Here is a 104,669-nt window from a genome sequence, read left to right on the forward strand (position 1 = left end):
TTGCCTAAAGTTACCTCTTCAAATCCTATAGAGATTGTATTTAATGCTTTTATAATTGACGTATGTAAAAAGGACCATGGAAATAGAAGCTGGTGATAGAATTGCTCAATTATTATTGCTTTTATATTTTAAATGCAAAATGGCACCTATATGTAGAACTGGAGGCTTTGGAAGTACAGGAAAAAAGGTGTTTTGACAAACAGTTATCAATGATAAACAGCCTAAATTAAAAATAAAATTATATGGGATTGAGATTGGAAGATTATTGGATTCTGGTGATGGATATATCTAAAATTTCACAAGAATCCTGAGATCCCAATTGGCCCCTTAAAGATTCCACCTCTAACCTACAAGGTATCGGCACAGCTCAGATGCCATTACAGAGCAGGCTACTCTTAAATTGGAAGGATGAGGAAGGTCATGCAGGAACTTTTCAACCCTTTGTGCTACCTGACATTCCAGTGAACTTGTGGGGATGGGATGTGTTAGATGGTATGGAAGCAATGCTTACTACACAGCCTGTACAACAGATGCTGAAAAGTCAGGGCTACTGCATGGGCAGAGGCTTAGGGAAAATGTTGCAAGGAGACCCACAACCTGTGGCAGACAAAAGCTGTGTCACTAGATGACCTAGGGATACTAGAGGATTAGGGTCTTTTCCATAGGAGTCACTGCACAGCAGCCTTCTATAATACAACCAATAAAAATCACTTGGAAAAGTGATGACCCTGTATGAGTGGAACAGTGGCCCCTTACTAAAGAAAAATTGGAGGCTGCGAACACATTAGTTAAGGAACAGTTAGATGCTGGTCATATCATTCCTTCCACTTCATCTTGGAACTCACCTATATTTGTTATTAAAAAGAAGTCAGGAGGAGCTGGAGAGATGGCTCAGTGGTTAAGAGCACCGACTGCTCTTCCAGAGGTCTTGAGTTCAATTCCCAGCAACCACATGGTGGCTCACAACCATCTGTAATGAGATCTGGTGCCCTCTTCTGGCCTGCAGGGACACATGCAGGCAGAATACTGTATACATAATAAATAAATAAATCTTAAAAAAAAAAAAGTCAGGAAAATGGAGGCTATTACAGGCTCTTAGCACTGTAAATAATACCATGCTTCTCATGGGAGCAACACAGCCTGGTTTGCCTGCCCCTGTGGCAATTCCTAAACATTGGCATTTAATTGTGATTGACTTATATTTTATGGCTGCTAAAGATAAAATACTTGTTTTTGATGCCTTTTCTAAATTACAAGAGGTTCTTAGCCTGGCTAATTTACAGATAGCCCCAGAAAAGGTACAGGTATCTTTTCCCTATCATTATTTACGTCATGAATATTTTAGTTTTTCCTCATTCACCTACTGGAGTGTTTTGGCAAACAGGTCCTATTCTATGGGTACATTCCCCAGCTTCTCCAGCGAAAACCATTACTCCTTATCTACAAGCTGTTGCTCAGATTATATTTAAGGGAATCAAGATCAGTGTTCAAACTTTTGGTAAGGAGCCAGATATTGTGGTGACCCCATACACCCAGTCTCAAATAGCATGGTTGCAAGCTAATGATAATGATTGGGCCATATTGACATGCTCCATGCAGGGTCGGTTTGATACTCACTACCCCTCCAATGATGTGTGTCAATTTTTTAAATTGCATCCTGTTATATTTCCCAAGATAGTACAGATGACTCCTATTCCTCAGGCCTGTGTGGTATTTATTGATGGCACTTCATGTGGTTTTGCTGTGGTGGTTTCTGGTAACATAGTGAAGAGAATGAAAGTCTAGGGCACTTCTGCCCAGATGGCGGATGTACAGGTACTGTTGCTTGCTTTACAGATGTTTTCTGATGAGAGTGTAAATATATACACTGATAGCCAATATGTGGCACATGCCATTATGCCTTTGGAGACAACAGCCTACATACCATCCATTTCTCCCATTCATGAATATTTATTGCAAGTGCAAGGACTTATATGGTCCCGCTCACATAACCTTTATGTGGGCCATATTAGAGCTCATACTCAATTGCCTGGACCTCTAAGTGAAGGTAATCAGAGGGCTGATGCCATTACTCATATGGCTGTCACATTAATTTGCTCTGCCTTTGAAAAGGCTACTCAGTTGCATCAATGTTATCATCTTAATACTGAATCTCTTCGTCATCATACAGGCATAACCCGGGAACAAGCCATCCAGATAGTTAAATCATGTCCTATTTGTGTTGAATTTTTACCTGTTCCTCATTTGGGAGTTAATCCCGAAGGACTTTTACCTAATCATGTGTGGCAGATGGACGTCACATACGTGCCTTCCTTTGGAAAATTACAATATGTCCATGTGTCTATTGATACATATTCTTCTCTAATTTTTGCTTCTGCCCATTCAGGGAAAAAGGTTAAGGATGTAAAGAATCATTGTCTTCATGCTTTTGCTTACATGGGAGTGCCAAAATGCATAAAGACTGATAATGGTCCTGCCTACAGCAGTACGGGATTTTCAAAATTCTGCCAAGATTTTTCTATTGTTAATAAGACTGGTATTCCTTATAATCCTCAAGGACAGGCTATAGTAAAACACAGCCATCACACCTTAAAAACATATTTTGCTAAAGTAAAAAGGGGGGATCTAGGGGCTAATCCTTCCTCTCCACATTCTATTCTTCCCCTTGTTTTATATATTTTAAATTTTTTATCCGTGGATTCTGCTGGAGTATCCACTGCAGATAAGCACTGGAGGGCTCCTGTTACAAATCATTCTCTGGTGCGATGGAAGGATCTTTCTACTGGCACTTGGAGGGGCCCCGATCCAGTGTTGGTGTGGGCCTGGGGATCTGTTTGTGTCTTTCCACGGGACAATGAGGTGCCTCTTTGGGTTCCTGAGCGCTGTGTGTGCCCTGTGGCTGCTGCTGAATCCCAGCATGGCAGAGAACTATTGGGCCTTCATGAAAAACTCTCCCCTTTTGATGCCAATGGGGACTGAGAGCCCAATATGGCCAGCCTTGGCAAGCATTAACATAAGCCTAGGAACTGTAGCCATGCGGTTGGATTCTTCAGAAGGTAATGTATGGTAACTTTTTTCAAAAATGTTGAGAACATGTCACCCAGACACCTTGGAGATTAAGGATAACTCTGAAGGTCACTGACCTTCATTTGTTAACAGTAGCATGCCAGCTAAGCCTTTTTCATTTTCCCCCCCGCAATCCTCTTCAAGCTGGTGTAGTACCTACTTTTCAGGAGTGGCTCTGTGCAACTTTTATTGGCCTCCTGAAATTCATCTAGCCTTTGAAGATACCTTAAAATTTGTGAGCCTGAATGTAGCCATTATGAGACCATTAGTTCTGCTCCTTGTTTGCTGTTTTTGTTTTTGTTTTCTTTATGGTTCTTAGTTGTTCTTTTGCAGAGCTGCCAGCTTAAGTCGTGCTAGGATCAAGAAAAATGGGCCTTGGTGGTTCGTGTTCCTGGAGCTGCGTCCATGCCAGTGGACCATGGCAGTTAGATACAGATGATGCTCACACACTCCAGAAAAAAATCTGACATCGCTGTTGCCATTGTTGCTGTTATAGCAGTGGCAGCCACCGCTGCTACTGTTTCTGGGATTACCATTTCATAATTGCTTACTACAGCCAGCACAGTGGAGACCCTGGCAGCAAAAGTAGCTACCACAGTTAGTTAATCTTTCATTCTATTGGGCATGATAAATTTAATTCAACAGTTATATACATTTTGATTGGCTTTGAAAGATGTAAAATTTATAAAACTCAAGTTCCACTTGCCTGTGGGATACCACCTTATGAGGACTCCAACTTGCAGTAAGGCTCTTTTAGGAAGGGAATGGCTCAGTTGCCTTTAGCCTACTGGCTTATGGGTGGGTTAGGACTTCTGTTGGTCTTTTCTGTGTTGCACAGATTGTAAGCCCAGTGCCACTTTGAGATCCTTGGCAGCAGTTAACTCTACAGTTCACATGGTTGAGTCTGTATGATAATGAGTATTCAGAGATGGGTAATGCCTGGGGGCGGTCATCAACCTAAGCCAGAGCACCTGGTGGCCTGGGCAGGTGTGTCCATGATGGGTAAGGTGACCTGCTGACGTCCCAGGCAACCTAAGTCAGAAGCTCATTTTTTAGTAAAAAGGGGGGACCTGTGGGCCATATCGAGTAAACTGTTGTCTGCTTGCCGACCTTGACCAGAGATGTCCTCCCTATGCTGATTTCCTGCCGATTTCCTTCTTCCTGAATGATCACCAGAGGTTCTTTGTTTGTGTATCCTGCATTTGGTGTAAACAGCTTAGATGCAAGAATGTAGAACATTCGGTAGCAAACTTCTGCCCTCCGGGGTTCCTCCATTGAGCTGTAAGCCTGTATTTAAGGTTTCCTCCCTGTTTCAATAAAGGCATTTGGCATTCTGCTGGGGCGAATGACTTGCTGTTTCTTGTCTCTATTTTTTAATCCACAGCCCCTCACTCGGACATGATGAACAGGTGGCGGTAGCGCAGGTGCCACCACAACAATTTTTAATGATTCTCTCTGTGTGTTATGGGAGTTCCCTTATGCCTTTTCCTTTGGGAAATTTTGTGCAAGCTTTGAAGGATGAAAATATATAAAATGGCAATCTCTTTAAACAAAATAATTATTTGGGAAAAAAAAAATCCCCACCACCATGGAACCAGGAATCCCATTGTGCCTTCCTAATTACACCAAGAATAGGAAAGTTAGAGATTTACTAGACACACCTGATCCCAAGGATGAAGCACCTACAATCTAGATCCAGAACCTGAGGCCATTAAGTGCAAGAGTTCAGTTAATAAGTGTAGAGAAATCAGAGTGGTGGTATAATGGGAAAAGAGTAAGATATCAGGACTTTCCCTTGTGAGAGTGTTTGAGAGGAACAGGCCCATAGAATAAGACTAAGACACAAAGGGACACAATTAGGAAACAGCTCAGTGCTTATCCCCTTGAGGAATGAAAATTGGTCTTAAATTGTAGTGTATTGTCTGGTCCCCAAGGAAGTCTTTTTCCCAAGGCCAGGCATTTGGATAAGGGTCTCCATTCCCTCAGGGTCTTGAGGAAAGTTCCTGCTTCCCAAAAGCAGTCATTCTCTTTATCTCTGGCAGGAGGAAATTGTGGCCCTTCTAATTAAAGTAAGAGGGCTCCTAGTAAGAGTTACTGAACCTTTGAGAACAATATGCATTTAGATACTTGCTGAACCTATGCTTTTGTCTCAGGAAACATGTTGTAAAGAAGTTAATGACTGTTTTCTATCCCTGAATCATTGAGTCAGCTTTCAATCTTGCCTGTGGCTAAACTCCCGAGTACAAAAGGTGTAGTTCTTTCTCAATAAATGGCAAAGGGAGTGTTATCATGGGGACTCCCCAAAAGAACACCTCAGAGTGTAAATAAACTGCAAAAACTCTGGGTTTGGTGTCCTGGGTTTCAGCACCAAATGTAAGTAAACTGCAAAAACTCTGGTTTTGGTGTCCCAGGTTTTGGCACCAAAATGTTAGTAAATTGATGGCTGAAACTGAAAGGAGACAGTTCAGCCCTAGAGGGCGAGGTATCCCGGACACCTGGAGCTACTTAGGACAAGAGCTCTGCCCTGAAGGTGTCCCGGACACTTGGAGCTGTTTACCACAGTTCTGATGGCTCAGACTGCAAAGAAACAGCCCAACCTTGGAAAGGAAGGTTTTCTGACTTCTTGGGAGAGTCAGGCCTGGAACTGCTTTAGCAAGGAAGGGTATCCTGACTCTTCGGGAAGGTCAGGATATACCTGGTATGATGGTATGATAGGGGATGGTTTCCCCGCAGGACACAGCAATCCTGCTCCTCTCCTAGAGAGCCACAGTCTCTGGCTCAGTGTTACCAGCTCTTTCTTGCTCAGTCCACTATGGGACATCCCAACAAGGTTCTTCTGTTCAGCTGTCAATGAAGGTCATCACCCAATACTCTTTTGAGAAAGAGGTTTATTTGGGAAGGTGGAGTCCAGGAGAGTAGCTGCCTCTACCAGGGTGGAGAGAACAGCTCACAACTGACCGGGCAGGGCAGTTTTTACAGGGGGCAGAGTCAACTGTGATTGGTTAGTTTATTTTCTGCCCAGGGATTGGCCAGTTTTGTGAGCAAGGGGCAGAGATGGCTCTGATCTGAGCTAAACTGTGTTTCTCTCACTGGCCTTACTTAGCTTTCTGTCACTACTTCTAAGGCCAGGGCACATTTCATTCACTGACTCTGATTCTAGGGGCCAAGAGAGTTTCTTTGGTACTGGTTTCAGAGTCAGGGCATGTTTCCTTCGTTCATTTCTCTGGCCCAGGTCCCAAACACAGGCTGTGTTTCTTTCCCTGGTCCTGAGCCCTAGAGCCAGAATTCTGCTGTCCTGCTCTGTGATTGGTTGATTTCACAAATCAGTTGGACAAGGGCAAAGATAGCTCTGATCTGAGCTAAACTGTGTTTCTCTCACTGGCTTTACCTGAGCCATCCTCCCCTAATTCTGAGCTCCAGGGTCAGGGTGGGTTTCTCTAGCCAGCCCCTTTTCCCTACACAGAGACTGAATCCCATGTGTAAAAGCAAAGAGCCTTTATTTCTTTTTTTTTTTTTTTTTTTTTGGTTTTTCGAGACAGGGTTTCTCTGTGTAGCTTTGCGCCTTTCCGGGGACTCACTTGGTAGCCCAGGCTGGCCTCAAACTCACAGAGATCCGCCTGGCTCTGCCTCCTGAGTGCTGAGATTAAAGGCGTGTGCCACCACCGCCCGGCGAGCCTTTATTTCAAACTTGGAGCTTGGTCTCTCTGTCTGTCCCAACTTAGTGGTGAGAGCAGAGAGCCACAGCCCAGGTGCGGTAGGGTTTTTATGATAGCAGAGGTTGGGGTGAGAGGATTTCCAAGGTTCAGGACTTTAATTGGCTGACATTTGTCTAGGTTTATAGGTGTGTGCTGGGAATGTTTGGAATGTCAGGTTATTTTTCCTCTTAGATGCTGGCCCTTCCTGGGTGGAGTCAGCTTATGGCTTTTTCTGGGGACCCAGTGGTACCTGCTAGTAAGCCTGTCATGGCAGCTGTGTTTGGGCCCCTAAGCCTGTTGTGACAGCTGTGTGGTCAAGCTATTTTGAGTCCCCCACAGGTAGTCATCCCGATTTACCCTCAGATCATGTCTGTCACCTCCATTTTCCCTCTGCCAACTCCACACATCTTCTTTGGGACCTGAACCACCCCCACACCTCAAACCCCACCCTCCACCCACCCTACCCCACCCCTCCCCCGACAAAACTGGTCTCTGGCACACAGGCACCTGAAAAGTTTACTTCACCAATAATTGAATCAAACTGGCAATTAAAATTAGTCTCCACACCTCTCTGCTGCTAATCTCTGTGCTGGTAGTCTCCTCATACTTTTCCTTAGTTACTAGATAATAGTTTTTGTTCATTCTTTAATACTAAAATAGCTGATTCAAAGTTGACTAGTGTGATGGTTTGAATAAAAATGGGTACCATATGCGCATCTATTTGCCCAGTCGATGAACTGTTTGGAAACATCAATAGATGTGGCCTTGTTGGCAGAGGTATGTCAATGGGGGTGAGCTTTGAGGTTTCAAAAGCTCACACCAGGTCCAGTGTCTCTTTGCCTGAGGCCTGTGGATCAGGATGTAGCTCCATGCACCCTGCATGCTGTCATATTCCTGCCGTGATGACAGAGAATTAACCCTCTGAAACATAAGCAAGCCCACAATAAATGCTTTCTTTTGTAAGAGTTGCTTGGTCCTGGTGTCTCTACAGAGCAATATAACAGTGACTAAGACAGCTAGTGAGTCCAACATCTGGGCTCTCTCAAGGAAATTTGCTATGTAAATTTTCCTATATGTGAGTAATATTTGTTCCTTTACATATTTCATAATTTTTGCTGGACATTTCTAACCATAAAGTCTAACAATTACGGAAATCAAATGATCAACACTCTCCAGAGTGTTTCTTGCTGCTATTTGATATTGATACTATTTCTTGTTTAATGTCTTACTTTTTTGTTTGTTTGTTTTTGTTTTTTGTTTTTCGAGACAGGGTTTCTCTGCGTAGCTTTGCACTTTTCCTGGAACTCACTCTGTAGCCCAGGCTGGCCTCGAACTCACAAAGATCTGCCTGCCTCTGCCTCCCAAGTGCTGGGATTAAAAGCGTGTGCCACCACTGCCCAGCTGTTTAATGTCTTTTATGGATGAGTTCTGTAAAGTCAGTATTCTCTGTCAGGTAGAACCACTCAAGTCTCTACTTAGTTGCCTTAATGCTCACTCATGGTTGAACAGGTATTTCCTTAGGTACTATTATGTAGCACTTTCCTCTGAATTGAAACATTCCCTGCTAGAAGGAAGTTCATCAACACTCAGTATGTAAACAAAATTCATAAGTCTCAGGAAGCTCCTGAAACTTATAAAATTCACAAGGCCCTTCTTCCCCAGGGTTTCATAAGCAGCAGTAGTTGCCATGGAGAGGAGACTAACTGAGCAGGCCAGCTGCCTGGAAATTGTGCAGGGAGCTCCCGGGATGCAGCTTTCATGGGTCATGCCCTATGTTAGGATGGGTTTTTCAGTGATAAGTCTGCCTTTGGGTTACCCGCAGTCCTGTAATTCCTCACCCATTACTTTTGTCAGTCAGCATCACTTGCCAACTTGACACAACCCTAGAGAAGAAAGAACCTCAACTGAATTTTCCAAAGGAGATTGGCTTGTGGCCATGTCTATTGTAGCGATAACAACCACACCACCACCACTCATTCACCATGTCCAAGCCAGGGGCTGTGGATTGAAAAACAGAGACAAGAGACAGCAGGTCATTCGCCTCAGCAGAATGCCAAATGCCATTTATTAAAAGAGGGAGGAAACCTTAAATACAGGCTTACAGCACAATGGGGGAACCCCGGAGGGCAGAAGTTCACTACCAGTGTTCTATATTCTTGCATATAAACTGTTAACGCCCAATATGCAGGATACACAAACAAGGAACTTCCCTTAAGCATTCAGGAGGGTGGAAACCGGCAGGGAATTAGCATAGGGAGGACATCAAGGACAAGGTCAGCAAGCATGGCAACAGCTACCCAAAACGGGGGCTAGGGCCCTACAGTCTATAAGGTATCTAATTGCTAACTGACATGGGAGGACACAGCTCACTGTGGGCGATGCCATCTCTAGGCAGGTGAGGCTGAGCAAGCTGAAGAGCAGCATTCTTCCATGGTTTCTGATTCAAGGTCCGGCTTTGGCTTCTTCCCTCAATGATGGACTGTGGCCTGTAGTCTGGAATAAATCTTTTGCTCCCCAAGTTGCTTTTGGTCATGGTGTTTATCACAACCACATAAAATCAAACTTTGAACACTCCTGTAAGTAACCCCAATAAGCTCACTGTTCACTAAACTGGCTTTGGGTGGGATAATTGCTCTGGTGCCATATCTGTGAATGGTGAAAAGAACTTTGTTTACATCTCCCCGGGAAAGTCATATAGTAAGTACCTTGGCAAAGTCTCCCACTCCTTGCCAAAGGCTGTCTGTATCTGTTGGGGCATACCTTTAACCTTGGGCATCGCAGTAGAGTGTTAAATTCTTCCTTGCATTTACTCCCCATTGGTGCAGTGCCCCAAAAACAGAAACAGAAATTAATCTGGCATGGAAAGATGAGTGCCACATTTCTTTCTCACATGTACAACCTAAAAAACAGACTCAAGGGCATGGGGAGATGGCTCAGTGGCTAAAGAGCTTGTCACATATGTTGAGGGTTAAAATCATCAGAGGTTAGCAGCCTACCTATAATTCTAGCCTTGCAAGGCAAAGACAAGAAACCCCCAGAGCAAGCTGGCTAACAAAACTAGCCATATCAATGAGTTCTGGGTTTGACTATTTCATTGAGGCAGAAAGGAAGAGGAACAATGGAGAATGATTTCAACATCAACCTTAGACCGCCACACATGCATGCACATGTACCTACACACATACAAAATATGACTGCACACACATACCACACACACACACACACACACACACACACACACACACACACACAAAGTGGGGAAAATGACTTGAAAATAGGATAATGAGTACTAAAGATTGGAATAGATGAGAGTGGAACAGACAGAAAGAAGGCTGTATTTGTCAGCACATACTGTATGTGTATATGGAAATATCGAACCCTATTGATATGTACAATTAATACAAAAGTTAATTTAAAAATGTTTACCAGACCCGAAGAGATTGCTCAGCTATTAAGAGTGCTTTCTGCTCTTTCAGAGGACCTGAGTTTGGTTCCCAGTACCCATGTTGTGCAGCTGACAACCACCTGTAACTCCAGCTCCAGGGAATTCAACACCCTCTTCTGGCCGCCTTGGGCCCTGTACTCATGTGTGCATACACGGAATTTGAAATAAAAATAAGAAGCTGGAGATACAACTCTGTGGTTAAGAGTACTTGCTACTCCTACAGAAAACCTGGGTTCAGTTCCCAGCACCCACATGGCAGCTCACAAACGTCGATAGCCCTAATTCCAGATCTGCCACCCCTCTCTGGCCTTCAAAGGTACTTGCTATATACAGTGCTCTTCCATGAAGGCAAGATACTCATACACATAAAATAAAAATAAACTAAAAAGTGAAGAATCTAGGGACTAGATAGTTGGCTCAGTGGGAAAATCTTGTCACACAGTCCTAAGGACCCGAGGCAGACGTGGTGGCACACACCTTGCCACTCCAGTGCTGCCACCGTGAGATCAGAGGTAAGGGAGGAGAATCCCTGGAGCTCAAGCCACCTGGTCTGCGGCACATGGTGGCAAACGAGAGATCTTAAACAAGGTGGACAGCAAAGACCAGCACCCAAGGTTGTCTTCTAACCTCCATGTGCACGTCATGGTACAGGCACACCCGCACTCACACATCATATACACACATACACACACAAAGGCTTTTAAAATACGAAGACATACTGGGTGTGGTGGTACACTGCTTTAATCCCAGCACTGGGGATGCAGAAGCAGATGGATCCCTGCGAGTCCCAGGCCAGTCTGATTTACATAGAGAATTCGAGGCCAGCCAAGGCTACATAGTGACACCTTGTCCAATTAATTAATTAATTAATTAAGAATCTACTTCTGAGATGCGGAAACGATACGGGAAGTAGGGCAGCTTGGAATTCCATAGTGGTTGCTCTTTTGTGAGGTTTGAGGTTTGTTTTGTTTTGTTTCTAAATGCTTGCTGGATTACTGTAAGCTTTTGGATCGTTTCCAAAGTTCTGGAAACCGTTGATTCTGTGAAATTTCACTGGGCTTTTAACTGCTCTTAGGGAAGGGGGAATTTTACTCTATCATTGTGCTGATGATTCTTTTTCCTTTAATGCTTAAGCTGTCTTTGATTTGGCCAGTAGAAGCTTGTCAGCTTTGCTTCTGAACCATTCTGACATACCCCTAATTGTTTCTGGTTTTCTTCTTCTGCCCCACTTAGATGTCCCAGCTTTACTCCTTACCCTCCCCTTGGGAATTAACTGTTTACTCAAAAAGGGAGGTGTGCTTTCTAGTGGAAAATGGAACTCAGAAACCCAGAAATTTTAATCAAGAAAAAAGGATTTTCCTGGTAAAAAGGGGAAAAAATTTTTGAAACTAGGCCTAAAGATTAGGGCCCTGTAGAGGAAGGATAAAGGAAAGAGAAAAGCCTCTTCCCAGTGGTAATGGAGAAAGAAAAGTCTCTTTCCAATATAAAATTTTCAGGATAGATAAAACTCTGAGCTCTTTCTGCCTGCCAGCACAGAGCAGCAGCATCTGAATTACAAAGAGTCAGTAGAAGTTTTGTTGTCTGTTTAATGCTTTTAATTTTTCCCTCAGAGTGGGGATAATTCAATATTTAGGATCCCTTCATGGGAAAGGTTTTCTGGGTTTTTTCCCTTAATGGTGGGAATAACTCATTATTAGGTAGTCCCTTCATGGGAGTAAGAGAAAGTTTAAACGTGAGTGCACGTGTGTGGGGCACACGCCCAGCACGACGGCAAAGGCGTGTGTGAGATAGCCCGGAGCAGCAGGCGGGCAGGTACATGCAGGAAGGAGGCATAGCCACGAGGCCGATAAGGGGAACAGACTCGAGGGCGGGCAAGCGAGCAGAGGCCAGGAGAGGGACTAGCACTAAAAGTTTAAACGGGCCCAACTTCTGGTGAAAAATGTTTTCGGTCAGGACATGGAATGCTAAGTCAACGCTAACAAACAGTTATCAATGATAAACAGCCTAAATTAAAAATAAAATTATATGGGATTGAGATTAAAAGATTACTGGATTCTGGTGCTGGAAATATCTATAATTTCACAAGAATCCTGAGATCCCAACTGGCCTCTACAAGAACTCAGGAAAATGGAGGCTATTACAAGATCTTAGAGCTGTAAATAAAACCATGCTTCTCATGGGAGCAACACAGCCTGGTTTGCCTGCCCTAAACATCGCCATTTAATTGCGATTGGCTCATATGGATGATATTTTACTGGCTGCTAAAGATAAAAAACTTGTTTTTGATGCCTTTTCTAGATTACAAGAGGTTCTTAGCCTGGCTAATTTACAAATAGCCCCAGAAAAGGTACAGGTATCCTTTCCCTATCATTTTTTAGGTCATGAATTGTTATGCACAGGCATACGTCCACAAAAGATTACTCTGCGTGTGGATCAGCTACACACACTTAATGATTTCCAAATCTTTCTGGGAGATATTCAATGGCTTCGGTCCACTTTAAAGATTCCAACAGGTCAACTTCATCCTTTGAATGATGTCTTAAAGGGCGACCCTGACCCTTTATCTCCCCGTGAATTAACAGCTGAAGGGTGTACAGCCCTACAATGTGTGCAAGAGGCCCTGGAGCAGGCTCACGTGCAATATATAGATCTTTCTTCTCCCTTATTGTATTTGACATTTTGTTTTTCTCATTCACCTACTGGAGTGTTTTGGCAAACAGGTCCTATTCTATGGGTACATTCCCCAACTTCTCCAGCGAAAACCATTACTCCTTATCCTCAGGCTGTTGCTCAGATTATATTTAGGGGAATCATGATCAGTGTTCAAACTTTTGGTAAGGAGCCAGATATTGTTGTGACCCCATACACCCAGTCTCAAATAACATGGTTGCAAGCTAATGATAATGATTGGGCCATATTGACATGCTCCATGCAGAGTCAGTTTGATACTCACTACCCCTCCAATGATGTGTGTCAATTTTTTAAATTGCATCCTGTTATATTTCCCAAGATAGTACAGATGACTCCTATTCCTCAGGCCCATGTGGTATTTACTGATGGCACTTCACGTGGTTTTGCTGTGGTAGTTTCTGGTAACATAGTGAAGAGAATGAAAGTTCAGGGCACTTCTGCCCAGATGGCGGAGGTACAGGCACTGTTGCTTGCTTTACAGATGTTTTCTGATTTATACTGATAGCCAATATGTGGCACATGCAGTTATACCTTTGGAGACAGCAGCCTACATACCATCCATTTCTCCCATTCATGAATATTTATTGCAAGTGCAAGGACTTACATGGTCCTGCTCACATAACCTTTATGTAGGCCATATTAGAGCTCATACTCAATTGCCTGGACCTCTAAGTGAAGGTAATCAGAGGGCTGATGCCATTACTCATATGGCTGTCACATTAGTTTGTTCTGCCTTTGAAAAGGCTACTCAGTTGCACCGTTATCATCTTAATACTGGATCTCTTAGTCATCATATGGGCATAACCCGGGAACAAGCCATCCAGATAGTTAAATCATGTCCTATTTGTGCCGAATTTTTACCTGTTCCTCATTTGGGAGTTAATCCCTGAGGACTTTTACCTAATCATGTGTGGCAAATGGACATCACACACGTGCCTTCCTTTGGAAAATTACAATATGTCCATGTGTCTATTGATACATATTCTTCTCTAATTTTTGCTTCTGTCCATTCAGGGGAAAAGGTTAAAGATGTAAAGAATCATTATCTTCATGCTTTTGCTTACATGGGAGTGCCAAAATGCATAAAGACTGATAATGGTCCCGCCTACAGCAGTACGGGATTTTCAAAATTCTGCCAAGACTTTTCTATTGTTAATAAGACTGGTATTCCTTATAATCCTCAAGGACAGGCTATAGTAGAATGCTACCATCATACCTTAAAAACATATATTGCTAAAGTAAAAAGGGGGAGCTAGGGGCTCATCTCTCCTCTCCACATTCTATTCTTTCCCTTGTTTTATATATTTTAAATTTTTTATCGGTGGATTCTACTGGAGTATCTACTGCAGATAAGCACTGGAGGGCTCCTGTTGCAAACCATCCTCTGGTGTGATGGAAGGATCTTTCTACTGGCACTTGGAGGGGACCCGATCCAGTGTTGGTGTGGTCCCGGGGATCTGTGTCTTTCTGCAGGACAATGAAGTTCCTCTTTGGGTTCCTGAGCTCTGCGTGTGCCCTGTGGCTGCTGCTGAATCCCAACATGGCAGAGACCTATTGGGCCTTCATGAAGAACTCTCCCCTTTTGATGCCAATGGGGATTGAGAGCCCAATATGGCCAGCCTTGGCAAACATTAATGTAAGCCTAGGAACTGTAGCCATGCAGTTGGATTCTTCAGAAGGTAATGTATGGTAACTGCTCTTTCAAGCATGTTTAAGAACGTGTCACCCAGACACTTTGGAGTTTAAGGACAACCATGAAGGTCACTGACCTCTATTTGTTAACAGTAGCATGCCAGCTAAGCCTTCTCACATTTTGCAACCCTCTTCAAGCTGGTGTAGTACCCTACTTTTCAGGAGTGGCTCTGTGCAACATCTATTGTCCTCCTGAAATTCATCTAGCCTCTTTTGAAGATACCTTAAAATTTGTGAGCCTGAATGTAGCCGTTATTGAGACCATTAGTTATGCTCCTTGTGAGCTGCCTGTTTTTCCTTTATGGTTCTTAGTTGTTCTTTTGCAGAGCTGCCAGCTTAAGTCATGCTGGGATCAAGAAAAATGGGCCTTGGTGGTTCGTGTTCCTGGAGTCGTGTCCATGCCAGTGGATGCCCACATGCTCCAGAAGAGAATCTGACATCGCTGTTGCCGTTGTTGCTGTCATAGCGGTGGTGGCTACTGCTGCTACTGTTTCTGGGATTGCTATTTCATAATTGGTTACTAGAGCTAGCACAATGGAGACCCTGGCAGCAAAAGTAGCTACCACAGTTAGTTAATCTTTCATTCTATTGGGCATGGTAAATTTATTTCAACAGTTATATACATTTGAATTGGCTTTGTAAGTTGTAAAATTTAAAACTCAAGTTCCATTTGCTTTTGGGATACTATCTTACGAGGACTCCAATTTGAATAAGGCTCAAAGGAAGGGAATGGCTCAATTGCCTTTAGCCTCCTGGCTATGGGTGGGTTAGGACTTCTGTTGGTCTTTTCTGTGTTGCACAGATTGCAAGCCCAGTGCCATTTTGAGATCTTTGGCAGCAGTTAACTCTACAGCTCACGTGGTTGAGCCTGTATGATAATGAGTATTCAGAGATAGGTAATGCTTGGGGGGTACTCACCAACCTAAGACAGAGCACTTGTGTGGCCTGGGCTGGTGTCTCCATGATGGGTAAGGTGACCTGCTGACGTCCCAGGCAACCTAAGTCAGAAGCTCATTTTTTAGTAAAAAGGGGGGACCTATAGGGCCCTGGTCTCCTCCCATATTGAGTAAAGCCGTTGCCTGCTTGCCGACCTTGACCAGATGTCATCCCTATGCTAATTCCCTGCCGGTATCCACCCTCCTGAATGCTTAAGGGAAGTTCCTTGTTAGTGTATCCTGCATATTGGGCGTTAACAGCTTAGATGCAAGAATGTAGAACATTCAGTAGTGAACTTCTGCCCTCCGGGGATCCTCCATTGTGCTGTAAGCCTGTATTTAAGGTTTCCTCCCTCTTTCAATAAACGGCATTCAGCCATGGTGAATGACTCTCTGTCTCTTGTCCCTTATTTTTTAATCCGCAGCCCCTCGCTTGGACATGGTGAACGGGTATCGGTAACTCGGGCGTTGCCGTTACACCCACAGCCCAACCTGATCTAGATGATCCCTCATTTAAGTCTGTTTTCCTAAGTAGTTCAAAGGTATTCCACTAATTTCTTTCTGGGAGGCCTCATCTACTACAGGTTCTCCACCCATGTGCATGTTTTTGTGCATTTGTGCATGCTTGTGTGGGTGTGGGTGTGTCTAAGTAATGTGGAAGTCAAAGAAAGATTCATGTCCCAATGTTTTTCATATAATATGTTTTGATCATATTCTTTCCCCTCCCCATCTCCTCCAAGATTCTCCCCACTTCACTACCTATCCAACTTCATGATTTTTTCTCTCAAAAAAAAAAAAAAAAGCAGACAGGTTAACGTAATAAAGAGAAATCAATAAGTCTAAAAATAAAAACAAAACATACACACACACACACACACACACACACACACACACACCATGGAGTCAGTTTTGTGTTGGCCAACTATTCCTGGGCATGGGGCCTGTCCTGGAGTGTGGTTGATATACCAGTGACACTCCACTATAGGAAACTGATTTTCCCTTTCCCAGCGGGTATCAATGGCAAATAGATTCTTGGTTAGGGGTGGGACTTTGTGTCCACTTCTTTTGTCTGGTTTGAAAGCACAGATCTGTGTGTGCTGCGTTGTCTCTGTGAGCTCACACAGGTACCAGTCCTGCTGTGTCTGGAAGGCACTGTTTCCTTGGAGTCGTTCACCACCTGTAGCTCTGACAATCTTTCTACCTTCTCTTCTGCATGACTCCTTGAGCCTTGAGGGGAGGGGTTTGATGTGGGTCTCTGTGTTAATGCCCATGCACTGGAAGAAGAAGCCTCTCTGTTCCTCATCTTATCTTCTGAGACAAGATATTTCTTGAACCCTGGGCTGACAGTGTCACCTAGACTAGCTGGCAAGCTCCTGGATCTGCTTGTCTTTGTCCCTCAGCACTGGGAGAGGGAGTTGTTCCAGAGACAGGCTGCCACTCATCCTCCTGTGCTTACACAGCAAGCGCTTTACACACTGAGCCATGTCCCCAGCCCTCCACAACCTTTCAATAGGCTGGAACCCCGAATTCAACACCCCAGCTGTAGGAGGGCATTGGTGACCTGAATGACAGCTGTCCTAGTTCTGCTTTCTCATGACTGTGATGAAAATAATTGAAGAAAGCATTTATTTTGGATCACAGTTTTGAAGATACAGTCCATAGCATGAATGGCATAGACACAGGTGTGTGAGGCCACCGGCCACATTGCATCTGCAGTCAGGAAGCAGAGAAAGATGAATTAAAGTACTCAGCTCACTTTCTTCTTTTTATTCAGTTCAAAACTGTGAGACCAAAATGAGCCATCTTAGAAATAAGACCAAAATGCTTTCACCCCAAAATTAAGGCCTAAGATTTTTCCTTTTGGGAATAGGCCATTAGTTACTGAAACCAGTCAGTTCAGATTCCAGAAACCAGGAAGTGTAAAAGTACAGAGTCACAAGATAGTCATGAGGTAATGCCTGCCAGACTATGGAATGTCCTCTCCCTGGTTTCCAGGGTAACTGACCACAGAAATGCCCCCACCTGAGGGCAGCCAATGAGAAATGGTGGCGGGCAACCACTCCCTTAGAAGTAATTTTTAGAAGCCCCTAGAAGCGAGCCAATCAGAATTGTACCCGTACTAGCACCCCTAAATGATGTAACCTTGTGACTTTTCCCTTTAAAAGCTGAGCTTGCAGATAGGTGGGCGCTTCCTCCAGCCTCCACTGCGTTGGATGTATTGGACGAAGTCCCTGCCTAGGCTTGTATTGCTTTTGGATATCCAGAATTAAACCATGCTTTTGCATTCTGGCATGCTCGTCTTTGGTGGTCTCTCTGGGGGTCACGATCTGGGCACAACAAAAACCCCAATCCATGGGATGGTGCCATCTACATTAGGGTGTGTCTTCTCACCTCAACTAACCCAATCTAGAAACTCATCACAGGCATACCCAGGGGCTGCCTCCTAGGTGAATCCAGATGCTATCAAGTTGGGAATATTAACCATCACAATAGCAGTTCCCGTTCTGCAGACAGGAAAACCTGAGGCTCAAAGAGCTGAGGTAACCCTGTTTGTTCATGGTGCCAGAAGGAGAGGCCAAGCTGGTGTCTAAATCCAATCTGCCTGGCTTGATAAATTCTTTGTGCTCAGCTGGGGACTTCCCCAGCTCTGTAGACACATCAGCAGAGAAGGGGCATCTCCTTCCCTCGGAAGGTCAGGCAGCATGCTGGCCCTTGGATGGGGTATTCCCCCACCATGTTAATAGCCCGACTTCTAGGCGATACATGCCTTGCAATCATATTCTGAGCTACTCTTCCCATTTCCCTCGTGGGGCCCTCCAGACTCTAGTTCCTCTGAAAGGCCACATCCTTTTTCACTTCTTGCTCCTCGAACTCTCCCTCCTAAAACTGAAATACTGTTGTACCTCCCTGTTCCATCCCTGCTTCTGTAATTTCCCTTTTCAAAATGCTGCGTCTTGGTAGTGACCTGAATTCAATCCCTGGAACCCACATAAAGGTTAATGGGAGAACTGACTCCACAAGGCTATTCTCCGACATCCACACACATGCATCTCATGTGCGTCGTGCACATACCCTATGCAGAGGGAAACAGGAGTGGGCAGACAGACAGACGACTGACTAGATTCGTGCAAGTCTAGTGAGTTTGTGAGTTCACCGACCATGTCCCGTACAGAAGACAGCATGCACAGCACTCCTCCCCCTTCTCCAGCTCTTATGTTCTTTCTGTCCTCACCTGAGCTTGGAGGGAGTGATATAGAAGTCCAGTTCAGGGCTGAGCACTCAATAGTTGCTAGTTCTCTTCACACTGATCAGTTATGAGAAGGCTGGATCCATCATCATGTCGTCATGGATGAAGGAAGGGCCTGTAAGGCCCCACCCCTCCAAGTGCACTGGCACACTCACCTGTAAATATAGTAGGTTTTATACACACACACACACACACACACACACACACACACAAAGGGTGTAGGAGGGGGTTTGCAAGAAGGATTTGGTGAAAGGGAAGAGTAAGATAGAAAGTTGGTGGGCAGAACTTTCATTAAAGAACATGGCGGCAGGAGCATGAGGCAGATCATCACATTGCATCCAAAGTCCCAAAGCAGAGATCAATGAATGCTGTTGATCAGTTCGAGTTCTGCTTTTTATTCAGTCTGGGACTCCAGGCCATGGAGTATTGCCACTCTTGGTTAAGACGGGTCTTCGCACTTCCATTAACATAATTTAGAAACTCCCTCACAGACGTGCCCAAGGCTTGTTTCCATGGTGATTCTGGGTCCTGTGGAGTTGATAATATTAACCATCATGGAAGGTCAGCTCATGATAGCAGGTCCTCATAAATGAGCTGAGGGCCTCATGAAAGAGACTCCAGAGAGCTGCCCAGACGATGCCATGGTGAAGGTGCTTGCCACCAAGCCTGACAACCTGAGTTCCATCCATGGAGCCCACATGAGAAAAAGAGACATTTCCACTGTGGCATGCCTCCTCCTCCAATTAACTAGTAAAAAAAAGAAACCCCAGAGCTGGCATGGTACCACATCACAACACTCAGGAAGTGGAGGAAGGAGAATCCAGATTCAGAGTCAACTTTGGCTGTATACTGAGTTGTTCAAAGCCAACTTGGACTAGGTGAGACTCTGTTTCAGAAAAAATCAACCAAAGAGGGAGGGGAAGAGAGGGAGAGAGAGAGAGGGAGAGAGGGAGAGAGGGAGAGAGGGAGAGGAGGAGAGAGGGAGAGGGGGAGAAAGAGAGAGAGAACAGAGAACATACTACAGAGGACCTGAATTTGGTTCCCAACACACACAGAGGGCAGCTCATGACCACCTGTAACTTTAGTTCGAGATGATCTAATATCCTCTTCTGACCTCCTCAGGCTCTGCACTCACACACACAAATTCACACACATATATACATAATTTTAAATTTGAGAGGAGACTCTAGAGAACTCCATGACCCCTTCCAGCCTGTGAAGACACAGTAACAAGAAATAATCTAAGACCCAGGAAGCAGCCGCAGCTTCCTCTTCAGCTTCCTGAAGTTCAGAATTGGGAGACACCAGTTGTTATTGTTCTGGAGCCACTGTGTCTGTGACCCAAACAGGCTGAGGTTGCTCTATTGGTCAGCATATGGGCAAGCGCTTCTTTGGTAGTGGTAGTGGTGCTGGGGATAGGACCCAGGGCTCATGCAAGCTGCAGTCCCAACTGTGGATATGAGGATGTGTGTGCATGGAGGATGTGTGTCCTGTGGTCTCACACGTTTACAGGATGGGATGATTGCTGCCGTGTTCCATCACCATTACACCAGGGCTTCATTTGGGACTGACATCCTATGAAATTCTTCCCTCAGAACAGGTGAGCAGGAGGCTGGAGAAATGGCTCAGAGGTTAAGAGCTGCTCTTCCAGAGGTCCTGAGTTTAATTTCCAGCAACCACATGGTGGCTCACAAACCTCTATAATGGGATCTGGTGCCCTCATCTGGCCTGTAGGCACACATGCAAACAGAATACTATCTACATAATAAATCTTTTTTTTTAAAGGCACAGTTGAGCAACACAGCCCACCTGGGAGCACTGTTTTAGCAGTATTTGTCACTTGAGAGGGACAGAGAAGATCCAAGGTCACCTAGGAAGGCCAGAGCAGTACCTACCAAGTCAAACCTAACAAGGAAAGGTTGGGCTTCTATGTCAGGCAGACCATGTAGAATAATGTCTGCACATCTCCTTCTCTCCCTTCCTCCTTCCCTCCTTCCCTCCTTCCCTCCTTCCCTCCTTCCCTCCTTCCCGCCTCTCCCCCCCCCATAGGAGTACAGGCACTTGTGTGCCACAGTGAGTGTCTAGATGTCAGAGGAATACCTCAGGAGTACTCCTCAGCTTCCACACTCTTTGAGGTGGGCTCTCTTCTCCATCTCTGCTGCTGACTCCCAAGCTAGCTGATATGCAAGTCTTCAGGGATTCTCCTGTCTCTACCTCCCACCTCACTGTGGAGTGCTAGGGTTACAGATGTGTGCTATAGCATCCAGGATTTTTTCCCATGGGTTCCAGGTATTTGAACTCAGATCCTCCAGCTGGCATAGCAAGCACTGTACCCACTGAGTCATCTCTCTAGCTCAATGTCTGTAAATCTCCAGTCTGTAAATCTCCATCATTAGAATGGATGATGTTTTACTTGAGCACTGGATTAAACTTCACTCTGACAATTCACAGCAGAAACACTAATTTTTCTTATTCTTCCTCCTCTTCATCTTCTACTTCTCTTCATCCTCTTAGCCTCTAACATTTCTAACTTTCTATGCAGCCAATGATAACCTTGAAATTCTGATCCTTCTGTCTCTACCTCACAAGTTCTGGGATGAGAGTTACACACCACCACACCCAGTTTCTGCAGTGCTGGGGATTGAACCCAGGGCCTTGTGCATGCCAGGCAAGCACTCTTCCTACTGAGCTACATCTCCAACCCCTCCCTGCTCCATTGCACAGCTGAGAATACCAAGTGCCAGTACTGGATGTGGCTTGAACAAGGACATTGACATCAAAATATACAGCACAGCTCCTAGCCCAGGCTCCCACCTTCTAGCTGTGCCAAGCAATGCCTCTCTCCTCACACTTTTCCGGAGTGAGGATGTCCCCATCCTGTTCCCTTTTTTTCCTCCTGAGTCAGAGAAGAGTGGACTTCACAGGGGGTGCTCTAGAAGGCCATGGGGTTATATAAATCCCAGGGCAGACAGGAGGTGGAGAGGGGGAGTCAAGACAAGAAGAAGATGGCAGGAGAGCCAGAGACCCAGCAGCCAAAGAACCATGGTGAGGCTGGGCACCTCTGGGTACTGTCAGGAGGCTGGGCCAGGATCCAGGGTGATATGTGCGTGGCCTCCAGCTTGGGGTGAGGGAGGTGGCCGAGCTTTGGAGGTCAGCTGCTGTGTTCTGTCCCATTCAGAGGAGGAGGTCACATTTGGAGGCCAGGGGTTTGCTGAGAACAACCCTGAGGGTCTCACTTGCAGCTCCAAGAGCATGCCAGGTACTGGGGTGACTCAGGGCAGAGGTGTCGGGGTCCTCTGCAGAACGAAGACAGCAGGGCAGGACCTCAGCTCTGCCCATCTGCCCATCCCTCAGAATGTCTGACCCGGGTGCCCTGGCTTCTCCTGCTTCTCATGTCTTTGGGCTTCTTTGTGCTGATGTTGGCCATCCTGGTTCAAGGTCAGTCAGGGCAGGGCTGGGGAAGGGGGACTGGAATGTGGAATCCTTTCAGGTGGTTTTGTGTTTTGTTTGTTTGTTTGTCTGTTTTGGGGGGTTGTCTTTTCTTCTTTTACTTTGTTTACTATTTTATTTTTTGCGATTGTTAAACAAGAACTCCAGCATGGAACACTAACTGAGCTTTTAGATTTTCCCTCTGGGATGACCCTTGCCTAGCCCCCAAATTCATCAGAGCTGGGACATCTAAGCCGCACAGTCCTCATTTCACCCGTGAGCAGGGACAGCTGACTGTCCCTCTCTGAAATGGGGCCATCTTCCCCTTGGAGCTGAACTCGGCACAGCCAGGTACCATCAGTGCTCACAGAGGGTGTGGGTGTGCCCTTCCTTCTCTCTTGCAGTTTCCAGGATTCGTGCATGCCCACAGGGACAAACCCCAGATCAGCAGGGGAGCTCCAGCTTGGGTGAGGGGCAGCTGGGGCTCTGAGGGGGAGAGGACTCTGGGGCTGTGTGAGTGGGCAAGCATGGGCACAGGCATGCTGGGGGTGTGGCAGGATATGGGAGGCCATGGACCTGTGTCAGGTCCTGTGTGCTGGCAGTGTTGGGACTAACAGGGTCTGAGACTCAGTGTCCTGGCCTGTGAAATGGGCTCCTGGGGTCACTGTGACCACCAACAGTGATCTTGGGGTCCAGCTCTGCACCAGGAACACAGTTGGTGCTTAATTGTTGCAAACCTCTTCTTGTAGTTGCTGTTCCTCCTGAGCAGACACACTCCAGCTTGGAGCAGATCCAGCAGCAGCTGACTCAGATCAATGCCTCACTGGGTGAGGCTCCAGGGCCTGAGTTAGGAGGGAGCTGAGGGGTCAACAGAGGGGGTTGGCATCTGCCTTCTGGGCTTCCACCAAGGCAGGCAGGATAGAGCACAGGGATTGTGGTCTGGGTTTTGGGAGCACTGGCTTGGTAGCCGAAATAGAAGCCCAGGAGAGCCAAGGCAGAGGGGAGAAGAGAACCCAGGCCCTGAGCTCATGTGTCCCCACTGCACTGTTCACTCTGCAGCTGGCCTGTGCCGGCCCTGCCCCTGGGACTGGGAGCTCTTCCGGGGAAGCTGCTACCTCTTCTCCAGGACTCTGGGCAGCTGGGAAGCCTCGGCCTCCTCCTGCCAGGATCTTGGAGCCCACCTGGTGATTATCAACAGTGTTGAAGAGCAGGTGAGTGGGGCCACATCAATCCTACCACTTTGTCCTAGGCATTGGATTCCAGATGGGAGGCTGTGGGACATGGAGGAGATGCAGTCAGAGGGGGCTTCCTGTAGGAGGAGGCACAATGGAATGGGGAGGTCCTGTAGGGGAGGAACACATGAGAGGTGGGTTAGGTGTGAAGGGAGTCAGAGGAGCTTTGAAACATCATGTGATCCTCTTGGGACACACCTCTGAGCTGAGATGTAAGTGAACATATTCCACACGTGTGCACTTTGACCTGCACCCATGGCATGCATTCACCAGCCGGTCCACACAACTTGACTAACAGCACTAGGCTTGGGAGCAGAAAAGCTTGTACGGGAGGCAGGGAAGAGTGGATTATGGATGGATGATGGAGGTGTCCTTCTGACTCTGTCCTCCTGATTCCCACCTCCATTCAGCTCTTCCTCAAATACTGGCACATCAGAAAGAATGAACGCTCCTGGATTGGCCTCAGCGATCACAGACGTGAAGGTTCCTGGCAGTGGGTGGATGACACCCCGCTCAGACTCAGGTGAACTCTCAGAATCCATGGCCCAGAGGCAGCAGGCCAGGACATGGACCACCCCTAAACACAGCTTTTGGTGTTGGAGAGCACCATGGCTACTTCAAATGCAGGACCCCACATCCCTGGGCATTCTGTCCCTTGAGACTAAGGTCAGTTCTCCAGAATCTACATTTTCACTTTGCTGGGATAATTCTCTTGGAGGTGAGGTTAGAACCACATTTTGCTAAGCCCTGCCCTGCACTCCTGTCCATTGGCTTGGTCCTCAGACTTTGTCCATGAAAGCCCAAGATCCAGTACCAATGCAGTAGATGGGGTGGGGATCTGGGCAGGATGGCTCCTCTGATAACTAGTAATGTTTGCAGCTTCTGGAAAGAGGGGGAGCCCAATAACGAAGGGGATGAGGACTGCGTGGAACTGGCAGAAGATAAATGGAATGACAGAAGATGTACCGCAAACAACTTCTGGGTGTGTGAGCAGCCCTCGGCTCCCTGCCCTGGTCACTGAGGGTCTGGGCTTCCCCTGGGCATGCAGGCAACTCAGGGGCACTCTGCTCTAGTTCCAGCCACCTTGTTCATCCCCAGTGTCCCTGCTCTGAGTCCTTCGGGATCTGGGAAAGAGTCCCTGAGACACCCTCCCCTGCAGCTCTTCCCTCTTCTTCTGTGAATAATCTCAGTTGTTCTTCCCCGTCACACACACATGGATCTGGGGTGTGGCTCAATGGCACACAGTTTGCCTAGAATGAGTGGGTCTCTGAGTTCCATCCCCAGCACTAAAATAAAAGAACAAACAAATAATTAAATTCACATATGGTCTGATGTGTTCCATTCAGTGTATTACCTATTCCTGGACACTGTCTTCATTAGTAAAGCTTTGAAATGTTTGATATTAACTAGGATATTAGTGTCTACAATACCTTTTTGGGTTGTGAAGCAATGTTTTTATTTGTGACACTATTATGTACTTATTATGTACTCCTGGGTGGCCTTGAACTTGTGTAGACCAGGCTGGCCTTGAACTCAACAGAGATCCACCTGCTTCTGCCTCCTGAATGCTAGGATTAAAGGCATGAAGTGCTACACCTGGGTGAATCAGTTTTAAAAAGGTTTTTGAGTTGGTACTATACATCTACTGAGTGCATTCATATTCATTCATATTCTCATATTCTCTCTGTGGGTGTGTCTATCTCTCCCATCTCCACATGTCTCTATTTGTCTCTCTTCATTCATTCATGAACAATTATTTATTCACAATCCCCCAAATGCCTCTGGATAGTCTTATGATTTCATTATACATTTTAAAAGCATTTCTTCCAGGTTTCTTGCGGCCACTGTAACACTCACAGACTTGGTGGTCTAAAATGCCACAAAGGCATCATCTGATATTTCTGGAGCTTGGCACATACTTTGCTCTCAAAAGAAACCTCTATGGGACTAGTCAGGAGTCAGGGAAATGACCGCCCTCTGGGTTTCCCCACAGGCTACACAGAGCCACCCAGAGCTCAAGGTGGTTTCAGCCATAGGCTGTAAAAACCGAGACCACACTTCCGGCCTCCTCAGCGTTGCCTTGGCTGGACCTTCTGCCTGGCACCCTGTGCTTCCTCCACCTCCCCAACAGGTTCCATGTTCTCAAGAGGCACACCAGTGTCATCTAGTGGACGGTTCCCCTCACCTTGAGACTCTCGGTCCCTCTTGGCACTACAGGCCAGGGGAAGAAAAGCCCCACACAGCACTTATCGCCCAGGAAAGTTGTCTCCAGAGCCTGCTGTCACCCCAGCCAGGAAGGCTCCTTTCCCTGCTGATGCCAAAGGCTCAGCGCCCCCTAGTGTCTTGAAACCTCAGGGAGCTTTTAGCATCTCAGAGGAAAATTCTTCGTTAGTCCTCTGGGTGGCGCCCGACATCATGGAAAGCTTTGTGTGTTTGCTCTGCTGCCTCTGACCTCCCAAGGGATGCCTGGCTTCCCTCACTGTCCTCAGGACCAAAGAGAGTGCCTGTCCCTGGGACAACAACCTCCCTGGTCAGGGACCACTGCCCTCTCTGCACTTGCTGGATGGTTTGTGCACCTCCAACCTTGCTGCTGCTTCTTTTGAAGTTAGAATTTAACTTTTTTATTGTACCGAAGCCTACAGTTATGAAACCTTGGATATCTTAAAAAACAAAAAACAAAAAACAAAAACAAAAAAAAAAAAAACCCTGCAATTTTAGAGAGTCCTTGGATATTTTCTACAAACTTTGCAATTTTAAAGAGACTTTGGGTGTCTTAAAGAGGCTGGATTTTGTTTTGTTTTGTTTTTCAAGACAGGGTTTCTCTGTATAGTTTTGACTATCCTGGAAACAGCTCTGTAAACCAGACTGACCCTAAACTCACAGAGATCCACCTGCCTCTGCCTCCCAAATGCTGAGATTAAAAGCGTAGGCCACCATCACCACCCAGGGAAGAGGCTGAATTTTTAAAGTTGCTTGAATTTTTAAAAAACTGGAATTTTAAAAGCTGAAATATTTTATATTGTAACATTAATATTGAGATCTTGAGGATAAACAAAAAAGGAAACGTATGGTTTAGCCGTAACTATGTTTGTGTGTCAAGCTGACAAAATGTCGTTTGCCCTGGTTGGTATTTTTATCAACTTGACACAAACTAGAGTTATCTGAGAAGAGAGACCAATGATTTTAAAATGCCTCCATAAGATTTGCCTATAGGTAAGCTCGTGACTGATGTGGGAGGCCCAGCCTGCTGCGGATTGTGCCCCTGCTGGAAAGATGGCCCTGGGTATATAAGCGGGGAGGCTGAGCAAGCCAGCATTCACTGTCCCTCCATGGCTTCCACTTCATTCCCGGCCTCCAGGCTCCCCCCTTGAGGATGGACTGTGATCTAGACGTGTAAATTAAAACAAACCCTTTCTTCCCTAAGCTGCTTTCAGCCGTGGTGTTTATTACAGCAGGAGAAACTCTAAGACAGCCACTGTGTTATTCCTCTCCTTGCTGTAACAAACTGTGACAAAAGCAGACGAAGGATTTGTTTTGGCTGATTGTTAGGGGAACTCACCCCCACCCCCACCCCCCACCCCTCCCGTGGTATCAAGAACGCACAGTAGCCGGTCCCTTTGCATTTGGAGTTCGGAAACAGAGAAGGGTGCACTAGTACTCAGCTTGCTTGCTTTCTCCTTTCTGGCGGCTTTATTCAGGGCTGCAGTACAGCCCTTCGGATGGTGCTACCCACCTTGAGAACAGGCCCTCCCTCCTCGGTTAAACTTCTCTGAAAACACTCTCAGAGATGGTGATGGCTATTCTTGGTTGTCAACTTGACTGCATCTGGAATGAACTACAATCCAGAAACGGAGAGAACACCTGTGAGAGTTTTTTCTTGGTTTGAAGTGGGTGAATCTGCTCTAGTCCAGATCTTTGAGGTAGGAAGACACTCCCCTTTGATCTGGCCCATACTTTCCTCTGGAAGCCTATATAAAAACATGGAAGAAGGAAGCTTTTGCTATTTGCCAGCTTACTCTTCCCTTACTAACAAGGCAAGAGTAAGTAATGTCCTTTACGGACATTAGAGCCTACTTCTTTGGGATTCCAGTGTCTACTGAAGACCAGCTGAGACATCCAGCCTCATGGACTGAGCAACTTCTGGATTCTTAGACACTATATATATATATATAGTATATATATAGTATATATATATATATATATATATATATATATAGAGAGAGAGAGAGAGAGAGAGAGAGAGAGACTGACAGACAGACATTCAGAGAAACACAGAGAGAGATTCGTTCTATTAAGTTCTTGTTCTCTAAAGAACCCTGACTAATACAGATATTTTGGTAATAGAAGAGGTTCGACAGCAAGCTGAAACAGCACCCTCCATGGCCTCCACATCAGCTCCTGCCTCCAGGTCCCTGCCCTGTTTGACTTTCTATCCTAACTTCCTTCAATGATGAACTACAGTGTGGAAATGTAAGCCAAATAAACGCTTTCCTCCCCAACTTGCTTTTGGTCATGATGTTTCACTGAAGCAATAGAAATCCTACTTGTATGTAGCTGAAGTTTTCTCCAGTCCTGCCTGGCCCACGTTCAGGACAAATCTCTCTCACCCACCAGTCCAGCAGCTGCTCAGACCCAACCAAGTAAAAATACACAGAGACTTATATTGCTTACAAACTGTATGGCCATGGCAGGCTTCTTATTATCTAGTTCTTCTATCTTAAATTAACCCATTTCTGTTAATCTATATGTTGCCACATGTTCTGTGGCTTACCTCCTGCCTTTACATGCTGCTCCCTGGATGGCAGGCTGGCATCTCCTCACCCCCCCCACCCCCATCCCCCAGCTTCCACCTCCCAGCCTCTCTTCTCTCTGCTTCTCCTGCCTATCCTATACTTCCTGCCTGGCTACTGGCCAATCAGTGTTTTATTTATCAATCAAACATAGCAACATATATTCACAGCATGCAGGACATCCCACAGCACTTGTATTCTGGAAACAGTACATTCCTCACTTGAGTGTGGTTACTTCAGCCCAGATACCAAGTGACTTGGAAAGCTGCTAGCTTTGGGTTGGGCCTGGGACAGGAAGAGGCTCTTCAGCAGGTCCAGGTTGCTGGGCAGGACCACATAACCCAGCAGACCTAATGGTACTTGAGGTGGCAGTGGCAGGTAGGGATGCTGTTTAGAGCCTTTGGCAGGCCTCCATAGGTGAATCACAGATGAGACCTCTGGGATTTTGGAGCCAGACTCTACCATCATCTTCAGACAACTATTCTTCCTTTGAAAAAAAAAAAAAAAACAGCTCTTGGCTTGCTATTGGGCCCTAGAGGAAACTGAATATTTGGCAATGGGCCACCAAGTTACCATGCAACCTGAGCTGCCTATCATGAGCTGGGTGTTATCTGATCACCAAATCATAAAGTAGGACATGCAGAGCAGCAGTCTACTATCAAATGGAAATGGCATTTATGTGATTGGACCTGAGCAGGTCATGAAGGCAAGTTACATGAAGAAGTTGCCCAAATGCCTATGGTTTCTACTCTCGTTCCAATGCCATGTTATGGTGATATTTTATTTGTACTGAAATGTGATTTTAATTGTATGTTATTAAATAAAGTTGCCCAGGGGTCAGAGCTATTAGAGCCATAGCAAAAGCTGGGTGTTGTTGGTGCACGCCTTTAATCCCAGCACTTGGTAGGCAGAGCTAGGTAGATCTCTGTGTGTTCAAGGATACAGCCAGCAATGGAGACACACACCTTTAATCTCAATACCAACCATAGAAGACCTGGAGATCTGTACAGACAGGCAGTGACGAGGCAGTCATGTGGTTAGTTTTACAACCAATGAGAAGGCAGAACAGAAAGTCTATATAAAGACAAACAAGACAGGAAGTAGGTCTCTTTCAGAGAGGTCTCTCGGCTGAAGAGGCTAGCTGCAGCAGGCGGCTAAGGCTTATAGCTCTGATCTCTTGGCTTCCTTCTTTGCATTGGTTCTGTGTTTCTTATTTAATAAGACGGTCTGTTACATCTACATTTGGTGCCCAACGTGACAAGAATCCATTAAAAACCACTTGGCTTGGCTTGGCGGCAGGTCCGGTTTCCGGCCTGAGTGGCCCAGCTCCCTAGCTCGGGCCCAGGTCAGCTTGGCCTCAGGCCAGACTGACTGTAGCCCCAAGCGGTTGCACGCAGCTGGAGCTACTTGCTTAAAGCTGGTGCTACAAACAACTAGGCCTGCCCTGCCAAACAGGGCCCCTGCCTGTAAAGCCAATGCACATGGTCGGAGCTTGAGGAAGCCAGAGCCAAGCCTTGACTTGGCTCAAGTGGGAACACGTGGCTGGATTCAAGCTCTTAGCCAGAACTTGTGGCTACATTTGCTTGTTCTCTCTCTCTCTCTCTCTCTCTCTCTCTCTCTCTCTCTCTCTCTCTCTGGATTCACACCTCGGATACTAGGTGGCTGTTTTGAAATTCCCTCAGATTTCTACTGTTCTACGCAGACTTGGTAAGTCAATTAACATATCAGATATTTTAAAGGAAACTATTTAAAAGAGAATTTTTTCCACATTAAAAAAAAATGGGTTTTATGTGTACATTGGAAGAAAATTGGACTTTGTTTGAAATTTTAGGCAGTCTGACAATGGAACAACTATATGAGAAGATTAATATTCCTAGTCTCTCCTCTAGTCTCTCTAAGAATTTTGTCAAGAAAGGATGCTGGATTTTGTAAAGCTTTTTGCATTTAGTGAGATTGTCATATTGTTGTTTTTCTTATGGTCTATTTATGTGATGGACTGTTTATCAATTAATATATGTTGAACCCTACCTGTATCTCTGGGATGAAGCCAACTTGATCATGGCAAGTGATCTTTTTAATGTGTTCTTGGATTTGGTTCACAAGTATTTTAAGAATTTAAGAATGTTCATAACGGAAATTAGTCTGTAATTCTCTTTCTTTGTTGGGTCATTATGTAGCTTAGGTATCAGGGTAGCTGTGGCCTCATAAAAAATTAGGAAATGTTCCTTCAGTTCTTATTTTGCAGAATAATTTGAGGAGTATTGGTGTTAATTCTTCTTTGAAGGTCTGGTAAAATTCTGTGCTAAAAACCATCTGACTCTGAGCTTATTTTGATTGGAAAGCTTTTAATTACTGCTTCTATTTCACTGGGGATTATAGGTCTATCTAAATTGCTTCTCTGATCTTGATTTAATTTGTTAAGTCATATATATAAAGAAATTCATCCATTTCTTTTAGGTTTTCCAGTTTGGTGGAGTACAGGTTTTTTTTAAATATGTCCTCATGATTCTCTGATTTCCTGTTTCTTTTGTTATGTCTCCTCTAATTTTATTAATTATGTTCATCTCTAATTTTATTAATTTGGATATTCTGTTATTTAGTTAATTTGGCTAAGGATTTGTAAATCATCTTGATTTTCTCAAAGAACCAACTCTTCATTTTATTGATTCTTTGTATTATTTTTGTTGTTGCTTCTATTGATTTCAGCTCTGAGTTTATTTCTTGCCATCTAATTTGGGGGAGTATTTTTTTTCTTGTTTTCCTAAAGCTTTTAGGTGTGCTATTAAATTACTAGTATGAGATCTCTCCATTTTTTTAATATAGGCATTTAGTGCTATGAACTTGCCTCTTAGAATTGCTTTCATTGTGTCGAATAGGTTTGAGTATGTAGTATTTTCTTTTTCATTCAATTATAAAGCCTTTAATTTCCTCTATTCTGTCTTGACTCATTTTTCATTCAGTAGGGAGTTGTTCAGTTTCCATGATTTTGTGAGCTTTCCACTGTTTCTGTTGTTGACATCCAGCTTTAATCCATGGTGGTCCAATAGGACACAGGGTGTTATTTCAATTGTCTTGTATCTGTTGAGACTTACTTTTGTGTCCAAGTATGTGGTCAGTTTTGGAGAAAGTTCCATGAGGTGCTGAGAAGAAGGTATATTCTTTAGTGTTTGGGTGGAAATGTTCTATAAATACTTACTAGGTCCATTTGATTTATGATGTCATTTAGTTCCAGCACCTCCCTGTTTAATTTTTGTCTGGATGACCTATTTACTGGCAAGAGTGGGGTACTGACGTTGTTGACTCTCACCGTGTGAGGGTCAATATGTGCTTTTAGCTGTAGTGGTGTTTCTTTGTGAACTTGGGTGCTCTTGTGTTTGGTGCACAAATGTTTAGAATTTCAGTATCGGCTTAGTGGATCTTTCCTTTGATGAGTATGTAGTCCTTCCCTATCTCTTATGGTTAGTTTTGATTTGAAGTTTATTTTGTCAGGTAATAACTGCACCAGCTTGCTTTTTGAGTCCATTTGCTTAGAGTATCTTTTTCCATCCTTTTACCTGAGGCAATATCTATCCTCGATGGTAAAATGTGTTTCTTGGATGCATCTGAAAGATGGATCCTGTTTTCTAATTTAGTCTGTTAGTTTGCCTTTTTATTATATAATTGTGGCCATAAATACTGAGAATTATCAATGAGCAGTGTTTATTGATTCCTGATATTTTGTTGTTATGGTGTTTGGTTTGCTGTTCTGGGATTATTTACTCCTTGTCTCTTCTTGGATGTGGTTAATTGAAATTTTAGACTGAAGTTTTCCTTCTAGTGCCTTCTGTAGAGCTAGATCTTACTTAAATATGTTTTTTATCATGGAATATTTTTCTTTATCCACATATTGTGATTGGTATTTTTGCTGGGTATGTTAGTCTGGCCTGGCATCTGTGGTCTCCTAGAGTTTGTAGAACATCCCTCCGTTGAAAAGTCTCCGTTGAAAAGTCAGGTATTATTTTAATAGGTCTGCCTGTATGTTATTTGGTCTTTTTCCTTTGCAGCTTTTTTTATTAGTTTTATTTATTTATTATGTATACAGTGTTCTGCCTGCATCCAGAATAGGGCACCAGATCATTATAGATGGTTGTGAACCACCATGTGGTTGCTGGGAATTGAACTCAGGACCTCTGGAAGAGCAGCCAGTGCTCTTAATCTCTGAACCATTTCTCCAGCCCCTCCTTTGCAGCTTTTAATATCCTTCCTTTGCTATGTTTTATGTTTTGATTATTGTGTGCCAAGGGGACTTTCTTTTCTAGTCCTGTCTGTTTGGTGTTCTGTGTGCTTCTTGTACCTTCCCCTTCTTTAGGTTGGGGACATTTTAGTCTACAGTTTTGTTGAAAATATTTTCATTGCCTTTGACCAGGGTATGCCATCCTTCCTCTATTTTTATTATTCTTAAATTTGGTCTTTTCAGTATGTCCCAGCTTTCCTGGATGTTTTGTGCCTGGATTTTTTTTTTCATATTTAACATTTTCTTTTATTGAGAACATTATGCTTTGTCTTCAACACTGGACATTCTCTCTTCCATGTCTTGTAATCTGTTAGTGAGGCTATGACATTTTTGTTTGTCATCCTAAATTTTTCATTTCCAGTTTTATTTGTTTGGGTTTTCTTTAGTGATTCTTGTTGTTGTTAAATTCTATTTTCATGTTAAGAATTGTTTTTATTATTTCATTCAACTATTTCTTTTTTGTTTTCACAGCCTTCATCCAAGGATTTATTCACATCCTCTTTAAGGTCCTTGAACGTATTCATAATTGCAAGTTTGTAGTCTTTGCCTTGTGCTTCAGCTATACTGAATTTATTGGGGTCTACTTTAGTAGGGTTATTGTGTTCTGGTGAAGGCATATTGTCTTGGCTATTCATGTTTTGTGTTTTGTGTTGAGGTGTAGGCATCTGGAGTTATGATGACTGAGGTGTTTCTAATTGTTAAAGTCTGGTCTTATCTTTGCTGGGTAGGTGTTCCATTCTTTGGTTACTGTTGCCCTTTCAGGATCTTAGGTAAGTGTGGTAGCTGTGGAATCCTTTATATAAAGAATGCTTCTGCACTTTGGTGGGCGGCAGAGAAGAACAGAGATGGGCTAGGAGAAAAGGCTGAGAGGTGCTGTGGGAAAGAGCTAGGGGGATCCAGTCTACACCAAGAGGCAAACTTCCCAGGGAGTGGAGGTGTGGTGGGAGGAGGGGCTCCTGAAAGTAGGCTGTAGTAGGACAAAGAATAAGTCTGGAGAGACAGGGATGAAAGGTCTGGGGACCTGGGCCTGTTGTAAGGAGTGGAGTCTTCTGTGGCTGGAGTTGGGGTGAGAGGGTGGCAGCTGCAAGCAGGGATGGGGATGAAACTGGAGAGATCATAGAGGACAGGAAGGATAGTGAAAACCCTCCACCCGAGTTCCAGCCCTGTGTAGCCACTGGAGGTTCCCTGGTAGAAAGTGTTTCTAGGGGTCAGTAGCTGACACAAAGCAATGGAGATGGGCTAGAAGGAAAAGCTGAAAGAGTCCACAGGAAGAAGCTAAGCAGGATCTCCTGAAATATATTTTAACATAGCAAGGCAAACCCATGGCCAAATTACACTAGATGGGGATCTTTGTTTATGATTCTACACATAAAGGACCCTAAAGACTCCACAAGAAAACTCTTGGAATGATCATGTTCTACAACATGGCAGAATACAAAGTTAACATATAAAAATCAGTTTCTCTTCTTTATGGCAATAAAATCCATGCTGATAAATAAATAAATCAAGAAAATAAACCATTCACAACTGGCTCAAAAAAATGAAACAATACCTCAGAATAAATCTAATCAAGGAAATGAAATTCTTCTATAATGAATTCTAAAACAGTGAAGAAAGAAACCATAGCAGACAGATCTCATGTCTTCCAATATCATGGCTCTATAAAACTAATCCTGTGAAAACAGCTATACTACCCAAACAATCTACAGATTCAATGCAAGTCTCATTAAAATACCAAAGGTATTCTTCACAAAAAAATATTTTAAACAGTATTAAAATGCATATGAAAGCAAAACAGAGAGCTGACACCCAAGCAAAAGGAATAATGCTAGAGTTATCATCATACCTGATTTCAAGCTGTGAATCCTAGTAACAAAAACAACACAGTATTGACACTAACACAAGACACACAGATCAATGGAATAGAAAAGAGAACTTGGGGCCCAGTGAGTTGGCTCAGTAGGTAAAGGCACTTGCTATCAAGCCTAATGACCCAAGTTTGATCTTTGGGACCCACATGGTGGAAGAAGAGAACCAATTCCACACGTGCTTTAGTGCCTGCCCACACACATACACACAGTCTTATTTAGGTTTACTGCTGCTGCAAAGACATCATGAGCACAGCAACTCTTATAAAGAAAACATTTCATTGAGGGTGGCTTGCCTACCATTTCAGAGGTTTAGTCCATTATGATCATGAAGGGGAGCAGGGCAGAGTGCAGGCAGATGTAGTGCTGGAGCTGAGAGTACTACATCTTGTAGGCAACAGGAAGTCGACTGACACACTGGGCAGTATCCTGAGCATAGGTAACCTCAAAGCCCACCCCCACAGTGACATACTTCCTCTAACAAGGCCACACCCATCCAACAAGCCACACCTCCTAATAGTGCCACTCCCTATGAGATTAGGGGGGCCAAATACATTCAAACTTCCACACACAAAAAATAAATCTAAGCCGGGCGGTGGTGGCGCATGCCTTTAATCCCAGCACTCAGGAGGCAAAGCCAGGCGGATCTCTGTGAGTTTGAGGCCAGCCTGGTCTACAGAGCGAGATCCAGGACAGGCACCAAAACTACACAGAGAAACCCTGTCTCGAAACAAAACAAAACAAATAAAATAAAATAAAATAAATCTAATAATTTTAAGAAAACATAAATGTAAATCCACACAGCTACAGGCACCTGATTTTCTCAAAGACACCAAAAAACTTATATTGGAGAAAAGACATTTTCAACAAATAATGCTTGGAAAACTGGATAACCTCACGTAGAAAAATGAAAGTCTTTCTGTACAAAAATCAACACTACATAGTCCAAAGATTTTTTTAAAATAGTTATTCTATTTGTGTGTATGAGTGTTTTGCCTGTGTGTATGAATGTATAACACATGCATTCCTGGTGCCCACAGAGGTCAGAAGATGGCATTGGATCCCCTGAAACCGCAGTTACAAATAGTCATGTGGATAGTGGGAATTGAACCCAGTCCTCAGCAAGAATAAGAACAGGTTAGCTTCTGAACCATCTCTCCATGCCTAGTGGATCAAAGATTTTAGTGTAAGACAGTACATAAATTCCGAATGTGTTCAAGGGAAAGCAGACAACACACTTCAGGATATAGGTAGGCACGGGAAGGACTTCAAGAATAGGACTCCAGTTGCTCAGGAAAACAGTTGACAAAAGAGACAGTGAAATTGCAGAGCTCTTGTAGAATAAAAGAAACAAGTGAAAAGACAGTTACAGAATAGGAGAAAACGTTCACTCACTGTAAACATTGACACTTAGATGGAAAAAGGATCCTGGCAGTCGGGAGCCAAGGAACACCACAAAGTCACTGTAAGTGTAGCAGCTTACAGCCCTGCTCCAGGGAAAGGTTTCCACAATGTAACAACTCTGCTCAGCAGAGGAGGGTTTCCCCAGCGAAGCTGTTACAGTTCTGCTCTGGTCCCCCAGAATCTAACAGCTCTGCTCCACTAGGGGAAGGTTTCCACAGAGAAAGTGTTACAGTTCTGCTCCTGCTCAAGTGATAGGTCTCACCCAAACCTCATTCAAGCGTTTTATTTGGAGGGAAGAATCCAGGAGGGTGGCTGCCTCTGCCAGGGTGGAAAAAAGCAGCTCCCAACTGAACAGGCTTCTTAGGGGCTGGGTTTTTCCAGGGTGAAGATTTTCAAGGTGGGAAATGGTCAGATTTCAATCCCTGAGCTTGGACAAACTCAGAGATTGGCTGAATTTTGTGCTCAGGAATTGGTTCGTTTCATGTTCAGGGATCAATTGGTTTTTGTGCTGAGTTTTGGTCAGGGACATAGTGTGTTTCTTTGGTTCTGGTTTCAGGGCCAGGGTGTGTTTCTTTCACTGGCCCTTTTTAACCTTTTGGCTCTAGTTTCAGGGCCAGGGAATTGTCTCTGGTCCCAGGGTCAGGGTGTGTGTTTTTGGCTCTGGTTTCAGGGTCAGGTGTGTTTCCTTGGCTGGCCTTTTTACCCTACACTCACTGTACATCTAACAGTGGATTAAGATCTAGAACATATAAAGAACTCAAAAACTAGAGTCAGGGAGTGGTGTCATACACTTTTAATCCCAGCACTTGAGAGGCAGAGGCAGGCAGAGCTCTGAGTTTGAGGCCAGCCTGGTCTACAGAGCGAGTTCCAGGACAGCCAGCACTATACAGAGAAACCCTGTCTTGAAAAAACAGAAAACAAAACAAACAAAAAAGCCTCTAGATAACAAGAAATTGAACAGCCTAATCAAGAAAAATGGGCTTTTAGTGGTATACACCTTTTAATCCCAGTACTTGGGAGGCACAGTCAAGCTGTCCATGAGTTTCAGGCCAGCCAAGGCTGGATAATGACAGAATCTCACCTCTAGGGCAGTGAGGGTAATGGCCTTGCAGTAGTGATGTCACAACAGTTGTGGCTGTCTGTGCCAGTCATGTCAAGTCTGGGCTTATCAACAGTCAGTCTTGGATGGAAGAGGGCCTGATAGGGTCCTACCTGTCCTTGCTGAACTTTGGGCTACTGGTGGATTCTGAGAGAACTGGCTTCAGTTGTGTACCTGTGGTGAGCGCTCCAGGAGCTAATGGATAGCTCTATACCCGTGGTCACTCAGACAGCCCTGAATAAATTCTCTACTCAACAAACAAAACAAAACAATGAACATGGGAAAGGGATCTGTAGGGGTGGGAGATGACAGGTAACAAGGAGTTTAAACAAGAATAATCAGAATGCATTCTATACATGTATAAGATTGTCAAATAAATTCAATTTTTAAATGGACGAATAAAATGAGCAGATAATTCTCAAAAACGGAAATACAAATGTCCAATAAAAAAATGGGGAGTGGATGGATGGTTCAGTAACTAAAAACAGTTCCTCCTTTTGTAGTGGACGAAGGTTTGATTCCGATCACCCACTCTGCAGCTAGTAACTGTTTAACTCCCATCCCAGGGGATCTGCCTCCCTCTTCTGGCCTCTGAGAGTACTGCATACACATGGCTCATGCACACATACACACAAAATTAATATAAATACTTAAAAACTATAACAAATATTCAACTTCACCACCTATCAGAGAAATCCAAATTAACTAACTGCATTAAGATTTTAGCTCACTTTATCAATCATCAAGAAAACAAATTCTAAGAGCTGGAGTGGCTGCTGTAAAGAATTTAAGTTCAAACCCCCCAAATTCATATGAAAGCCAAGTGCAGAAGTGTGCCTGTAACTCCGGTGCTCTTGTGGGGAGATGGGAGGCAGAGACAAAAGAAGCCCTAGAAACTTACAGACCATCAAACAACAGAGACTCTGTTTCAAAAGGTGTAAGACAAGGATCAGCTCCCATACATGAAAGAATCCACACTCGCACATGTGAAAGCACGTGTCCTCACATCATACACACAAAAAAGAAGGAAGAGAAGAAGAGGAGGAGGAGGAAGAGGAGGAGGAGGAAGAGAAAGAAGAATAAAAAGAAAAGGAGGGGCTGGAGAGTGGTTCTGAGGTTCAGAGCACTTACAGAAGACTCAGATTTGGTTCCCAACACTCAGGTGGCAACTCAAACCTATCCTGAACTCCACTTCCAGAGGACCCAATGCTCTCTTCTGTTTGTATGGGCACCAGGTATGCACAGAATGCACATACATACAGGCATGCAAAACTCACATACACATAATAAAATTAAATCTTTTTAAAAAGGAAAGAAAGAAAGAAAGAAAGAAAGAAAGAAAGAAAGAAAGAAAGGAAGGAAGGAAGAAAGAAAGAAAGAAAGAAAGAAAGAAAGAAAGAAAGAAAGAAAGAAAACAGCCAATTCAGTTGGTGCACAACTTTAATCCCAGCACCTGGGGGCAGAAAGGCAGAGCTCTGTAAATTCAAGGCCAGCCTGATCTGCACAGTGTGTTCCAGATGAGCCAGGGCTACATAGTGAAACACTGGGGGGGGCGGGGTGGTGGTGGTGGTGGTGGAGAGACAGACAGTCACAAATACACAGAGACAGGGCAGAGAGACAGACAGAGAAAGAAGAGGAAAAAATAACAAATGCTATGTGGATAAGGAGAAAATGGGTACTTGTATAAGATGGTGGGGATATGAACAAGTCCAGTGACCATGGAAATCAGTATGGAGGTTCCTCAAAAGTAAAAAAAATAAATAAATAAATAAAAAAAAAAAACAATTGACCTACCATATGACCTGTGCCATTCCTGGGTATTTACCCAATAGACTCTACACTAACATATCACAGAAACACCTGACATCAGTGTTTACTCTGGCACAATTCACAATAGCTAAGTTATGGAACCAACCTAGGTATCCAACAGAAGATGCGAAAGAAAATGTGGCATAAATACACACTGGAATTTTATTCATAAAAAAAGAACAAAACTGTGTTGTTTATAGGAAAAAGGATGCAACCTAAAGTGACTGTAGGAAGTGAATTAAGCAAAGTCCAGACAATTTACTGTGAATTGTTCCACTTCAAACAATCTAATCAAGAAAAACCCTCACAAGAGTGCCCAGTCACATTGACCACCAAGATCAACCATCACAGTGTAGACAACATGGAAGCAGAGGAGAAACTGCCACGGCAGCAAAGGGAACTAACAGGAAGGGCGATGGGTCCACAAGAGGAGGGGAAAAGCGTGAGAGGATGTGCTCAAAGTAGATTATCTACCAGATGTGAAATGTCCTTATGAAACCGAGAACATGAACATACGCCAGAAAACAGAAAAGCAGCGAGGCATGGTTGCCCACATCTAGAGGCTTTGGCAGACAGATTTTTTTTGAGTTTGAGACCGTCCTGGTCTACATAGTGAGTTCCAGGCCAACCAGGAGAACAGTGAGACTGTCTCAAAAAAAAAATTTTTTTTTTTAACTAAAAGTAGGGTCCAACACGATGGCTTGGTGAGTAAAGTCTGGAGACCAAGACCTGAGTTCAATCCCAGGACCCACATGGTAGAACAGAAAATTCCTGAAATGTGTCCTCTGACCTACATACACACACACACACACACACACACACACACACACACACACACACACACACTGTGCACATGCTCACCAATAGATGTCTAAAATACACAGGAAATAAAAAGAAGCAGGGTGCTTACAAGCAGCACTAACATGAAACAATTCAGGGATGTGGTTTCTGGGAATGTTTCCTGGAGTGAGTGCGTGCTAAGGAAGAAGTTTCAGGTCACAAAGCAGGACTAGAAAATGGTCAGCATAAAGTCAAAGGGCCCATTCATGGACGAGCACCCCACAAACACTTATCCTTTGCACTTTGACCCATTGTTTCTTCATTCGAGTACAAAGGACCTTCTCTAGTGAGACCTGAGAGCTCTACTAAATCTATGAGTAGAAAAATACAAATTTAGAGGGCGTCTGATACTATGTCCATTTAGCAGAATAATGGGACTAGGCTCACCTCCTCCTCCTCAAACTCAGGGACCATCTCAGGATTGATGTGAGAACCAAAGGTCAGACAAATCCAGAGTATAGCAGGGTCTTCTGGACACGACAAGACTCCTGCACTCGTGAACTCACTGTGTTTGCCTGCAAAGGATCAAGCCAGTCAACATTACAGGAAGTGGGAGAGCCTCGGGTGCCCCCATCCCTAGCCTAAGATATTGAGAGTCGATAGATTTTAAAGTCCGGTTTCTCTAAAGGCGTGGCCCCTGGCAGGTCAACCATGGCCCAGTGATGTTCCCACACCTTCAAGCACACAGACAACACAAATTGGACTCGGTAGATTATTAAGAAAGAAAGAGTACATGAAATTAGCATGGGTGGGGTAGGGCAGTGAGTAGTAGGTGGGTCTGGGAGGAATTGGGAGAATGGGAAGTTAATATAATCAAAATATACTGTTTGTGTGCATGAAACAATCAAAGAATTACTAAAATACCATATTTTTAAAATCGTGAGAATTAAGCATATTTTATGTATAACACCAAGATTAAAAGATAGGGATCACCAGTTGTGGTGGCACATGCCTTTAATCCCAGCACTAAGAAAGCAGAGGCAGACAGATCTCTGTGAGTTAGAAGCCTATCTGGTCTATATAGTGAGATCCAGGCCAGCTAGGGCTACACAGTGAGACCCTGTATCAAAAACAACGCAAAAGAAAAATAAAAACAAATAAGGGGGGTGGAAAGATCACTCAGCTATTAAGAGTACTGGCTGCTTTTCCAGAGGACCCAAATCTGTTTCCCAGCACCCACAGAGCAGCTCACTTCTGTACACCCAGTTCCAGGGAATCCAATACCTTGTTCTGGCCTTTGTATCAGGTGTGCACATGGTACACATGCAGATAGAACACTCATACACATAAAATAAAAATTAAAAAACCAAAAAACAACAAAGAACATGGGGAATCTCAGTGAGTGAATCATATGTAGATGTTACCTGGCCTGAGAGTGTAGAAACAATCCTTTTACTACATAGCAATTTCCTCTCTCCAGGAACGAGGAAGGAGGCTCTCAAGACTCAGGAAGTAAAGAAACACCACAAGTCTGGGAAAGCTGGAACTGAACAAGCTTCACCAGGGCTCCTCCCACAAGGGATCCTGCAACACTTGTTGACAAACAGAGGGAAAGGCTCTGACCCACTTGTCCTATGTCCTGCCGCCTGCAAGTCGGGGAGTGCTCCCCAGCTGCAGCTTTCTGGAGTCTTCACCCATACTGGGGTGTTGCTCCCACGACACAGCTGCCTCTGAGTCGTCCCTGCTTCTGTAACCCAATAAAAACTCACTGGTTCCCTAAGCTGTACTTGAGTAGACTTGTTACTTTGGTCTGTCGTGAATTCCCTATTGGGGTGAGTGAGGTTAGGGAAAGCCTCACTGTGGACATAACAATTGGCTATAAAGAGAAAACAGTGTTCCTGATAAAAATGACTATTCCCATAGAAAGCTCACTGACACATGCCTAAAGCTCCAGCTGTGTCGAAGGCTGAGCCCCAGAGTTCCAGACCAACCTGGGGAACATACACCCCATCTCAAAACAGTAAATAAAAATTAAATGGGTTGGGGATGTGGTTCAGTTGGTATAATGCAAGAAGCCCGGGTTCAAACCCCAACACCACATAAAACTTGACATGGTGGCATTGCATGTAATCAAAGAACTTAGGAGGTAGATGTGGGTGGATCAGAAGTTCAAGAGTATCCTTGGCTACTGAGTTTATGACCATCCCAAGATGAATAATCCTGTCTCAAAAAAAAAAAACCTACCTTTTTGTGGTATTGGCGATGAAAGCTTTGGTCTCACACATGTTAGCAAGCTTTCTGCCGTTGAATTACATCTTCAGAATCCCCAAAATTACTTCTATCAACTAAAAATGAAAATTGAGAGGGCTAAGTTTAGTTCACAGAATCCATGAAGGGCTGCTCATAGCAGCTTGTCCAGCTCCAGAGGACCTAATTAATTCTTCTGGCCTCTTCAGATGGCATACACGCACATATACATAAACGGAACTAAAAAATCTTTTAAATTTAATAAATATTAAATAAAAATGAAAATTTAAATTATTTTCAAAATAGATTTGCTGCACTAAGAGGCCAAGAGAAGCATTGGATACCCTAGAGCTAGATTTACAGGTGGCAGTTAGTCACCAGATGTGGGTGCTGGGCAGATGTGGGTGCTAGGAAGTGAACTCAGGTCCTCTCCTGACCCACGTGTCCAGGTGCCCCTTTCCTGTTGAGACATGGCTCCAGATAATCTAGGCTGGCCTCAGAGTCACTATGTAGCTGAGGATGACCTTGAACTTCTGTCTTTCTGCCTTCACCTCCCCTGTGCTAGGGGACTGCAGTTGTTTGCTACCGTATCTCTTTTACGAAAGTGCTGAGGATCCAATCCAGGGCTGCATGCATGCTAGGTAGACACCTCACCAGCTGAGCTACATCCTCAGCAGGAGATTGATTTCATCTTGATGTATACAAACGGGCTGTAGAATTTCTTTTAATGGAGGAAGGGAATACAGGAATGTAGAGGGGAGGACGAATACATTAGATTTATTTTTACCACCAAGTTTTTAGTAATAGTTTAAGAGGTTTCTTAACAGCTTCAAAATTTTAATGGGTACAATATAGATAAAAGAGGGAGAGAGTATGTGTGAGCCAGGCATCATGGTACACAGCAGTAATCCCTGGAAGCTGAGGTAGGAAAACCCTGAGTTCGATGTCAGCCTCGGCTGCACAGTGAGTTGGAGTCCAGCTTGGGCTGTGGTGAGACCCTGTCTCAAAAATAAATTAAAAAAATGTTTTTTTAAAAACCACGTGAATGTCAACTGTTACTCTAACGATCGAAAAGAAATCCTGACCTTCCCTATTATGAATAGGCTCTCCTCTGTTTTCCCTCCTGTCTCCCTATCCTTAGCTACCATGCTGAACTTGTTTTGTAGCCTTGACTGCTCCAGAACTCATTTTGTGAATCAGGCTGTTCTACACCTCTCAGCAGTCTTCCTGCCTCAGCCTCCCCAGCTTTGGAATCCCAGACCACCCCTGATGAACCTATGACGTCACCTTTCCTTCTGTGACACATCTTCCCTGCCTCACCCTGTCCAAGGCCCATCCCCACATCCTAGACTAATCAATCCATTTAGTAAGTCTTGCCCGCTGTCAATGACGGTGCATACATGGTCTTTGTCCTCACTTTCTAAAAGAATCTGGGGTCTGGTCATGGTGGTAAAGGAGAGGGAAGTGGAGATGGGAAGATAGGGAGTTCAAGGTCACCCTCTGTTACGTAGAAAAGTTCAAGACCATCCTGGTCTACAGGAAACTCTGTCTCAAAATTAAAAAAAAAAAAAAAAAAGGAATCGGAAGCGGGAGGAGGAGGAGGCGGCAAAACGATCATGGGTCCATTCATTCAATCTTCAAGCGTTTACAAACAGCTTTCACGTAAGCGGCTCCCAACCTGACTCCCTACCCACTCCGCCCCCTTGCTCCCCCCTCCCCGCACCCCTGAAGAGGTAATGTTGGAGCAGATGGAGGATGCAATCGGAGTTTTGATGCCAGATTCACCTAGCAGGGGCAGAACCTGACGTAACCACCCAGACCACCCTCCAGACCCTGCTCTGAAGATAAGCTTTCCAGTAACGCCCCTTCTAACGCCCGGCCCTAGTCTGATCCCGCCTATACTTGCACTGGGACACGCCCCCTCCATTAGCCCCTCCTCCATTCCATTCAGACCCTGGCCTCAAGTCCCACCGCCCAGGACGCAAAACTCATTCCCAGCCTCATGACTCCATTGGTCAGATGCCATAAGAGTCCGCCCTCCATCAGTTTCATTGGCTGATTAGATGTCAATCTTCATAGCACACCCCCTCCCATCTCAACAGTTGCCAGGCCCGAGGTTTGAGGGGCAGATAATAATGGACGGCTCAGCCCCTCTCATGATTGGGTAGAAATCAGGCTCTGGGTGGGACTTAGTGCCTCAGCTAAGGGTTGCTCGAGGCCGCATCCTTCCTTCAGAGGCACACCTCTTACCAATAACTATTGGTAGTTTAGGTGTCGATCAATACTATTCCTTATTTTGATAAGCAAAATCATGCGTCTATCACAGATTCTCTCATTTCAATTCGCTCCTCTCCTCAGAGAACCGTAGCCAGGGCCCGCCTTATAGACTAGCTCTGGATTGGTCAGATCTCCTGTCACTCTTCTGCAATGGGCGGAGCCAATGGCCTAAGGGGGCGGTGAATTGGTTGACCGGGCCTCGGGGGGGCGGGGCAGCGGCTCCTGTCAGCGGGTGAAATGGCAGCAGCTGAGCCGGTGACGGCTGCGGTCCCCGGGGGCGGCTGAGTGAAAGGGGCCGGGCCGCGGGGTTTGCGGGACCCCCGAGCAGTCGCGACCACGGGCGGGGAAAGCGGACGACGCAGTGCAGGGACGGCGAGGCTCGGCGCAGCGATGGCGGAGCTCTCCGCGCAGGTAGGGCGGCCTCGGGCAGGGCCTCTTCTCCCGGGGGGGTGTCAGTGCTGCGGGGCCCCGTGGGGAAGCCGAGCCAGGAGCGTGACTGGGGTCGCCTCGCCTCCCGAACCCGCGCTTGAAGCCTCGGCATTCCCAGCCCTGGGCCCTGGAACTCCGGCCTCCGCCCACCCTCGTTCCCGATCCCCCCAGGATCACTTCCAGGGCTTCTAGGACCTCATGTCTCTTCCTCGTGACGCCCCCCACCCCAGGCTCGGGACCTCTGTACATCTTTCCCAGGACCCCTCCCTCGGAGCCTGACCAGAGTTTCCCCATCCCCCCGGTCTGCAGCCCCCCCCCCACTAGCATACCCTTCCAGTCCACAACCCCAGTCCCAGGACCCCTCCCATCTGCACATATCTTGCATTTACGTCTCTCTCAACCCCTCTCTTGGGTTCCTATCTTCTGCATCTGGCCTGCACCTCTCCAAGGAGACCAAGCTCAGAGCCCTGTACTCTTTCCTTGTGACCCAACAGAAACCCATGCCTCGCCTCTTAAATGGGAAGATTCCCAGCTGAATCCACAGACATCAGCTCAGCCTGCTCACTTGGCACCCCTCATGTTCAAGGGCACCACTAAAAAAATAAAATAAAATAATTTTTAAAAATTACTTCTAGGTCTTCTGAGAAGACTAGACACTGTTGCTGACTTTGACCCATCTAGATCCCAGCTTCCTGGAGAAATGAACACTAAGGACTTCCCAAAAGATAATGGTGAATCCCATCCCTAATAGACACGCCCTTCCCACCCATCTTCCTGAGAAACCCACAGAATGGGTTCACTTAGATACCCCTACACATACCTAAGAGCTCAACACAGACCAAGACACATGAGTGCTCTCCTTCCCTCCCTGTCTCTACACACACACACACACACACACACACACACACACACACACACACACACGACTGCTGAGAACTACACACCTCCTTGAACCGCACAACCCAGCACCCTCAACAGGCCCCCTAACTCAGACAAAAGACAGAAGATTGTGAGGTGATGGCTCTGTCCCCAGCAGCTAGCCTGTCCCTTCCACCCCATTCTCTTTGAGCTGGGACCAGACTGGTCCTCCAGAGCGTGTCAGAGCCTGGAATTCACCTGGAATCATAGATCTCTTCCCCTTGCCCTGTCTCTCCCTGCCTTGCCCTTTTTAATAGGACAGCGTTCTCTCCTACACCAATGTCTCAAAAGGAACTAAGGCCCATTCCCAAATCTATGGCACACTTCCACCCCCACCATGGGGAGTGAGATGTTCCAGCTGCTCCTGGCCCCAGTCCTAAAGTCTGACCAGACTGGTGGGACCAGCATCCCTGAGTCTATGGCATCTGCTGGCCTCCAGAGTGCTCATCAAGGCCAGTTCCTGACAACCCTTGTGAGTTCTTTCACCCACCACCAATATGCTTGGTCAAAACAACAGCTTTCTTCTAGCATTTGGGATCTGCTTGGACCAGGTCAGACCTGCCAGAAGCAAAGACCTCTTTGTTTAAAGAATATTTTCAGAAAGGGAAAAAATGTGCTGAAGAGGGATGGGGGTAATGTGAAAGAAAGGAGTGCTCTGCATGACACCCCTCCAATTCACCCCCAAGTGTGCCACCCCCAGCCTGTCTGCCATTGAGCCACACTCCCCACATCCCTGGCTCTCTCATGGTTGTATTGCATTGGTTCTTCTCACTCATTCTGTCCCACAGCTCCCATCTTGGGGTCCCACCTGTGGGTTCCCTGTGGGTTCCTGCGGTTAACTGAGGGTGGTTTGGAAGAGATCGAAGGTGGCTTGGCCCTGGCACAAGAGCTGAGGCAAGACAGAGAGGCAAGAAGAGATCACAACACTGGCTGTGGTGTGTAGGACTGCAGGGTCTGAGGAGAATCCAGAACAAACCAGCCCCAACCAAGCATTTAATATGCCTGGAAAGACTCAGATGAAAAAGCCTAGGCTTCCTTTTAGAATATTTACAAGCAAATTCTGGACAGATTTGGAAGAAAAACTCCTTTTGGCTCAGAGCCTCAACTTCTCCATCTGGAAAATGGGGTGATAAGCTCTTAGAATAGTATTCAGTGCTACAAGGGAGCCAGTGAGGTTAGGGTGTGGCCTTGTGTGTTTCCTGGGAGCAGTGTAAAAGGGAACAGTGGGGTTTAGCAGAAAAGACTCCACACACAGCAGTTGAAGTTGGCAGCATCACTGGCCCTGATGATCCCTGTCCTCAGTGGGTAGTAGCCATATCTGAAGGTCTTAGCTGTCTTGAAGGAAGCTAGCTTAAATCAGAGCTGAAAGAATACAGAAAAAGATGGTCTGTTGTGGGACTTGTAGTCATGCACGGGGTCTCCTGGAAGGCCTGGTGACATGGGGAACTATTGGCCAGCCATCCTCATGCCCCACATAGAGCACTGAACATGGAATAGATGTTTGTCACATCCATTTGCTGAAAGCAGGGGTCCATGAAAAGACTTGAAGGTCACATAGCACATGGGAAACTGAAAGACCTCCCATTCCTCAGAGGACTTTGCACAGATGGGCACAGTGGGGTAGAAAGGCTCCCTGGGATAGAATGTGAACTCTATAGAAAGTGCCTGCAGGCTTCAAGCTTTTGAGTGGAACCAGCATAGCTTTGCAGTAGTTTGAGGATATGGATCCATTGTCTTTTATGTCTGTGCTTTGATAGGTACTGGTAGATCAAAAACATGTCTCAATTTCCTCCAGTAGAGGGTGATGTCAGTGTTTATGGGTGATGACCCACTGTACTCAGGGAATTGAGTCAAGTGTCCTGTATCTAAAGTCTGAACAGCCAGCTTGGAGAGAGGGGAAGAGTTGGACCCAGAAGCACACACTGATTGAGCTCATGCCTTGCATTCACAGTGCCAAGCACCATTTGCATATCATCTCAATTAATCCTGAGCAACCCGAAGGAGCCAGCATTCTAGTGTGTGTCCTTGCCATCACACCCTGCTGCTGCAGAAGGGATGCAGGAGACAGAATTACATACACTGTGCTGCTGTAAGAGCTCTGAGAAAGGACCAATGCATCCCCAGGGCATCCAGGAAGATGTGGCAGGGGTGACTTATGGATGCAGTCACCAGACAGGCATGGCAGGTTAAGGTGTTCCAGAAGTACTTGGACAGGGTCCCAGGAGGTGGGAGCCAGCATGGTTCCTTCAAGGGATATGTGACTTCTTCCGAGCATGGATGGATAGGCTTTACCCTTCAGGCCAAAATATACCAAATGTAATCCACATGACAGTTATACATCATCAGGCACTCATGTACAAAAAGATCAGAATTGGGAAGATTTAGGGAAGGTACAAACTACATCAACTCCAGGAAAGCCCAAGTCAAGCAATAGGAGGAAGGAGATCATTGAGAGCTAGCGTGCTCCCCCTGCCACTCCCATCCCTCAGAGGGACATTTCAGTGCCCTTTTGCCATAATTTGCCTCCACTTTACTGTCAGTTCTCAGCATGTATCAATGTTCTTGTGAAATCATTTGTTTGTAGGTGGCATGGTGGGTGTATGTGGCTATTTTACATATGTGTAAATACACATGTGTGTGACTGCACATGTGGAGTACAGGGGTCAATGTTGGGGGTCATTTCTCAGTATCTGTCCACCTTGGTTTCTTTTGTTGGTTTGTTTGCTTGTTTTTTATTTGATGTTTATAGTATTTTGCCTGCACGTGTGCACAGGCACACATGCATATCTGGTGCCCATAAAGTCCAGAAGACAGTGATAGATCCCCTGGAAAACTGAATTACAGGCTGTTATAGCCACCATGTAGGTACTGGGAATTGAACCTGGTCCTCTGCAAAAGCAGCCAGTGCTCTTAACTATTGAGCCATCTCTCTAGACACTGTCCACCTTGTTTTTTGAGATAAGTCTCTTGGCACGCCTTTAATCCTAGCACTCAGGAGACAGAAGCAGCCAGATATCTGTAAGTTTGAGGCCAGCCTGGTCAAGAGGGAGTTCCAGGACAGCCATGGCTACACAGAGAAACCCTGTCTCAAAAAACCAGAATAATAGTAGCAGTGGAAGTAGTAGTAGTAGTAATATTAAATTTAAAAAAGGAAAAGAGAAGGAAAAAAAGGTCTCTCACTGGGCCCCAGAGACCCTCTGGTCTCTGCTTACCTAGCACTGATCTTACAAATATCCACCATCATGCCTGGCTTTTTACATGGATGCTGGGGTTCGAATTCAGGTCCTCGTGCTTGCATGGAAAGTACTTGACTATCTCCCTGGACCTATAAAGTAGGGTTAGTGAATAGTTAGGTTTTGCCTGTGTATATTATATGTATGGTATACTTGTATGTTCTGCTGCACAAGTGCGTGTGAAGGCGCACTTGTATGCATGTCTGTGTGGACGGTAGAGGTTGACACCAAGTGTCTTCTTCTATTGCTCTCCACTTTCATCTCCTAAGACAAGGTCTCTTGCTGAAACTGTAGTACTACAGTTTGCCTAGTTTAGCAACCCAGCTTGCTTAGGAATCACCTGTCTTCTTTCAATTGCTTGAATTACAGATGGCTACCATCCCTTCTCTGCTTTTTTTTTTTAATAATTTTTATGTGTATCTTTGTTTGGCCTACTTGTATGTCTATGCATCATGTGCAATGCCTACAGCTAAAAAGGGGCACCAGATCCTCTGAAATTAGAGATACAGACAGTTGTGAGACTCAAAGTGGGTGCTGGGAACTGAACCTGGGTCCTCTGCAAGAGAAGCCAGTGCTCTTAACTACTGAACCATCTCTCCAGCCCTTCCTGCTCAGCTTTGACCTGGGTTCTGTGAGTCCAAACAGTGGTCCTCATACTTGTACAGCAAACACTCTATCCATAGAGCCATCTTCCCAGAACCCCCATGAAATCTTTTCCTTGATATCTGTCTCCCATGTAGTCTGTGAGCAAGTCCCATGAGAGGAGGGTATCTGTGTTTTTCACAGGTGAATCAAGATTCATATAGCAATTTCTCAGTAAAATGTGTTTGATTTTACAAGCTAATGGGCTTCTCTCCCTCAGCCATTTCTGAAACAGAAAGAGGTCAGATCTGTCTGCCTTGGGTGGGTGCTAAAGGTAAAGCCAATATGCCTCACCTGGGCCCACCACCCAGCTTGACAAGCACAGGAAGCTGGCACAGATATCAAAGAAATGCATCTTCATCTGTGCACCTGCTACAGGAAGCCCTTATGAAAGGGCTTTGATGCTCTTCCTCTGTCATTTTCAGGGACATTAAAATAGAGAATATGAAGAAAGTTGCTCCCAAATGAACCTGTTACAGTGGCAGAAAAAGATACATGAAGAACATAAACTTACTCTTTTTAGGTCAGATGAGAATCTGAAGGTCATAATAGTCCACCCTTCAGGTTTTCACCTGAAGGTGTGTTGCTGCTACTGCTGCTGTTATTACCAATAACAGTGATTATAAGTTTGCAGTGTTTAGTCCTTAAAGAGCATCACCATATAAGGGGCAGTTTGCACTGGACATTGGGGACCCCACAGTGGCCTTGACAGCCCTACCCTCAAGGAACTATCCATTCAGCAGGGAATAAATATAGGCCACTGTTGATCCTAAACACAGAACAGAAGTGGGAGTGGCAATAATACAGAGGGGAGAGGAGGGAGAAAGGAAGGGAAAAATAAAGGAGAGAGAGAGAGAGATTCAGGTACTATCATTAGCCCTGTTTACAGATTGAAATTGCATGGTACCCTGGATCACAAAGGGAGTATAAAAGGGATTTAAATTCATATTGCTGGCTCTAAGGTCTCAACTGTAAGCCAAGAGATCTAGAATAACTCTCCATACTCCAAGAATGTGGAAACTTGCAGAACATCTTGAAGAAATGACTAAAACTGACGGCATGTAGTGCCATTGGTAAAGTGCTTACTTGGCGTGCACAAAGCCCTGGATTCAATCCCCAGCATTATAAAAAAAAAAAAAAAAAAAAAAAAAAAAAAAAAAAAAAAAAAAAAAAAACAGGCTTAGTGGCTTTTCTACTTTCATTTCTCTTGGTGAGATAAAGTATCATGGCCAGAAGTTTGAAAGATGGCTCAGCAGTTAAGAGTACCTGCTGTTCTGCATAGGAACCAAGTTCAATTCCCAGCACCCATGTTTGCGGGGGGGGGGGGGGCAACAATGCTTGTAACTCCAGCTCTGGGGATCTGACTCCTCTTCTGGCCTCCAGGGGTACCAGCATTCACATACATATACCCACACAGAGACACGAGTACACATAACTAAAAATAAAATGAATTTCATTGGACATGGTAGCACAGGCCTTTAATCCCAGCACTTAGAAGCCAAAGGCAGGTAAGATCTCTGAGTTTGAGGCTAGCCTGGATGTCTACCAAGCTAGTCCCAGGACAGCCAGGTCTATACAAGGAAACCCTGTCCTCAAAATCCAAAATAAATTTTAAAAAATAATTGGAGGATGGGAGTTTCAAAATAGGATTTCTCTTTGTAGCCTTGGCCATCCTGGTACTCACTCTGTTGACCAAGCTAGCCTCAAACTCAGAGATTCTCCTGCCTCTGCCTCCCGAGTGCTGTGCCACCACCATCTGGCAATAAAATGCATTTTTTAAAAATACCCTGACCAAAAATAACTTAAGAGAGGAAGGTTTATTTTAGCTTACAATTCCAGATTACAGTCTATCAGGAAGTCAAGGCAGGAGCTTAGGTGGTTAGTCACTATCAAGAATGGAAGAGTAGCTGGGCAGTGGTGGTGCACACCTTTAATCCCAGTACTCGGGAGGCAGAGGCAGGCAGATCTCTGTGAGTTCGAGGCCAGCCTGGGCTACAGAATGAGTTCCAGAAAAGACGCAAAAAGCTACACAGAGAAACTCTGTCTCAAAAAAACAAAACAAAACAAAAAAAAGAACGAAAAGTAAAGACTGTACCCATGCTCCTACTTGCTTGACTTTTGCTTAGCAAGATTTCTCACTCTCATATATTCCAGGGCCCAGCATAGGGAATAATGTCACCCACAGTGAGCTGTATCAATTAACAATCAAGACAGTCCCACAGGTGGGGGGAGGGGGGCACAGGCCTTTGGGAGACAGAGGCAGGTAGGTCTCTGCAAGTTTGAGGCCATCTGATTTATAGAGTGAACTACAGGACAGCCAGGGCTACACAGATAAACCCTGTCTCAAAAAAAAAAAAAAAAAAAAAAAAGAGTTCCCAAAATTGAGACACTCTTCCCTAGTGATTCTAGGTTACAGCAAGCTGACATTTAAAACTAACCAACAGTGTGGTCTACATCTGTCATCCCAGCATTCAATAAGTGGAAGCAGAGGATCTAGAGTCCAAGGTCATCCTTATCTATATGTCAAGTTTGAGACCAGCGTGGGCTACATGTGATCTATCTCTAAATAAATAAATAAATAGATAGATAGATAAATAAATAAATACATACATACATACATACATACATAGAGCTGAAAATGGGGATGAAAAGAGCAATCCCCAATGCTGTTCTTGTCCCAGGGACTATGTGGCCTACCTTTTGCCAAACAAAAGAACCTGGAACCCAGCCAGACCATTGCCCCAGGACTTGTGGACAGCCACAGCAGTGATGTTCTGCTAGCCAGTTTAGGAAAATTGGGGTCAGTAGGCACCTTTCAAAGCTTTGGATCCTGAACTGAATCTATGTTCCCAGTGATCATGGGAGGGAGAGGATCAGACATGAGACAAAACCAAAAATGTGGGGTCTTTATTCCTGTTTGTAATGTCATGTACTCTCTAGAAGATACCTGCATAGGCTCCCTGGCTCACTGTGCTGAAAAACAGTGACTGTGATTTACCAAATGCTAGCTGCACTCAGTATTTTGCATATATCATTTCTCTCTGGGTCTTTTTGTTTTGTTTTTCAAGATGGTTTCTCTGTGTAGCCTTGGCCATTCTAAAACTCACTCTGTAGACCCGGCTGACCTCAAACTCAGAGATTTGCCTGTCTCTGCCTCCTGAGTGCTGGGATTAAAGGCGTGCACCACTATGCCCAGCTTTGTTTTTGTTTCGGGAATTTTTTTTTGGTTTGTTTTTGTTCTTGTTGTTGTTGTTTTGAGACAGGAGAGGGTCTCATGTTAGCCTCAAACTCCCAGTGTAGCTGAAACCAGCCTTGAACTCCTGTCTTCCTGCCTGTACATTCTGAGTGCTGAAGTGACAAGCATGCACCACCATGCCTGACTTTGTGGAGGAGGGATGTTTGTGCGAGTGCACACGCCTGTACGTGTTCACAGAGACCAGAGAAGGGCATCAGGGGCTTCTCTTCTATCACTCTCTGCCTTATTCCTTTGAGGCAGGATCTCTCCCTGAACCTGGAGCTCATATTTTAGCATCTAGCAAATCCCAGCAATCTTCCTATCTCTGACCCTTACAACACTGGGTGCTGGCATCTGAACTCGGGTCCTCATGGTTAAGCAGCAAGTACTCTTAACCACTGAGCCACCCTTCTAGCCCACACACCTGGTTTTATGTGGTGCTAGGAGTGGATCCCAGGACTTCATATATGCTAGGCAAGCACACTACCAATTGAGCCACATCCCTGGCTCATATTTATATTGTTTTTAAAATAAAAATGTAGAGAGGGTGGAAGCATCATGGATAAGCTTAGGGCAAAGATTCTAGAGTGAGAAAACAAAATTCAAACCCTCTATGACAGAATTGGGGTACCAACCACTGACCCTCTACTCAGTGTGGCACTGCTCACATGGCATAGTAGTCCTTTGCTTTTCTAACTAACCTTGTGCACAATCTTTTTTGAAAAGAATTTTGGGGGCTGGGGATATAGTTCAGTAGTAGATCACTTGTCTAGCATGCATTAAATCCTCTTTGATCACAAGCACCACAAATAAAAGTTTATTCACACACACACACACACACACACACACATATTGTGTGTATAACTTATTTTTATATTTATAATTTGGGGTGTTTTTTTGTTTTTGTTTTTGTTTTGAGACAAGGTCTCTTGTAGCCTAGGCTGGATTTGAATTCATTATGTGGCCAAGAGTGGCCTTGTTACATTTTTATTTATTTATTTTGTGTGCAAATGTGTATGTGAGCACATGTCCTCTACAAGAGCAATACATGTTATTAACTACTGAGCCATCCTTCCAGTTCCTAAAGATTTATTTTTATTATTTTTTATTCAGTGTCTGTGTTTGAATTTGTGTGCATGTGCATGTGGATATTTGCAGGACATCGGCTCCTATAGAGCTGGAGTCCAGGCTGCTGAAAGCTGACTGACCTGGATACTAGAACCCTAACTCAGGTCCTCTGGAAGAGCAGCAAAAGCACCTAACTGCTGAGCAGTCTCTCCAGCCCAACACCCTTATTTGTTAATATACTTTTTTTGTTTATTGGATCAATGTATGTGTATGACTGTATGATGTATGTGTTCAGGCATGCAGGTACATACCACTTTGTGCATGTGGAAGTCAATGACAGCCTCCAACATCTGACCACAACTTCCATCTTGTTTGAGACATGGTGTGGTATTGTGTTAAACTTACCTGGAGTCAGAGACAGAACAGCCACTAGATACAAAGGCTAGAAAATGGTGGCACTCACACCTTTAATCCTAGCACTCCAGAGGTAGAAATCCCTCTGGATCTCTATGAGTTCAAGGCCACATTGGAAACGGCCAGGCATAGTGACACATGCCTTTAATCCCAGAAAGCCAGCCTTTAATCCCAGGGAGTGGTGGTAGAAAGCAGAAAGGTATATAAGGCATGAGGACCAGAAACTAGAAGCATTTGGCTGGTTAAGCTTCCAGGCTTCTAGCAGCAGTTCAGCTGAGAACCATTCGGATATGAGGACTCAGAGGCATCCAGTCTGAGGAAACAAGACCAGCAGAGAAGTTGGCCAGGTGAGGTTAGCTGTGGCTTGTTCTGTCTCTCTGACCTTCCAGCGTTCACCCCAATACCTGGCCTCAGGTTTGATTTTATTAATAAGACCATCTAAGATTTCTGCTACAACATGGTCTCTTGCTATTACGCTAGCTGGACCCAAGAGCTTCTGTGGATTCTCATGTCTCTACATCCTGTGTTGCCATTGGATTGCTAGGATTACAGACGGGCACTACTTGTCCAGCTTTACAAGGGTTCTGGGGATTCAAAGTCAGGTCCTCATGCTTGCGCAGCAAATACTTTACCCTTTGATCCATCTCCCCACCTACCTCTAATTTCCATGTTCTGTCCTTAGTTATCACATCTCCTTCAGCTCCTATGGGCTATGGCATTTCCTGGTAATGCCCTTGTTTTTGATGACCTTGACAGACAAGAGGCCTCGTTGATATTTCATGCAGTATCCCTTCATCAGGACCTGGGTGGTGTTTGTCTCATGGTAGAGTAAGACAATGACTTCAGTGGAGAAAAACCACAGAATTGAAGCACCCCTCCCCATCACCTCCTGTCAAGGGCATGTGATATCCTTGTGAGGTTACTGTTGCTGCTGACCCTGATCACCTAACTAAACCACATGGGAATTTTTGTCTTCATTCACTCAACAGATGTTTACTGAGTACCTGCCAAATGTTAATAGTACGTTAAGGACTTAGAGCAGAAAGATATTGCTTTGTCCTCCCATCATTCACAAACTTATAGAGCAGGCAAGGACAGAAGCCATTGCCAGAGAATGTGTGTTGGGGGCTAAGAAGACAGCCCAGTGGTTAAGGCATGTGATATGTAAGTGTGAGGACTGGAGGTCAGATCCCTTGTACCCACCTAAATGCTTGATGGGTGTTCTGGACCACCTGTAATCCCAGCTGTCTAGATAGGCTAGCAATGTAGATGAACTCTGGATCTAAGTGAGAATTCCTGCCTCTATCTATAATGTGAGCAACTGAGGAAGATACCTGACATCAACCTCTGCATGAATCCTATTGCATATGAATGTGCTCCTCCATCCTGTGCATGCACACACACATATATGAGAAGAATATGTATATTGAACTGGGGTTGGGGAGTATTTTCAGAGGAAAAAATTCAGGATGGTAGAACAAGGTTGACAGATTTTATAATAAGCATGCTTAAGGTGGAGCTAAAGAGATGGTTCAGAGGTTAAGAGCATTTGTTGCTCTTTCAGAGTTCAGTTCCCAGCACTCACTTGATGGTTTACAGCCATCTTTAACTCCAGTTTCAGAGAGAGTAAAACATCCTCTTCTGACATCCAAGGGCAGCAGGTGCACATACATACATCCAGGCCAAACACTCATACTCATAAAATCAATCTAAAAAAATGAAAAAAGAATGCTCAAAGCTGGAGAAATGGCTCCGTAGGTAAAGGCATTTACCAGCAAACCTGACAGCCTGAGTTCGATCCCAGGGATGCACGTGGTGCGAGCACACAACTGACTCTCACAAATGGTCCTTGGTCATCCACATACATGCTGTGACACACACACATACACACCACTAATTAATTAATTAAATGTTTTAATTGGGGAAGAAAAGGGAATTCTCAGCCAGGAGCAGGGCTGCAGCTCAAGTAGCAGATTGCTCATCCAGCATGCTCCAGGCCCTGGGCTCTGACCGCAGCACCACATGAAATTGGGCATGGTGATGATGCCTCTAAACAAAAAAACAAAGAATAGAGAGGGAAGGGGGAAGAAATAATGTGTTAGATTCAACTGCACATAGCAGGCCAAAAGACCCTTTCTAAAATCCCACCCTAGCCCACAGGCCCTAAAAGAAAAGGCTCTGGTTACTGCAGAATTGTTCTACTCCTCATGGTGTTCCAGCCCTCTCCCTTTATTTTCTGTCTTTTGGGTTTTTTGTTGTTTTCTTTTTCAATACAGGGCCTCATGCATGCTAGGCAAGTGATCTACATTCCTACTTTTTTTATTTTATTTTTTAATTTTGAGACAAGATATATTTCCCAGGCTGACCTAGAACTCATTGTGTAGCCAATAGCAATCTTGAACTTGTAATCCTCTGCCTCAGACACCCAGGTGCTGTGATGATAGGCATGGGCCATCATGCATGGTTTACCAACTCATTTTATTTTTTGGGACAGGGTCTCACTACGTTGTCTTGATCTCACTCTCCAACCCAGTCTGGCCTTGAACTTGTGGTCTCCCTATACTAGGCTCCTGAACAGCTGTGATTACAGGCCTGCACCACCAGGCCCTGCCCCATCTTCTGTGCATAGTTCCTTTGCAGCCTAACTTATCCTTCATCTTTTTGATTGAGGTGTGATTCATGTAATAAAAGTCATCCACCTAAAGTTTATCACTTGCACAGTGTTGTACCGCCATCACCATTATCTAATTCTAGACACCCCTTACCCTCTAGGCAGTCATCCTATTTCCTCTCTGTCTCTGCCCTGGAAAGCACTAATCCATTTCTTGACACTATAGATTCATCTAATCTGCATATTTCATGTAAGTGGAAACCAACAACTTGTAACTGGTTTCTCTCACTGAACATAAGGTTTTTAAGGTTCACTCATGTTATATCATTCCTTTATAAAAAGGCTGAGTAATATTCTAGTATATGTTTTGCTGAAGCATTCATCTATTGATGGATACTTACATCATTTGTACTGTGTAGCTACTGTGAGCAGTGCTGCTATGAACACTCACTCATATGTACTCTTGTATGGGTGGATACTTCAGCTGTCTTGGGTAGACCTCTAGTGGGGAAAGTGTTGGATCCTACTGTAGCTCTTTACTTTGAGAAACTCTGGCTGTCTTCCCATTCCAAGCATTTATCTGGATCTATCATAGACATTTTGGGTGATTGTTTCTTACTAGGAAGATCAAGGGTGACTCCTGCCTTAGTGTGAAGGCCACTGAGTATTGTGCAGGATCTGGGGAATGATGGAGCTGTTGAGGGCCAGCTGGCAATCTTGGCTAGCCCTGGTAGAAAGAAAAAGCAAGAGATGAGCGTTTCACATGTATTAGCTGGTTTAAACCCTGAGAGTAGGGCTGGAGAGATGACTCCATGGTTAAGAGCACTGGCTGCTCTTGCAGAGGATCAGGTTCTATTCCCAGCACCCATGTAGTGGCTCACAGCCATCCTTAACTCCAGTTCAAGAAGATCCAATGCCTTCTTCTGGCCTTCATGGGCACCAGGCACACATGTGGTACACTTACATACAAGCAGTAAACATTCGTATACAGAATACACACACACACACACACACACCCATTTGGTTTTTTAAGACAGAGTTTCTCTGTATGTAGCCCTGGCTGCCTGTAAGTGCAAGGGTGAAGCGCACTCTGAGGCTGGGCCCTCTCTGTTCTCAGACACTGTGTAGTCCCAGGCTACCTGGTTATTCATAGGTGCACTTGCCCTGAGCTCTCAGTGCTCCCCAAATCCAGCAGTAGTTCTGGACCCCTCATCCTGCCTCCACCTCCTCTACTGCCTCTTGTATGTTCTGCCAATTCTGAGGCTGGCCCTGCCTAGAAAGATCATCCTGCCTCAGCACTTTGTGGTAACAACTCTGTCTAGCCACAGACTTTGACACTGCTGGAGGTCCTGTAGCAGCCCCCTCTGTCTCTCCCTCAGAAATTATTAACTCCTAGTTTAGCAGTTTACAACTGCTTGAAAACCTTTAGGACAGGTGATCACCAGCCAGCCCAGCACTCACAGAAACCTATAACCCTGGACTGGGGAGGGATTAAAGTACCTGCTATGCAAGTTTTAGCAATGTGTTCCAATCGCCAGAACCCATGTAAATGCCCAGTGGTGGTAGTCTGCCTGTACTTCCAGCTCATGAGCTCTGGGTTTGATTGACAGACCCTGCCTCAATGAATAAGATGGAAGTGTGATCAAGGATGACTCCTGATATCAACCTCAGGCCTCCACATGCAAATATATACAGAGAGAGAGACACAGAGACAGAGACAGACAGACAGAGAGAAAGGAAAAAATAAAAACCAAAATCCAGAGTGCTCTGCTCCCAAATAGAGTTGGGGAGCACTTGAGGCTGGAGATAGAACCTGGATCCCTGGTCCTGTAGGGAGCCAGGTTCCTGAGGAGGAAGAATTCTGCGATCCTCATAAGATGAAATGAGAGCTGTGAGACTCCAAGCCCCACTCATAATAGAACATCAGTGGAGAGAGGTCCAGAGCTAAGCTCATGACCAGGATGAAATCCAGCTGGCCTGGGATCCCTAGAGTTGATTGGGGACTATAGAGAGGTGCTCAGTGCAGATGGGTGAGCAGTGTTCTTCTCCATATTGTCTCTGTTCCCCACTGCCTGAGGAATCAGATGTCCCATCTACAGGGACCATGTGAGGCCCTTTCTGTGACCGAGTCAGAACTGGGTCAGGTTGGGTTCAGGAACACAAAGCAGACTTCTGGGATAGAGCACAGAAGGATGTGGGCAGGTATGAAGGTACCATACTATGTAATCAAACTGGAGCAGAGATTTCTTCCTGTCTCTACAGCCCCAGGATTCTCCATGTTCTCAGACCCTGCATAGTGGCTGGCCTCACCAAGAGGAGCTAGATAGGAGGAACATGTTCCCCAGCCTCTGCCTTCCCTCCTAGAGCCTTTTCCTTTTTTTTTTTTATTTTTAATCTGTGTGTCATCTATATCTCTCCGTGTATTTGTGTGTGTGTGTGTGTGTACATGTTCATGTGTGTGAGTACAAGTGCACATGTAACCATGTTGTGCATTTGGAGGTCTTAAGGAAAACCTTGGATATCAGAGTCTCCTGTTGGTGGCCACTGTGTACTCCAAGCTAGCTGGCCTACAAGTTTCTAGGGATTCTCTTGTGTTTACCTCCCATCTCAGGATGGATAAGGAGGGCTAAGATTACAAAAGTGTATGTGCTACCATGTTAGCTTTAGGTAGATTGTAGGCATCCAAATGCATGCCTTCATTGATATGTGTTTTATCCACTAAGCCATTCCTCAGACCATTCCAATGCATTTTCTGGCCCAGAAATGCTCCCCACCAGGGAAATGCCAACTTTGCCTCCAATCTCCTTCATGCCATAGCAGACCCTAGGAACTCCAGCTCTCAGCAAGACCTCCCGCCATGGTCCAGGATATATAATAGCAGCCAACACTGACAGACAAACATGTCATATGCTATATATCACATGCTTGATTCACAGTCACCCTTTGAGACTGGTCTTAATGGATCCTAGTTTCTACAGACCAGAGAAGCTCAGTGACTAGCCTAAAATCACACAGGTTATTGACAGAGAGTCAGGTCTCAAACAATGGCTTTCTATGAGTCTACAGCTTCTTCTGCTGTTTTGTATGTGTGTAGAGTTGCACAGATGTGAGTGTGCACATGGAGGCCGAGGACACCGCAGCTGTTGTTCTTTAGCTGTCCGCTCTGCTTATCTCTGTTGTGGGTGCTGGGAACCAAACTTGGTCCTCTGGAAGAGCACTGAGCCAACACTCAGGTCATCACCTTTTTTTTTTTTTTTTTTTTTTTTTAAAGACAGGGTCTCTCAATGGTCTGAAATTCACCAATTTAGCTAGGCTGGCTGGTCAGTGCACCCCAAGAACCTTTCTGCTTCTCTCTCCCTAGCATTGAGATTAAAGCACACACCACCACACCAGCATTTTTTACATGGGTTTGGGGATCTAACTCACTCAGGTCCTCATGCTAATGTGGCAAGCACTTTACAGACTGAGCTGTTTCCCAATCCTGAGCATTTGGTTTTTATCACCAGACAGACAGAAATAATTTTTTAAAAAAGGCATTGTCCTCAAAAGCCCCCAGAAGGCTAAGCTGATGACCCCAGGAAAAGTAGGAAAGAAGCCCTGGCATGTGGAGACTGAGATCAGGATGCTCCCTCTGAACCTTCAGCTCCACTGTGTATCCACTTAGGGCACTGGTTCCTGGCACTTTGAAGTGGCCTTGGCTTCCCAGCCAAGGAGACATTATTGTTCCAGCCATTGACAGCACCAGACAATTAACAATGGTGAGTAACTGCTTCATCTGAGCCAGCAGCACACTCTTCTTGATGAGACAGGGCAAGTCAGATGCCACCATGAGGCTCCCAGGGCAAGCCACTGCAGAGTACAGAACACAGTCAGGAAAGGTCACCAGAACAGAGGCTTCTGTACCCCTGAAGTTTCACATAGGATCTTTGGGACCTCCAGTGACAGGAAGCCTCTGGCCCAGGCCCTGCTGCTGGATCTGAGCTTTGGCTCTTGGATAGGTTGCAGCACATTGAGTCTACGGTACAACTGGGAGTGGACCAGAAGCAGGAAGTCTGGGATGATGGAGTGTTCTCAGGGTGAGCAGGCAGACTCTGCTGGCCCAGAGCTAACTGTCCAAGGTGGGCACCCACCCAGTGCTAACTACATATATCTCCAACCTCAGACAGAGCTGTAACCTGGCTTACCCTCCCGGCTGATGAGCCTGCCCACCATGGCGAGCCCCACTCTGAGCCCCGACTCCTCATCTCAGGAGGCGCTGTCAGCACCCACCTGCTCCCCAACCTCCGACTCCGAGAACCTCAGCCCAGATGAACTAGAGCTGCTGGCCAAGCTTGAAGAGCAGAACCGGTGAGTCAGGAGGAGAAAAGCTGGTTCCTGGATTCCCAGGAACCTTCACATTCAAAGCTGGACCTGGGCTACACAGAGTTACAGCTACCACAAGATGCTTAAAGAAGGGTTTCTTTTTCATCCTTCCAATCTGAGATGGATAAATTGGTTCCCTCATCCAGAAGAAGAAACCTACATTTCAAAATGTCAAATGAATCTGGCTGCCATTTACAAAGCCATTTTTGAAGGAAGAGGTTAAAGCTCCCAGCAGACCCTGTCTTAGAGGTCTTGTTTTGTTTTGTTTCAGGGAGAGGGAATCTTTGAGTTTTCTGTCTGTTTGTAGAATCCCCTCACTGGGGGATTCTAGGCAAGAGCTCTACTGAGCCGTATTCCCAGACCCTCACTGGGGGGGTTCTAGGGGAATGCTATACCACAGAATTATGCCCACAGCCCCTCACTGAGGTATTCTAGGCAGGGGCTCTACTACTGAGCCACAACCCTGGGAGCCACAACCCTGGGCTCATACCATTACTCAGGAATAAAGTGAATCCAACAGATCAGGAGACACTGGCCACAAAAAAAGGTACTTTATTACTTACAGTTCCCAAAAGGAGAGGAAACAACCTGTCAGTCAGGAGGCAGACTAGAGTGTGAGGAAAAATGCTGGCTAGAACCTTTGTGTTGGTTTCCATGGGCAAGAGTGGGTGAAGCAGGGCAGGCAAGCACACGATTCACTGACTTGAAGCATTTCAGTTAGCTCTGGCTAGAGGTCTGTACCTGGATATGCTGGGTATTCAACCCTGGGGTGATATAAGCAGATGGATGGTGAGCAGAGTGTAAAAGCTTGATGGAGGAAGTGGTTAGGGTGTGGGCGCTGGATTGGTTGATTTGCATATGAAAGTTCACTCACAGGCATGTGGGTCTTTCCTGTTTTTAATAACTGCCTAGCCCTAGGAGGGACCATCTCAGTCCCTCCATCTATCCAGAGTCTATAAAGCTGTCAAAGGTGTCCTAAAGGTCCTAGCACCCCAGCACATGGAGAGCTATAGCAGGAGAGCCAAGAGGTTGAGGCCAGCCTGGGCCTTGCAACCAGATCCTGTTTTAAAATAAAGGGCTAGAGCTGTCAGTGGTAGAGCACTCACCAAGAATGCACAGGTCCCTAAATTCAATCCCCATTTCAAAAAGTAATAGAGGAAAGGAGGCTGGAGATATGGCTTAGTGGTTAAAAGCCTAGCTAGTTGCTCTTTCAGAAGACCTGGGTTCAATTCCCAATATCTACATGGTGACTCACGGCTATTTGTAACTCCAGTTTCAGGGAAATGGATTCCCTCTTCTGATCTTTGGACACCAAGCACAAAATGGTGCTCAGACATACATGCAAGCAAAACACCTAGAATACAAACAAAATGAAATATTTAAAATATGAATTATTCTGGGTATTGTGGCACACACCTTTAATCCCAGCCCTTGGGAGGCAGAGGCAGGTGGATTTCTGAATTTGAAGCCAGCTGACCTACAGAGTGAGTTCCAGGACAGCCAAGGCTACACAGAGAAACCATGTCTTGAAAAACCAAAATATAAGGAGGAGAAGGAGAAGAAGAAATATAAGAATTATTTTTTAATAAAAAAGAAGGAAGGAAGGAGGAGAGATGGTTTTATTTATAAAGTCCTTGAATATAATCCCCAGAATCCACATTAAAAACTAGTTATACCAAGGCATTTAACCCCAGCACTCAGGAGGCAGAAGCAGATGGATTTCTATGAGTTTGAGGCCAGCCTAGACTACATAGCGAGTTCCAGGCTAGCCAGGGCTATACAGTGAGACTCTGTGAAAAAGAAAAAAGAAAGAAAGAAAGAGAAAAAGAAAGAAAAGTAGCCATGCTGAATGCTGACACGTGCTTACAATTCCAGCAACAGGGAGGTAGGGACAAGGCAGATCCTAAAGGCTCACTGACCCTCAACTAATTGCAAGTTCATGATGCCCTGTCTCAAAAATAATATGGACTCCTGAGCAGTATCCAAGGTTGGCCTCCAGCCTCCACATGCATGTGAGCATCCATGTACATGCACATACATATGAAGAAAGGAAGGAAGAAAAAAAAGACGTGGCTAATACCACCCCACGGTGTCCTTGGTACTCTGTGACTGCCCTCAGCCAGAGCTTGCATTCTGAGCCCCTCTATAAAGTGTAGACCATCCCTAAATCTGCTGTGCAAAGTTGGTCTGAGCATGAGATTTCTGTCAAGAAACACACACTCAGCCCAGTGCTTGGGACAGAAGAGGGACACAAATGACTTCCCAAGGGCCAGTAGATGAGGGCATGGCTCAGGGAGGTTAGGTCAATAGCCAAGGTCACTTAGCAAGAAAGGCAACATGGGGTCTGGAGAGATGGCTCAGCAGTCAAGAGCACTGGCTGCTCTCTCAGAGGACCCCAGTTGGGAATCCTCACAGCCACTCCAGTTCCAGGAGATCCAATGCTCTTTTTTGGCCTCCACATGCACCTACAGGCACGTCACACACACACACACACACACACACACACACACACACACACACACACACACACAAAAGTTTTTAAAGAAAGGAAGGTGATGTGGATCCAGTCTAAGAGGTCAGGCACTCCAGAGGGCCCTGTGTCCAGGATTCACTGGAATTTTCTGGCTTCCTCCCTCCCACCCTTCCTGCCCAGGCTCCTGGAGGCCGACTCCAAGTCCATGCGCTCCATGAATGGCTCCCGGAGGAACAGCGGCTCCTCACTAGTATCCAGCTCCTCAGCCTCCTCTAACCTGAGCCACCTGGAGGAGGACACATGGATTCTCTGGGGCCGCATTGCCAACGAGTGGGAAGAGTGGCGACGCAGGAAGGAGAAGCTACTCAAGGTGGCCTGAGGCAGATGTGGAATGAGCATGAGTCTGGCCAGCCTGGTCTTTTATCCACCAGGCAAGGCCAGGTAGCACAGCTTAGGCAGAAGGGTGGAGATGTGCAGATGGGACACAGGGACAGGAGAGAGGGGGTAGGACGGGGAGGTCCTGTGTCTGCTTGCTTCCTGCTTTGGTGTGATGGTAAATACCTATGGCCCCTGCACTCAGGACACTGAGGCAAGAGGCTTGCAAGTTGAAGGCCCGTGTGGACTGCATAGTGAAAGTTTGTATCAAAGAACCAATGGCTTTAAAAGAATGTGGGGGCTGGGCTGTGTCTCTAAAGTGCTTGCTATAAGCTTGAAGACCTCGTCTATTCCAGCACCTGTAAAAAGATTAGCATGCTGGCACGTGCTTGTAATCCCAGCACTAGGGAGGCAGAGACAGGCAGATCCCTAGAGCTCTCTGGCCAGTCAGCCTGGCCCAGTGAGCGAGTCCCAGCCAAGTAAGAGACCCTGTCTCAAAAAACACTGTGGACGGCTCAGCAGGTAAAGGCACTTGCTGACAAGATTAACAATCTGAGTTTTATCCTCAGGTCCCACATGGTAGGAAGGAATCAGTCCTTCAAATGCAGATGCAAGTTGTTCCATGACCTTCACATGTGTGCTGTAGTATATACTACCTACCTACCTACCTACACACACACACACACATTTATACATGAATATGCATACAAACAGAAACTAGGCATGAGAATTGGGTTTGTAGCTTAGTGATAGAGGAGTCACTGAAGGATGGGGGAGCCCTCAGTAAGCACCATGACTAGCTAAAGGACAGTGACTCAGATGTCCTTTGTACCATCCTAAAAGCATGGGTTGGGTTGGCCTTGGGACAGCTGCAGTGCATGGGGCAAAGCCCAGCCTTGGCCTCCCTCTCCCTACCTCACCCCTCCCCATAACAGGAGCTGATCCGGAAGGGCATCCCACATCACTTCCGGGCCATCGTTTGGCAGCTCCTGTGCAGTGCCACAGATATGCCTGTCAAGAACCAGTACTCAGAGCTACTCAAGATGTCCTCACCATGCGAGAAGCTGATCCGCAGGGACATTGCCCGCACCTACCCAGAGCATGAGTTCTTCAAAGGCCAGGACAGCTTGGGCCAGGAAGTCCTGTTCAACGTTATGAAAGTGAGGCCCCAGCATTGGCTCTAGCCACCTTAGTAGTAGTCCCCACTTGAGATACCTCTGTGGGGGCTGGTGGGAACACTGTGTTCACCCAGCCTCCTTCCCTTCCAGGCATACTCCCTGGTTGATCGGGAAGTGGGCTACTGCCAGGGCAGTGCTTTCATTGTGGGCTTACTCCTCATGCAGGTAAGTGGCCACCCTGGGGTCCATCTCAAGAGATGGGCACAAGAGCATTCCCTACATCCAGGGACTTCCTAGGGCCAGAGCCTTCCTCAGCAGCCGGCTCACTGTAACCTCTGACAAAGGCAAAGCTAAGCCTCCAGTGGATGGATACAGAGGGGCTAGGCTCTTAAGCTGCCTGGGTCCTGGTACTGTACCATCCAGGACAGGGACAGGGCTTAAGGAACAGTCGAACAGGGAAGAACCGTGGGTCAAGGATTTGGGTATTTGTGGGGGCTTTGAGACTCCTCCAGAGAAATCAGAAGGCACAGGACAGGGAGAAAGGAGACAGCTAGGAGTGAATGGGGATGTCCCGACCAGGTAGATGGAACTAGGGCACTAGCAAGGTTTAGGTACAGCCCCACTGTTTTCTGTCAGTGGCCCTCAGCAAATAACATCAGCCAGCAGTAAACAGTACTGACCGTATTTATGGTTTATTGGATGGGTCCCCGTAGCCAGGTACAGTTAACAATAAAGTGGGACAGAAACAGGCCCCTGTGTACCATGACACAGTCCAGAGTCTGAGAATGCTCTTCCCATCCTTCTGTCACTCAACACACACACATACACACACACTGCTGGTCCCTCCAGATGCCTGAGGAGGAGGCCTTCTGTGTGTTCGTGCGACTGATGCAGGAGTACCGGCTGCGGGAGCTCTTCAAACCCAGTATGGCTGAGCTGGGACTCTGCATCTACCAGTTTGAGTACATGCTACAGGTAAGCAGGCCTGGGATGGCCACACTGAAGCTATCTCCAGAAATCCCCCAAACTGGAAAATGTAGGCCTGAGAAATCACCCTTGGGAGCTGGAAATGTGTCTCAGTTGGTAGAATACTTGTCTGTCATACATAAAGCCCTGGGTTCTATCCCCAGCACTTTATAAACTGGGCATGGTAGTACACATCTGTCATCCCTGGACTTAGGAGGTTGAGGCAAGAGGATCAGAAATTCATGGTCAGTCTCAACTACATAGGAAGCTCACAGCCAGCCTGAGCTACATGAGACCTTGTCTGAAAGAGAAAGGGGGTCAGGGGGAGTGGTGGCAGAGGTAATGTGCCTGGAGCCTGGCAAGGTGGTATATACCCATGATCCTAGTGTTTGGGTTTATGAGACAGGAGGATAACAAGTTCAAGGCCACCCTAGGCTACTTAGTGAGGTTCTGTCCCAAAATCTAAGAGCTGGGAGGTTGGAATATGGGTCAGTGGTAAGAGGACTTGCTTAGCTGTGTAAGAATCCTAGTTCTGTGGAGGAGGAAAAGGAAGTGAAGGAAAATGGGAAAAGACAGAAGGAAGAGAGAGACGGAGAGGCAGGCCCATAAAGAGACTTCTGTCTGTCCTGTCCCCCAGAGATAAAAGAACACAACCCTGGAGCATGCTGGGAGGGACAAGGCTAGCCAGGACAGGGCCCCTTGACTCCTAAAGGGGCTTCCAGAGCCAATAAAGCAGAGTGGGAAGAGAAGGGCTGGCTCCGTGTGCTAAGGGTGTGGTGGAAGGAGGAAGAAGTGTTGTCTGCCTGCCTCTGCTGATTACGGGGAAGCTGCAGACGTCTCCATTTATAAATAGCAACCCCCACAGGGCTCACTCTTGGCTGGCAGACAGAACCTAAGTGTTCATGCTGCATATACATGCATGCATACACCATTCTTATACTCTTATACACACTGGCCTGCTCAAGAAGCCCATGGCAAGAGAACTGTGCCGTCAGTGAGTTATCAGTGAAGACCCCTCTTTAAGGCTCTGAGGACAGGGTAGTAGAGCTCCATAAGGAGCTGATAGTTGTACAAGCAGGAAGTTAATGCAGAGGGCTGGGATAGCATGCTTGCTTAGCATTTGTGAGGTCCTAGGTTTGATCCCCAATATCCTTCTCTACCCCCAAAAAAGAAAAGAAACTTCATGGCTGGGCATGATGGTACACACCTTTTTTTGTTTGTTTGTTTGGGGTTTTTTGATTTGGTTTGGTTTTGGTTTTTTGAGACAGGGTTTCTCTGTAGGCTGTCCTGGAACTTGCTTTTAGACCAGCTTGGCCTTGAACTCACAGAGATCTGCCTGCCTCTGCCTCCCAAGTGCTGAGATTAAAGGCCAAAAAATAGATAGAGACAGCTGGTAATACATGCTGGTAATACGTGGTAATACATGCCTTTAATCCCAGCGCTTGGGAAGCAGAGGCAGCCAGACCCCTGTGTATTCATTAGCCAGCCTGATCTGCATAGCAAGTTCCAGGACATTCAGGGCCATATAGTGAGATGCTGTCTCAAAGAAGGTAGTAGTATCAACCTCTGGCCTACACACACACACACACACACACACACACACACACACACACACACACAACCTTACACAGGCACATACATATGAACAGATACACACTTCCTACACATACCCACAAATAGAAAATAATTTGACTCCCAGCATCTGCTCCTCTCAAAGTTAAGAAGTGATTGCAACCCCAGGCTGAAAAGCCTAAGACCTTCACAGGCCTAAAATTTACACAGCCAAGCAGATGTGCAATCTATAGCACAGAGAGATACTGGTTCAAGGAGGAAGCCCAGGGCTCTGACACCTTCTCCAGCCTCAGTTTCCCAGTAGTCTGCTACTATCTAGCAGCCTGAAGTTGAAGTCAATCACACACTGACAGGCATTTCCTCAAGTCCTGCTTGTGTCCCCATGTCACTCTAAGTTTCAGTATGCCGCAGCTTTCCCCAGACACAGTAGCTGAAAGAGGACCTAAGGGTGACCTAGGTTGCCCAGGGTGGGTCAGCTCCTTAGAGGTGAGGAGCACCGAGGCTCAATGCCTCCCTCTCCGTGCCCACCAGCCTCCCCCTCCCCACACAGGAGCAGCTTCCGGACCTGAACACCCACTTCCGATCACAGAGCTTCCACACGTCCATGTACGCATCATCCTGGTTCCTCACACTCTTCCTTACCACCTTCCCCCTGCCTGTTGCCACCCGGGTCTTTGACATCTTCATGTATGAGGTGAGTGCTCCACAGAGCACCTCTGCTCCCACTCCACTCTGCATGTGGGGGGAGTCACATCACACCCCAAGAAAGAATCATGACCAACCACGTGGACAAAGGAAGGGCTAGGGTGCGAGGAGGGTCTGAGCCTCTTGGTGTGAGGACGGGGGACTCACTGGTGAGAGGACAGGGGGCTCATGGGGCCATGGTTGCTTTTGCAGGGATTGGAGATTGTGTTCCGAGTTGGCCTCGCCCTGCTGCAAGTGAACCAGACAGAGCTGATGCAACTGGACATGGAAGGCATGTCCCAGGTGAGTCAGGATAGCTGGGAAGGTGAGACTGACTCTGCTGGAGGTGACAGGCACAGGAAACCTTCCCTTGTGACAGAGGAGAGAGAGAGATGTGGCCAGTTGGTAAAGTGATTGCCTGGCATGCATGTAGCCCTGGGTTCTATCTCTAGCACTACATAAACAGGCAGAGTGATACATGGCTTCAATCCCAACACTCAGGAGGTGGAGGCAGGTGGATCAGAAGTTCAAGGCTAACCTGAGCTGTACAAGATTCTAAGCTATGAGGGCCTGGCTTCCCAATGGAAGTCATTCCTGAGCATCTGGGATCCTTTCTGCTATCCTCTGAGGAAACACAGGCTCTGTCAGATACAGCCCAGAGCCAGCAAATGAGCACTGGGAAGACAGGGAGGCCAGCACAGTCACCTGATTTGGGGAGGTCCTATCCACTCTTTCCCACCCACTTGTTACAAGTCCCCAGAGCTTGCCTGCAAAGTAACCTGGCTGAACTGGGAGACTTTCAATATGGTTTCATCCCATCTCTCAGCCTGGGGGACATGTGAGGGAGCCCCTCCCTGCCTGGGCCTGCCCCTGGCACAGTATGCTAGAGCAGAAGCCAGCTTTCCCCTCACCATGGTTTCCCTATCACACAGGCCCCTACCCCCTCCCAGCATCTTCCAGCTGGTGCTTCAGGAAAGAATGCACAAAAGCCACAGTTGTGTCAGTGAACACGGGCATCCATTGTCCAAGACTGCCTGAGGGGACCAGCTGGGCGGAGGAACAGGACCTGTTGTCCACTGGGCTTGTCTACCCCCTTCCTGAGGAAGGTTCCCTAATGCTCAGATCCCATTCATCCCAGCCCTGCCTTCAGAAGGTCCTCTCGCCTGATTGCTTTAACTTAATTTTATTTATGATTGTTGTTAATGTGGGGTTGGGGAGAGGAAGAAAGAGTGAGGAGGGTTCATGGCCCATGGTCAGATCACAGGACTCACAATCCAATTCTCTCCTTCCACTCTGGGTTCTGGGGCTCTCTTCCCACTGTTGGCTCCGGGACACCACTCAGGTTAGGCTTGGACAGCTAGCCAAGCTGATCCCCACCCCCAAACCCCGGGCCTGATTTTCTCAAGTTTCCCCCAAAGGCATCCTGGGAAGGCAGACCTTCCGGTCTTCCCCAGCTGTTCCTTCTCACTCAGTCATTCATTAGCACTACAAATGCTGGCTGAATAGCCAGAGTCTACAGACTAGGTGCTGAGACGAGGAGAAGCCGGTCCTCGGCAGTAGCAGGATACGGTGACAGCTGAGGCAGAGCCTGATGGTCAGGACCCATATGACAGTGACTCCTGTGTCCCCGCAGTACTTCCAGAGAGTGATCCCCCACCAGTTTGACAGCTGCCCGGACAAGCTGGTCCTCAAGGCTTACCAGGTCAAGTACAACCCTAAAAAGATGAAGAGGTCAGTGCCCGGGAATGGAGATCCCGAGAGGGAAGCCCTCCCCAACCCCGGGGAGGCGGGGACGGTGACCGTGTGCTCTGTCCCCACAGGCTGGAGAAGGAGTACGCCGCTATGAAGAGTAAGGAGATGGAAGAGCAGATCGAGATCAAAGTAAGTTCCAGAGGCATGGGGGAGGGGCAAAGATGGGCGCCCTGGGGGCTTTCCCTCGCAACTCTAGAGCTGGCCGCTAGAGGGCAGTCCTATCCAGCGCATGGGTGGAACGGGCTGACCGGGGCAGACACCCTGAGGCTCCAGATGACCCTCATTCACAATACCCTTCCTTCACCTGCCAGCCCGGCGTGGGAGCGCCTGTCCCAATTGGCATATCCTCAAGAGCTGGCCACCCAACAGTAAACAAGACAGTCAAAGTTCCTTGCCTTCATGTCCCCGAACCCCCGTGTCATGGGGCGACAGTCAATAAATAACTGAAATAGTGTGAACTCCACAGAGTGCTCCGGATATAATCATACAAGAGAAAGCCAGACGCGCCTGGGGAGACACTACAGGTCCATGGGTCCAGTGCCAAGGGCCTAGGGTAGCAGCAGTGTACCTGGTGGGCAGGAGAACACCCAGAAGGCTTAGAAGACCTGGGAGCCTTCAAAGTTGGGGGCTAAGAGGAAAAAGGCTGGGGCAAGCAGGATATGTAGACTAGATATGGGTGCCCACTGAGGGTCCTGGTTGCGCTGGCGGCTGACCTGCCAGCCCTTTAGAATCAGTTCTTTGAGTGCACAAAACCTCTGAGCCCAAACTCACCTCTTGATGGCCTCTGCTTCACCCCGCTTCTTGTGATTTTAGTATTCTCCCAACAAACACTGATTGAAACAAAGAAGAGACCTGGTCTTAAGTGACAAGGACCTAGCTTCCCAGATGAAAGCACTCTTGAGCACCTAGAGTCCTCCAATACCTACCCAAGGAGCCCCAGGCCCTGCCAAATATAGTCCAGGGCTAGGATTTAGAAGAGGGGAGAGAGGTAGGCTCAGCCCCAGCTAAGCTTTGGGAAGCCTCACCTACTCCAACCCACTGACTAGCTACAGGTCTCCAGAGCCCGCTGGCCAAGAATAATGGCCCTGCCACCCAGTATAGAGGACAGACAAGGACACACCCCCACACACAGACCTGGTTCTGTCCTCTCCAGCTGATGAGGCAAAGTGGTTAGTTAGCAGTAGTGTCCCATGAAGGACATTAGTTGTATGACTGTAGCAGGTGAATTCACCTGAGCCTTGGAGTCCCCATCTGCAAAAATGGGGCATTTGCTGTGCTGTTCCTATTCCTATCAACCTTGTGGTCATCGTTCCCACCTCCTGTAGAAAGTCAGGAGCAGAGCCTAGATGATCCAGACCACCTGCACCTGCAGGCTGAAGCACCTGGCCCTGCTTGAGGGTTCCTGAAAGTCTGTCCTGGGCTTGTGAGTCATTTCACAAGAAAGGCAGCTTATGTGTTGTACCAGATCAAAATGTGGTTCTTGCTGTATGCAGTCAAGGGGCCTGCTCTCATTTGGTGACTGTGAGGACCCAGCATTAGATAAGAATGCCACAGACTCTTGGGCCCAAGGCCAGACTGAAAATTTCCCCAGAGATTTCCCCAGAGGCCTTGGGAAGTCAGGTGGATACCTTCACATATGGCACGAGTGTCCTGCAGTTTGGTCTTTCACCTTCAGCCTTTAAAGCATCATGATTTGATGCCAGGCAGTGGTGATGCACACCTTTAATCCCAGCACTCAGGAGGCAGAGGCAGGAGAATTTCTGAGTTCAGGGTCAGCCTGGTCTACACAGTGAGTCCCAGGCCAGCCAGGACTCCACAGAGAAACCCTGTTTCAAAACAAAACAAGACAAAAACCACCCTTACTTGTTTGAATCAGGTAAGGCAAGATGGCAACTGCCTTTGAAAGAAGAGTGTATTGGGGCTGGGGCTGTAGCTTAGTGGTGAGCATTTGCCCAGCATGCACAAGGCCTTGGCCTCTGTCCTCAGCACAGAACAAAAAGAAAAGAAAAAACAGGGCAAAGGAGGTGGCTCTATGGGTAAAATGCTCTCTGTGCAAGCATGAGGACCTGAGTACTGTCCCAGAACCCGTGGAAAACAGCCAGGAGCAGTCGTGTGCCTTAATCCCAGCCCTGGAGACAGAGACAGGTAGATAGGTGCTGGGTCTGCTGGCAAGCCAGCTTAGCCAGACTGGCAAACTCCAAGTAAAAGAGGAGAAGTGAGGCTGTGGAGATGCCTCTGTAAAGTGCTTGTCTCTCAAGCGTGAAGACCTGAGTTCAGATGTCCCAGAACCCAACTGTAAAAGCCAGGCAAGGTTGGTATGCATTGTAACTTGGGACCAGGGGAAATAACAGAAGGATCCATGGAATGTATTAGCCAGCCAGCCTAGCTCAGTCCATGAGCTTCAGCCTCAGTGGGAAACTGTATTTCAAAAACTAAAGTGGAACAGGTATAGTGGCACATGCTTTTACTTCTAGCTATTAGGAGGTAGAGGCAGACAGATATCTACATAATGAGTTCCAGCCCAGCCATGACATAGTGAGAACCTGTCTCAAAATAAACCAACAAACCAGGCCTGGCGGCACAGTCCTGTCATCCCAGGAATGATGAAGCAGACTGGAGAGGATAGGAGCACACAGTCTTCCTCAGCTCTACAACAAATTAGGGGCCAACCTGGGCTACACGAGACCCTGCTTCAACAAAAGAACTGAACAGGCTGGAGCCAGGCATGGTGGTGCACACCTTTAATCCCAGCACTTAAGAGGCAGAGGCAGGCCTATTTCTGTGAGTTCCAGGCCAGCTAGGGCTTAAAGTGAGAATTTTTTCTCAAAATATAAACAATATAAGTAATAAATAAAATAACTTTAAAGTAAATAAGTAAAAATTTTAAAATAATTTAAAGACTGACCACTGGCTTCCATATGTATGTGTGCACTAGAGCATGAGCCTAAACACACATGCCTGCACATACCCAGATATGCACACACAAGTATACACAAAAGAAAGGAGAGTTGGTTACTCTGTTTCAAGAGTAAAAAACAGGACAGGTCAGTCAGAGAACATGGAGGAGGCACGGACCAGAAACTTCAACATACTTTCTACAGGAAGAATAAAAGCAGGGCAGGTGTGTGTGACAGGCTTGGGACCAGGCAAGGTGGGCAATGTGAGCAGGCAATTTAAGTGATTTTCTCAGCTTCAAGGAGATTCCTCCTAGTGTTTATATCAGCACTGGACCATTAGAATAAGGGTGGTATCCATTTAGTAAGCATCAGATAAAAGAGGGGTTGAGGACTTGGCTTCTGGACTTGTTGGTTTTTATTGGAAAGACAACATACCTGCCATCTAGCAGTCAGCTAGTTCTGGGAAGGATTATCTGTCCCAAGCTAGCGAGGCCTGGGGATGCTGAAGCATCATAAAATGCAGAGACTCTCAGGGTCAGCAGGTTGGCTCAGTGGGTGAAGGCACTGCCACAGCTTGACGACCTAAGTTTGACCCCAGGACCAGCAGGTGGGAGGAGAGAGCTGACTTGTGCACGTTCTCCACAAGTGGGCCATGGCAATCATGCGCATGTGCACACACAAAATAAACATATAGATGTAAATACTTAAGTACAAAATTTTATTTATTTGAGGATGTTGGGGGGTTGTTTTGTTTTGTTTGGGGTTTTTTGTTTGTTTTTGTTTTGTTTTGTTTTGTTTTGTTTTGTTTTGTTTTGTTTTGTTTTAGATGGAGTCTTCCTATGCAGTCCTGGCTGGTCTTGAACTTGACTCCCCAGTGCTGGGATAACAGCCATGTGCCACCAAGCCCAGCCTCATTTATTTATTTTTTATTGCTTGTTTTTTCATTTTTAACCTTAAACAAGAATGTGAGAAGCAATGAGTTTGTTGTGACAAGGTCTTTATGTATATAGTACAAGCTGTCCTCAAATCTGCAGTCCTCTTGCTTCAGGACTGTAGTTACAGGTGTGTGTCATCATCTACAGCTAGAAAAAAATCTTTTGAGACAGGGTCTCATATAGATCAGATATATGACCTTAACCTGCTTTGTAGCCAAGGATGACCTTGAACTTCTGATCCTCTTGCCTCTACCTCATGAATACTGAGATTAGAGACATGTGCAATTACACCCCAGGTTATAGGGTCTTGGGGATTGAAACCAGGGCTTGAAGCATGCTAGGCAAGCATTCTACCAACTAAGCTACATCCCCAGGCCCCCATTCACAATTTTTTGTAAACTGTGACCAGTGTATAGTCCTACATACCCCTTATTCATTCTGCCTCCCTTTTTTCCCTTTTGGGTAATCAGGAAAAAGAGGACTCATCAGCTGGGCCTGTCCAAGCTTCTCTGTGGGTGGTGGTGCTAGGTGCATGACCAGCCAAGTTCAGATTGGTCAGAGCAATCCAGGAGTTACAGGCCAGGCTCAGGAGACCTAACCCTCCTTGTTCTGAAACAGTTAGATCCAGCCATGCCGGGAAGCTCAGCTGAGGCTCTACTTCTCTCTGGCTCAGCTTTCTTACACACAATGTGAGTCCGTGACCATCGGACCCATGATTTGCTCCAGTTGCTTTCTGGGAGTTTCTGTCACCAGAAGCAACTCAGGACATATTCTGTGTAACCAACCCATGGAAAATATTCTAGTTTCATTTCTGCTGCTGTGATAAAATACTCTGACAAACTGAGGCAGTCTGGAGAAATGGCTCAGCAGTTAAGAGGACCTGTGTTCACAACTGTCTATATCTCCATCTCAAGAGATCTGATGCCCTCTTCTGGCCTCTGTAGTCATTCCATGCACATAAAATAAATAAAATCTCAAAAAAGAGTTTTTTAAACTTAAGACAAGAAATTGTTTATTTTAGTTAACAATTCCAGATTACAGTTCATTACAACCAGGGAAGTCACAGCAGAAAGAGCTTGAGACAGCTGGTCACATGGCATCCAGTCAGGAACAAAGAGATGCTTGCATGTCGAGTATGTGCTTGCTTATGGTCAGCTCTGTTTCTCCAGTCATGCAGTTCAGGATTCCCTGCCTGGGGAATGGTGCCTCCTATAGTGGGCTGGCTCCTCCCACATCAATTAAGGCAATCAAGAAAATCCCCTACAGACATGTCCACAGGCCAACCCAATGTAGACAATCCTTCATTGAGATTCTCTTCCCAAGTGATTCTAGGCTGTGTCAAGTTGACAACTAAAAGCAACCCTCACAGCCAGGTAGGACTCTCAGTCACCTAATAACACAAATGATTTCTTTATAAGAACCAAGAGCTGAGGAGGCTAGCTATAACACATCTGCATACATTAGCTTCCTAGAGGGTCATGAGGGAACCTAAAACCACAGATACTTACCATAAATTCTTCATCATGGAACAGCAAGCAGAACCAAGCATGGTATGATGCACCTCTATAATCTCCTACTCAGGAGGTAGAAGGATTAGAATTCAAAGCTGACTCTACTATATAACAAGACTGTAGGAGGCAGGAGAATAATAACCAAGGCAATGTCTCCAAAAGGCCCTGAGTTCTGTCCACACCCTGGCATCACACCACATACACAGTATCATGGTATACACCTACCGTCTCAGTTCTCAGGAGGTGGAAGCAACAGCATCGAGGAGTCAAAGGCAACCTTAGCTACACAGCAAGTTCTAAGCCAGCCTGGGACATATGAGACCCTATCTCAAAAAGAAGTGATTAAAGCCAAGGCCACCTCCATGTTCAACACAGGAGAGAGGGGTTGTTCCTGAGAGTCTAACTCAGGGGCTGCTGGGACCAAGGCAAAAAGTGGTCAGGACTGCCTGGCATCAGCTTCTCCCCAAACACAGAGGCCTCTGCCCTTGAAAGACCAAGGCAGAAACAGACTACAGACTTCTGAGGACAGTGTAGATTCTGACTTCTCCTTTCACACACACACACACACAGAGAGAGAGAGAGAGAGAGAGAGAGAGAGAGAGAGAGAGAGAGAGAGAGAGAGAGAGAGAGAGAGAGGAGAATGAATCACACCATGAAGGCTTTCTGGGTTGTTTGTACTGAAAGTTTGGATTTTTTAAAAAATCAGTTTGAACTCAGGAGGCAGAGGCAGGCAGATCTCTGTGAGTTTGAGGCCAGCCTGGTCTACAGAGTGAGTTCCAGGACAGCCAGGGCTACACAAAGAAACCCTGTCTTGAAAAACCAAAATCATCATCATTATCACCATCATCATCATTATCATTTTGAGACAGTATCTCATGTAGACCAGACTGGCCTCCAATTCACTATGTAGCCAAGGATGAACCTGAACTTATGATCCTCCTGCCTCTGATTTTGTGAACCAAGGACTTTCATGTGTGCTACAAAAGCACTCTACCAACTGAGCCACATTCCTAGCACCAAAACAGTTTTAGCTTTTAAGTTTTATTTTGTGTATGTATCTGGGGGGTGTGCAATAACATGCATATGAAAGGTCAGGACAACTTGTGGGAGTCAGTTCTTTCTTTCTACCATGTAATCTTGAGCATCTAACTCAGGTTGTCAAGCTTGGCAGCAAGCACCTTTATCCAATGAGCCATCTTACAGGTCCTCAGTATTTTTAATGAGCCATCTAGACAGGAATATGCCTCATTTTCTGAAATTTCTGACCCAGAACATAAAGTCCCTAAGGACCTTCCTTGACCTCTGTGGTTGGTGAATGGGGATTAAGTGCCTGTAGGTGTTCAGGCATGCTCTGAAGTGCTCTTCTTCTTCCTCTGTAGAGGCTTCGAACAGAGAACCGACTGCTCAAACAACGGATTGAGACCCTAGAGAAGGTGAGGAGTGTGGGTACCAGCTGCTAAGTTCCAAGTCTCAGGCCTCAAAACACCCAGCAGCCTTTAAGGCTGGGGCCATTGCTCTGTTCTGAACCAGCTGATTTAAGGCTGGGTGGGGCAGGCATAGTGGCCGTGCTCTTACAGTCTAAGCACACAGGAGGTGGAAGCAGGAGGATCAAGAATTCAAGGCCAGTTGGCCTCAGCTATGTGAGACCCTGTCTCAACAAAGTATGTGGGTGGCCTTTTCTTCAAACGCCCCCAACCCCACTGAGATTTGGGCTGCCGTTGTTAGAGGTTCTTGGAAGACTTCTCTCTCTCTGCATCTCGACTCAGGCCGCAGGGTTGCAGCTGAATTGTAATCTGTGGATGTAACTCAGTGGATGGCAGTCACAAACTACGTGGGTAGGAAGATAAGCTCTGTCAGTGGACCACAAGGAACCCTAACCTGTAATTTGTCAGTCTCACCCTAGAAAGGGAGACAGAATGGAAGCAAGGGCGGGGGAGGGGGGGAGCCTCACAACTTGAGGTGGAGAGGCATGGACTTGGCCTTGGTCCCCACTAGATTAAGGATGGTGGTTTGGGTGATTTAGCATGACTCTGGGCCCCACTTCCTACTCCTCAGTGCTCCTCATTTGACTATTCACCTACTGCAAGGAGGTAGTAGGTCATGGAGAGGATGTTATTACCACACCAAAAGCCTCAATTCTTGTTTTCTCTCAAGATTAAAATGCATTCCCTGCCCCAGCCCTCTCTGGGACCTCCTCCTCACACAGCGGAGAGTCATTCCTGCTGCTGAGTTTTCTCAGCCCAGTGTACCCTGACCTCCCCACTCATATGAACCCCTCTCCAGGACGGAGCTGGCTCTGGCTTTGGTCTTTCTCCGGGTCCTCTCCTGCTGGTTCTCTGGTCTTCACTCCTCTGTCCCCTGCTTCTAGAGGTAGCCCACTGCGTTAGTGACAAGTGGTTCTTGTCTGTCTCTCCCCCTCTTCTGTCCCCTGCCTTCTGCTCTGCCTCCTTCCCCTGTTGCTGGGAACCCCCTTCGCCTGGTAGGAGAGCGCGGCCTTGGCTGATAGGTTAATCCAGGTACTGTAGCCTTTCCATATACCTCTGCACTCTCCATCCCAGACCCTTCCTGGGTCCCTGCACAGACAGCCAGTAACCACCTCTTTCCTGGCCACTGCCATTTTGGGGGCAAGGGGGCAGGCCTGGCAACTTGCATGGAGGGAGCAGCTTCCAGGGAGACCAGTGCTTTCAGGGAGGGGGCATGTGAGCTGGAGACAAACACCAGGATGGGAGGCATTTGTGGGAGTGAGATTAGGAGAAAACTTACACTCAGCATAGTCAGCAGGCTCCTCCACCAAGCGGCAATAGATGCCACCCCAATAGGGCTCAGGACCCTTAGAGCATTTGGTTGTAGGCCTTGACATGTGCTGTGCTCAGCTCACATGAATGTGCTCACCCACAGGCATGCATGCATAATTGCAGGCACACACACAACCTTCCGATCCTCTGCTTCTGCCTGCCACCCATCACCATCTCTCACTCGCCTGCTTCTGCTGCTGCTTCATTCTTGGATGGCTTCTCTGGAAGCTTCTGCACAGCACTCAGTGGCCTGAGCCTGGAATGGGGGACAGGGAGTGTCAAGTTGGGTGGGAGAGAGAATGTGGGCGGAGGAAGTGGCCTCCGCGGAGAGGTGTATTTCACCTTTCAGAGGCCTTTGGCTCCGGATAACAATCTTTCTCTTCATTTGGGACAGAGGCAAACAGCCAGAGTGGGGGAAGGAGCCCCAGCTTGGGAGTTGGGGGCACTTGTCACTTAAACCTGGCAGCACCTCCAGAATGTCCAGTACTCCCAGGATCCTTCAGGTGGCCTGTCCTTGCCTGTCTCCACCCCTACATCCTGAGGCCTGCTGTGGGGCACCCCATCCCAGGCTCTGAGCACTAAAGGCCATGCCTGTCTCACTCTACCCCTCTCTCATCCTCTCTGAGCCTCCCAGAGGCCAGGCCTGGGACCAAAGCAGATAGTCACGGCCCCTTCCACCCCGTCCTCACTGTGCTCAGGGGCAGGTGACACGGGCACAGGAGGCTGAGGAGAACTATGTCATCAAACGAGAGTTGGCAGTGGTGAGACAACAGTGTAGCTCGACTGCAGAGGACCTTCAGAAGGCGCAGAGCACCATCCGGCAGCTGCAGGAACAGCAGGTACCAGGCGTGGGGGTGGGGTGGGGTTGGCTGGCAGGACCGCACCTCCCACAAACCTATGTGCCCCCCTTCCTTCTGGCCCTCGGGGATTAGAGCTAGGAGATGGGTAGGGGTATCCAGAGGCTAGTGTGGATTTGCTGGCCCTCACAGCCAGCCACCCCTAGACTCCACAGGACATCCTAAGATGTCTTATGTTGAGAATAAACGGTAGGGTTCCTTTGAAAAACGAAGAACCTCTGGGTTCCTACCATGATGATATGAAGAGGTAGGTGAGGTCCAGAGCTATTGTCCTCAGGCTCAAGGGGAGCACTGAAAAAAGGAGGTAGCCCAGAAGAGGAGTACCTCATGAGGCCTGAAGCCTATCTTGACCCAGGAAGTGATGCTGGCACCAAGAATCAGAGTTCCTAACAGGACAGAGGTCAGGGAATAGGGGGCTGTGGCTGGCGAAGGGGTGCCTGCCAAGGCCAGATTGGGGTCGTCCCCTAGAGAAATGCCCTGCCAGGCTACCAGAACAGAAAGAGAGGGTCTTGCTTTCTACCCAAAGGCCCAAAGGGAACTTTCTTCCCTCTTATCCTTCCCTGTTTCAAAGTGGGGCCTGAGGGGGGAAAGGTAGAAAGGCCTTAACCCTGCCCCTGGTCCCTGACCACGCCCATGTGTATGATTCCACAGCTGCAGGAGCACATGCCCAGCCCATAGTCCTGGGACTGAGTCTTGGAGGCTCTCAGAAGCTAGAGTTTTCCTGCCTGGCCCACAGTCAGGACAAATCTCTCTCACCTGCCAGTCCCACAGTCGCTCAGACCCGACCAAGCAAACACAGAGACTTATATTGGTTACAAACTGTATGGCCGTGGCAGGCTTCTTGCTAGCTGTTCTTACAGCTTAAATTAATCCATTTCCGTTAATCTATACCTTGCCACATGGCTCGTGGCTTACCGGCATCTTCACATGCTGTTTCTCATCATGGCGGCTGGCAGTGTCTCTCTGACTCAGCCTTCCACTTCCCAGCTTTATTCTCCTCCTTGTCCCGCCTATACTTCCTGCCTAGCCAACGACCAATCAGTGTTTTATTTATTGACTAATTAGCAACACATTTGCCATACAGAACATCCCACAGCACTTCCCCCCCCCCTTTTTTTTTTCAAAAAGGAAGGTTTTAACCTTAACAAAGTAAAATTACATATAATTTGGGAATTTGGGCGTAGCTTCTCTTACTACTTCCTTTTGGAGGGGGGCGCTGTATCTTATGGGGAAACAAACAAAATTTTAGGATCATGGAGTAGTCTGTGAGGCTGTATCGTCTGAGCCAGTTGCCTTGAAACCATTCTGGATGTTGAATCATCTGGGCCATGGTGTCATCGGAGACCTTTTAGGGGGTCTTGGCCAGTCAAACCTGATGTATCTTAATCTGGAACAAATCCATAGCCTTTGGCTTTCTGTGGGAACAAAAGCAGAGTCTCCTTTCCAAAGCAACATATCCTTATATCCAAATTTTGAAGTCATATCTTTAAAATATACATATTGGTTTAACTCAACATCTTTTATGATCAAATGTTTTTCTGCAGTTAAAAATCCCAAAGACAACACAATCCAGATTCTCTGTGTAATATTTATCTTTATGTAGCTTATTTTTTATATTAATTTTACTGTCTCTTTAAAGACTTTATTTTGTTAAACTATGTATTTGTTTCTATAACTGTATATATCACCTTTTTTGTCTCTTTGAAGCCTACATATATTTTACACACATTGTAAACTATTACATCTGAATCTGTCTTATTGTAAAGCTATTGCTTTAAACTGCTGGCTGCTGGCTCCGCCCACCTCAGCTTCCCAACATGGCAGTGTTACATTTACCACCAGCTCTGGGAGCTATCATGGGTCTATGCTTTTATCCAAACAGCGTGTAGCCCAAAAATCTCTTTTTTTGTTTTATACTAGCAAAGGCTAAATCCACCACGCAGCTTAATGTGCCACTTGCAGAGGCCTCATTCCCGCCATACTGCAGGTCGAGCACACACGCTAGGAACCCACCAGTAGCTCAAACCAGCAGCTGCCGCTCATTTGAGAGAGACAATTAGGAAGCTGTTTTTAGCTCCGTTTTAGAATCTTTTTTCTCAGTTTTTAGGTGGAAACTCTTGCCCCACGTTGGGCGCCAAATGTAGATGTAACCAACCTTCTTATTAAATAAGAAACACAGAACCAATGCAAAGAAGAAAGCCAAGAGGTCAGAGCTAAGAGCTAAAACCTTACCCTTCCTCCTGCAGTGGTCCTACCTCTCCGAACTAGAACTACCCCTGTGTTAAAGTCTTTATATAGTGTTCCTGTTCTGCCTTCTCATTGGTTGTAAACCCAACCACATGACCGCCTCGTCACGGCCTGTCTGTATAGGCCTCCAGGTTTTCCATGCTTGGTATTGAGATTAAAGGCATGTGTGTCCAATAATGGCTGTATCCCTGAACATACAGAGACTTACCCAGCTCTGCCTACCAAGTGCTGGGATTACAAGTGTATGCCACCACTGCCCTGCTTTCCTATGGCTTGCTAATAGCTCTGACCCCCGGGCAACTTTATTTATTAACATACAAATAACATTTTAATACAAATAAAATATCACCATAGCATCCTGAAGTCATGGGAAGTCCCATTCCCAGCATTCATTCTGTACAGTTTTCCCTGGAAATTAGCCAAGCCAGTTCCATTGCCTCCAAGTGCCATGAACAGAGCATGGGTTCAACCCAGGATGCCCCAAAACTGGGACCCTCTGGCCCACTAGCCTGGAAGCTGTCCACTGTGCAGCAGTCTCCACCAGGGACCAACGCTGGTCTTTGTCTCCAGGAAAACCCTCGCCTCACAGAGGACTTTGTGGCGCACTTGGAGACAGAGTTGGAGCAGTCACGGTTACGTGAGACAGAGACTCTGGGGGCCCTTCGAGAAATGCAGGACAAGGTTTTGGACATGGAAAAGGTATGACTGGGAAAGGAGACAAAGGTCTTGAGTGAGTTTTAGGAGCTTCGGAAGCCAGACATGGCCACATACACCTATAATCCCAGCACTGTGGCAGAGAATGGGAGGATCTCTGGCTTGCTGGTCTTTAGCCCTAGCTCCAGGTTCAGTGAGAGATCCTATCTAAAGGGAATAAGGCAAAGTGATCGGACACCTGACATCATCCTCTGGCCTCGTCAAGCATACACACATACACACATCTGCCTATGAGAGAGAGAGAGAGAGAGAGAGAGAGAGAGAGAGAGAGAGAGAGAGAGAGAGCGCGCAAGAAGAGGCAGCAGCAGGGCAATTGCCTTACCTCATGTCAGTCAGTTCCCATGGAAGAGTGGAAGAGGAGACCTTTCCATGCTGCCTTATAGCCCATTGTCACCTCAGCTTTGTCTCCTACATCACCACAGTCTCCAAACAGACCTCACCCCAGAGCTTCCCATGCCCTTGAACTGTGTGGGCTCATCTACACAGCAGCACAGCCTTCCCAAGTCTCACTCTTAAATCACGATGTGCGGCAGGCTTCATAAGTCCCTGGGCATCCCACTGCACTGTGCATGTCTCCCTGCGTCTGAGGTTCCAGGATGCAGGGAAGGAAAGGCTGACAGGGGAAGGCCCAGGCCCATTAATTAGGACTGCCTACTCCCTCTTCTCTCCCATGAAGAGACTCTCCAAAGGCACACTAAGGGCCACACTTTCCTGCCTGTGGCCCTGGAAGTGGGCAACCAGACCTCCTGAGTGCCTCCCCAGCTGCTTTATGAGTTGACACAACTCAGGCTGAGGAGGTACCTCAGTTGGTAGAATGCTCGCCTAGCATACATGAAGCCCCAGATTCCATCCCTGGTGCATACCTGTAACCCTAGCTCTGGAGCGATGGAAGAAGGAAGATCAGCCATTCCAGACCATCTTTGGCTGCATAGCAAGTCAGATTTCAGCCTGAGTTACCTGAGATCATGTCTTTAAAAAAAAAAAAAAAAAAAACAAAAACAAAAAAAGCCAAACCAAACCAAAACAACAGCAAAAACTCTCCTGGAAGCTGCCACAAAATCCTTGAAGTTGAGGAAAAAAACCCTCCCCCACCATCTGCTACAACTATGTGAGGGCCAGAAGCCTCAACACCATCAACACACCTCCACACAGGAGGGAAAAGTGCCCAGCCTAGACCTAAGAAAGGGTCAGAAGGACCAGGCCTACCAAGTTACAGCATGAGCACCACCCCCAGTCACTGGGCCCTTTCCACACAGGACAGAACAGAGGCTGGTCCCAGTCCTGTCTGTTTCTGGAGGCCAGACCTGGGGAGGGCACAGGGTGCTGCCGCCCCTGCTGACGCAGTTCTCAGTACTGGTCCTGGGTCCTGAAAGGGTTGACTCTTGGAGTGGAGAGCAGAGCGGCACTCACCCTCGCTGCCCCAGTGTGCATTATGTAATTGGCAGTAATATTTGCAGGAGGCCTCACATTTCAAGGGGGTTTCCCAAGGACAGACTTGAGAAAGAGTAGATGCTGGTTTTGCATCCATTTTGCAGATAATGAATCTTAGCTAAGGTCACACTTGAGGGTCGGTCCTCTTCCCCTGGACCTAGTCCCTGCTCCCATGGGTATGCCATCCTCCCATCCATCAATCAGCTGCCCCAGGCAGAACAAGATCCAGGGAAAGGCCCGATGCATGGGTCCTACAGCACAGGCATGGAGTTACAGCAGCTTTCTGGGTTCCTCACTTCCTGACTCCCTGCAGAGAAACAGCTCGCTGCCAGATGAGAACAATGTAGCCAGGCTGCAAGAGGAGCTCAAGGCACTCAAGGTGCGGGAGAGCGAGGCTGTAGCCTCTGCTCGGGAGCTGAAATTGCAGCTGCAGGAGCTCTCGGACACCTGGCAGGTGAGGACGGGTGGTGAGGGTGCCCCCAGCAGGATGTGCCTGGAACAGCTGGTGGGCCGTACTCGGGCTTCTTGGAGACCAAGGCTGGCCTCTAGAACCCTTCTACCCCCTACCCCCCCCTTTTTTTTTTTTTTTTTTTTTTTTTTTTTTTGGTTTTTTCGAGACAGGGTTTCTCTGTGTAGCTTTGCGCCTTTCCTGGAACTCGCTTTGGAGACCAGGCTGGCCTCGAACTCACAGAGATCCGCCTGGCTCTGCCTACCCCCCTTTTAGGCCCATCTTTCCCGCGGTGGCCGCTGGAAGGAGTCCCCGCGGAAGCTGGTCCTGGGCGAGCTGCAGGATGAGCTCATGACTGTGCGTTTGCGCGAGGCACAGGCCCTGGCCGATGGCCGCGAATGGCGACAGCGAGTCGTGGAACTGGAGACGCAGGTAGGCCATGCCTACGCAGGGACAGTGACTGCCACAGCGGACCCCTTGACCAAACTGTGACCCTCCACCTCCTGTTGCTGTGCCCTCTGGTCCTCCTTTCCAGGACAACATCCACCGCAACCTGCTGAACCGTGTGGAGGCGGAACGTGCGGCTCTGCAGGAAAAGCTGCAGTACCTAGCGGCACAGAACAAGGGACTCCAGACTCAACTCAGCGAAAGCCGCCGCAAGCAGGCAGAGGCTGAGTGCAAGGTGCAGCCCCTGCCCGGACCCCACCACCCTACCTGGGACCTAGCCACCTCCTTAACCCGACCTCTGTACCACCCCCCACTCCCACCCCCCATTTCAGAGCAAGGAGGAAGTGATGGCGGTGCGCCTTCGAGAGGCCGACAGCATGGCCGCAGTGGCGGAGATGAGGCAGCGCATCGCAGAGCTGGAGATCCAGGTGAGCCGCAGGAGCTGGGAGGATGGTGGTCCCCCTGGGCTGGCCATGCTCTGACTGCCAGTACTCCGGCCTTACCGGCAGAGGGAGGAGGGTCGCATCCAGGGCCAGCTGAACCACTCAGATTCGTCGCAGTACATCCGCGAGCTGAAGGACCAGATCGAGGAGCTGAAGGCTGAGGTGAGAACAAGGGATGCTGGCGACAGGCCAGACTCTGGTGCAGGGACCCAGATTCAGAATGAAGCTAGGAGGGCAAGGGAGGAGGGCGCCTGATGGCCGGGCTTCTGTGTGGGTACATCAGTCTACATCTCCAACGCGCGGGTGCCCCCCACCCCACCCCACCCCCGCGCACCCCAGGTGCGACTGCTGAAAGGCCCACCAACCTTCGAGGACCCGCTGGCTTTCGATGGGCTTAGCCTGACACGGCACCTGGATGAGGACTCTCTACCATCTTCTGATGAAGAGCTGCTGGGCGTGGGTGTGGGCGTGGGTGCAGCCCTGCAGGACCCACTCTACCCTCTGTCGCCCCGGGACGCACGCTTCTTCCGACATCTGGAAAGGCCAGCCAAAGACAGTGAAGGTAGCTCAGACAGCGACGCAGACGAGCTGGCAACGTCTTATAGCAACCAAGGCCTGGACAACTGAGGCTGGGGGCCCACTCACTGGGAGCCTGGAGGCCGCAACCACTGCTTGCCGGGAGGAGAGGGCAGCAGTCAGTGACCTTGCTGCTCCGCAGTACTAAAAAATTCTGTGCCTCTGTGGCTCCTGCCAACCAAGGGCCATGAGGAGGAGGCGGCACAGAGCGCAGGGCCTTCTGGCAGGCCTGTCCTATGTAGCAGTGTTTACCTGTTTTGGTCCGTACGGTCCAGGCCCTCCTGAGTTCAGGGGGTGCCTGGGTCAGTTACCTGGAGGGTGTTGCTCTCCTAATATGGACAAGGGCCGAAAGTGCAGAGGTCCCAGGACTTGCTAAGCAGGAAGCTTCCTCCTCCCAGTCAGCTTCCCTTTGGGACAAGGGTGGCCCTGCTGGGTGGGGCCCAGGAGCCGCAGTGGGTTCGAGGAAGGAGGGGCAACTTGGACTGCATATTAGCACCCCAGGACAGGCTCCCTGGACACAGTGATTTTGAACAGCCAGTCCCTTGCCACCAGGGTCAGATGGCCAGGCTGGGCTTTTCTGCCTGGTGCAGGCATCATGGCCCCTGCAGCAGAAACCAAAGTCCCCCCCCCCCCCATCCTGTGTGCAGGGTCACCAGGGGTGTGAGTGGTCAGTGAGAACCAGCTCAGACCTGGGCAGTGTCTCCTCACTCTCTAGGGCTACAGAAGCTGCAGAGACCCTTTCCCCCAGAGCACCCATCTTCCTCTGGAGAGTACTAATATCACACGTGTTGGCTGGCTGTTGAAGAGAACCCCTTCCTTAGGAGTTCTCAGCCTGCTTGTTCCTGTGTCCCTAGCCCCACTTCTGGCCAGAGTTTCCCAGTCAGAGTTACCTCCCTTTTCTCCTTGAAGTGTTTCCGTGGTCTCTGCCCAGTCAGAGTTGAGAATGGTGCCAAAGTCCATCAATGCCCCAGGCTCCTTTATCCTTCACCCCTGCATCTTGGGACCCTGGGGACTGACCCCCTCTCAGTGCTCCTAGAGCCTCAGGTAGGGTGGTGTCCCAAGCAATCCCTGGGTGCTTCCTAGGTGGGCCCCCAGCTCAGTCTCCATTCCTGGTGGCCCACTCTTTAAGTGTTAAAAAGCCTGGGGGCCGGGGCAGGGTACCCCTGAGGAGGCCCTCTTAGGTGCCCCTCACGTGCCCTTCCACACTGCCCACCACCATTTTGCACACTGCCTGTTCACACTCCATGTCTCCCAGGCAGGAAAGATGGAAAATAAAGTGTATTTACACAGTCAAAAGGGACCCTGAGTGGAACAAGCCAAAGGCCTGGGATAATCACAGCAAGAAGGTGCTGAACCCCCGTCCTTGTGTGGAAGTTCAAAGATGAATGCAGTGGCTAGTCGGTGTGAGAAAGGGCACAGGGCTGGAGAGAGGGTTCAAACCAGCTTCAGGAAGAGCTGGGCCCAGTGATATCCATTCAGCAGAGACTCTGGGAGGCCAATGGAGTGTTCTGCCCTGTGCTTGCCTCTGTGGAGTCTCTACTGTCATGGGAATGGGTACTGAGGGGCTAGCAAGTGAACTGCCATTAATGCAATGCCAAAATAGACAACCAGAGCAGAAAAATCAAAATGGCTTCCTGGAGGAGGCAATGTGAGGGGTTTCCCTGAGGGCAAAAGCACAAAGGCCAGATGCATGGGAACTAATGGGGAGAGAAGGGGTCATTGTCTGGGGAGGATCCAGAATATCCTGGAAGAAGGAACAGATCTTCGGTGTGTGGTGAGACCAGGAAGATGGTGAGTGTGAGTGCTCCAGTTAAGACCTGAGTTTGGCTTGAGCTGAGGGCAGTGTGGGGCCTATGGAGAAGGCTGAGAAGAGAGCCTATTGAATGAGAAATCCCCACTGAGGACCAGTAACCAGGCCAGTGCATCAAATGCCAAACTGAGTCAGGCAATGGGGACATTGCGTTGGAGGGCTGTCTGGGAGAAGGGTGCCCAGGGTTAGCTCCTGCTCACGGGGTGGGGGCAGAATAGCCAACGACACTAAGACAACTATTTACTGCCCGATGGCACTGAGCAACTGGAGACAATATTGATTCCATGTCAGAATAGGTGAGTCCCCTACAAATGCTCCCATTTCTTCCAAACACACAGATCTAACACTGATGCTCATCTGTCACTGTGCCTACTGCTCCCAGGGGATCACTAATCACTGATCTGGGGCCTAGCAATGAGGGAAAGGTCCACATAGAAGTTGGCCTTGAGGTCCTAGCTGCCTAGTGTTAAGAGTCAGTCAGCTTTTTGCTGGGCCTGCCTGCAACTTTAATCCTAGCACTCAGAAGGCAGAGGCAGATGGATCTGAGTTCAAAGGCCAGCCTGGTCTACAGACCGAGTTCCAGAACTACAGGCCAGCCAGAACTACCCTGTCTTGGGGGGGGGCTTTTTTCTCTTAGACTTGTCTTGACATCTGGGAACAGGCTATCTGGGGTTTCCTCCAGGGCTCAACTAGAGAAGTAATCTCTGGCTTGCCACAAATCTCAGTGCTAGAATCCAGAGCATTTGCCCTAAACAACAGAGGTAGCAGTGCCCATCTGAGACAGGAGCCTTCTCTCTTTGGACCATAAGCTAGGAGGTGGCTGCTCAGGATGAGGACAGAGAACTTAGTTGTCTGTGAGGTAAGGTGGCCCAACACAGGGCACTGCCATTTTGGCTCCCACACTGTGAGTGCCAAGCAGGAGATCCTTGGACAGTAACATGCAAGGGGAAATGTTATGCAGGGGCACTTGGAAAGAGAGAGAGAACCTTGCCTGGGGTTATGGGCTCCAGGGACAGGTTGATTGATGGCTGGGAGGTGGAAAGCAATTCTGATTGGTGGACTTAAAAGATGGTAACTGAGGAGAATTCAAGAAATCATCTGGAGTAAGAGGCAAGGCAAGGATGCCCCCATGATGCAATATGTAGAATGGCATGGTGTCAACTCCTGGGTCCTTCTGCACTGCCCCTCCCCCACAAGGTACAGCCAGGTCAGTCCACTTTGGACCTACATTTGTGGAAGTTCTTTCTGCAAGCCTGGGGAAGTTCCTGCCTTAACATTATAGCCTCCTTGGTGAAAGAAGATGGAGTGTCTCAGTTTATCTCCCTTAACTGTGATAAAGTACCTTGACAAAAGCAGCTTAAGGGAGAAAGGATTTATTCTGGCTCACAGTTCAGGGCACAGTCTACCACTGTGGGGAAGTCAAGGCAACAAGAGCCGGAAGCAGCTGGTCACAAAGCAGTGGATGTGTGCTGCTGCCCAGCTCTCTGCTTACACAGTCCAGGGTCCCAGCCAGGGAACGGTGCCACCCACAATGGGTAGGGGTTCCCACCTCAGCCCAAGCAAGCTAACCCATCACAGAGGGAGAAGTAACAGATGAAGTCAAGGACTCACCATTCCTCTCCACTCAAGTTCATCCTCCAGGCCCAACTCTCAAGCACGAAAGAGAAGGGATGCACACAGGGCAAAGGGGCTGTAGCAAGGGGTACCCAGGAGTGCAAATTACCCCACATCCAGGGTAAGAAGAGCTCTGGTGGCTCTCTGGTTTGGTCACCAGCTCATCCACTCAGGCCTTCCTGAGCCTAACGTTTTCATTAGAAGTGTGACCCAAAAGAACACAAGACCATTGTAGGCACTATCTCACCAGCCCCCTTACTGTAGAAAAGTCACACAGTTCAGCCAGAACTCCGACTTACTCAGGCATAACCAGACATGTGGTATAGCCTGGCCCTTCAAACCGACTGATCAGCTACCTGTCTGGCTCTTTTCCGGCTCCCATCACCATGGCACACAGGTGCCAGTATCTCAGGTTTTACTGCAAACGAGGCTATTGGTATGCGAGGCTATTCATCCACTGAACATTCTGTGTGGTGTGGCTCCTTAGAGAAGGGCTGTGACTTAGGCCAAAGAGGAGCTCAAATGGAAGGCCTAGGCCTAGGTGTGGATGCATTCCAAGCTAAAGCCAAGGAAGGATAGGAGCACAGCCTGGGCCCAAAGAGGTAAAAAAACCAATCCATCCAGTTGTCTCGGGAAGTGGGAGCAGAGACTAAGACAAAAGAGGTGTAACCGGAGGGGTGGATTCTTAAGCGGTATGCGTATGGTGAGTGGGGCTGGGGGCTGGCTCAATGAAAAGTCTCCACTTCCACTACAGTCCAATCACCCTGTGGGGAGGCCACGTCGTCCGGGGAGAAGCTGGTGACCGAAGTGATGCTGGCACGTGACTCATCCAGGGGAGACAGCAGTTCGGCCCAGCGGCCCAATTCGGCGTCGCTGAGCGGAGCCCGGGATCCCCCCGGGACACCACCACCCCCTGCGCCTCCAGAACCACCCTCACTGCCTGCAGCTGCACCCTCAGCTGCCGCTAGTAACAGCGTCCGGCTCAGCAGGTGCTGCACGACGCTTGCCTGTAGCGCCCCCAGCGGCAGCTCGCCGAGGCGAGCCGACTTTGGGCTTCTCGAGGACGCTCCTGAGCCTGCTGCAGCAGTTGCCTTCCCACCGCCAGAGCCCGGCCTCGGCTCAGGCTCCGGTTCCGCATCCAGGGATCCAGGGGTAGGGGCCACCGACTCCGGTCCTTCAGCTTCATAGATGGTGCACAGGCCGTCAGAGGAGCCCGGGCAGGCAGCCGGAGGCCACGGCAGGGGAACTCCTGTAAGAGCAGAAGTGGGGACCGGCAAGATTGGCTCAACCAGTAAGGGCGCTTGCCACCAAGCCTGACAACCCGCGTTGATCTCTTGAGCCTACATAGTGAAAGAGGAATAGTGAAGGGGGAAACCAACTCCCACAAGTTGTTGTCTGACCTCCGCGTCAGCACTGTAACACATGAGCCCGCACAAATATTCGAGCAAGTGAATAAATATAATGCATGATGTGAAAAAAAAAAATGTAAGGACCAGCAGGCGGCTGGTTAAGAACACTAGCTGCTCTTTCAGGAGACCTAGGTTCGATTCCTGCGCACCCACGTGGCTGCTCACAATGGTCTGTAAGTCAAGTTTCAGGTATCTGACAAACTCTTCTGGTGTCCACGGCACCACATACGTGGTGCACAAACATACATTCAGGTAAAGCACTGGTACACATAGAATAAAATGAAAAATAAAAATAAATAGGGCTGGAGAGATGGTTCAGCGGGTAAGGCACTTGCCACTAAGCCTAAATACCTGAGTTCAACCCACAGGTAAGGTGAGAACTGAATTCTATAAGCTGGCTGACTTCCACAAGTGCACCAAAGGAGTGCATACCCACAAAGAGATACAAACACATACAAAATAAATAAATTAACGTGATTTTACTGATGTGGGGCTGGAGAGGAGGCTCAGATGTAAAGAACAAGAACCGCTCTTGCAAGGACCTGAGTTCGGTTCTAAGCACGCATTTCGGGTGGCTCACAATCGCCTGTAACTCAGAGCCACACACATGCAGCATACATTCACATGTGTGTGTGTGTGTGTGTGTGTGTGTGTGTGTGTGTATAAATCGTTTTTCTTTTTAAGAGGAGATTGCAAGATGACAACCTGAGTTCCAGTTCCATCCTCGTAACTCACATGGTAGAAAGAGAATATACTTCCATGCGCATGCACATATATACACACAAAATAAACATAAATTTTAAATTTAAAAAAAAAAAAAACAGATATGGGGCTTGAGGACTCCTTGGGAAGCTCCGCCCCCGAGCCTAGAATCCTTACCTGGAGCGCCACGCACTACCAACGGTGGAGCAGGACCTCGACTCCAGGAGGCCGGGTGGCAGGCTGCTAGCTCCGCGTCCGCGGCCGGGGAGACCGAGGCGCAGCCCTCGGGTCCGCTGTCGTAGCCACGGAGCTCCTCTGGCGTGCTCGTGGCGCTGCTGCTGTGGCCTGCCAGGTCGGGGCCGCTCAGCGTACTGGACGGGCTTCTCGAGGGTGGCGGCGGCGGGGCAGGGGCCAGCGACAGGGTCAGCCGTGGACTTGAGATCGGGACATCTGGGCCTGGGGTCGGGGGTCGACGAGGGGCTTGCAGTGGGGGTGAGGCGGGAGGAGAAGGAGGCTGAACAAGGGGCGAGGTCAAGCCAGGAGAGGCCTGCGGAGGGGGCGTGGTCAGGGGAGACGGAGGGGTCAGTAGAGGAGGCAAAGCCAAGATTGGGACCTGTAGGGGAGGTGCGGCTGTGGCCAGTGGGGAGGAGGGAGCCTGCAGAGAGGGCAAGGCCAGAGAAGATGGGGCCTGCGGAGGGGGTGAAGTCAGAGGAGTGGGTGAATCCAGTGAAGGTGGGGCTTCTGGTGGCGTAGTTGCCAAGGGAGACGGAGGTGAGGGTGAGGGAGAAAGAGGGCCCTCCAGAGGAGGTGAGGCAGGAGGGGAGAGAAGAGCTGGCAGAGGGGGTGAGGCCGGGGATGAGGGAACAGGCAAAGGATATGTAGCAAGAGAAGGCACCTGCAAAGGAGGCGAGGGTAGAGAGTGTGCCTGCCCAGGGGGTGAAGGCAGGAAAGGAGGCGAGGCCTGCAGAGAGGGTGAGTCCAAAGAGAGTGGGGCCGAGAGTGGGTCCTCAGCCGAAGGAGGAGGCGTGGCCTGCGGGGGCGATGAGGCCAGTGAGGGTGTCAACGGAGAGGCCTGTAAAGTGGGCAAAATCAGAGATGGTGGGAGCCTCCGGGGAGGCGTGCCCACGGAAGAGGGCGGAACACACAGAGGTGGTGAGGAGGAGGGAGAGGAAGAAACTGGAGGAGAAATGGCCAGAAACAGAGGGTCTTGCAAAGGCGGCGTGGTTAGATTAGAGGGCGTGGCCTGGAGAAGGGGCGGAGACACAGAAAAGTTGTCCGGGAAAGGGGGCGCAGTGGACAGAGTGGGTAGAGAGGGTGTGACAAGGGGAGTGGGTTGATTCTGTGGAGAAACTGGCGGAGAAGGAAGGACTTGTGGAGGAGGCGTGACTAGAGGTAGAGGCGTAGGTGACAAAGACGTGGCCAAGAGAGTCTCCTGCGGGAGCGAAGCTGAAGAAGCCTGGTTGCAGGGCATACTCTGTACAAGGGGTGAAAGCGATGGAGAGATTACAGCCATTGGTGGGGGTGAGTCAGAGGCCTCTTTAGTACCCAGACTTGTGGGTGGAGCTTGCAAAGGGGGCGTGGCTGGTGGAGAGGGGAGGTTCTGCAGAGAAAGTGGAGGAGGTGATGGTGGGTTTATGGCCTGTGAATGGGGTGTTGCCTGTGAAGAGGGTTGTGCCTGGAGTTGAAGTGAAGTAGGTAGAGGTGGGGTGGCGGGTGGAGAGGGAGGGAGTGTGGCCTTCAGTGGATCCTCTGGGACCTGAGCAGGGGATGCCTGAGGTGTGCTGGCTGCAGGTGGAGCGGGCGTGACTGAAGATGAACCAGAAAGCAGGCTCTGTGCGGAGGTTCTGTCCTTCCTCGGGACTGTGGTCTGGGGTGGGCGCAGAGCTTGCTGCCCTTTCGACTTGAGCTGCGAGTTGTGCGCAGGAGCCCGGGGGGTTACACGTGGAGAGACCCCAGAGCGGGCTGGCGAGAGCTGAGGGGTACTGCTGGAGCTCAGGGAACGGGAGGCCGGCTTCTGCAGGCTGCCACCAGCGGCAGAGCGCCTCCTAAAGGCTGGGCTCAGCTCGGGGGCACTGGGTTCTGCAGCACTGCTCGCAGGTTTCCTGGGTGCCTCAGTGGTCAGGGAACGCTGCCGGGCACTGGGAACTGGTCGAGGAATTCCCACCTCTGTAGCTGGGGCCCTGGACCGACGAGTGATGGCAGGGGAGGAGGTTCCTGAGGTGGGCCCTAAAGAATCTGCAGACAAAAATCAAAGTCCAAAAGAAGCATGGGTACCTCGAGGCTGGCCGGCCTCAAAGACCTGCTTGTTTCCAGGTCACATACCTTTTCGTGTTCCGGAGCTCAGAGTATTCCTTTTGGGTGCCTCTGATGCTTTACTCCTGACCACAGGTTCCTTAGTCGGGGGTTGGAGTCCCTTCTGGACAACAGGGCCTGGTCTGGGAACAGGAATGCCAACTGTTGTTGATACTCCCAGTTGCACATTCCCCACCTATGAAATGGAGCTGCTTGCCTTTCTGTGACCCAACCAATAATGGCTTTTGTCCAATTTGACCCATTATCTGCAAGTGTTCCTGAGTGTGCACATGTGCGTACAGTTGTGCTCACTCATGCATGCGCATGTGGATGCCAGAGGTAAACAGTGGCATCTAGCCGGATCATTTCCCTGCCTTATTTTGGATTCTGTTTTATTTATTATTACTATGTAGACCAGGCTGGCCTCAAACTCGCAGAGATCCATATGCCTCTGGCTTCTGAGGGCTGGTATTAACAGTGAGTGCCACCACAACTGGAAATTTTAGGGGAAAGGATCTCTCACTGAACCTGAAGCTTGGCACTTCCTCCGTCCAGGACCAGGAACCCACCTCTCCCCACCTCCCATTCCCGTCCAGAGCTGCAGTAACAGTGGTACATCACCAAGACAGGCTTTGACATGGGTGCTAGAGTTTCAAACTCAGGTCCTCAGGTCCTCATATTTGTGCAACAAGCACTTTACCACAGTGAGCCGCCTTCCCAGCACAGCCCATTCTTGTGTAATAGCAAAAGGTTCCAGATTGCTAAACTAAACCTTGCTTGGGGAATTAAGGAGTTAGGGGATTAGCATGTTACCTGGTGATCCCACTGCTGGCCCGCCCGGGGCTAGAAATAGAACCCTGGCCAGAGATCTTCACAGGGGCCCTCTCTCCTTTCACAGAAGCTGGGGGCCTGGAGGCTTCGGGGAGAAGACAAAATCAATGGTATTTCTGAAAAAGAGGAGTATCCGAGAAGGAAGAGGGAAGGTGAGCGGTGTCAAGATGGAAATCACAAATGCAGCCGAGTACCTGGGCTGCGAGGACCTGCCCCTGCGCTGCGCGCTGGTGCCCCTTGAACAGCGGTCTGTGGAAGAGCCGCTTTGCCGACGCCCGCGGTTCGCTCTACCAGGGGCCTTCGCCCAATAGCTCCGTTTGCTTCCAGGACTCGAAGGGCTGCGGTGGTTACAGGGGGAGGAGGTCGAGGGGATCCAGGAGGAGGCCTAGGGGTCGGAAGGCCAGGGGGTCGTGAAGCTGACATCCGCGGGGCGGCTCCTGCCTTGACCCTATCCCTCTTGTCCATATTGCACCTGATGAAGAAGACAGAAGGATCAACATCACAGGTCCTGAACCACTCGCTATAACCCATTCTGGAGCCTCCCCGTGCTTCCTCCAGCATCGCCACCCATGGGTGCCTAAACCTCAGCCTCGAGAGCCTCAATTTGCTTTCCTTCCAACCACCACACCGGCTCACCAACCCGGCCGCTCGGTGTTGTCCTCAAGTCCCACCGCCACCTCCATCCCCCAAAGCTGAGAAGCCCTGTTCGGGTCCCCCACCCACCCCGTGCCGCTGCCCTCTTACAAGACAACATCCATGCCCCTACCCGTAGCCTCGCTTCTCGGAGACTCAAATGACCAGTCCCCCCCAAACAGGGCTTCCAGATTCAGGGGCCTCCGAGTGCACACCGAATGGGAGTCACTAGCGTCCTCCCTCAGGTTCCCCAGGCACCTGCAGGGAGAAAAAGAGTGGCCTCGTTGCCCGCGAACGGGCTCCGGGAGACAAAGAGCTGCTTCCCGGCCCGACCCCTCCCCCAGCCCGGTCCCCTAGGCCAGCGATCCGCCCGCTCCACCTGCTCACATCGCACGCTCACCTACGCCTCTGGCCACGAGCCGCTCCACGCAAGGTCGCCTGGGGTGGGGCTGGGCCTGAGCCGCGGTGGCGGGGAGCGTCGAGAAGGCAAGGGGAGGGGGCTGCAGGCGACAGTGCCTGGGGAGCTTGGCCGCGGCCCCGCCCCTCAGTCGCGGGCGGGGAGAGCCCAGGATCCGTGCGCTCGTGCTCGATCCACAGCCGGGAGCGCGCAGAGGGGGCTGAGAGAAGAGGCGCGCCTCCGAGGAAGGTGCGCGTGCTGTCTTCCTGGGACCACCCGGGGGGAGGCCTATTTCAGTGGCTGTGTTCAACAACCACAGACCTAGCCAGAGATGCTTAGTAGGGAAATTCCTTGAGGACCCTCACAGTCCCCTACTCAAGCTCTTGCACCTGCTCCTTCTGAAGCACTTGGAGACACCCCCTTCTCAAGCACTTGGAGACCAACGTTCTCCTGGACAGGGATAGGCTGGGCCTTGGCAACCAGTAGGGCGGGATCACCGTGCCTCTGGCCCACCAACCAATCCAGCCACTCAGTGTCCTCTAGTCCCCCTTTCTTAAACTTGATGACTGTAGAGCCCTTAGATGGCCGGGCCAGTCCACCTATCTTGTAACCCCGCCTTTTCTCACACCCTAGATAATCCCTTGCCTGCCGCAGGTCGGTGGCGGTTGCTGGAGAATACGAACCCTGGGAGTTTAATTTTTATTACATTGTATTTGTTTGTTTGGTGTGTGTGTGTGTGTGTGTGTGTGTGTGTGTGTGTGTGTGTGTGTGCGCGCGCGCATGTGCACGTGCCACTGCACGCTGTTAGAAGTCAAAGAAGAACTGTCGGACTCAGTTCACTCCTATAGCTAGTGGGTGCTGGGGATGAAATTGAGGTGATCAGGCGTGGCAGCAAGATTCTTTATCCACTGAGCTATCGCACAGGCCCCAAACTCTTGGACTTAGAGGATGCACAGCAGAGCCCAGATTTGGGGGAAGAGAGGAAGAACAGAGGGAAGGAAGAAAGGGAGCAAAATAGGTAACATGTGGTGACTCTGCCTTTTGTGGGGCAGGACACATCTCTACTTAGCTGGCATACAGGCAGTCAAGGCCTCAGATGTTTCCTGGCAGAGCTTGTGGGTCGTGGAGTAGCATGATTACGAGGGTAGGAAAGGTCTCCAAAAAGGTGTGTGCAGAAGTTGAGAGCATTCTGTCTGAGGGTCTCAACCCAGCTGAGCAACTAAAAGGTGTCACTTTAGTAGGTCATTCACAGACCCCATGGGGGCAGGTGCACCTTACAGGAGATCTTACCCATAGAGGATGTTAAACCAAAACGCTGGTCTCCAAGGGCTCTCTGAAGTATAAGGGCTCTTTGAGCTGGGCATTGTGGGCTGCATGGCCAGTACTCCAGAGAAAGAGGCAGGGGGATCCTGCATTCCAGACCAGCCTGGACTACTTAGCAAGGCTTCCCGAGCCATGGCAGTGCTAGCTAGATAAAAGAAATGAGTCCTGGAACAACACTCTGAAAGTTCCAGAAGAAGAGCTAGAGACCAACTGGGATGGTGTCTGCTAGACTCAGAGCTAGGAGCATTTTGAGTGCTGGGTAGATAGCTCAGTTGGCAGGGTCTTCTGTAGCATGCAACAAGCCTTTGGTTCTATCCCCAGCAACACATAAACTTGGCATGGTGGTATGCAGCTATTATCCCAGCACTTGGGAGGTGGAGACAAGAAAATCAGGAGTTCAACATCCTCTTTGGCAATATAGTGAGAGATAATTTGAAGCCACCCTCAGCTGTATGAGACCCTGTCGCAAAAAAAAAAAAAAAAAAAAAAAAAAAAAAGAATAACAGCCAGTCATAGTGACACACACCTTTAATCCCAGGACTCAGGAGGCAGAGGCAGGCAGATCTCTGTGAGTTCAAGTCCAGCCTGGTCTACATAGTGAGTTCTAGAACAGCCAGAGTGAGACCATGTCTAGAAAAAACAAACAGTAACACCAAAAACAGAGTTGTTGGTTTTGTTTTAAACTAGGTCTCACGAAGTAGCCTTAGCTGTCCTGTAACTCAATATGTAGACCAGGCTGGCCCCTTCAAGCTCACAGAGATCCACTGTCTCTACCTCCTAAGTGCTGGGATTAAAGCTGTGCCCACCACACCTGGGGTGAAAAAAAAAGCCTTTTTAGAACCCAGTGTGGTTCCAAAGAGACCTGTGTCTCAAAAAACACACAAATGGGGGGAAAGGCATTTTTATAACAAAACTTAAGAGAAAGCAGACATGAATGGCCTCCATTGAATTTCCATGGCTCTAGGTAGAGAAGCAGAATACTAAAGGGTAATAAAAATAGAGAAGGTTAGGGAGATGGCTCAGCAGACAAGGACTCTTGTAGCCCAGCCTGAGAACCTGAGTTCAATCCCCCAGGACCCACATAGAAGAACAACTCCTTCAAGTTGTCCTCTGACTTATACATGGACGGATAGATAGATAGATAGATAGATAGATAGATAGATAGATAGATAGATAGATAGATAGACAGATAGATATTCTTAGTATTTTTTAACTCAGTTGGTTGAGACAGGAGGATCACATGTTTGGGTCCAGCCTACCAAGAAAAGCAGGAGGAGGAGGATGGGATAAGAAAAGAAAGAAAAGCAAGCAGCATTTTGAAATAAGGGTGTAATTACATAATGAGAAGTACTTGATGCATCTGGGGTGGCTAGGGTGGTAATCAGGATGCTATGTAGGGTGTAGGGGGTATCTTGAGAATTCTATGCAGTGATTGTTTTTGAGACTGGGTCTCAAGTAGCCCAGGGCAGCCTCAGACTCCATTTGAAGCCAAGAATGACCTTCAATGCTCTTCTTAGACCCATCTCCCCAGTACTTGGATGAGAAGTGTGTACCATCACACTTGGTTTATGAGGTGGTAGGGATCAAACCCAGAGCTTCATGCATGCTAAGCAAACATGGTCAGCTGAACTATAGTCTCAACCCTTAAGTCCAATATGTATTGGGGGGAGCAGATAGCACATACCACAAGTGAAAGCCAAGACCAGAGGCCAACTTTGTGGAGTGGGTTCCAGGGATCAAACTCAGATCTCCAGGCTTGCCAAGCAAGCACCCTTGCCTGCTGAGCCTTCTCCCGGGCCTGAAATCAATATTTTAACATTCAGGAAAGTGTCATTTGTTGGTTTGGCTCACAGGTCTTAACTAGTTGACTTCCTCATTTCTCTCTCCCCTCCTCAAGCTTGGATTAAAGTTGAGTATCTCTCAGGGAATGGTAGCTTATTCGGGTGGCCTTCTGATGAGCTTGCCTTCCTTGTGTCTAATCATGATCACATCTGTTGGCTAAGTATCATCTACCTGTGGTACTTTCTGCCTTGATGATCCAGAGCCACTCCCAGAACTAGCTCCCTACGGTCTGTCACTCCAGCTTACACACACACACACACACACACACACACACACACACACACACACACACGGCAAACACATGGTACACATGTAATTCCTCTCTTCTTGACATTCACAGGGTTGCCTAAGTAAGGTGTGGCTAGAAGCAAGGGGCTGAGCTTTCTCCATTCCTAGTTGTAACCAGCTGGGTGAGGTAGTGCATACTTGTAATTCTAACTCTTCATGCTGTGCAGGCTAATGGATTGCCACTAACTTGAAACTAGCCTAGGATACATAGTGAGTTTCAGGTCAGTCTGGGCTACAGAGTAACACCCTAAACAATGGGCCAGTGAGATAGCTCAGAGTTAAAGAGGCTTGCAGCCAAGTCTGAGTTTGTTACCCAAGACCCACATTCTGAACTCCATACATGTGACATGGGGCATGTGTGCACACACCTGCAAAAGCAAATAAATGTAACAAAAGTTGTTTTGTTGTTGTTTTTAAGCAAACACATACTTCAGAAGTGGCTCATTTGGTAAAAGCATTTGCCTCACAAATGTAAGGACAGGAGCTCCATCCTTAAAACTCAAGCAAAAAGCCCAGTGCAGGTACCCCAGCAACAGCAGGTGGGAGGAGCTAAGTGGGTCCCTGGAAGCTTGTTTGTTAGCTGGCTAGCTTAGCTTACTTGGCAAAATTCCAAGGTAATGAGAGACCCTGCCTCAGCAAAAGGTGGACTGTGACAGGAGATTAACCTGAAAGAAGCCCTTTGTCATCTGGGTTTCATCCCACCGACAGCTCAAGGAATATCTTAATTACCTAAAATGGATGGAGCAGGTGCCATGTAAAAGCCCTACAAAGAGTTATGTGGTTCAAGACTCCCAGTTTGGGGCTTTCCCGCAGCTCACGAGCCCACTCCCACCCTCAGGAGTGTTCTCTCCTCAATAAACTGTCTCTATCTCTATTTCTAACCATGTGTCCTTGGTCAACATCTTTGCTGGGGACACAAGAACCCGGACACTACAGCAAATGCTTGAGGGCTCAGGTCCATATGCAGAGCACAAGCACCCCCCAGTGACATCCGAGCTTGTCTTCTGGCCTCCGCATGCACATGCCCATGTTCATGTACACCTACAGAAAGCAAACAAAGAAGCCAAAACAGAGTTGTGCTCATACAAGGATACAGAAATGGAAGAAAGAGAAAAGGGGAAACCCTCAGAGCCGAATGCCCTTCTTTGGACTCCTGATCCTGTCGTTCTGGACCTTCCCACCTCCCAGATCTGCTGACTGTCATCTGTGTGAGCCCCTGACTCCCCTGCCTCTTTGGTGGCAGGTCCACACACAGCACCCTTCCTGTATTACATCCAGCTGCCCTGAGGCCTGACCTCCCACATTCTGTCCATGGCCAAGGGATCTTCCAAGGGTTTATTAAATCTGCTCTGTGTTTAACTGGAATTAACTCTCCATGGGCTGGGGAGGTGGTTCAGCAGTGAAGAGCACTGATTGATCTTCCAGAGTACCCAGCTCAATTCCCAGCACCCATATGGCAGCTCACAAACATCCAAACCTCCAAGTCCAAAAGATCCAATCCTGGCCCCACAGGACCAGGCATACATGTGGTGCACAGACATATATGTAGGTAAAACACCCACACACATAATAATGATTAAACAACAACAATAAAATTTTAAAAATACTCTACCAACACCAACCAGGGGATGAAGCCAGACAAGTCAGGGTGCAACTGTAACAACAGCCACTTGGGAAGAGGTAGCAAGAAGTTGAGTTCACTTGAACTCAGGAGTTTCATTTAGACATCCTAGGCAACACAGCAAGATCTAATTTATACTTGAAGATTTTATAGTTGGTAAAATGGCTAAGCTGGTCAACGCATCTGCTGGCAAAGCTTGATGACCCAATGACTTGAGTTTGATCCCTGGGACCCACACAGTGGAAAGAGAGACCTGACTTCTGAAAGTTTGTCCTCTGACCTCCACAAGCACACCATGACTTGGGTACAGCCACTCACATACATACCAAATGAGTAAATAAAAATGTCATAAAAGGCCAGGTGTGGTGGCACATGCCTTTAATCCCAGCACTCAAAGGCAGAGGCAGGTGGATCTCTGTGAGTTCAAGGCCAGCCTGGTCTACAAACTGAGTTCCAGAACAGGCAAGGCTACACAGAGAAACCCTTGCAGCATGAATTCTAATTGGTCTTAATAATAAAAACCTGGAGCCAGATGTCAGCTGAAATATCAGTAAAGGGGCCAGCCACTAGAGAGACTTCTTACCTCTACCAAATCCTCAGCCTGAAAGGCTAAGCTCCTGTCTCCACCCAGCCATACCACTTCCTGTTTCTTCCTCCAAAGTGCTGGGATTAAAGGTGTGTGCCACCACTGCCTGGCCTCTAGTGGCTAGCTCTGCACTCTAATCTCCAGGAAAGCTTTACTTGTGAAAGCACAAACAAAAAATCACCACAACCCTTATCTCAAAAACCAAACAAACAAAAGTAATAAAAAGAAGGGCTGTCAAGATGGCTCAAAGGGGAAAGGTCCTTGATGCCAAGTCTGACAACTTGGGTTGGATCCCTAGTACCCACATAGTAGAAGAAAAGAACTGACTCCCACTGGTTGTTGCTGGGATAGAGGCAGGTGCCGCGATGCCCAGCTAAGTGTTCAGGTTTTTGTTGTTGCTGTTTTCTTTTGTTGTGTATGTTATGGGTGGGTTCACATGTGTGCATGTGCATGTGTGTGTCAGAGGTTAACAATGTGTCATCCCTGGTTGCTCTTTATCATTATTTTTATGTGTTTGGGTGTTTAATGTATGTGCACCACATGTGTGCAGTGCCCATGGAGGCCAGAAGAGGGCACCAGATCCCCTGTGACTGGCGTTACATACACTCATGAGCCACCACTTGGGTGCTAGGAATTGAACTCTAATCCTTTGGAAGAGTAGACAGTGCTCTTAACCACTGGGCTATCTCTCCAGCCCCTTAGTTCATTTTTTTAATTTTGTGTTTGTGTTTGGGTGGAGTGCAGTACCTGCAAAGGCCAGAAGAGGATATCATGATTCTCTGGTGCTGAAGTAACAGGAAGTCATGAGCTGTCTAGTGTGGGTGGTGAGAATTAAACTCAGGGCCTTTGCAAGAACAGTATGTTCTTTTAACTTCTAAGCCATTTCTCCAGCCTCCTCCACCTTATTATTTATTTATTTGTTTTTAGTCAGACTCTGTCATGAACCTGGAGCACATCCACTTAGGTAGGGTGGGTATCTGGCCAGCAAGCTCCAGGGAACCTCCTATGTCTGTCCCCCTGGACATGGGTGCTTGGGATCCCAACCCAGGTCTTCACGCTGGAGTGGCAGGTACTCTGTCAGCTGAGCTGCCTCCCCAGTATTGTTTTGTATTTGAGAGTCTCAGTTCATTGCCCAGGCTGGCCTCAAATTTATGCTCTTCTTATCTGAGTCTCTTTAGTACTGGGACTACAGGCTATGCTAGCATTCCAGGCTTGTTTGTATGCCTAATGTCTATTTAGAAATCAAACGGCAGAGCAGGGGATGTAGCTAAGCTGTAGAGTGCTTCCCTGGCATGAACTTGGGGTTTAATCCCAACAGCAAATGTACTAGGTGGGGGGTCACACACACACCTGTAACTCCAGCCCTGGAGAGTTGGGGGCAAAAGAATCAGGAGTTCATGCTCATCCTTAGCAACACAGAGAATTCAAGGCCAGCTTGTGCTTGTAGCCTGGATTCCATCCCCACCAAGACTAGCCTGGTCCACATGGAGAGTTGCAGGCCAGCCAGAGCTATGTAGTGAAATCCTGTCTCAAAAAAGGGGAAGAGACAAGCTTAGTAGCATATTCTTGCCATCCAAGTACCAGAGAGGCTAAGGCAGAAGAATACCAGCAGGGGTTACAGGCAAGTTTGAGGCCATCCTAGGCTACAGTATGGTAACACCCTGTTTTAAACAAAGGTCAATAAAACAGGACATTGAAGGGCATAGGTCAGTGGTAGCACACTTGCATAGCTTAAGGAAGGCTTTAGGTTTGATGTTGAGTGCCAGGAAGAAATGAAAGAGAGGAGGAGGGAAAGGGGGAAAGCCTGCTAAACACAGAAAGGTTTGTTCTTGGGCTTCCTGAACAAGTACTCTGGGCTTAAAGGATTCAATTGGTTTTCAGTCTCTGTTCTGGGGAAAATATGGGTCTCACTATGCAGCCCTGGCTGTCCTGGAACTCTGTGTGTGTAACAGGTCCCCAGACCCTACCTAGCACAACTGACTCCACGATGGATGTACCATTCAGGCCAAAAAAACTCAACACATAGACTGCACCACCAGCTAAAATGAAAACAAATGCCTAATCCATCAAAGTCCATAATTCTGGGAAAGTCTCTAAATGTACTAGCTTTGCTTTTCAGCTTCTGTAATCTTCTGTGGTGGCTACCCCACAGCAATGTGGACCTGCCTCTTCCTCCCAAGGGTTGGATTTTTCTTAAAAAGATTTCTTTCATTTTTAAGTATGTATGTGCACGAGTGTCTGTGGGTGGGCATGTGCACATGAATGCAGGCACCTACAGAGGCCAGAGGAAGGTGTCAAGTCCCCTAGAATTACAGGTGGTGTGAGTCATCAGACATGGGTGCTGGGACATCCTCTGCAAGAGCAGTACACACTCTCAACTGCTGTGCCCTCTCTCCAGCTCCCAAATTCTTTTTTCTGTGTGTGCACGTTCCTGCAGGGGTGTGTGTGTGTGTGTGTGTGTGTGTGTGTGTGTGTGTGTGTGTGTGTTGGGTGGAGGGCATGTTCACTCTCCTTGTTAGTCTAAGTGGGAGATTTCCCATTGAGAAGGCATTTTCACACTGAGAGTACAGTCAAAGCCTCCCTTAGCTTTTAGTGAGACCTAGGTAGTTGTGGTGGTAGTGATGAGGCAGGATGAGTTTTTTGTTTGGTTTGGTTGGTTGTTTTGCTTTTTAAACAGCTCTCAGAAGCTGAAGATTTAGCTCATCTGGCGAGTGTCTAGCATCTAGAGTCCATCCCCAGCACTACATAAACCTGTGTTATGATGACATAGGCCTGTAATCCTCAGCCTGCAAACCCTCCTGTAATCCTCTCAGGTGGTGGAGACTCAGATGCTGGAGGCAGGAGGATCAGAAACTCAAGGTCATCCTCACCTATCTGGGGTAGTCTGAGGAGGAGAGATGGGGGAGGAGGAAGTAGTCCCAGCCCCCAGCCCTCCTCCTTGACCCCTCTGGCCCTGCACACCCACGTCTACCATCAGGCACACCCCAGGCTGAGGCAAGCGTTTGTCCCTACCCCAACCCTTCAACCTTCAGGGTGGGCCACAAGCCTGAGCAGAGACAGTCAGGCTAGTACCCACCCTGGGTTGGCTTCCAGTGGCTGGGAACGGCTTCTGATGCCAGGCCAGCACTGGAATAGGGATAGTCCTCTGCTCTTGGTCTTCCCTGGCCAGAAGTCTGTGGTACCCGGGCCTCGACTGAGTTTTGGCACCAGGTGGGGATGCTTAGGCGTTGAAGGAAATGCTTCCCAGAACCACGTTCCGACACCTGCCCAGATGGTGCATCTGCAGAATACCAGTTTGCCCCCCCTTCCAGGAGTTAGTGGGGCTGCAGACTTCTACTGCAGACTTCTAAAGACCCTCCCTCTAGGGAATCTCTCGCCTTGCTCGCGATCGCGTGGCGTGGAGTGGGGTCGACCTGGGAGCGACTTCAGCGAGGCGGGGCCCAGCCATCCCGGGGGCGGGGCGGGGCGGCTCCTGGGCTCCTGGCCCAGCCCGCCCTGACTCACCCTCTCCGGCCCGCCCGGGAACTCTGCGGGAGTCCCAGTCGATCCATTCCCTGGGATCTACGAGTTGGGCCCCAGAGTTTCATCCCTGAGCGGTGAGTAAGTAGCTGGGATTGGGGGGCTTTTGTCCCACGGGTGGAGATCAACCTGGAACCAGGGAATGGCCCAGGGGAGGATCGCTCAGGTGTGGGTGGCCCTGTGGCCTGGGCGAGCGCAACCCCCACACACATTGGGAACTGGGGCTGGGAATGGGAGAGGGGTGCCCTAACCCTCAGTCTGGCTCCCAGGAGCCGGTCCTGGGAACCTGGCAGTCCGGGACAAGCGAAGGAAGGGAGATCAACAGGCAGGCAACGACTTGGGGAGTCTTGATTTACACAGCCTGTCCCAGCAGGGGTAGTGAAGGTAGCTGAGAAAGATAGAAAGCTTGTCTCAGTGAGCACCCTCAAAAGTGCAGAACCCAATCTCACCAACCTGCTCCCTATGGTTCTTACACTTCAAGATTCCAAAACCCCTTCCAAGTCCCAGCAAAACAGGCTTGGGAAAGTGCTAGCCTAGGAGTCCATAGCTTCTCCCCGCCCCCCCCCCCAAGACTTGCCACTAGGGTTGACTTTTTTTTTTTTTTTTTTAACCTCAGTAACTCCCTTGTAAAAAGAATAGGAATTGAACTTTGAACTTTCTGGGTTTTTTA

At 47.7% G+C, this 104,669-nt stretch overlaps 3 protein-coding genes and 1 long non-coding RNA gene across 15 annotated transcripts; 2 read left to right on the forward strand and 2 right to left on the reverse strand.

Moving 5' to 3' along the window:
* Positions 1-21,677: 21,677 nt before the first annotated feature.
* On the forward strand, positions 21,678-24,667 carry LOC131898480 (CD209 antigen-like protein E). The gene is made up of 8 exons (XM_059249680.1): positions 21,678-21,816; positions 21,950-22,030; positions 22,126-22,209; positions 22,605-22,667; positions 22,950-23,027; positions 23,260-23,411; positions 23,843-23,955; positions 24,312-24,667. Exons 1-8 carry the CDS (start codon positions 21,714-21,716, stop codon positions 24,451-24,453), a joined length of 816 nt encoding a protein of 271 aa, XP_059105663.1. The 5' UTR covers positions 21,678-21,713; the 3' UTR covers positions 24,454-24,667.
* LOC131898482 (uncharacterized) lies at positions 23,242-44,897 on the reverse strand. 6 transcript variants are annotated; one of them, XR_009375941.1, is made up of 5 exons: positions 44,738-44,897; positions 41,700-41,800; positions 40,880-41,047; positions 39,903-40,030; positions 28,386-28,709 (listed from the first exon to the last, which is right to left on the reverse strand). It is a non-coding gene; the product is annotated as an uncharacterized LOC131898482 (long non-coding RNA). The 6 variants fall into 6 exon arrangements; XR_009375939.1 differs by lacking the exons at positions 28,386-28,709; positions 40,880-41,047 and adding an exon at positions 23,242-23,542 and having other exon boundaries at positions 44,738-44,890; XR_009375940.1 differs by lacking the exons at positions 28,386-28,709; positions 40,880-41,047 and adding an exon at positions 27,113-27,400 and having other exon boundaries at positions 44,738-44,890.
* Positions 43,030-86,428, forward strand: Evi5l (ecotropic viral integration site 5 like). 7 transcript variants are annotated; one of them, XM_059249674.1, is made up of 21 exons: positions 44,116-44,390; positions 45,044-45,139; positions 60,692-60,876; positions 63,545-63,734; positions 64,675-64,899; positions 65,008-65,082; positions 65,707-65,832; positions 67,946-68,089; positions 68,293-68,382; positions 69,713-69,810; positions 69,900-69,960; positions 76,554-76,607; positions 77,658-77,690; positions 78,668-78,808; positions 81,644-81,772; positions 83,532-83,672; positions 83,943-84,098; positions 84,202-84,348; positions 84,446-84,541; positions 84,623-84,718; positions 84,896-86,428. In XM_059249674.1, the coding sequence occupies exons 3-21, from the start codon at positions 60,725-60,727 to the stop codon at positions 85,181-85,183; spliced, it is 2,442 nt and encodes an 813-aa protein (XP_059105657.1). In that variant the 5' UTR covers positions 44,116-44,390; positions 45,044-45,139; positions 60,692-60,724; the 3' UTR covers positions 85,184-86,428. The 7 variants fall into 7 exon arrangements, with proteins under 7 accessions (XP_059105658.1, XP_059105662.1, XP_059105660.1 ...); XM_059249675.1 differs by lacking the exons at positions 44,116-44,390; positions 45,044-45,139 and adding an exon at positions 43,030-43,364; XM_059249677.1 differs by lacking the exon at positions 45,044-45,139 and having other exon boundaries at positions 44,112-44,390; positions 65,752-65,832.
* Positions 86,429-88,329: 1,901 nt separating this feature from the next.
* Positions 88,330-96,114, reverse strand: Prr36 (proline rich 36). Its single transcript, XM_059248989.1, has 9 exons — positions 96,111-96,114; positions 95,265-95,488; positions 94,824-95,086; positions 94,535-94,681; positions 93,985-94,175; positions 93,773-93,875; positions 92,990-93,102; positions 90,845-92,902; positions 88,330-89,805 (listed from the first exon to the last, which is right to left on the reverse strand). Exons 1-9 carry the CDS (start codon positions 96,112-96,114, stop codon positions 89,282-89,284), a joined length of 3,627 nt encoding a protein of 1,208 aa, XP_059104972.1. The 3' UTR covers positions 88,330-89,281.
* Between the last annotated feature and the right edge of the window lie 8,555 nt (positions 96,115-104,669).

Source organism: Peromyscus eremicus, chromosome 23 (assembly GCF_949786415.1).
Source record: "Peromyscus eremicus chromosome 23, PerEre_H2_v1, whole genome shotgun sequence".
Classification (NCBI taxonomy): domain Eukaryota; kingdom Metazoa; phylum Chordata; class Mammalia; order Rodentia; family Cricetidae; genus Peromyscus; species Peromyscus eremicus.

Coding starts and splice junctions, on each gene's coding strand:
- LOC131898480 (XM_059249680.1), top strand. CDS start 21,714: ATGGGGTTATATAAATCCCAGGGCAGACAGGAGGTGGAGAGGGGGAGT. Junction 23,412..23,842: donor TCAACAGTGTTGAAGAGCAG/GTGAGTGGGGCC, acceptor ACCTCCATTCAG/CTCTTCCTCAAATACTGGCA. Junction 23,956..24,311: donor GACACCCCGCTCAGACTCAG/GTGAACTCTCAG, acceptor TAATGTTTGCAG/CTTCTGGAAAGAGGGGGAGC.
- Evi5l (XM_059249675.1), top strand. CDS start 60,725: ATGAGCCTGCCCACCATGGCGAGCCCCACTCTGAGCCCCGACTCCTCA. Junction 68,090..68,292: donor TTGACATCTTCATGTATGAG/GTGAGTGCTCCA, acceptor TTGCTTTTGCAG/GGATTGGAGATTGTGTTCCG. Junction 69,811..69,899: donor AACCCTAAAAAGATGAAGAG/GTCAGTGCCCGG, acceptor CTGTCCCCACAG/GCTGGAGAAGGAGTACGCCG.
- Prr36 (XM_059248989.1), bottom strand. Junction 93,876..93,984: donor GGCAGGTCCTCGCAGCCCAG/GTACTCGGCTGC, acceptor TTCTCCCCGAAG/CCTCCAGGCCCCCAGCTTCT. Junction 93,103..93,772: donor GCCAGCAGTGGGATCACCAG/GTAACATGCTAA, acceptor TCCTGTTCCCAG/ACCAGGCCCTGTTGTCCAGA.